At 39.1% G+C, this 144,179-nt stretch overlaps 1 protein-coding gene across 14 annotated transcripts; it reads right to left on the reverse strand.

Annotated features, from left to right (window-relative positions):
* Positions 1-5,288: 5,288 nt before the first annotated feature.
* Positions 5,289-96,689, reverse strand: adgrl2a (adhesion G protein-coupled receptor L2a). 14 transcript variants are annotated; one of them, XM_036586146.1, is made up of 24 exons: positions 96,007-96,688; positions 78,045-78,223; positions 59,791-60,004; positions 52,742-52,851; positions 46,881-47,681; positions 33,996-34,292; positions 33,511-33,614; positions 32,803-32,988; positions 30,970-31,008; positions 28,153-28,336; positions 27,512-27,634; positions 25,275-25,480; positions 24,467-24,640; positions 24,043-24,252; positions 21,352-21,572; positions 20,355-20,421; positions 15,583-15,674; positions 12,045-12,213; positions 11,603-11,731; positions 10,884-10,980; positions 8,879-9,007; positions 8,215-8,232; positions 6,719-6,771; positions 5,919-6,133 (listed from the first exon to the last, which is right to left on the reverse strand). In XM_036586146.1, the coding sequence occupies exons 2-23, from the start codon at positions 78,181-78,183 to the stop codon at positions 6,734-6,736; spliced, it is 3,747 nt and encodes a 1,248-aa protein (XP_036442039.1). In that variant the 5' UTR covers positions 78,184-78,223; positions 96,007-96,688; the 3' UTR covers positions 5,919-6,133; positions 6,719-6,733. The 14 variants fall into 14 exon arrangements, 12 of the variants coding, with proteins under 12 accessions (XP_036442030.1, XP_036442032.1, XP_036442031.1 ...); XM_036586147.1 differs by having other exon boundaries at positions 6,014-6,133; positions 6,733-6,771; positions 96,007-96,687; XR_005008111.1 differs by lacking the exon at positions 8,879-9,007 and adding an exon at positions 10,292-10,349 and having other exon boundaries at positions 6,107-6,133; positions 6,733-6,771; positions 96,007-96,687.
* Between the last annotated feature and the right edge of the window lie 47,490 nt (positions 96,690-144,179).

Raw genomic sequence — 144,179 nt, forward strand, 5'->3', positions numbered from 1 at the left:
AAACTGGACCATGTTGGTCAACCACTGGTATTCCCATAGCAACCTCATCTGTGAAATCTGATTAGAGATTTTATGCCATCATTTGTGCTTTTTGGTTACTGACTAAACATATACAGGTCATTACTGTCCAAAAAACATGCATCTCCATTGTTTTTAATTTCTTTTTTTTTTCCAAGATCATTTGATCACAGCAGCTGCCCTTTACATTGCTAGTCAATTTCATGATGAATAGACTAACAGAAAGGCTCCAAATGTGCTTTGAATATATTCTCTTTACATTGACCTGCATTAGATAATGTAAAGTAACCAATTTATAAATACGTTTTTTTTTTTTAATTAACAATATGTACATATGTATATATGTCACAGGTATCACTGTATTGTTGTAATCACCCTCGTGGGACAAGATAGAGCTGTTTTGAAGCAGCCAGGCTAAAGTACAGCCTCCACATGGCGGAGGTAGTTTTAACACAGTGATATAACTAAGCCTCCCAGTGAATGCAATGGGAATTCCTAATATTTTGGCAAGTTTTTAATGCACAAATTAATCAAATACGTACTACAGAGATAATGAATTCAATATTTTCAAATTGTTGTTTTGATGCAGATATTTTTATGTATTTAGGCTTGAAAGGTCTTTCAAACAGCATAGAAGTGCATTGAATTAACTGTGTTTGCATTGATTTACCAGACTTTTTAGCCACTCCCACAACTAGACTCTCAGTTTGTTACAATGTTCCCCACTTATGAGGTTAGTTTAACATCTAACTCTGCACTCATTCCACTTTCAGCCAAACTGTTCATAAACTGTAGATGCTGCAAACAAAGCTGACATTCGCATTTGTAGCAGAGATGCGCAGCTTTGCATACAAATGCTAAATTATTAACACCTTTAAATTATCGAGCAAAAAAGCTGCATTAGCAGTAAACACGAACACAAACAAGACACGCAGTTGCAAACAAATTAATTTCCTACAAAGCACACACACTTCACTCAAAGAGACGGTCTACAGGACAGCTTTATTAAAGCTGAACCTGGGGTTCAGAAGATATTAAATTTTAAAGCTAGATCTATAGTGTGGAGGCACCTTGATGGGGTTAAACCTTATGACGGTGTGGAGGAATAATATAGATGACACCTGTGAATATTAAATCCACATCACAAGGTGACCTGTCAGGAATCAGGATGCAGTGGAGATATTGCTTATGTAAGATAAAGCACTTTGTTATTGCTAGTTATCAACACAGCCTCAAAAACTGTGAAGCGGAGTTTATCTGTTTGTTGAATCAGTTTGTTGCAAGTAGAAAGATAAGTGTACCTTCTTTGCTCGTTTAAAAGCTTTTAAATCTACATTTACACCAGTTTAAACATGTATTGTGCCAAAAACGTTATTGGCCAAAAGAAAAAAAAATAAAGTTTTGAAACGGACCTAACATTTCTTAGAAATACCAGTGCAACAACTCCTGGGTCATTACTGACCAATGCTGTATGACAATTTCTTTCCAAACGCTCCTCCGGAATCTTAACGAGAAACAACAATACTTCAGAGACGTTTATTATATTTATGGCTGGCTCTGTCAGTCACCCCGCACTCTTGCTATCAGCAAGGCAATGCAGAATCAATATTCAGTTGCAAAGTGCACTTGCATTCAAGGTTAGAACCTGCGCTCCATCCTTATCAATTAAAGAAGCCGTGTCCCTGTTTGCTTCAGAAATTGAGATTTTTAACTCCCAGCGTTTAGTTTTTTGAGGAAATATGTTCAATATACAACATGCAAATGTTAACAGTGTCAAATATCTTCAACGCAAAGACACCAGGGCTATGAAAATGCATTAGTGCCTCAAAATCCGGTGGTGGTGACGTAGCTGCAGGGATTTTGTGATGTCAGAAATGAACAGAATTGCACAGTGATATTCTGTATGCACATATTTTTTGTCCAGAATAAAGTTCTCAGGCTGTTTTTCAGCACACAAAAGTGAGAGAGAGCATCCCCCCATTTCATTCATGTCCACACAAAACAGCCACTAAGCACAAGATTTTTACAGAAGATATTCCTGAAGAGATTAACTGCTCGATAATCACGGGATCAGGAAGGGGAAAGTCAAAAAGAGTTTGAAATGATTTAAATTTTTAAAAGTCAGAGCGATACAGCACCACACCTGGTAGAGCACCAAACCGTCAAGATGAGATACACAGCACTTCAAGCTTTCAGCTATGAGAGAAAGGAGAAAATCAAGCTGATCCAGATCCAGATCATCCACAGGTGTTTCAAGCTGCTACTGAGAAAAAGAAGTAAATAAAAAAAGAAATCTGCACAACTGATGGGTCTAAATTTGTAATTGGGATTACTTGGATTGTGAGAAGGAGAAAATGTAACCAACTTCTAAGACTGAACTTTGGAGGTGTGGAGAAACATCCCTGTAGATTTGTTTGAAAAACTGAAAGCAAGTCAAAAGACTGGAAGCTGTAATAAAGGCAAAGAGTGAACACACTAATACTGAAAAATGTGTATTTTCAGTTGTTGATGCTTCTTTGTAATTTTCTGCTTTTTCTTGATGCTGAAAAATGAGTAACTTGTTTTTTAATGGCGGTTTTGACTGGAAATGACATAAAATGAAGGTTGGTCTCTGACTTTTGGACAACACTGTAAAAGTAATAATAAAAAAGCCTTTCTATTTTCCATTTCAATGAAATCATCTCATTTGCATATTCAGTGTATTTTTACTTAGCAGCTCATGATGCACTGCAAAAAGTGAAATTTTGAATGGCGTCCATATATCAAATATGTCTCATTTTGAGATCATTGGAAGAATATTACAAAATTATTTAACTTCATTCTTGACACGTTTGGCTTATTTAAAGTAATCTCCGGTGAAATTGTTCTGTTTATTCTTTACTGTTTATCATTTATTCACTAGAAAAATGAAAAATTATCTGCCAGCAGAATAAGACAGCAGAATCTTTATTAGATAAGATGACTCTCACTATCTGGAACTATCATCTGCAAGAGTCAGCAATGCTGCTGCTAGAACTCTTCATACATGGGTTCATGGAATATCTAAAGTCAGGACATGTGCTCGCTTAACTATATGATGTGTTTAAGTTGTGATGTAACTCAATTTTCATGTGTCCTATGCTGTATCTACGATTGGTTCTTGTTTGCAAGTCCCATGTGTGTGTGGGTCAGGGCTGGAATTGGGGGGGGTTGTTCGTATTTTTCTTTTTTTTTTTCCTTTAAATAAGAAATAATAAAAAATGAATCACGAAAAAAAGATAAGATCACTCTCACAACAAAGTTACAATGAGAAATATTAGATGTATTGAAATAGATTTAAGACATGTTCACTTGCCAAGGTATCAGTATTTGCCATGTGAACTGCTAAAGAACTGTAACTGAACTGAACTGAATCATGGCGAAATTCAAGCTAAGAAACACACAAGTTCTTTTTCCCCCACTGTAATTTGATCTGTACCTGTCAAACGAGCTTTAGAAATGAGGGTTGTGGTCGAACACCGCACAGTGACAGAGATCGCAGTAAGTGATGGATGAATTTGGAGGAATACAGTAGATGAGTTTGAGCGAGAGTGTTTCGGGTCACCGGCCAGTTGACGTGAATGACACTGTGAGACGGTTCAATTTTAGAAAACAACCTTCACAAAGAGGTGCAGCGGAGTCTTTTGTACAAGAGCACGGCAGATTCCTCAGTGGCTAATAGCTCAACAGCCCTCTCAAGCGTCTTTTAAACACGAGTAGCCAACACGAAGCAGCTTTTAATTGTTTTCCATCTGTGTTTATGCCCAAATTACAGCAAATACTGAGCATCGTCTTACAATGGGTTTCTGACGTGTTGAAAACAGCCTTGAAGACTTCGCCAATTGAGATAAGCACTTGGTGATAGAGCTGTCAAAATAATAGAACGCTTAATTAATTTGAAGTAACTCACTTCTCGCTCCTCGCACACAGCCACTCACACAGCATTCGAAAGTCGTGCGAATGAAAACTCGTTATAATAGCCAAAAAAAATTCACATTTATTTATTGTTAAACAAGTGTTGAACTTTACATTTTTTATGGGCTCCTTAATAACATGGTAATGCAAAGACTGAACCAGTGCTGTAATGTATTCACAAAAAGAAGAGTTCCAAAGTACCTTTTTTTCTTTTGTTTTTTTTTTGGTTTTTTTTTTCCTTTGAGAATAATTTAATAAATAAATATCTGAACCTAGCTGGAAGAACGTGTCTGGAAAAGCCTCGTATGATGTTTGGCTGTGGTCTTGAGTGACTTTCATGCCTGTACAGATTCCCACAGAATCTTTTTAAACAGGGCGAGAAAATCCTAATTTGATACTAAAGCCCGATGCTTTGGTGCAGCAAACTCATTTTCATGAACGAGACAGAATTTGATGTCAGCAACCTTTCTAAGCTCTGCGCTCGCTCATTTCATCTTAATCCTCTTCCAAACACACCACGATGAATGAAGTGTAAGAATAAACACATTTTTTTTGTTATATATGTGCAATTTTCACACAATAGTCTCTCCAGAATTGCCTTAATTAAAGACTTAATTAAAATGTATCCTTTTTATACTTATGGTTGCCTTTTTTTTTTTTATTGTACACCAGAAATACAACAAAATATATATTTTTTATGCCATTACCCTTGATGGTTTTTACTGTACAACTGAGAAAAGATAAGGCCTGGGGTTTGATTGCTAGTGGTTATACAGCACAATCCAATCTTCGTTGTAAAGAAGGGGCCTTGGATCCAGGGTAGTGAATTCCTAAATGAACAAGTCCCATTAGGAATATCTCTATACAATCGTAGTACACATATCTGCTTAGGTCCTGGACACTCCATTTTGTATATAATACAAAATTGGATCTGAAATATTGTGAACCTATGTACAATTCTGACAAACATTTGTATGCGCTGAAATGAGAAATACTATTTTTTTGGTATATTTTTCTATTTTTATGTGAAATCATTCCATTGTTATTAGTCATTTAACAGCAGCAGCACTATTGGATGAAGACTTTGCTTGTCCGTCAAACTCCGCGTTCGATCGACGTTGTATTTACAGTCGGGTCGGTGACAATTCGAACGAGCGGAATCACGCTGCGATCCGGCCGAGCTCTGGCCTTGTTCATCTTTGGGGGGATGCCAGTGAAAGAGTGGCAGAACGAAGTGAAAGGAAGAAAGAGGAAGAGTGATTTGAAACGTTCTTCTATAACCATCCCCCCAGTACACATCGTCCCGGTGAGTGGAGCTGATTGAAAAAAATTCAAACTTTTTTTTTTTTTTAAAGGCTTGTGACTAGTTGCATCTGTCCTTCTCGTACATCTCCCTCCGGGATGCAGCCCTCTTTAGTGATGGGGATTATGTAACCGTCACTGCTTCCCCTGCTTATCTGATAGTAGGCGTGGAGCTGCTGGCTGCTAGCCCCTAAGTTGGGCATGCTCTTGTAGTAAACGTCCTCACTTTCGCTTTGTTTAGAGGGCGAGAGGTCCTCGAGCGTGTCTGGGCCGCTCTCGGCCGAGGGTGAGTCTCTCAGATTGGGCAGGCTGGCGTACAGCGAGTCTCTGTTGGGCGACTGCAGGCTGTCCTGGGCCTGGAGCTGGGCGGGGAGCTGGGTGGCGTAGCTATGGGGCGGCAGCGGGGCAGCCGACTCGGTCCTCACTCTCTCCTGTGTGTGGTACAGGAGCGAGTGAGTCCGCTGAGGAATTAATGGGGCCTCCAGTTCACGTGGATGGTGGGGGTTGTGGGTATGGTGGTGATGGGGGTGCAGGCTCAGCCCCCCCACTATATGATTACTCTCAGTGCCCAAGTGCACCAAAGACGAAGTTTCGGCTACAATAATGTTGTCCTGGCTGCCGACGTCTGCCCCCGCCGCCTTTTTGGTGTTAATGCGTGACTCAGAGCGGTGGCTTTTGCCACAGGCCCTGAGGTTGTTGTGCACGAGCTCCGAGATGATCATCTTCTCAAAGGCAGCGTCGTCCAGGCCAAGTCCGCAGTCCACCACCTGCACGCTGTCGCCGTAGTCGCCGTTCCGAAGCGAGTAGCTGTTGTTGAAGTTACCATTTAGCGGTAGAGTATCCATTGCACTTGTATCCCTGGCATTGTTCATTGAGTGTCCTAGAACAACAGAACATGTGAGGGGCGTATGTTAGTTACTACAGGCCCTGTAATGACAGAAAATGTTAAAAAAATAAAATAAAAAATAAAAAATAAAGATGTTGTTTAGGACCTGGGTTCTCTATTCACGCATAAAATCACATTATGTATCATTCAGTTTGGTAAAGTGCTCTAAATAGATTTTTTGAAATGGAGTAATTTTTTCAATATTTGCTTGCATGATGGTTAAGTTATCCTAAACAACATCAAAAATTAGTCAGCAAATCACAAACATCACACACACGTTTTAAAGAACATCACAGATGTGGAGCCACAGATGGGCAAGCTACGATGTTAACATAATTCATCAGTCTTCCAGCTTATTTCAGGAGAGGGGGTGAGAATAGAGTTGGTGGGGGGTGACAGGAGAGAGGTGGGAGAGTATGAGAAAAAGAGAATGAACAGAGCCATGGCCAGCGAAAAACGAGCAAAAAAGAAAAGAAAAAAAAATGAAAAAAAAAGAAACACAGCCAAATCTCTCACTACGAGGAAGCCAACAAGCAACCATCCAACAGCACAACAGACAGGCAAGTGGAAATGACTCACTTTAGACAACTCACATCATGTCTGTCTGTTCAGGCTATCTGGCCTAAGAGTAGCTGATGTACAAAAGAAAACGAAACAAACACAAATGATTTTAGTGTAAAACATGATGAGTAATCACCGACAGAAAGAAAGGAAGAAAGAAAGGAAACAGAAATTAAAGTAAAATTTACCAAGTCAGCGTAAGCAAGGGTTCAGCAAATTAAATCACATGGACAATTACGAGCTCCTCTCCTCATTAAATGTACCCGTCCTGTTTGTTTGGTCTCCATGCTCGGCCATTAAGTCTGTGGCTAATTGAGTGGGTATGCGGACGCTGTTGCTCTGGGCAGGTAAAGAGTGAACTAAAGCCTACCGATCTGCTCTCCTTTCAGCTTGCAGTGCTAGACTAAATGTAGCAGTTTTTTTTGAGCAGCAGCCTAGTAGAATACACAGTTGGGATGGGTCAGATGAAGTGATTCTTGGAATCTCTTCAGACGGGGGTCATGGAAACGAAAAAGAGAAAAAAAAGGACACAGAGGGAAATAAAGGGGGAAAATGATGCATTTGTAGTGCCTAGCAGGGGTTTGGTATCCTGAGAAAAGGGAAGCTAAAGGAAACATTCGGGGAGAGGTAAGAGGGTGAAGCTGAGGGATGTGGAATGTGTGAAAGGAATAGATGTTTTATTATGACTATGTTTTCTTCACTGATAGCAACCAAATAATAATGTGCATGCAAATGAAGAAAAAAACGAAGAAAAAGATCAGAATTTGGAAAGAACCGCTAGAATGAAATGTTCTGTAATGAAGGAAGAGCAAAAGATTAGAGGCAGCTGCTAGAGTGATATTCAAACTATTTACTACTATCAGTTCAGAAATCACTCTCCATTTAGGCTAACTGCTGAAGGGCCAGAGGATAAGAATGAAAAAAGCTTCATGATGGCTGAGTAATAAAATGATTTACAGATCATATTTCCTCATCCAGCGTTACTGAGGTAACGACTATACAAGTGGTCAGCATTCGCAACTGAAAATGTAAATGCATTTACTGCAAAAAATGCATTCAATTCATTTACTGACTGTTGGCCATTTCTCAGTTTCAGAGTGGAAATTAACGCAAAGTTATTTGAGTTCAAGCTCCTAGTCCAGATATCATATTCTATATCTATGATAAATACCTTCCAAATAATCATTTAATGAGGAGAGAAGAAGGGGGAACCGCATCTTTGAATTAAATCCCTTTACAAATAACGTGCATAAACTTAAAGTTGAGAAAACTTGTTTACTTTGGTATTAAGAAATGCCCTGTTGAAGTCTAGAGGGACTTTAAGAGATGAAACACATTTTAAAACATTTTTAATGGTTTCTGAACCACTTGCTCACTGAATATAGATGACCTGAGGTTAAACCAGTGATTGTGTCATTATTTCTTTCTTTTTTCTTTCTTTCTTTGTTGTTTTGAGAAAATCATGCTGAAAAAAATTTACATTTGATAGGCAAAGTTAAGTTTTACTCCCATACTTGTCTCTCTGTAGGTCACTAGAGGGATGCAGCGAGAGGGGAAAAAGCAGAGCAAATAGATAGTAAGGTTTACATCAATTTCCAAAAATGTAACAGTATTTGAATATCATACTCTGGGGCATAATTGTGAATCAATGAAAAGCCAGTTTAGCTTATATAATGTATATCCATCTTAACATACAAATGTAATTGCCTTATTTTTAAGATAATTCATAACTGAACTAATCGTAAAAAGGAAAAAGCATCAAACTCTTTTGTTAACATTAAATTGAAAGCTTCAGCTTACTTGCTAGTAATCACTTACTATCCAGTGAAATACAACAGAATCTATCACAGAATTAATCATAAAGAAATATCAAAGCATGGAAGAATATAAAACAAGTGCAGGTAGTATCACTCTCTCATTGAAACAATAAGAATGAGGCTTAGAATGCAGCACAGTATATCTTGGAAGAGAAAAAAAGAAATCAAAAGTCATCAATCAGCGAGAGGCTGCCACTGTAATAAATATATTTCAGTATATGCCATCTGTGAGCTGTATGTGCTGAGAGAGTAATACTACACTGCACTCTGCTCTCAGTCACCAGACATCAGGGAAAATCTAAGAGCAAAGAAAAGAAGACCATTTTGTTGTTGTTGAACTGCAGTGGTTTAGTAAGCGCACCTGGAGAGTTAAAGACAGGAGCCGTAGGAGTGTTACATACGACCGTTTCGGCCAGTAAGGTATTGTATGGGTTGTTAGTGCCTTGGGGCCGTAGAAGTGGGTTTGTTAGTAGATAATTGCCCGTCATTCCTGGATCAGCAAGACAGAAGAGGAGACATAAGTTCACAGCATGTGTACAAGGATATATTCAAGCTTAGATTTTATTTAAAGATGATGAAAAAGCTGGGCTTCTTTTCTTTTAAAGAACTACTTTTTTAGCTGCCTCTGTATTTTATATCTAGAGAGATGCAGTACTGCAAAAAAGTCAGAGACCACCCTCCGTCAAACGATCACTGAGTATGTCATTTTTGAGCAGATTCAATATAAGATGATCCACTTGCAGGAGTGAAAAAATACAAGTTTAAAAAAATTGTCAAAAGACATTAAAAAAAATAGGACTCCTAATAACAGTGAAAGGTCTGGTAGACCACCAAAACCTTTAAGAGAAACCAGAAAATCAAGCTCCACTCTTAAAGAAGAAAATTTGCAAATCGAACAAAGAAGCCGTTGGTGTTCTCAGAACAATGGACTGACCACCATGGAGTCCAGACCTCAACATTATTGAATTCAGGATTACTTGGATTGTGAGAAGCAGAAAATGCAGCCAACTTCTAAGACTGAACTTTGGAGGTGTGGAAAAATATCCTTGCAGATTTCTTTGGAAAACTGAAAGCAAGTCTCCTGGAAAGAATGGAAGCTGTAAAAACAGCAATAAGTAGGCATAGTAAACACTGAAAACACTGATATTATATTCAATCGTTCGGTAACTTTCTGTTAACCATATTTTTTCTGTTTTGTTCCTGCTGCTGGAAATTAAATAACTTGTTCTAAATGGCTGTTTTACCCACAGATTAAAAAAATCAAGGGTGGTCTCTGACTTTTGCTCTTTTGTCCAAAATAATACTAATTTGATTTTTTTTAATAATTACATCCTGATCATTACAGTATTGTTTAATATACTTTTACCAAATATTATTTTTACCTTAATACTGTCAATCTAATGTGCTACTGCTTGCCAATTAAACTGTTAGAGAAAAAAAATTACAGTCTGCAAAATTGCCCTTTCCCATTTGAAAGGATCTTGACAGTTATCTGGACGGATGACAATAATTGGTAAACATATTATTTCCTGAGTGACTATTCATTTGAAATTTCATTTTCATTCACACCACTGACAGTTTAGGTGGGACTATAAATAAAGCAAGTCACTAAGAAAGATCTCTTCTAAAATGTTTGTTGTCTCAGTCAGTACAAGGGAACGGAAGCATGAAGAGAGGAAAAGAATGTCAGCTCTCCTGACTTATGCATGCATGAAGTGCCGCTTTAGCATTTTAGAGCAAGCCAAAGCAATGACTCTGAATAACACAACCTTACCACTCGGGTCAGCTAGAGTTGAACATCATCTTCTCATCATCATACATTTGTGCCCTGGCTAAATAATAAATGACATTTTTTCTAAATCCTTCAAATAGCATCCACTAGGTCACCTTACATCCTGATTAATTGATGTGCCTATGTATGTCAGGCGCAAAAGAACATCTGAACTTAAAATGTGTAGTTCTGTTACTGCATGTGGATTATTTTAGTGCAGACACTGACTTACATATGTGTGTGGATGACTGCTACATGTACATCTCCAACAATGCAATGCAATAATCTGGGCCAAATTCAATTAAGCTGCTCGAAAACTGACAAAAATAAACCACTTTGGCATTAAAAGAAGAAGAAAAAGAAATCTGATTAACACTGGGTGACCAAGGGCACTCCAATATAACGTACCGGAGGTGGTGAAAAAACACCTAAAGCACTAGCACTGAATGAGCATAACAATTAAGAGGAGAAATCATTTCATTTGGCCCAGAGTAACAGTGATTTTACATTCGTGATAAGTCTGCCTCATTAAGTGTAGAACAGAGCTCAAAAGGCTGAAATTCTTCTCATGTAGCATCAGTAGTTTCTGACTGACCTTGGTTGAGGGTTGATGTGCTGTTGATGTCCCCTGAGATAAAGGAGGATTCAGATTGCTTTCTTACAGTGTCGTTCCACATCCTCCTGATTCGACTCTGTTAGATTCACAGCAAAGGGCAGCAATTAAGGGCCGATTCTCTTTGTTAACAGTGGGAGAAAATGATCTGCAACTATGCTGGAGTTTTAACAAAATTATTTATCCTTACTCCTGACACCTGTGGCCCCAGAGGCGTCGTTTCGCCAATTTTTTCTCTTTATACTGTCTCTCTGACACATTTCCCAATTTACAACATTTGACTGGAATTTTTGATTAAATTTCTCTCGTGATCCCTGAAATTTCTGTCCTGTGATTTTATAAAGAGCCATCACTGCTGTTATTGGGACTTGCTGACTGTCAGAATGCATAACAGAGAAGATAAAAGCCAAGGCAACCTAGATAATCAAGTGAACGAAAATATCCAATAAAGTGTCAAAGTCCCAAGCAGTGAAAACATAAAGCAAAAGAGGAGTTTATAAGTGACTATAAGTGAAAAGGGATACAATAGGCAGTGTTTGCTGTCATGCTGAAGAACATGCCATAGTGGAAGCATAGTACATCACTTGTAGAAAAGGTTTTATATTGTCAAATCAATTGAGATTGCAGTGTATATCTTTTCATATAAGGTGGAAGAAGGCTGGGTCAACTCTGTTCTTCCAGATGCAGAGTAGCGACCGTACCTGAGTGCCAGAGGAGTAGCGTGCACTTGTCCTTGTTGTTGCTGTCTTTGTGGAACTGTGGGAGCTCTCAGTTGGCAAGCCACCGCAACAGTATGTGTGGCGGAAACATTTGCTGTACTCACGGCGAACCTACAATTCAAAGGGATTTTTCTTCTTTGAGTTATTGAACATGCCGTCCTTTTACCAACTGAGCTCTTGGAACCAAATAAAATCTAGAATATACATTTCCCAACAACTTTGCAGGTTTGGTCTCTTTGTACACAACTATTATATTAATTAACCTCTCAATCTCCTTGAGAGTCACTATTACTGAATTAGCGGACGTAAAACAAAACGATTGAATTATTATTAAGTTGTATGAGTCAGGAATCAAAGTCTGGACCAGGTGTGAGTCTGAAGTGTCGAATAAATTTTATATATAGATAAAATGAGTAAATCTCACTTTTTTCTGCAGCAAGCAGTAAAAGATGAAGATGAACATCCCCTGGAAGGTGTTGAAGATGGTGAAGAGATAAGCCAGCACCACTGATTTCTCATTGATGAAGAACAAACCGAAGGACCAGGTGAGGCTCACAAGACACAGCAGGGCGAAAGCTCCTAGGGTCCAGGACCTTCAAAAGCAGATACACAACACCAACTCTGAGCCTGAAGGTCGCCACCATTTACTACACCTTTAAAACAAGCACTGATGAAGACATGAGAGGAAGACATCTACTAAAAACATTCAAGAAAAGAGGGAAAAAACACGCTCGTACAACATTTATGGCAGAATAAGGTTTTAAAAGCAGGTCCTTGTCATTTGGAACCTGAGGCTGGGAGAGATGAGAAAATGTAAGGGAACGTACCGAGATCTGAATAAAAAAAAATGAATAAATGAATATTATGTATATCTATTAGGCTCTCAGTAATTTAGAAGCATATTTTGAATGCTGGGGATTTTGTGCATGCCACTCTACTATGTGAAGAAATGCTTGTGTGGTTTTGGGCTGCATTCAAAAAGAAGGAGAGAAGGAATATTGCACTTGAGAATTGTAATCGTTTCAAATGGGTCCATTACACTTGAGGAGGCGCTGACAACACGTCTCGGCTAGCTAAGGAACCAAAGAGATACAGTTAGAGGAAAGAAAAGGAACAGCAATAAAGAAAAAAAAGGAGGTGGTGTGTGAAGGTCCGTGGGAGCCTTCGGACACCAGCGCTGACGGATAACAGCACCGGACAAACAAACATGGAGAACGGGCACTCTAAACAGAGGATGAGGGAGCTGGAGAGTTCAGAGGGAGACTGACGAGAGCGGTAAGAATGATGAAAGGGAGAACTACGAGGCCAAAAAAGGAACGTCTAGCTAACGCTCTTACTTGATAAATGGTTTATTATCTTCATAGCTAGAGAGCATGGTAAGCAGGGGAGAGAGACAAAATCAGGTCAGACAGATCACAGTTTGATTAGCATGCAGTCCAGTCAAAAGAAAAAAAAATAAATAAAAAAGAGAGAGGAAAAAAAACTGAAGCTGGAATTAGTGAGGAAGTAACTGGATGAAGCTGGTAGAGTCAGGAGGAAAAATTATCATTATTATTCTGTATGTTAAACAGATGATGAGATTGCAAACTGCACTGAGCCAATTCACTTGTATACAACAAGATACTGTACAAATGTAAAACATATGCTACAAACGGAGTCAGACAAAAGCAGCATTGTGATAAAGCATTACAGCCATATTAGGCTTTTTAGCTCCTACTTCCGTTTTCAAAAGGAACAGCAAAACAGAAACACATTTGATTTATATTACATATGTCCCCGAACCCAGCTTGATAAACAAAACAAGACAAAGTGGGGTCTGTTCAGGTCAGGATTAACAGAAAATGTGCTGCATTGTTCCCACCATGTAAAATTTACAGTGGCGGTAAAGTTTTATGAGTGACCCCCATAGGTTGTGATATATGGTGAGAGCTTACCCAGGCAAATCGGTATTATAGTAGCCATCACAAACGCGATAATTACTGGTTTGGGTAAAAGGAAAGTGAGAGGAAGATAGAGAGAGAGAAAGAAAGGAAGAAAAATGGAGAACGGGAAGAGAAGAAACGAGATGCCACAGATTAGCTCTCTCCACATGCAACATGCAAATACTGAATCCAGTGCAAGGTGGGCTGCAGTCCCCCAGCCTGTAATCTCAGGTAGAAAAAAAAAAAACAGTGGAGAACCAACAGCATGACACTCAAACATGAGGTTTTAGAACCTCATATTTCATTTTATTGTACTTAGCACTAATCATATTTTACTATACTTATCAATAATCATACTCTATTTTTTATATTTGAGTTCTTGTTTCAGTAACATTTGTTGTGAACCCCTTTTGAAGTAGCAGATTAATAAAAAAAATGATAAATTATTAAACAAAATCTGGTCATTAAGTGTTAAATGCTGTATTTTGACACGAAAATCAGTTTTGAATTTTCATGAACAAAAATGACTGAACAGGCATAGAAAAGGCAGCAATACTCTACTTCAAGGCTGCCTACACAGAGACATCATAACATACATAAGCATTGACTACAGCATTTATTAAAGCTACTTGTGTATTTTTAATTTATAATTAGTAGGATATTTTCTAAAGTAAATAACATAGTATTGACACAGGAGGCCTTAACCTAAAGTGACAGATATTCGTTCTATTTCTGTTATAAAGCATCATTCCCAACTAATAGAACGTAAAAGACAGTTAGCTATAAGCTCCATATCATATATTTCAACCATGTGTTTTTGTTAAAGTACAAAATTACAGCTGCCATTATGGAGACCCATCTGACTGCAGACATGAACAGCTAAGTCAGGTCTCCTTCATAGAAACTGTTCAAAAAATAATCAAGAGTAAGAACTCAGTATATTTACATTTGATATTTTTAAAAAACGTCATTTTGAATGTTTGTCCTCAATTAGAAACGAAGATAAGGAGCCTCTATTTTAACTCAAATACATGATTTTGTATGTATATGTATAAGCATATTTTTACGTGTATGAAAATGATCTCTTTAGTTCAAAAGCATCTGAATCTTCTACAAAACTGATACACGGAGCTCTTAACTAGATCAAAGAGATATATATAGAACTGATAAATGGCCTTTGCCTTATAAGTTTCGTTGCTTGAGACTGATGCTTCATAACTGTGAGAACAAATATCAGAACAAATGTCTTTCAATTAAGTCAATACAAAGTCATTTACTTCATTAAACATCTTATGTCATCATATGGTTACCAACATAAATATTCAAGTACTGTTTTCTAAAGCATTATTTATTGCTTATGCATGATATGAAATCCCTACACAGGCAGCCTTCAAATTAAGTGTTACTAAAAAGGCTTTCTAGTTCATCTTTTCAACTGCATTCTAATTTGGAAGGCCAGGAGGCAAGCAGAACTCACTAGACAAATATGTTCTCTTTCTGCTATTAAAGGAGGTCCTGATTTTTTTTTCCAAAAGAAACACATGGAAATGCTTTCATTCTGTCTTAAACCACTCCCCCCCCCGCCACACACACACACACACACAGCTCTTCCAGCCAGCGCCTTATTCTACGCTGTAGGGAGACTCTGAATACATGGAGCCGTGCCAAGAGGAATTTTGTGGTCACTGTAACAGTGGATGCTAAAAAGAAACTCTCACAAAGTCATGCTGTCACCATTATGTGATGTTCTGGCCATAACTCCTATTAAAAGCTGTCTGAAACGATTATAATCTTCAGTCCATTTGAATTCCTTTGGTAATTGCACTGCTTGGCTGAATTAAACCAAGAAGATGTGGTTTAGTAAAATACTTTCTTCTATACAATAAACAAAGCAACAACAAAACGGGGAAAAAGTTATTTTTTTAATCCTTTGTTTTATGATAATAATAATACTATCAACTATGTGGAACAGTGCCTGCCTGTTGGACTACATGTGAGCAGGTGAGCTGACATCAAAAGACTCGTAACAACTTCACTTACTTTATGTTTTCCAACCTGCTGGAGTCAGGTTTCAATGAAGTGGAGTGCTTCACCATTTTGTACATTGTGATGACCAGGAAGATGAGATTAAGCTGTCGAAAAAGGATAATGCCTGTGTTAATAAATGAAGATATATGACAAAATTAAAAAGAAAGAAAGAGAGATTTTTATTAGTTGTTTTCTTGGAAAGGGGCCACCTAAACTTCTTTTCAGACAGTGCCTAATGCAATATACTGCATGTTGCAGGGCACAGCCAAGAAGACTGGAGCCAACCGTGGTACCATTCTATATTGATAAGAGCATGAAAAATGGATCAAAATCCACCACAGATAAACACAGGGGCTGTTAAGAGAAGACCAGAAAGACAGTACAAGACAGAATAGTCTATTGAATGAGACAAAACATAAAATCAAATAATGATGCACATACATATTCATACATATTCCTTCCTCTATTTGAAAGAACGGCACCACAAATACATATAAAAAAGAACATTTAAATAAAGAATGGAGGACTAACATTTTTCTCTCTTATACACACAAACCAGGCATGGGTCAGTTAGCAGTTTTTAATGATACAGTACTGTGAAAAAGTCAGAGACCACCCTTCATTTATTTAATTTCCTGTCAAAATAGAGATATTACTGAAAAGATTAGATATAAGATAATCTACTGGCATAAGGAAACACTGGAAGTCCAAGGAAAAGATCAGTCAAAAGCTGCTGGTGTTCTCAGCACAATTAACTGACCACCCCAGAATTCAGACCTCAACATTACTAAATGTGTTTTGGTTACTTGAATTGTGAGAAGCAGGAAAATGCAATGAACTTCTAAGACTGAACTCTGGAGGTATGGAAAAAGATCCCTGCAGATTTCCTTAAAAAATTGGAAGCAAGTTTCCTGAAAAGAATGGGAGCTGTAATAAAGGCAAAAGTTGGACAAACTACATACTGAAAAATAAATATGTTTAATATCTGTTAAATATTTCAGTGCTGCCCACAAATAAGTATCGCCATTTTAGATATTTGCTTTTCTACATCATTTGAGAAAAGTTCATCATGAATGGACCAATCAAAATGCTTCAAAATGACTTGGAATAAAATCTCTTCGCATTAAGTTACACTGAAAGTAAAGAACGTTTTGGCCTTCTCCTGTAAGGCTGCCATTTTGGAGATAATTATTATATATAATGATAATTATTATTCATTTTTTTCTTTGAACAGCAGCAATATGTTTCTGCTTTTTTTTTTTATTAATGCTGAAAAATGAATAACTTGCAATGTCTGTTAAGGCTGGAAATTACACAAATAAAGAGTGGTCTCTGACTTTTTTTACAGTGTTGTAAAAACTAAATGATTTTAGTTTTTTAATAACAGTAAAAAAAATTTTTTTGGGTCATGGTGGAAGTGAGTAGCAAACTGCTACAGCCTCCCTGTAAAAAGACAATTTAGGCACAATACATAATATGTTTGGTAACTAGTTACGAGCTGGTTTGTACATTTATGTAGTTATTTTTCATGTTGAAAGAATTCTATTAAAATGAAACCTGTAGTGAATTTGTATTATTTTTGTATTCATTTATTTGACAGAGACAATACAGATAAACACTGCTACATAAAATGTAGCACATGTAATGTAAATAGGGCTTTTAGCTAAAGTAGCTCTGTGTATGAGTGCATTTGAAACATTTTCAGCATATTTAACAGCACCACAGTAACACCACAAACTGACAATTTCAGTTGTTCATCATGATAGAAAACTTTAATACCGCCCCATCCCTCCCCCCACACACATTAGAATATTTCACTTTCTCTGGGCGAGTATGCCTGTCTGAAATTGCTGAGCTTGCCCGATCTTTTTATAATTTGGTGCAGTATGTGCTATGAACTCTCGTTCTAAAGTGACAGCATATTCACAGTACAGTGCATGACTGTGAACGACCTCAGTGGTCTGAAGTAAGCTTTCTCCTGACTTTTCTTTTTTCCGTGTCATCCAGTCACGCGTCCTAGTTGTTTTGTACCCTGCGATCAAAAAGCAGAGCTAATCAATATCCCCCCTCCCTCGCACAATCAGCTGCTGGGGCTGTGCAGAAAAACGATGAGAGAAAATGAAAGGAGTGAGATGAGAACGGCAAAAAGAAGTATATCGTCCCTTTTCATATGGCAGATTGCCATGATGTTGCGTTTTGTTTCATGGGGACCTGGTGGTCTCTGTGGCTCCGGCGTGACTCGGGCACTTTGAAATGCCTCTCACACAGCCTGGAGTGGTGACACGGATCTGATGAGACAGGGGAGGAGGGGAGTGCATATGTGTGTGTGTGTGTGTGTGTGTGTGCGTGTGTGCGTGCGTGTGTGTGTGTGCAATGCTAGCAAAAGAAACTCAGCCAAGCACACTGCTAACCCCTCCTTCCACACAGCCACCAACTCACTTTCCCTTCTGGCCTCCCTGGGGCCTCTGCTACCTTTGTGAGAGCTGCTCCTGACTTAGCCCCCCATATTCTCTCTCTCTCTCTCTCTCTCTACAGCTATCCATGCAGAAGGCCCTGGGCTCTTACTCTGTGGACTGTACAGAAAGCTTTTTACCACACCGTGGGAGTCGCAAGTGCGCACTCGCCCGCTGAACTCCGGATGAACCGGATGAAATATTAAAGGTGCAGATGGAGCTGTCCTGGATGATGCAAACAGCTCGTGACGTGTCATGATCCGAGCTTGCAAGGCATACTAATGCCTTGAGACCACTCATTACTTCCGTGTCCTTCTTTTTCATGGAGCTAATGCCCTCCTGCGCCCTGGAGAAGGGCAACCTCTGGCTGCCTGCGAGCTTCCTAGAGCCTGCAGGAGTATCCCTTTTATCTAGGCGTTACACACATCTTAAAAATGAGGGGTCCTCTGGAGCAAAGCCATAAGAGAACCACTTTTGGTTCCCGAAAGAACCTGTGGATGATTTAAAACTTTATTGGAACCACTCAACTGGAATGTTCTTTAGGGATGCGAAAGAGCTTCTCCAAAGGACCTTTATTTTTATGAATGTAGGAGCAGAAAATAATAAAAGAAGAGCGAGAAACACGAGCTGAAAGACCACCCTAGGCCTTTGCGTCAGTTTCAGCAGGATGGCATTTTTTCTTCCCTCCTTTTTTAAAATCAGGCTGCTGCAAGTGTAACATTTTGAATAATGAGATCTCTTTCTGTGTCCCCCTCCTCTACACCTCTTTCCTCACTGACAAGGACAAAGCCAATTTGCTGAGAAACCAGGGTCACGGGTTTAGGGGGAAACCTTGGTCCCAGTGGATCCCTAGAGAACGCACAGCCATTGTGCTTCATCTCGCATTGTCAATTGTGGAAACGGGCTAGAGAGCAGCAAGTCCTGCTCGCTGTCCAGCCGAAGCCTTCAACCATAAATCAGCTTCATAAAGGGGCATGCTCCTTATGTTGCAGATGACTAGAACATGGATTCTGATTATCAGAGGCACTGCAAACACATACATCAAACCAGCAGACGATTTCAGGCTGCAGAGGAGAGTCTCTCATATGCCTCCACAAAGAGCCATTTGCAGACCTTTCTGCTGAGAGTGACTTCTAATCTGCAACTGCGTACCTGAGCCTATATTTTAGTAGCTGCGACCGTTTGCCACTTTTCTTCTTCTTTTTTTTTTTAAACATTTGATAACTCTCCGTGTTCACGGCCCAAGGTCTCACTCGCCACTGTAAGACAAACAGCACTTTCCATTACCGTAATCTCAATGGTTGACAAACATTCAAGGAGGTCATGTCGTCTGCGGATAATGAACTCGGCCCTGGTCAAACATTTCTCCACCTTCTCCTCCTCTTCCTCCTCCTCTCTTCATTTTCAGAAGGACGAGCTTCGACCGCTTTCTCATCCACCAGGAATAGAGATTAGAGGGCAAACCAATAGATAGTGGAGCCGTCTCCAAAGTCGTTCTGCTCTTGTGAATGCCACCTGCTAGATTCTCTTTCTCTCTCTTTCTTTTCCGCCCTCTTTTCCCTCCATCTCTTCCCCAACTCCCCCAGGCCTCTTGCTTCTGTGCCTCACCAATCTACTTGGAGCCAGTGGGGTCATAACCAGTAAATAATTGCATGCTCGAACGGCAGCTGTGTCAATATGATATGCCATATGTCCTTCACCCTCGTGCTCCTCAAAACAAGCTCTTCCAATGCCGCTGGAAGTACTGTACCAGAACAGAAAGATATCAGCTATTTCCTTAAAAAGTCACGTTGCAGAAAAAAAACAAAACAAAAAAAAAACACTGCCTACCACTTACGGACACTGGCCTACAGTAGCCTTGGCTTGCCCTTTGCGAGTACGTTGAGTATTATTTGAGGATGCATTATAGTTTAACGCCTCTTTTGAGAAAGGCTCTCTGTGTCATAGCACAATTATTCCCAACAACAACATTATTCAGGGCCTTAGTGGCTTCTTTTCAGAGTGCTTCTCTCTTACAGTGGACTGCATTGACTGGGTTTGCTGAGACTGAACTGATCTGAGCAGAAATCGAAGGGCTACAATTTGTTGAATCAAGCTGGGGGAATAACAAAGGCAGCCTGGCTTGATGTTTTCACATTGCAGCGCTTCTTGTCACAGCATCTGTCTTTGGCTTAGAGAAGTCAATTACTGCTTAAACTATGAGGCATATCGTTCCGGCCAGTTCTGGAGGCAAATATCTCTCTTTTCTACTCTAATGTTCCCACTTGGTAAGCACACACGGCGGCAGATGCACACACACACACACAGAGCCAAAAATTTAACTGAACATACCATAATGATGAAGGTAACAGGCCCAATGAAGCTCCAAATGAAGTGGTTGTCCACTCTCAGCCAGCATCTACAGAAAAGGCAAAATCAAAGCCATTAAAAATCTAGTTCAAATTACAAGGGAAAAAAAGAAAACCCTTGTTAAAAGCATTTATTTAGACAACAAGGTTCTGTCTTGATAAGGATTACACCAAAAAAGGCAAAGCAAGAATACTATCCCTGACTAAAGCAGCCTAACGTCTGGTGTGGATCACATTACGATGTTGTAGGCCTGCCCAGCCAGTATATACATTACTGTTAAATGCAGCTCAAAGATGGTAATTGTCTGTAAAAGTATCCAGGTGCTCTTGTCTGTGACCTCCGGCAGGATATATTGATTATCTAAATTAGTGCAAACTTACACCGTGCTAATAGAAACCACAGAAGACACACACACACACACACACACACACACACACACACACAGAGAGAAAAGCCTGCAATGTTACAAGGAAAACTTCAAATCAAACATCTCTTTTTCTCCATTTCCTTCTACAGTTGCATGTGATGTTGCATTACTGCATTCAGACATACTGGCAGTTTTAAGAGAAGCCTAAACAGCGCAGTTCGACCTGTTTTAGGCACACACTAATGAACAATGTAAGGAGGAGCCTTCCCACCTCTAGAGTCCAGCCTGAGCTAAAACACCATCATTAATCTGTGTAAAAGCCTTTTTCCAGTGCGGCACTTGTCTTTGTTAGAGAGCATTTTACAAACAAGAGGTCGCCAGAGGCTCTTTGAGCCAAACACACTAACAAAGTGATGAAAACCACAGTCACTTCAGGTGTCCTCTGTAGACTTAGTGACTGCATGTGTCTGTGTTCAAGGCAATATGCTCCCTATACGCTTAACTCATCCACAGTGGAGATTCTCATAAGGCTCCGGTCTCCTTGTGTGCAAGAGACACTTTAAACAATAGCAATCCACACAGCTCTTAAAGCAAATCTCTGCGTTCACTTACGCTTTTGTCGTCCCATAGCTTCTGTAGTCCACGACCGCAGAGACCCCCACCACAATGGCAGGAAGGAGGTAGCCCGAGACGTAATAATATTTCTTCCGTGAATATTCGCTCTCGAAGACCTCCACCAGCATGAGATAGAGCTGAACTCCCTCCAAGCACATCCAAGCAAAAGAGGCCAGGAAGAAATAATGCAAGATCCCAGCAATGACCGAACAGTCAATCTGTGACACAAACAAAACACTTCAGTAAGATAAACAGACGGTGACGATAAACAAAACATGGCAATCGCATTTAGAAGTGCTGATGCAGAGAATCAGTATAGTCTTTAGAATAAACATGTTTCAGTCTGAACACAGCAGGAATTGGTGAATTCTTCATTAAATTTTGTTAAATATTTTTAGTAAGAGGGGAACAAGGTGTACGCTTAGAAGAAAAATTAAGCCACAGTATTTCTGTTGCGCTTGCTCCACGTTAACAATATATTTAAAAGAATATAATAAAACACTAAAATTCACAAAGAGAAGCCATGAAGCCTTACAAGGAAGCCTCTTTCTTTTTCAATTTATTTATTTCCAAAAATACTGGGCATGTCAGATGAGTTGTGTTTAGGTTAAGTTATATTTTAAATCTAATTATCTTCTCTTTATATTCATGCTGATAAAGCGGACAATTTCAGTCATTTATGCTTCAATATGGGCCTAATGTCATTTCGATCTATTACTGGGTGTGAGCTTGCTGCCAGGCTTCGCCCGTAGCATATCAGCATGTGCTGGCTCATTTAGTCCAGTTTACCTTTGACCACAACTGTAAGACAACCTAGCCTCACATGAGTACGCTATACTGCTCAGCATCTACTTAGAGCATTCAATATAATTTAAATTTATGCACAGAGCCAGAAAATAAAAGACAAAATATGTTCTTTTTCTCTGTGCACAAACACCAAAAACCACCTCTGGCCTATGATTTTAATCGGATGCATGGAAAAAAGGTGGAGTTCGCACGTACTTCAAATCTGCCAGTCAGGAAAAGGACAGTGTTTTTACATCCAAATTTCAAGTCATTTGCCTGTAGTTTTAATAGTTATTAAAATATTAGTTAAAAAATAAACTTTTTTTAATATGCTGAGGTCATTATGGGAGGACTAGTGTAACTAGTGTAATTTAATCCAAGGACAGTTTGCTGCATATGACATGTAAAAAGGATTTTTTCCAGAAGAATAACTACATCTACAATCTACAATGGTAATCATTGGGGTCCAAGCACTACACTTTGGTCATTTTTGCAGCTATATGACAAATTATGAGAAATCCTAGTTTTAATCATATTTTTGAGAAAAGATAAGTATTTTGGTAAGGGAACTCTAAAGAACATGCATTTGGAATTTTGGAACAAGTCTTTACAAAATAAACAAAACCTGCAAAAAAAAAAAAAAAAAAACAATGTTGCAGAGTTGTTTGATAAATGAATCATTTGGCATGACTGCTTGTCTTCATGCCACACTGAAGCATAGTTACACTGTAATTAATGATTTCAAATAATTTGTGCACTGTAGCACCCCGTGAAGGCCATTCTAGGTCACATTTGGTATGCATCATCAGAATGATCGTGCATATACTTATGTAAAATTTTGGTGATTTGATAATCAGGCCGATTGTTATTTTAAGGTGTTTGAGTAGAAAGTCAATACCACAATGTTTGATTAAAATGTAGTAGGCATGTTAAAAGAAAAAGCCAACATTCCAAGATCTTCTTTTGAAATGATGTGATGAATTGTTTAAGACTAGTTCAAACACTTTTCTGAAGAATTTCTAAAGACAGGAGAGAAAGAAACAACTGGACCATCAAAGTTGGTACTGCACAGAACTAAGTCAACTGAGTGTATTTCCACAAGTTAATCACAGTAAATAAACTTGGTTTCATAGTTAAAATTCTTATTCTTATCCCTAGTGATTGAATGCTTAGAAATCACACAAGGAGTGCTGAGTTGGACATGTCAGGTTTTGGGATGACTGAGCACAACTACATCCTTCAAAAGCCTGCAGAAATCTGGCCAGTCCTAGTCATGAATTTCAATAAATGCAATTTATTTGCATGTTAAAGTAGCACATACTGACAGAATTAAGCCAAAATTATGATGTTTACCTTAAGGTATGTATGCGTTGGCATGTTTGTGAGAATTGGTCAACATGTTCATGAATGAGTTTTAACCCTGGGAGACTGTTTTCTAAATGTTAAGATACTTTTTAATACGTATATTTTTTTATTTCATTAGAAGCGGTTAAAACACCCAGGACTAGTTTGCAAACGTATGATTCATATATTACGCAAATCAGTTCAAAATCCAATCCAGCACACCAATTATCCTTTAGAAACTAAATCCACACACAGTGTATATACTCTTGTAATTAAACACATGTAAGTGATTCCATACCATGAATAAAGAGAAGAGGTGAAAAAGCAAAAAAATAATGCAGCAGTTATGCTTATTTATATTTGGTGGTAAATCTGAAGTATAAAAATGAATTATAACTAATAAATAACTCAGCTGCAGCATGCTGCTTTCCTGTATTACTCAAGACTTTGGTTCAAAAGAGAAGGTTCAACTTTCTTGTGGAGAGAGACATCTTGGTATGATTAGACACAAAAGGAGTAACCGAATCACAAAATCAATGGCTAAGTCTCAAAGCTTACCCTGTACTCTGTCATATCGATGCCAATTAGAAAGGTGAGTTCAGCAATGAAGAGGTTTATGCAGAAGTTTTTGTGGATCGTGTTCCTGTCGCTCTGCAGGCCTCGGAAGAAGCAGAAAGTGAATATGCACATGCCAAGGCAGATGAGGGAAACCACGATGCCCACTCGCGTGATGACTGTCAGGAGCAACTTGTGTACGCCGTCCGGGCCCTGGTGAACAAGAGAAAGGAGGGAGAGAAAATATCCGTTTATCAGTAGAAGAGATAAATGGCTTGCCAAGCCAATGATACATCATGTCTGTCACAACCATCTGTTCTAGCTTGCTAAGGGCTATAAAACACAGCCTGTTTTCGTTTTTGTTCAACAAATAAGAGGGAATGGATTAGGGGACCAAGTTATGAATCTGATGTGCTGCATTTCTTACCAATACTTCTTGATGAGCCATGAGAATGGCAAAATTTGTGAGATGGCTGCAGGAGCAGGTTGTGTGGGTTTTGTTGGAATCAATGAGCCTGCAACCTTGTGTGGACCAGTATCCCATCATGCTCCTCTCAGAGTAATTCCAAAAGGAGCAGTTTGAGTTGAAGTAGTGTTGCATCTGTGCAAGGAAAAAAACAAAAAAGTAGACATATTCATAATCCCCACACCTAAATTGCATAGCATTCATCGTTCCCCTTGACAAGCTAATGATGCATCACCCTCATAGGAAACACTAAATACTCAGTGTGTAGTCCCATTGCTAAACAACTGAGAAATCTAGCATGGGACCATTGATTATATGAGGTGCTAATAGGGAGTATAATGGTTTGAAGGCATGTCTGTGAAAATCACACAATTACTTTGATAGAGAGCAAAAATCAAGCTGGGGCTCCTCTGGGAGCACTTCTGACAACTTTAAAAGACAGAAGATAATTGGTCCTCCGGTAATTTCATCCCACATTGTACGGCTAATCTGGGAGTTAATTTTCCAATCGAAAAAAAGGGAAATTGCATCATTTACATCCTAATGTCGACGAACGAATTAGTATTCATTAAGAATTTCGTCTAGACCCCCTAATAATCACCAGTTCATTCTTAGTTAATTTCATGTTCGATGGTTTAAACAAACTCCTCTATGACCTTGCAGGGTATTTTGAAATGAAACAAAGTTTGCACTTCTCTTATCTTTTCTGTCTAGCTGCCCTCTCCTGCTGTGCATAAACTTTGTGTGTTTGTCTATCAGCAGGACTCACATCGATGTGTTCCAGGGTAAAAATCACCGGCTCCGTTATGAAGACGCGACTGGACTCCTTGTTGATTGAGGCGGCGATGACGTCAGAGTTTACCGCCACTGAGAGGTTGCGGCCGTGAGCCTCGCTGCCCAGTTTGATCGTTGCGTTCTCTGTGCTCAAGAACTGGCCCAGATTTTTGTACAGAGCAAAAACCAACTTGGCAACACCTGCAAAAGAAATGAAAAGAATGAGAGAAAAGGAAGGGCTGAGTATTCTATGCTCATGAAGTGCAGGACGACTCCTTCATAACCTTATATGAACTTGTATATTGGATACAATCCAGAAAATCTTTTTTTGAAATTGACATTTTAATGTTGAACATGATTATATGGCAGTTCTGACAGAACAGAAATAGAGATTAATGCCTTGATAGCAATAGTTTTGCTTCCTGAAACCAAGCAAAACATATCAAACAGGCCACAATAATCAATAAACTGAAGTTCAGGCATTCACTAATGGACGGTGAGGTGGATAACAGTAATGAAGGATGGTGTTCTTTGCCGCTGTACTGGTGTGAGAAGACTGCTGTGTGTGATGGAGAGCAGGATTAACATTTAGGAGGAAGGTGGCAGTTGGGGAAGGTGTGAGACGAATGCCCATGGCAGCAGTATTTGAGCAAAAACTGCTGATAGCCAGGAGCCCCCAAGATATGCAGAGTCATACCCAGCATTCCAACATTATTAATATGACTAAGAGTCTTTAGACAGTCTCGTCTGAAACCGTTTCAAAGAGACGGCGTCAGTCATAAGTCTGTCAAGTCTGAAATCAATAAGCTGCCATACAATGTTCCCGTAGGAAAGAAATGTCCTGTCCAGATCTTTGTCCCACCAGAAAAGATGGGCGTAGGCGTGTAATACATCAACTGTAATCATTGCATCAATTCTAAAGGCTATGATGCAGTTCTATCAATCCAACAAAAATATGTTGTTCCATATTGTGAAAGTACCATTTTTTGTTGAGTAAGTTCAAAGTAAAAATCCTTTCTTTTTTCAGTTTTTGTATGGTCAAATTTGGAAGACTCAAGTATCCATCTATGACATTCATTCGGGTAGAGTTCAATAAATATTCACCATCAACCAAATCAAATATCAAGCTGCTGCCTTATAAACTGAAACTGTATTGTGGTAAAGCTTAAGGTTCACACCCCTAAAGCTCACTTGGCATCTGTGAAACAAATCTCAACTACTAAACCCTTTAACCCTCTCTTTCATACACTAATCCTCTCTTTATACACAAGTGACTTGAAAATTGAAAACAATCTGAAAGAGCAGGAAGAACAGAAGATACTCATAATGATTTGAAATGAGTGAAGACAATTATCATTACAGACTATTATCAGCTGTTTCTCAACTCTAAATTCTGCTCCAGCTGACCTCCTAACTGTGGTCACCATAATGGGACTGCTGAAATATACCAGGAAATTTGAGTCAATTTAAACTGAATCTTACTGCAGCTTTTTTTTTTGACAGTGTCATCTGTCCTAACTGAATCAGATTTAGATTTCTTTAAAAAAAGAAAAGAATATGGGGTATTATAGTAGCAGCTTGACTAATGACATCTTTTGTCGGGAGGTTTAAATTCTTGATTCTTCATTTATCATTTATCTTAAGCCATGCAGCGCTTCAAGGACCAATTTCTGGATACATGTTATGTCAATTTTCAGACTTAATTACAGTGTCAATGGGAATTATCTATTAAAAATCTTTTTAAGCCTCATGGCCAGAAGGCCAGTCCTGTAGGTAATCCACTGACATCCATTATGATGTGAGTGTTGTCACAGTGCATAGTGTGTGAGCGTGTTTCTTTTTGTAAGCGTTTATGAAAGCTCATTCATCTGCTCTGTCAATGCCAGAAATGCTTTATGTAAGCATTTTGAAGTCCCGATCCAGCACCCTTAAGGTAATGTTCACGCGACATATTTTTGCGGCATGAAATAATCATCTGAAAGCAGGCACCTGAAACGAGCCTCATGTTACATACTGAAAGCTACATATGTCAAAGCGGCAGGTTCAGATTCATAGACCACAGGCTATAGTGAAAGACCAATTTGACAGTTGCCACCTTCTCCATGGTTACAGCAGGGGAAAAAAGCAGCGGCAGTTAACACTCCTCACGCTCTATAAACACTTCTGCTTCTACTTCTGCCTGAGAAGTGAGTGCGTGTGTATGTGTGTGCGTGTGTAAGCGATGGGGCTTACCGTTCCGACTGTTCAGCTTAACAGTATTGGCGGACAGCTGGATAGATATACCGCCCTTGCTGCTCTGTGGAAACTTGAAATCCTGCACCTGGCCATCTGTGCTCAGCACGTAAACATCAAGAACTAGACAGAGAGAGAGAGAAAGAGAGACAGAGACAGATAAAGAGAGATGATAAGAGAAGGAAATTTTTAGCATTGCTGCCTGAGCCTATTACTGTAACTACAGGCAAAAATATAACATCACAATATTTCAAGCTCCAGGAAACAAAGTATAAAATATTAAAAATGTTTGTACGATATAAAAGTGTAGTGCTACATTAAACATGCATTGAAGTTTGAATGAAAAAAAGGATAAAAATATGATAAGACACTGCTTTAAAACCACTGATTAGATCTGAGAGATATCTGGGTGTGGTCCTAAAATTCTAACAAGCACACTTGATTGACACCCCATAGTCTGAACTCCCTATCTGCTACTCCAGTAAACACTGTAGCACAAGCAGGGAGCGAAACAGGCTCTACATATATGGCTGGTGTTGCCGAGTACTCTGCTGTGTCCACGGCTCCCAAAAAATACATTGCCCATCACTGTGTATAATTCAGATATAATTATCTGCGCATCCTTCATTGGTGTTACTCACTTATATTGCTAGCTGGCACTTTCACGATGGCTGGTTCCATAAGATTGTCAGCAAGGACGAAAGCTCCTTCCTCCAGAGTATCCAGTAACATGGTTGCAGCGTGCGTCTGCTCTGTGCTGTTCATGTCTCGCCAGGACTTCAGAGCCTCAGGACGGAGGAGGTTGTCAACCGTATCCACGATAGCCTGCAGCCACAAGAAACAGTGGTGTCAGCACTTATGACAACACCATGGTCAGAGGTCAAATCTCTCAGTTTATGCCAGCAGCGGTCAGTGTATGACCATGAAAACAAACAAACACACCTTGACAGCATTAGTTCCATGTATTTTGTCAATCAAATTTTTTTTGATTGACTTTCTTAACAGCACATTTCATTCAAGCGCAAGCAATAAGGAAAGTTCACAAAGTGCCCAATATACAGTGCAGTACATATGTACACAAGGACACACACAGTGACACAATTTTTGTTGTTCTGGCTCTGTACTCCAGCACGCTGGATCTGAAATGAAATGAAAGGATGATGGGGTTAAGGTGTGTAATGTCTGCTTTAATTCAAGTGAACCACAGGAAACACAGCCCTTTTAATACATATCTCCCTATTTTAAGAGGTCATACGTAATTGGAAAAATTACCATAATCTGAGATAAAAATGCCATGTTTAGTACTTCGATGCTAATCCATCTTAAGGTCTGCGACCCAAAGATATCACTAAATGCTTCCTGGATGATGCTACTCCTGTCCTATAATGCAGCCATTTTCACTTTCTACTCGTTTCAGTGTTTTTGCCTTCAGTCTTGCTTTTGGTAAGTGAAATGGATGCTCAATAGGGTTCAAGCCAGATGTCTGACTTAGCCAGTCAAGAACATCGCAGTTCTTGGTCTCCACATAGTTGAAACTGTATTTCATTCAGCTCATTGTCCTGCTGCAAGGTGAGTTTTGAGACATTTCGTTGGATCAGAGTTGTTAAGATGATTCTGTACACTTCAGAATGAATTCTGCTTCTGCGATCAATAAAGACAAGTATGCCAGTTTAAATGGCAGCCACACATACCCATCTTTTTATGTTTCACAGATGAGATGGTTTGCTTTGGGTCATGAGCAGCTCTTTTTTCTCTCCACACTTCCCTCTTTCTATAACTTTAGGACAGGTTAATTTTCATTTTATGTGCTCATAGAACTTTGTCTCAGAGCCATATAAACTGTTGTAGTCTGACCTGCGGCTTACCGATACTTCTTGTAATAAATTCAACGAGGTCAGGCTGGTGTACTCTTCTGTGTGTGGTAGCCTTTATTAGATCTATGTCTTCATTGTGATGTTCTTAACCTGTTTTGCAGTTTTATTTGATGATTAGAAGTATACTTTAATCATTCACTATTATGGCCTCTGTGGCAATCAGGTTTTGTTTCACCACTGTGTTCATTTATTTATTTATTCTGATCGTTCAGCTTTGTGTTGACCTACTGTACTATTACTCACATTTCTATGGACCTCATGCTGAAAGACTCCAGATGGAAATGCTACATTTAGAATCAGCTGAAGATCTTTTGTTGTGCACGAACTAATGATGCAACAACATGTAGCTGGCCAAGTACAATATGACAGCCAACTGTCCGATTAATTATGGTCCCAATAATAAACAACAAAAAGTGTGTCACTGTCCAATCACTCATAGAATGCATTGTAATTATGCTTCAATTCTCTCCGGATGTCCCAACGTCCAAGTCGAACCATCCTGCTTGTGTTTACATGCACACAGTCCTACTTTGCAGATAATTTAACCCTCTGCAAATTACATGGGTTGTTTAACCTTAGGCTCCTTCTGTGCCACAGTGGGTTTCTCTTCTAAAAACAATGGCTTCTAGGCATGTTGGGCGTATTCCCTTTTTTCCACTACCTTCAAACTGTCTCCAAAAAAATCCATGGTATATAGTATTACCAGAGCAACTGGGTGGGTGTGGGGATGATTAAAAATCATGATTAAATGATGTTTAAATAATGAGGCTAAAATAACATTAATTTAGAGGATAGTGCAAATCGATTGACTAGTGTTAGAACGAAAGCCGAAATCAAACACGTTCGATGGTGTGTGCGGAGAACGTGCGATTCTCATACGTGTAGCTCTTCGTCGTGGCTGAGCTGCTGTCATGCTTAGTTTTTCTGAGGTTTTTCTTGGCTCTGATTTCTCCCCTTTCAGTGAGCCCTCTAAAATATAAATGGGTGGAATGTGTTTATTTATCTGTTCAGACGTGGAACAGAAATCTGACATGTCAATTTTGAAATACCGTTATCATTTTCACATACCGCGGTACATCATACTACCCAACCCCACTAGGCACCAGCTCTACAGATATTCCATAAGAAGAAATCACAGCTTTAAGAATAACAATGTTTTCATGATCTTGATCCAGCACTGAAAGAGACATCTTGCTTCACACTCAATGCAGCCATTCGAATTCAGCCTCCAGAAAGAATAAAAGGCCACAAGCTGACAACAAGCTGCAAATCAGAACATCAATCGAAAGAAAAATTAAATTAAAAGAAAATTAAGAGAAAAACCGAACTGAAAACAAAACGCTGCATCAGGCTGGAATAAGATTAGTAGCAGCAAAAGAATCCAAGCCACCGAATACAGTATATATGGCAAGAGCATGAAGGGCACTGGCAGATCAAAATGCAGGGAGTGATGGAGAGAATGAGAGGCTACATGGCAGGACGACAGGAGCATGCCGCTGAGCAGAGGCAAGGAAGGAGGGACAGAAAAGTGGGGGAGGGACGTGAAGAGAACACAGTGACAACGGTAGCGTGGCTCAAGTGTACCTTCATAAACGCCCTGCATGTCCTTTCTCGTTTTTGAAGCTTTGTCATTAGAAAGAAGACAAAAAGAGAGATCAAAGAAAAGAAAGAGACCATTAGAAATATGTGGAGGTTCTGCCACATGGGCTTCAGCAACGAAACAGCTGAGTTTTTCTGAAGCCTTTTTCTATTACAAATGAAGCCAAAGTCTGAAAGATGGTGTCTGGCCAGAAACAAAAAAGCTCAGTGCAGTGCAGACTCATAACAATAGGTTGCCAATAATAATAATTTCTGAAGTTTACTTAAGGCTGGAATCCCTGACAAAGGTGCAGTTGCTGAATGAGCTCCATGTGCTTAAATCCTGATGAAGACCTTCACTGAAATCAGTTACAATAAAATGTAATAAACTGTGCACTCATTTTTCTCCAACATTTAATTTTCAAATGTAAAAATATGTAAGAAAAATGTTTGGCGTATTGTTTTTGCTGTTTATTTTCCACTTCTCTGTACATAGCCTCATGGAGCCAGGTGTGATCTTGTATTGAAAATGCATGTCTGGGGACAACCATGAGAATTCTTGGGCTAAATGTAGGTAGGAACTCAAGACCTACTGGGGTTGAAACAGAGTGAAAATTTTTAAACCAACCCAACACCTTGTAAGTTTGCATCACTGAAAAGTCCCCCAAACACTGCAGAGAACACATTACATGTGGTAAAACACACAACCTCTTGAATGGAAAAAATGTTCTGTTAAACTAGACTATAGCTTTAAACAATATCACTGGGTAAGTAATGCAAGTTGACGACGGGTCGCAAGTCCATGTGGCCGCTGTCATTCCCAGTTGCAAAAATATAGCTGGAATAAAAGTGATGTAGAAATAATTGGCAGCTATGTTCCACAAAAGACAAGCTCTTGGCTACATGATATGTTGTCTTGCCCACTAAAAAGCAGGCGAAAAAGATCATCCCTTATCCTCTGACAACAAAGGTATTGTTAAAAATACACCTGTTATCCACAGCAAGCAACAGAAACGTTAAAAATGCATAAACACATGTACACACTGAAACACACTGAAAAATGGTATGTGCTTTGTCCACTGCTATACCAAGCAGTCTGAAATTCTGCCCGAAGATGTGACCTACATATCCAGCTGGAATCCCCTTTGCATTTAGAAAATGAACTTGCTCCTTTAATATGAACAGTAATCGAAATACAACCAAGACTAACAATTTTTGTCTTTTAAACATCAAGTTGTAAACAGCTGGCCAGGTCTGGAATACTAACCTTTTCTCATACCACCTGTTTGCAAACAAGCCAAATCTCATTTGCTCTGAGTTAATTCCTTCAAACAAAGTATTTTAATCAGTTTCAGTAAATCGATTTTGTGCATCGAGCACACCTCTGACAGAACTAAACTGAAGGGCATTTCTGAATCATTCATTTTGAAGAATGAACGCGAGCTAATGTTACTATTTCGTTGGCTAACTTGCTTCGCTTGGATAGCAGATTGTACTCGGACATTAAAAGAGCACACACTTGAGCAATTGGGGGCATAGCCTTGTTTGCGGTGGATTTTGCCAGCTTAACAGCATGTCCCCAGATGTGTATTCTTGGGACAAAATCACATCTGGCCCCATGAGACTACTCTGTTGTAGGTCCTCCAGGCACATTGGGAGTATTTGATGCATTTTTGGAGCAATTCTTAATTGCACCAAATTATTTAAATTAAATCATGGTGAAATGTGAGATTTGAATGGTTTCCTAAAGAATCTTAACTGAATTGAACAGTTGTAAAGTCAGAAACCTATACCTCTGATGAAGGAAGAGCAGCAACGGAAGAAGAACTGTAATTATACCTTGTTGAAGCTCCGTCCAGTAGAGTCCTTCTCGCTAGGCCTCAGCTCTTGCAGTTGAGCATCCAAGATGTCCACCAGCTGCTCCATGAGCCTCATGGTGGAGCTGATGTCACCGGGGAAGATGGGTCCTTTGGTGTGCTTGGCCAGCTCGTTGGCCAGGTTGGCTGCATTCTCCCCGCTCCGGATCTGAAAGATCGAGCAAATTAGCCTCTCAGCAGGCGTCCGAAAAATATCATTCTGCGTCCGTGAGCCTCTCGCCCCTAATTATGACATCTTCACGCTGTGAGGAAATATGCTTCGGTAACAGCACCCATGAGCCGTCACTTAGTAATTAAAAACTGATAATGCTTCCTGAGCGCGTTAGACAAGGGTTTTTTTTCTGAATTGAATAAAAGTTAATTTTGTGGAGGCACAAGGTGCGGGTGGTCCATTGTGTCTAATGGCGGCCCATTCTATCCTCAGCCAGCAGCACGCATTAGCCCTTTAAGAGCACACATTTAGAAGAGTATTATCAGATCAAGCAGCGGGGCGCCCTATTGGATAGCTCAAGGCTACGTTTCTCAATCTTAGCCAATGATAGCGGGAAGCATGGACCTCAAAATTCGGCACTGGGGGCTGTTTTATATTCATGGCAGTGAGCTCAGCAAACTGTCTGAGCTATTAGGCACATTTGTATTGCTGGTAATGTGGAGTTGGGTCGACACAAACCTTCTGAGCTACTTGATTGACCCAGTGGGAGGTGCAGTTGCTTAGATCAGGGCCTTTCGGGTGCCAAGCCCCAGTGGAGAGCACACACAGGTAGGAGGCAGTGCCTATGAAAAAGACAATTCAAACCAATTTTATGAAGTATTATGAAACATGTCTGCACTTTTTGCACCATATCACTGATATTTAGCACATTTTCATATTTTAAACGGTACATATGCTTGCGTTTTTATGTGCCAGCAGTTTAATCTTATGTGTTCCCAATGACAGAGTGCTTTCTCGAAGATAATACGATATTCCCAAATGTTATAACACAAGGCACAATATTTCCTCAAAACTGTTCTGTTTAATGATCCCAAATGAATAGCGATTAGCATCCCCTGGGATTTAGCGCATTGCTATCGCATGCAGTGTCGGAGCTATAGCGAGTTTGTAGCCCTAAGGACATACATGCCAGCTAGTGTGTCTGGTGAAGTAAACATGCCTACCTCTGGTTCCTTTGGGGCAAGGCCGCTCCACTAGCATGCCCCTCTGAGTCTGCGGCCAAATAATGTCCCTGCGCTCCACGCTGTCACAGAAGCGCTCAGGGGGAGGGAAGGAGTCCAGGGACGGAGGAGTAGTGGTCCGGGGCGGAGCTGCTGGGGGTTTTGGGGGTTTGTTACCAACTCGCGTCCCCGTAGTGGTTATGGTCGTCACTAGGCCTTTTTGTTGGGTTGTTGTTGTCGTCGTAGTAGTCGTTGTTCGCGGCAGCACTGGTGCCGAGGTGACTTCAGAGATAGGTGGTGCTAATAAGAAATGAAGGTAAATTTAGCTCATGTTGAACTGTTTTCCCTCAGGCTGATGCCAGCCCAATTGCCAACAAATCTGTTTTGATTTCAAATCAAATCCTGAATTATATAGAGAAGCAATATGGAGACACTGTTTCTCTTGACCTACATATTATTCTAGGCTCTGGGTAAGTGGCATAAAAAAGTGATGACAGAAAACACAGTGCATGTTCCTGCTATTTTCAAATGTTTTCAATTAGCTTTCAACAAAAAAAGCCCCCACCTGAGTATGCTGTTTTGTTTGAACATACTGAACAATATTCTGCAATGACACCCTGCCCCCACCACCTGCAATTTCCTGTTTTAAAGTCAGCACATGACTAATGTGGTGCCATAGGCGACAAATATTTTCTGATTTGGGAAAACAAGGACACATAGCAATGTAACGTACACTTGCTACAACTCTTTTTTCATGCTATACTGGAAAATAAGCAATGTCTTGTCGCAAACTGAGTTGTGATCAAGGTTTCTCATAGATGTATTTGAAGTATATTAAGAAGGCTAAATGGCATGTCAGTACCAACAAGCACTGATTTATCAAAAAGCGTTTTCTAGCTTGCTGCCAATTCTCATCAACACTTTACATTATCTATAATTCACACCTCACAAGTGGCACAACCAGTAAGAAGGGGAAGGTCCTATTGTCAAGACCCGAGTTTGATATGTGGCACATCTTATCCTACTCTCTGGGCAGTAGGGATAGCTTTGGCCCAGTTGTAGGTCAGCTCATATTTATAGAGTTAGGCAGTATTCTCTCTTCCCTACGACGTTATGTGCAACAGTTTGTAAAGAAGGGTGGTGGTGACTTTTCACGTGCCTTAGAGGAAGAGCATTCATGCTTTCCCACTGCCAGACTGGCTAGTGCTGTACAACAGGGGGGATTTGCGAAGCTTGTGGAAATCGGTAATGACTACCACTGGATATATAACTAGAAAAAAAGATGAAAATAAAAATAAATAAATCACACTTCCTGAAAACTAAGACTAGCCAAACTGGCTAAATTACACATATAGTATTCAATGGAAACCCAAAGCTGTAAAATCACAGCATGTTCAAAAGCAAAGAAATACGTCTGAATAGTATCTGCTGCTTTCAACTGGAAAACAAGACTCTGATGGAAACAGCTTGGTCTGGCAGCCTGCTGATAATAGCCCCATGGAGTGTGTGAGAGATTCCAGCGCAGTGTGCGTGCGAGAGAGCTTTCTCTTTGAGGTTGGTCATGACCTACTGTGAATTAGTCTCGACTGACCGGTGGAGAGCTCCGGTTCAGCCCAGTGTGGATTCGGCCTAGACCTGCGGAAAACGGCTCCAGAGGCTCCACCATCAAACACTGATGTTTCACCTGATCGGATGTTTTGACACTCTGTCTGCCATGCTCAACTGTTCTCTCCTGGTAATCCATTTCTTTTCCTTGCACTCAACATGTGTAGATTCTCTGCTTGTCATGCTGAGTGAAATAACACAGTGCTTGAAGTTCTACCAGCAATTGGAAATCTCTGCCATACATCACAGTGCACAATAAGCCATGAGTGTATGTAATGCATGTTGAAAGGCACTGGCTGGAATGGGCAGTGGAAAGAGGCGGCCAAGTAAAACATGCGAATATCCATTACTGGAGGAGTAGAAGAGCACTGCTCACACTTGATTATGTCTCTGTGACTGTAATTTCCTTCATGAGAAAGTTCAGCACCTATTCTAGTTAATACCTTTTCAGCAATAATGCATGCACAATTTCATATAAAACTGTCTGCCGTGGTTATACGAGCAGTGCAACTTGCCAGACATATTAAATGAAGCTCTTTTCAGGCATAGGATCAACAAATATCTCTTTCAGGTGCATTCTGAATGCCCGAAGGCAAGTTCCCACGATTACGACCTACTTTGTCCTGCAATATGAAAGACATGAAAAATGCAATTTTGTGAGGCACACTTTGCAGGGCAAATCATGAGTGTGTTGAAACCTTGCTCAAGTTATAGCACCACTTGACTCTGGGGGAGTCAAACCCCTGGGATTCTGACTCGGACCCAGCTTTGCCATGTGCTGTCCAGCGCTCAAAACCACAACGAGCCGCAGTATTCGTGGGGAGTGAAGGACTGTTGCCAAGTAACATGCTAGCCAAAGAAATGGCTGCATGGTCTCATGGTAGAGTTAAGTGCTTAGCATTCTCCTTCAAACACACTCAGATGCTCAGCGATGCTGTGGAGAGTAGTTCAAGAATTCAATTCACTGTTTGAGAGTACAGGAGAGACTTAATGCGTAAGTCTATAAAACAGAAAGGGTCGAAAAATACAAACTGAAAAAGCAATATAAGTTTCCAAATGTTTTACTCCCTTAAACCCAATTTATACTTCTTTCCTTTATATTCTCAAATCAGGTTAGTGCGCAACTCTACGTCTCACAAAGCCCACCTCATAAACGAAACTTCCAGCTATCTGGAATTCTAACAATATAATCGAAACACGTTCATATAAGCGTTTTACTGAATTATTTTAAAAAGTTACTATAATTATCGCTGAAAGGAGGGATTAAAAGACCCTCTGAGGTTGCATCCAGAATCAACATCACTTTTCCCCCCCAATTCTCACACATCTATTACCTGCTTTTTTCAAAGACTTGTCAAGTACTTCGCTATCTAAGCAAGTTCCAGTCTTGCAATGAAAGATTGCGACCACTGGATTATATTATCCCAAGCTGTCCTGGTGAAGCTTTGGACATAGTTAGTGTTCAGATAAGGTATAGGTCTGAGGCAGAAAGAGCCTCCAATTTTGTCAGCTAAAGACAGCGTAGTATAGAAACACTGCCAAAATATAAGAATAACAAAACCTAGGAATATAGATCAAAACGTGTCAGCCAAAATAAGCAACACTCGCACCTCTTCAACATCATTCAAAAGTCTACAGGAATGCAAAATAAAGTGCACTTGAAACAGTCAGACACTTTAGATATCTAACCGGCTTAAAGTTGCTTATGAGGGGTTAGTCGCAACAGTCTCAGCCATCACGCGTTCAACAATGACGCCTGGATTCATTACATTACATTATTTCCTTGTGGAGCTGAGTGGAGCAAATCTGAGTGGGAGGAAAAGAAGAGGCAGTAGGCTGAATATCACCTTGTCACGTCTGCGCTTCTTTGGTTCACAAGACGAAAATGACTGTATTTGAAACACATTCCCCTTCTCCACGTAGCAGGACTGATTTCATTGCAGTGGTAGTACTTATTCAGGTGCTACTGTTGCCTCAAAATCGAGGCTATTGTGGGGGAGGCATATCATAATCTTTCAAATGTCTAGTTGGCATTTGTGAGTCATGGCTAATTTGCTATGCTGTATGAGCAATGTATGAATAAGGGTGCTTTTATTTTCTGTCTCCCACCTGTTTAAAATGTCTGCCGAGAATTCTGTCAGCAGACAATACCCCTGTCTGGGAACTGTGCAATATCCTCTGGAATTGTGAAATATTTCTTATTTTCTGTCACTGAGAAATCCATGTATGTATGTGGTTTTTGTCCACCCACATGTCGCATGCTTACTTTCTGTGGGGTCTGTACTAATCTGTGCAAGCATCAGGAATCATACTGCATGGTTTTTTTTTAATGGTTAGCTTGCATTGTGAATCTAGAGCAGTGGCTAGTCTGCCATATGCTGCTGTCAAGGGACTTGTGCTTTCTGCATTGTTAACAAGTGATTTCAGTCAGACTCACAATGGTTCAAGGTGTTAATAAACTAGGTTGTCGCATAAAAAGATACTACTGTCTTCCACGTTGATATATTTGAAGCACTGTATTTGTACAATAAAGGTATGTGAACCTTATAACTGGTAAACCATCACACTGCAAGTGCTTAGCAGGCTTTGGCAATATCTCGGAAATATGATATACTGAGATGTGAAGTTGATACTAGGGTTATATTTTTTCCATATTGTTTCAATATATCAGATTTTCACACAAACTCCCAGTTCAATTACTTTTTTAAGCATTAATATAAGAACCATTTTGAGCTTCTTCTTTCGTCGATTTCTCACCATATGCCTTCAATGTCTTATACCAAGACTACATCAGGGTTTGAATTTTGTGATAATGCCCCAGACTAGTGGGTGTTCACTCAGCCACCATTCACGCAGTACTTAAGCATTCTTTGATATTAATTTGCCCTATGTTACAACACAAAAACATTTTTCTTAAGCTCAGTAGACCAGCAACCCTGAAATTAATATGTCTGTCGAACGGCGAGCCCAAAGGGAACCTTCAATTAGCTGTCAAGGAAGAAGAAAAGGGGAGAGAAATCTTGCAAGGGAAGAGTTATAACTGATATATTCATAAGCAGCTGAGGTGACAGACACTCGCATAGCACTCCTAAAACCCCCTAAAGTTACTTTAATAACCCAGGAATCACCACAGGGTATAGGAGGCTTTGATTCATTGGGAACATAAAGGCAATAATCTATGACAAGAAAAAGGGGAAGCTGTTGTGTGTTGTCAGCACAGAAGGAGAGAGGGATTGGACTGAGTGCTCCAGTGCCAGTACTGTCTCTCTCTTGCTCTCGCTCTCTCTCTCTCTCTCTCTCTCTCTCTCTCTCTCTCCTCACACACACAGTGTGAAAAATGAAAAGTGACAGCCAGTGTATATTCTACATTACGCTTAATGGTCGCACTTATGATGTGCAGAGCTCGCTTGTTCACATGAGTAATGCGTGGCCCGTTAGCTGCGCCTTGTTGTGTTGAGAAACTGCAGCCAAAGGCTTTGGGGGGGGTGCTGGGAGGGGGGGCTGAAAAGGTGCATGGCAAGATCAATGCCTGGGGTAATTTGCGAAGGAGATCTGTAGAAATCTGTAGGAGTGACACGGGGTCCTTCAGCTGCCGCTGAGTAGATTATCAAGCTCAGTGCTGGAGCTGAGGACGTCTTCTCTGATTAGCGCCTCTTCTGTGCTACAATGAGGCAGCGTTTTAAACACTGATCTTCATCAGGACTGAAACATAGCTCCCAGGTGGTAATCAGCCACTAATGGAAAGTGCAACAGGAAACAGAGGGAGTCAAAAAACAGCTCCAACAATTACATGCTTTTGTTTTGTTTTTTCCCCCTAGTAGAAGTGTCAAAAAGCAAAGTTCACAAGCTTAAAAATCACAGTGGAAACCGTGTGATCCTTCAGCTGTCATAATGGCAGGGAATACTTAGCAATTTCATTTAGTAATGACGCTTCAGAACAATTTAAATAGCTCTTTAAAATGCAACAACAAGACATACATCCTCACGATAACACTATGCGTTTATATGCTTAGCACCTTTGCACTGCCAAAACTGTCGGCATGTCTGGCTGTCACTTTGGAAGGCTTCGTTTACAGCATGAGCATTTATTAAAGATGCATTAAGGTTCCTCAGCTCTTAAGTGTTACCAATTAAGCTTATGAAAATCTGTGCTTGAAGGCCACAAAAAAAACATCCATACTGAAATCTGTATTCATTAGAGGCCACATGCTTAAGACAGAAATGGTGAGGGAAAAGAACTGAAGTGCTTTGACCTGCATAACTGGGGCTTTTTCTAAACATGAGTAAAAGCACTGCAATATTATTGGGCTAAATTGGCAATTATCATGATTAGTGTCAAACTAATTTCATTAATGAGGGAGAAAAATGAGATTAAGCAACAAGCTGCGCAATGTGTTTGCCGCCCTAACTCCGACGGCTGTATCGCATCCTTACAAGGCTGTGTCTCCATCTAGATGACTCAGTGCCGAATTTCTGTTACGCAACAAGGCTGAAAAGACTGAATTATGAGGATTTCAATAATTACTATCCTTGAGTAACCTTCGCATTCCTTCACTTTATCATGACTGGTCTTGCATGTATCATTTAACGCTATATACTGGAATTTTATGTCATTTACATCGAATCTCTGTAAATATCGGTTAATTAAAGTGTTGACAGATTACTGTATTCAGCATATTAGAGTAAGAAATAAGAAACCAAAGATTGAGGGTAATCGTTTTCTTGTAGTCATGCTCCTTTTGTACAGTACGATGATATGGACCCGCACGTCCTGGTCGGCCCCAGTGACACTGATCAGGTCAACTGGACAATTTCTGTCTGCCTTCTTTTCCAAAATGAAGTAGAATGTTAAATCCATGGAAAGGCTTGACAGTGTCAACAGCAGGCCAGCTGACTGAGCCATGTATTTTCGCTGTCTGTGCTCTCTGCGTGTCTCACATCCCAAACAGCATAGCCAAGTGAGCCGAGGCTTCGTTTGAATGAGCTCCGCATAGGCGCTGCTCACTCGCTCGCTTGTGCGGGTAAGTCAGCAAATTCTCCCACACCTTCGGGCTATATCTCGCTCACGCTGAGAGAAGGGGAAGAAAAACTGTTCCCAGACATCTGAGAGATTTGGTCCAAACGTTTGGAGTCCGTTGGCAGTGCTCTATCAATACTTTGAATGAGGCTGGACTGGAATATTTCTAAGAAGCAATGAAAGAGAATACGTTGATTCAGGTCATAGCAAAGCTCTCTGGAAACAGTTGATTCTATCCAAGTACAGAAACGTGTGCGAGTGCAGCTTGACTCGAAGCATATCAATAAGCAATAGATACTCTATGAAAACTCACCGTTTGATAAAACATTCAGAGCTCGTTTCAGCTCTACCTGGCTGTAGTTAAATGATGGAGCAGTTCTACTCCATAACAACCCCACAAACAACATACGACAAGGCACTGCCACGGGTCTAACAGCAAACAATGCATTATGCAGTGTGCTGTTTCTTTAACAGTCATGTCACTCATACATTTATGAATGACAGCCGTAGCGGAAGAGCATATTCAGGATGAATTTGTTCCACCTGTAGACGTCTGAATCTGAGGGTGGAACCAGCAGCACGCAGGAGAATCTCAAGCAAACAGAAAGTATGGCTATCATCTCAGTTAGCCGGCTGATTGTGGAGACTGTGAGTTAACTGCAGTAGTGGTAATAAATAAAGACATATGAGAGGGGCCATAAAAATCATGGCAGATTAGATTCAAGTACATTCAAAATTATTTATTATGTTTGAATACATCGTAAAATGGGAGATCTCATAGCTCATCAGCGCAGATTGAAGGAGAAATGAATACCTTTATTTCCAGTGTAAAGAGGAAATGGCCTGTTGGCCTGTATTGTCTACCACTTATAGCTGGTATGCCAGTTATTTATCAAAGGAGCCACATTTCCTTTAGCCTGCACTAAAGGATGTCATGTTTCTTTGCCCCAATCCTGAATCAAATCCTTTAAAGCTACACTATTTAAGTTTCAGGGATTTTTCAAAGAGAATTCAGTCAAAACTTGGTGAAGGACGTCTTCCGACAATGTATGTGAATTGTCTACTATTGTCTTTATACCTTCCTCAATATAATGTTGACTTTGTGTTTGAGAACTAAACATCAAGCCAGAGATTCTGAGCCTGTGTGTGTACATTAATATGTAAAAACATATGATGTGGTGCAAAAAACTGATTTTGAATTGATTATTTTAGGCAGTAGCAGTGCACCAAAACCATATTTTAGCATGTTTTCTTTTCCCCTGACTCCTGAAGAAATAGAACTTCTTAAAATTTTAATAAAAAAAAATCTTACATAGTGCCATTTTAAAATATTGAATACTGATATCAAGTCTCAACCCGATATTTGTATTTTCGTAGATAATACAGCTACACTCTGAAGGCTTTAAGTACAAAAAAAGAATCAATACAACCAATTAAATTTAGGCAAGACAGGCTAGGCTTCCAATTACAGCTACAGTAAAATCACTTTATTTTATTATACGCATAGTGTGATACACTCTGAACTATTTATTTTTTTTTTTTTAGAGATGCACAAAATTTTGGGCCAATGTCAATATTTTTCATATATATGCCGATACATTTATAAAACGTAGAACATGAGTATTTCATCTGAATCACCATCAAGGAGAAACAGAACATTTATTTGTAGAGGGTTACAAATGCAGTAAAATTAATAAAATGTGGATATTTGAGCATAGCAGCTAACCATCGCCTAACCGTTCTGCACTTCTGGAATACAATAAATACGATTTCAAATAACGATTTGCATCAGTGTGATGTCAATTTTTTATAAGCTAATAAAGCTTAGAACAATATGATTCCACTATCATTGTGCATCCCAACTTAGATATTTGATTTAACTTCAAGTTTTTCCACCATGTGCAGGTGGTCTCCTGCTCTTTCACAGCTTTAAAACATACCTTTTCACAAGTACATGTGTTTTGACAAAAGCTGGCTAGCTTAAACTCAGTGAACAGTGGCCAACATCAACAACTGGCTGTTGTAAGTTGCACACTTAGACTGACTGCTGATATCTGAAAATGTGCCTCTTCACAAACTGTGTGTAATGTCTATTTATGTCACCTCTACAACAATGGTGTACCCACAAATGGGAAAAACAGCCCAAAGAAAGGATCGGAATTGTGTCATATCGGATCAGGACATCCACTTCCCATAACAAAACAAAACCATGGAAATACTAGTCTATTTTATCTGTCAGATAACACATTTACACTATGCTCATTCACTTGTGCGACGGTGGTTTCAAAAGGAATCTGCCTGAACCAAACTGTAATGCAGTGCTGATTAAATCAGCACCACGGCAGCCGCCAAGCTCCAGCAGCCCGGACTCTGACTCTAGCGGGGCTAGACGCAAATCTCAAAGCGCCTCTGCGCTGTTTGTCTCCTGGCATGCACGGGAGAGAGGGAACTGTTTACAGTCGAGCCGAGCCGCACTATCAGCGGCTGCAGAGACGGCCGCCCACATGCATAGGAACACAGTGCATGCCAGGAGAAACAACACAGATAATTTTCCACACCGTTACATCCCCGACCTTCTCCTGGATGTGTGTGTGTGTGTCTGTGTGTCCGAGACAAACACAGCTATCTTTACCATTTTCCACACCCTGATCCTGCATTACCAGGACCCTCCTGTATTAGGATGTTCCCCAATTACGATGCACACAAGCACAGATCACTGCGGCCTGTTCATCACTCTCCACAGCAATGCCTCACCTGTTTTTTTTTCTTGCTTTCTTTTGCTGCTTTCTTTCTGTTTCTTCCAATTCCATTCTCTTGCTCTGTCACTCTTCATTTAAGAACCGCTGTCTCTTTATTTATTTACAGTCCAAACACCCATAAAGTACAAGCCATTCCTTTTTCAGTGTCAGGAAAAAGCAAAAACAAAACATTTAACAGAAAATTACACAGAAGCTGCAACAACTAAATATAAAATTCTTCAGTATTAATTCATCCACTCTTTGCCTTTATTACAGCTTCCATTCCTTTCAGAAGACTTGCTTTCAGTTGAAATAAATCTCCAGGGATATTTTTCCACACCTCCAAAGTTCAATTTAGAAGTTGGTTGTAGTTTCTGCTTCTCATAATTCATGTTATCCCAAACATATTCAGTGGTGTCGTGGTCAGTCCATTGTTCTGAGGACACCAGCAGATGCTTTGCAAATTTTCTTCTTTTTTGTCTATTTCCATAGCATTGAGTTGTCTTCTCACAGTGGAAGGATGGACAGAAACACCTGTTTTTTTCCATATCTGAAGCAAAAGTGACACTTGATTTTCTCTTCTTTCTCAAAGATGAAAGCTTTAAGCACTGTTTATATGATTGTGACAGTTTTGCACACTTTGGAGTCCCATTTTCTCTTTATCTTTGACTTTGTGCTTTCCATTTTCTCTTCCTCTTCTAAAAATTTGTGCTTAGTGGTTATTTTGAATGGTGAATAAACGAATGAAGGGATGTCTCTGAGTTTTGCACAGTATGTTGTAATTATTGCATCTTAACAAAACATACAGAGGGAAAGATGATTATCACGAAGCACAGAAGTGTAAGCACAAAGCTCCCTGAAGACAAACCTTACAATTTTGCAGTTTTATGATGTTTCAATTCACTGCAGTGCAACAAAAATGAGTCCAAACTAACTATTCAAAACTGTGAAAATAACTGTAAATGAACCGACTATCACTATCAGCTCAATGATCTCGACTTGTTCAAGGTTGTTTGTGTGTTATTAGTGTTAAATGGCCAGTGTGGCCACTAATTCTTTGCATCCTCATTCTTCGTGACTCCCTGGCTCAGGAACCTTTCATCAGCAGAGTTTAACAAGCTAATAAGCACAGAGGCCACACAATCTCACAGGCACAGAGAAAAACGTTTTCAAATTCCCTTCGATATCATTACCCTAAGTTGCTCTAATAATAACATGGAGCATGGTGTTCATTAAACTGATCGGCTTGAGGTTGCTTATGTGATCATACTGCAAAATGAAACTTTTACTACTTATGATTTCAAACCATATTTAACTGCTGAGCCAAAGTTCTATAAATAACAAACCTCTGCGTTTTCGTCTCCTCGTTGCAATGCCGCGAGTATATCCCTGGATGTTTCGCGCTGGCAAAGAAACAACTTCAAACAATTTGCTCATGGGTGAAGAGGGGTGAAAAGCTACAGAACGAGTAGTCATCCTTCCCTTCATTATTCCAATCTAACCTAGAGCACTCAGTGCATACTGATCATCAATTCCTGGGGGGACGAAAGCCAGCTGCGTATGGGATTTAGTTACAGTAAACTCCAGCTGAACAGCACGCTGTGACCCTGTGCTAGACCGCGGTTAAGTACTCCACTCTCTCCGTTACGAACAGGCAACACATTAAAAAGTGTCTGGAGTCTCGATAATCTGTGTAAAGTTGACTGACCTCCACTCTTCAGCTAAATCTTTTTTTTTTTTCCCTGTGCCTCAGTGTGGAGGGTGAGACAGGATTATGGTAATTATGCTTATTATATTTTCAATGTATAAAATATATGACACGTAGTCTGGCCTGGGCCCCTCATCTCAGCTCTTGACAGCTAAATTAAAAACATGCTCTGCTGCCGTGACCTTTGAGATTGATCCCTCTTCTCTCTCCTCTCTCTCACCTTAAAGCTTTCATCGCTGGGCCGTTCTAGTGCGAACTGTTTGTTTAAGGGTTGATAGTCATTGGGGACTCTGTACCGTCGGGAAAGATCTATTGTTGCTCCGAGGCAGCCTGTGTACCTGTCCAGACAGGTATGTCTCCACCGATGGCTCCACTGAGGGCAGATCCTTTTCTCTCAGAGGGAGAGAAGCTGGTTACATCGGCCCCTTGAGCCCGAGCATGGGGGAAACAGGGACCGTCTAAAGAAAATCCCCTGACACAGATCTCTTATGATATGCTAACTGAGCCTGTGATGTTGTTTACCGCCGAGCCCAGCAGCTTCACGCCGAGACGTGCGCTGAGCTTCCGGGACACATCAAACACATATTAAAATCTAAAATTAAAAATCACTCACCCGTGACATTTGACACACAGACCGGGAGTAATACCAGAGGAATACCAACATGCTCAGCTATTGTTCAGAACACACCTGTGATTTGAAATGACAACCTGTCTGAGACTATGTTTACTGTGGATGTAAAATTTGAATAGAAATCAATTGAAACATGTTCAACCATTAAAAGAAGAAACCCAACTATTATTCTGACTTTTTCCCCACTTTGTCATGTAAAATAATATAGTTTCAAGGTCAGCAGGGGTGGACTGGTAATTGGGACAATTCGCTGTGGGCTGCTCTCTCTTTTGCTCATGTTGATGGTCGAAAAACAGTGAAAAAGTGAGAGAGAAAAAGAGAGAGAAAGAGCGAGTAGCTCCCACTCACTGAACCCTCAATGCCACTGCCCAGACACGTAATCTGATTATAACTTCAACCCCTAGTAATTAAATCCAACCCAACCCACAGAATGAAGAGAAAACTGACAGGAGATTGAAAAAAATGTACCAAAAAGGTAGGGGTAAAAATAAATCGACAAAAATCTGGGATCATTTGAGCAACAGGCAGCAAAATGCACATAAATCAGTGTACTTTTTGGGCACCCTGTATGTGAGAGATACCAGCAGTCAAGTGTAGAACTGATGAAGCACAATAACTTGTTCACAGGGCTTATTGCTGCATATTAGTATGGTGCACAAACCAAGAAAGTACACAAGTTAGCAGCAGTGCTGGGCAATATGACAATATATGATTGTAATTGTGATAAATTACATCACAATATTTCACAATAGTTCTTTTCATTTGTATTTAGTGCTGTACAGTGTGTGAAACTTTAAATAAACCTAAGGAAAATTGGTTGATGCATATCGTATATCATAAAAACATCTTGGAAGAACCTTGAAAGAATATTTTTACCATATAGCCCACCCCTAGCTAGCTGTCAAACAAGGTTGAAGGTTTAGAACATGTAGGCCTGATTAGCTATTTAGGTTATTATCTAGTAAGGAAAACACCTTTCTTAGCTATATAATAGCTACATGACTGTTCGTTACAGTAAAGCTACAAATAAAGCTGCCCATACAGTTAGGCTAAGCCCTTAACTTTACTGGGAACTTTTTTGTTAAACAGGGGGTGTTCTTTGGGAATTAAGTGGGTTAAGAATAAAATGAAAGTGAACTGAATTATGACATTAAATTTACAAGGCAAACAGAAAAAAAAAAACACTTACCGTGAGCTGGATCAGGTGGTCCGAAAACTAGGTTGTAGCGCAGGATGTAAAAGTTATTCCACACATAGAGCTGGTTGTCCCTGGGGTTGTACTCCACAGCTGCGATGTACTGGTACTGATTGGGGAAGTTAATATCCACAAACTCGCCGCGGCTCTGCTTGGTGTTGTAGATGTAATCGACGAGGCCTTTGCTGACTTCATTCTCGTTGTCCTCGTACGTGGACCTGACCACGTAGAGGACGCCGCAGATCATGAAGGCGTTGGAGGCTGAACGCTTGTCGTAGGCTGTCTCCCATGTGGCCTCGAAGCGCAGTGTATAGGGGTTCAGTTGGCTCAGGACCATCATGCCATTGTTCTGCTCGGTGGCATAGATCACCCACAGGCCGTTCTCATCCACCGCCAGGTCAATGTCTGTCTTTCCACCCCACTTGTATGGCGAGGTGTCATGGTAGTTGGCGTTGTTGATGATGGCTTCGCCACTCTTGATGCGGGTCCGGAGGTCGAACTTTACTATATTGCGCGTTCTTTCCTTGTTAAAAAACACAGCCCCGTCATATACCACGAATCCGGTCCCATCCACTCGATGGGGCAGTTTGTATGTCGTGGTTTGTCGTGAGTTCTGGAAGTCATCGAGCGATGAGTACTCGATGAGAGTATCAGTTCGGTATGGAGTCCAGGGCATAAAGTAAACTTTGTCGCCGGCCTGAAGTGGGTCCTTGCACCAGGCCCCGGCTTGCTGCTCCGCTTCAAAGAGAAAGGAAGGATCTCCAACAGCTTTCAGAGTTCCAGGACAAACAAAAACTAGTGATAGGGAAGAGTAGAACAAAGAACAGTCAAAAGTAAGAAAACGCAGCCCAGACGTATTGTAATTAGAAGGCCAAGCGGCCAGTCTGGCACTATGTCAGCTCGATAATTGGGCAGTCTGAGAGGACAGGGGACAAAAACACACACTGGAGTGGCTAAGAAGCTACAGCTATTCAGCATTCATACGCAATAAAAGGAGTTTATTTTAGTGCGAGGAACCTGGATCTGAAAGTAATTGAAACTAAAACACAACATAAAAGTAGTATCACGGTTCTGAAACCAAAGGCTCCCTGCTCCTCGGACATACTGTATGCCGAAGGGGAACGAGGGGGTATTAAACAGCAACAAAAAATTGTAAGAAAAGAAATGAAAGGAAAACAACCAATCTGCCCTGTAAATAAAAGAAGCCAACTAAAAAGATTTGGTAAAAAAAAGACAGGGAGAACTTCAAATAGCAGCATACAACACGTCTGCAAATGTGTATACGGAGACATTTGGCATTTACGTGGCCTTTATTCTATACCTAAGAGAGGCTTTCTTTGTGACTAAATGGTGCAAATGCCACAACCATTAAGATTTAAGGCAATATTAAGTTTTTGAGGTGTTGTGTTGTTTCTTTTTTTTTCCCTGAACACAGACACAATAATCAAACGTGAAGAGAGCAGTAAGTGGCAGGGTCGGGAGAGGGCAGAGAAGAAGAGAGAGAGACAGAAAGAGAGAGAGAGAGAGAGAGAGAGAGAGAAAGAGAAAGAGATGGAGAGCAAGAGAGAGTGAAAAAGATAAAGAGAGAAAGGGAGAGAGGAAGAGAGAGAGAGAAAACGACAGTCGAGGCAGTGAATTTAATAGGCCAAGAGAAAACCTGTTACCATGGCATGCTATGGAAGGGGGGATTGGAAAGCCAGGCAATAAGAGACTGTGCCAAACAGAAAGAGCACCCAAGGGTATGGGGAAGGGGAGGGGGAGGTGGGGAGAAACCCCTACAGACTCCAGCCTCTACATCACAGCTAACATTTAAGTTGCAAGTGTCTTATCATGTCTTTATAATGAGTCCTCCTCCCAATGCTGCAGTTTTACTGACCTTTACTGATTCAAGAGGATTTTTCCTACAGCCTGCTAGGATCAGAAAGGCAAGAGCGGGGATAGGAAGGTTTTTTTTACGACCATATGCCACAAAGGAAAGAAAAGAAAAACAAAAAACAAAGAAAACAAAGGAGCTATGGGGAGTTTAGATTGTGTCAGTTATTTACCTTTTTGCTCCACTTCTATTTTAAGCGTTGGACGAGAGAATGAAAGGGGTGCAAGGGGGAAAAAGAGATTAACATGAATTAACTATCATGTCCATGAATACATGCAGTTAACATGTCATGAGTTAAAGGATAATATTTACAGAGGTATACCTAAGTTAGAGGGAAAGAGAGAATTAAGTTAGAGCCAGACACACGAGGCAACCCCTTAAATTGAGAAGAGGACCAGGTTAGTTATTAAATGAAGAAAACTGCATGTAACAGCATTAATTCTGGTGTGAATAAGGCTTCTGTAGCATATAAACCAACAGGAAGCTTTCCGAAAGAACTCAAGAGCAATGAAAATGTAAAGCTTGATTACTTCATTCATTTAGATTGGAGTTTTGCCAACAATATTTCAATGTTCCCACTAGAGTATGTTGATAAACTCAGCTCACAAGTCAGTTTCATTCCTAAAACTGTATTCCAACAACTTTTGGAACAAAATCTGAGTTAAGAAAGAAATGACGGCTGTAATCATGATGTTGCACAACTTACTAAAGACACCACTGGTGCTAAGCATCTGCAAACTTTGGTGTTCATACAATGCAGTTGCATTAGATGGCGTAATGAACAGAAAGTCCCATCTCCACAATGCACACTGTCACAGATTAGCGCCACAATATCACAATAACATGATGCACTGTTACACCTCTAGCATCTAGTGCATATGGTGACTCAGCGAGTTTCGTTTTCTTTGCCAACTTTAAAAAAGTATGTAACAGTTTACTGCAGGTCAGTGTTAGTAATGTTACATGACACATACATAAGCCTTTCATGACAACTGACATAGACCTACATAAACAATAAAAAAAGGAATATTTATTCAAAATGTTTGAAGAGTTATTTGTTACAAAGGTTGCATTTGCCAAGTTGACATAACATCTATGTCGGGTGACTGACTTTCTTCTTTTCTAATATTAGGTTGTGTCATACCTTTTGGGGTGAAATGACACAATTTACAGTGTCACTGTGACATAATGATGATGACATTGGTGGAACATCAGGCAGGTTGAACTAAGGTCATTTTTTTGTGGCCCATAGGTGAAATGAGTTTCATTTACAATTTATAAGACTTGAGCTGTGACATCATCAGCATTATGTCACTGTGATATACAAAAGCTAGGAAGTCATTTGATATAATGTGCTACGCCATTTCACTCAAAACAGTGTCATGACATCAAAGTTGACAGCCTTTATGACAAATAATTCTTATTGGAGTAAGAGTCACACTTTATTTTGATGGTCTCCTACAGATAAACTTTCTAGTGATACTTGGTTTATTAGCAACCAAGTATTAGTAGGAGTAGGTGTACTTTTTGTGTTGAAGTTCAGGTCAGGTTTAGTGTTAAGATTAGATTTAACAGAATCTATCAGACTCAACTTCAAATTCAGTTGCACTCAACAGATTTTTAGTTAAATGTAAGTTAAAGACAAAGCATCTACAATGAACTAGCAAAACAAAGTATTACCAAAATAAGTCTTTATAAATGTTTAAGTCGACTGTCATGATGAGTCAAGCAGCCTATTGAACGGTGCCCTACAGTAAAGTGTAACCAAAAAGCCTGTACTGTATTCTACACTAATTCAGCTCTTTAATAAAACTATAGCTAAAGAGCTAAAGACTGAGTTATTACTTTAGTGTAGTAATAATACAAGATTGCTAATGTTTAAAACACACTGAGTCCTTAGGGAAAACTTCCAGTGAAGACAGGGATCTTAGAAATCCAAAATAAATTCATTTAAAAAATGTTAACTATGGAGTACATTATTAATTAGCATATAAAAACCAATTCAGGCAATTAAATATAAGCTGAAACAGACGCTATACAAAATTCAGTAGATATCCTTGTTTCTGTTTAACACTGAACTGTTTAGTAAATATCTCAGTTAAATCAGTTTTCATTCCTTTGGACACAATGTTGATGTAGCACTGAGCACAAATTGAGATATCAACTGGATATCAACCGTTGTGTGGATGTTTTAAGTTCTTTTGTGTTAAACCAACACGTCTCAGATTTAGGGTGAACGACTGATCCTCCAGTGCTTCCCAACATTTCACCCATTTTTAATTACAGAGTATGTGTTGCTCATGTAGGGCTATATGGATAAGGTGAGTACACACGACATGTAAACATTAAAGACACAATCAGGAATTCATTCAAGAAGCACTTTAGTGGTCACTGAGGCAGAGTTTATTTATTTGGGCATGTCGTTTTCAGACTGTTAATGTTTGAAAGCCTCTGTTGGAGCAGCATTAAATGCGATTCCTGATTTGGTCTTTAACACCATTTCCATTACACAAATTATTGCTAATTCTTTTTGCATTCTGAGGTAAAGTCATGTTCTTAACACAGGAAGGAAGTAAATTCATTATACAGTATCATAATTCTGGAACAGGAGAACTCCAGCTTCCTAAAAAGTAAAACAAAAGGTGGTCAGTTTAAAAAAAAGGACGATGTTGTGGACAGCCAGAAGAATAATCTGGAAAGAATAACATCAAAGCAGGTGTTAAAAAGAGAAAAAAATCTGTGACTAAGATTTCAACAGAAGAGTTAAAAAAAAAAACAGTAGTCTGGATGCTGAGAATGGTTCCTTAACTCTGCATATGAGACTGAAAAACATTCAAAAAACATCATGGTAATGATAAAAAAAACAAATCAGCCTCTGATAATCCATACCATTCAAAACAGCACTACCTGGAATTTGGTCAGTTAACTTAGAAGTTGGGTTAATAACTGACATAAATCCAGTTTTATTGGCTTGTTTGCTACACTCTCTTGTGTCTAACTATTATTAGGACAAAGTTGCGAAAGTTGGAAAAAATTACAGCTTAGAGAAATGGGGTTTACTGTCAAACTTTGATGTATTTTTTAGATGGCTTTTGCACTCCTCACTAGGGTTCTCTAGGTGGGTAATATCTTCAACGGACAGTAATGTCTTTAACGGAACAGAGATATTCTCATGGTAGATGAGACAAGTCAGCTGGAGAATAATATAACTATCTAATTGCCTAATGGAGCAAAACAATCTATACTCGTAATGTAATGGAAAAGCCTAAAATAGAATGAAATTGTTTCTGTTCATCTTATACTTCTGTGTCATTTGTCTTTCTCGGTAGCCAGATTACATACATTGCTATGGTTTAGGCGCTACTGGAAGGTAACATGTTTGGATATAACCGATGCATCAGATTTGCTTCTCAGATTTGCTGCATATCTTTGCTAGGCATTTTAATATTTTTTAAAATCCATCAACAGCCCCCAGATGCTTTTGTCTGACCCTGTTCTTTGCTATGCAAAGAATGGGGGTCTAATGATGACATTCCTTTGCTTTCATGTGCCATGTATTAAGGTAATTAATTTTTTGATTCATAAGCATGCTCGATGCTAAACCACTAAATAAAGCTCATCTCCCTAATGAGGAGCACTTCTGACACCTAGCAAATTAAAGAGACCTACAAAAGGACCAGGCAATGACAGATATGCACAATGTCTATAAGGTCATTTTAAAAGAGGACCAGTACAGAAAGGTATTATAAAAGCAACAAAAATTAGAATTTTTTAAAGCAAAAATAATGACAAAGATGGTAAACACAAAAGATGACAGAGTAGGCACTGATAAAACTGAAGTGCTGCTCCCTCATGAAGTAAGTTTGGCAGACACAGTTTACAAAGACTTTTGCTTAACTTCGGTGGATCCTCAGAGAAAGTGGAAATGAATAACATGAAAAGGTGTAATCGTTACATAATTGAAATGATGGCTCATACTTACTATAGGGGACACACTCATACTGGACCTCAAGGTATTTGTAAGTTCCTGGGCAAGGGTCAGGGAAGACATCCGATCCAGTAATGACAATACACTGGGTTCGATTATTGCACCTAAGGGTAGGAGAGACAGGGAGAGGAGAGAAAAGAGAGAGAGAGAGTGAGAGAGAGTGAGAATGTGAGTGAATTACAAAGAGAAATAAGAAAAAAAAAAAATCATATGAGATCATCCTGAGAGTCTGCTGTGCACACCTTCGCGACTGTCAGCTGTCAATAATGCAATTGGTCTCGTTGTTGCGCAGATCAATATGAAACAAACAGTGGCGTTCGAGTAAAAGGCCAGCTGATTCTTAAAGAACGACTTTTTGCTCAGGACGAGATGAGAGGGGATGAAAATTAGCCGGAGCGCGCGGATGCCACAGCAGCCCTTTTGACACTCCCGACAAAGATAAACAACCTAATCTATGAGTGTTCATACCCGCCAGCGCATGAGTTATAAGGATCTTATGTATACATCCTTGGGGCTATGCTGATTGGGCCCATGATGAATTCAGTCTCCTTATATGCCATTTCACTCTGCTGAATTTTTCACTATATGTCAGGGGCTGTAATGGATTGTGTGCTTGTCCAGGGTCGATCAGTTTGCTTTTGGCTTACACCAAAAAAAATTACAGAAAAAAAACAAACAAAAAAATTATGTATTCTAATTATGGATATTCATCAGAGCTGCTTACTTACAATGTAAATGTTGCTGACTGATTAATCATACCGTGTGTGGTTTTAAATGTAGATCCCTTCCTTGAATATTAATCTGATACAAAAAGAACCATGCTGTGTGCTCAGCGTTTGTCTTCCTGTGTATGTTTGTCTCTGCTTTGCTTATTTATTTATTTTTACCTTTTGTTGTTGTTGTAAGTTTAGCTTCTCAAGCTAACAGCAAACATTTTTTGTGCTCTTTCTGAGCTCTGACTTCCCCCCCACTCTATTTGCTGTCATGCTGGCCCAGCCAATACGCTCCAGTGAGTGAATAAATCTTGAGCAATCCTGACATCCTCTCACTTTGGCCCCCCTGATGTCATAGACGGTTATCGTGGCCGCAAACCAACAGCCATATTTACGCCACCACATTGGGCAGTTCATCCCCCTGATGAGACTTAGCATTTTATCTGTCGTCTGTAGCCTTTAATCAATAACTCTGTCCGTGGGCAAGTGCCTACTATTTCAATTGATTGCTGAAAATCTATCTGCAGTACATCAGTGAATTTTCTTCCCTTCTTTCCTGTGTGTGCGTTTTTTGCTTTCGCATAGCAGAGAGAGTGAGAGAGAGGGAGAGAGAGAGAGAGAGAGAGAGAGAGAGAGAGAAAAGAGAGAGAAAAAGAGAGAGAGAGAGAGAGAGAGAGAGAGAGAGAGAGAGAGAGAGAGAAAGAGAGAGAGAGAGAGAGAGAGAGAGAGAGAGAGAGAACTGTGCTGAAAGTGAACTACAGTTTACAAAAAAATACAGACAAAAGTCCAATGTACTTGCTATGAGGCAAATTGATTCCCAAATCCCAACATGCCCATGAAAACAAAGGTCCTCAGAAGCTGTGATAAAACAAAAAGGACACTTCCGCACAAAATAGCAACGGGTGGCTGAATTAGCCTGCTGGCATTTTTTTTCCTCTGACCTGGCCTGAGGGCAACATTTTTCTCTGCTCTTATTTCTCTTTACCTCAGCAACTAGCTGTGACAATTAATTTGTCTTATTTTCTGTTTTAATATACAGAGGGAGAAGATTCTCTCCTCCCTTCCAAGGCAGGAGAATGTGGGGAAGCTCTTATGTGCACACAGTGTTCTTCATGTACAACTAGAGCCACAGCTGTGCATTCCTAACCGTCACGATGGGGGACGAGGACCGTGTGAGGAGCCATCCCAGGAAAACCGTCACTCGTACACCCAAGTCTTTTACTTCATTAACGGCCCGCACGTGATCACAGATTTGAATATCAACATGTTTGCTCATATAAATGAACCACAGCCCTAAAATCATAATATGCACCTCTCTAGTGCTTGAAATAATGTGCCAATTGGCTCTTTTTTATTTGTGGCTCTATTAAAGGCACTCGTAGTGCATTGTGTGTCCTATATTTCATTCAGTCACATTGTCTTTGCATTTGCATAATTGAATATGCGAATAAAATATAGGTAGCTGTTCATGTTCTAAGATTGGCTCCAAAGGGGAAGGTTAACATATGGCGTGAAGTGTGTTGCCAAAATAACACAAGGATTATAACAGTTTTACAAGCACATTTCTCTTGCTGTAATATCTCCATAATGTAATATACCGCATACTTTAAAAAAAAGAGGAAATAAATGTCATGCACTATGCAGAAAACAAAACATCCCCAACAAAAATGCTAAACCTCTGCTTATCTGCATTTAAATTGAACCATATTCATAGAGCAAAACAGTTCCAGTTAGAACTGCTGTCCATGTGATGCAAAATATAATGTTAAAGCTGAAATGTGGGGGAAAAAATAAGAACACAATTCAGTTATAGTAACTTGATGGCTCCTTCCTACTGAAGCAAGAACACTTCTATTTCATGAATCACCCTAAGATATTCAGGAGCTAATCCTCCCATATTTGACCTTTAAGGAGAGCTAAGCATCAGCTCTGCCTGAGCAGCTTGAGAGCGCAGCAGCGAGTTGATGAAATCTCCCTCCAAAATAGACCCTTGGCTGACAGCAAAGGTGTTTACAGAGAAGATGAGACTGTCTTACAGATGACACGTCTAACATACACACCTCTTGTCACCGGGACTTCTCTGATGTACTCAAAGTTAAGCATTTAAGTATTGTGGCAATGTGCACTGAATGTTTATGCTCAGCTCAGGTTCATTTTGCTGTAGGTAAGCTTTTTGTTTCAGCACTTCAGTTTCTCTAATGATCCTCTACAATAGAGAAGCGCACACCAGAAGCAGGTGTGGAAAAACAATGGCATCTGCCAGGAAAGAGACTAAAGTCTAATAATAACACTTTAGCAATTATTGGTGTTTTATTTATTTCTAGTTTATAGGAGTGAATTATGCCAACTGATTCAATTTGATTTGCTCTTACAATTGAATGCTCTTACATTGGGGCTATAGGCACAAACGGTACAGATCTAATATGATTCCAAAAATGGTACTGATAACATTGTAAAAGAAAACAATGAGTTGCTACTTGAAAAGGCCACTTGCACATCTTCAAAAAAAAAAGGGGGTAGTGGTCACACTCTACAATAAATTACCATCAATATCAATTATGACTACTTGAGTAATCTAGTAACTATTTTGATGATATTTTGAGCAATCTACTTCAGAAGATAAAAACAGGCTCAACTGCCGAACAGCATTTTATGCAGAGCCTTTCACAGAAGCCTACGAAAATATTTCATATATAAATAAAACATTATGCAGCAAAAAAATGCACAGACACGTGTGTCCATTAGGCTCTGCTGAATATCTAAAAATTCAACTCACAAAGAAGTAATTTTTCATGCAATTTTGAGAAATCTTTAATGCTGCTGTGAGCTACTCATTTTACTGCACACCACTATACAGTAGTGTTTAACACTAAAAATCTACTTTATAGCCTGAGTACCACTGCTAGCTCTTTTATGGAAGTTTTAATGCTTAATGTTAGCGTCACGCTAGTGGTCGTGTTCACTTCCTACATAGGGTATAATATCACTTCACCCAGCTCTGCTTAAACATGAAAAATTGAAGCATTTAAGGCCTGTAACAGACATTCAAGTGGCATATTCTTGACCTTCTTATGTTGCAGTTATGCAGTTCTACAGTTCTACAGCTCTGAAAACTGCATTTAACAGTTTTATATAGCACTACTGAAAGAAGAACAGTATTGTTCATATTACAGGCACATAAAATGTTATGTATAAAATATGCTACACCACAAAGTGGAGAGTTGTGCAACTGTTCAATGAGCGATAAAAAAGGAACATTGTCAAAATGCACTCAAGCATTAGCCTGCCTTGCAGGCTGCAGCTGGGTGCTCAAGTGCTGTTTACAGGCAGCGAAACACTGACGTCCAAGATTATTGCTTCAAAATCCAGTGCAACGCTGATAAAACATATTTCAGATCTCATACAGCAGCATCTCATGCAACTTAACATCTTGTCCGTTAATAGTTCTCTGTAAAGTTCCGTGTTCTTTAAACGGTGAGGGGACCAAAATAAAGGAAGGGAAAATGGCCACAGCAAAGGCTACTGTTAAATTCCCACAATAAATCCAACTCTGCTCCTTTGGTGAAATGTTCTTAGAAATAGCATGTCGACGAAAATAACCGCTTGTTGTATGGAACCACTCGTACTGCAGAAGGCAACAAATCAAAGTTGTCATTAAACCTGCAATCGCTAATTACTATCATATGCCTGTGGTAATTACACTGAACCAAGACAAAACAACTAAACATCATGTTCTTCCTGACACACGCTAGGAGGCAATTAAGCTCAGACGAACGGGATTTACTGTCAAATTTACTATGACCCAAATGGTCAAATCCTATCAAACCTGCATAAAGATGTTAAATGATATCGCTAAGCGATGGGGAAATGGCTACTGTGAATAAATATTACAGTGGCAAGCCAATATGATATAATATCAATGGCAATGTTGTGCTTGATTGAAGAAACAAGTGCTTTTATTTTATTACTCTGCTGTGCCTACGCAAACAGTTTACAGTGGCTCGATGGAGTCAGAGCCTCACTCTTTCCCCGCAGTACCCCACCACCTCTACTGATTAGAAATCAAGGAAGCACCTGGGAGTGCCTCTTGATTTCACAAACAAGTGCGGCTCTTGGCTGCATTCAGAGGGACATAGGAAATCTTAATCTGTAGAAGTTTAAATACTTACAAAAGGCATATGCGCCCAGAGGCAGCACTAGGCTGTGTGCCATCAGGCGGCAAATGCTGGGGTCTTTGGAGAGCCATGCAAGCATTTCTGTGACTAATACAAATAGAGCAGTCTTCCACTCGCATGCATCCCTGCCATCACTAAGCTTATTCCTCTAAACAGCATAATTAACACAGAGCTTGATGAGGGACAATGAACAAGATATAATGCGAAGAATTCAAGGACAGTTGTGCTTCTTTCATTTATTTCCAAAGCAATGTAGTTAGCTTTTTTTTTCCCCCTCAGAAATACTACCAAATGAACATTTCTGATGCGTTCATTTGCGCTTGCCTCATCTGAAGTCCGAATTTGTTCACTGACTTTCAGCTTTACACTACGATTTCTTGCCCTCAAGTCAGCAAACTTTCACTGCTAAATCACAAACCCTGTAGCTTTAAGATCTTACAGGTGCTGGTACTATATTTGATAATCAATCTCTTTGTTTACTCTGGTCACTTAAACCTAAGCCTGGCCATTAAAACCATCCCTAGACGCAGTTCATCCCACACTGCTCCCACTGTGATCTCAAGCACGAGTTTTATCCACACAGAATTGAAGCATCAGGCGCTAAAAATTAGCTTGCATCTATTATTAATGCACACTAATCAACCGTCATGATGAATGATTATGATGTTGGTGGTGATTCATTACTCGGCCAAAAGAAATAACAACATGAAAAGTGCAAAACAATGCAATTTCACATCTGGGCTTGCGCAAACCTAAGGAGGCATATCCCTTTGAAAAGTTTCCCGTGTAGATTAGCACCCACTTGAGACGGCTAATTGCCTGCAGCTGAAGGGCCTAATTGAGCCGCTGCAGTTTCAGGCCTATTTTCATACAAATCATGGCACACGTATAATAAGCTGAGCGGAAATACAAACAACCCGCGCTGCCTAGACCTACAAAACACATCAAAGGCCGTCTCACACATAACTTCCTGTTTGCCAGCGCAATGCAAGAAAAGCGAAATTGCAAGGCTCCAGATGTAAGCTAGTCACTCAACTGGCAAGCGGATACACGAAAAAACGGGATTTTGTGTAGTTTTTAAGGGCACTTTGAAATTAACATCAAGATATTTAAAGGGGGGATGCTCTCCGTGTTTGGCACTAAGGGCATTCCTCTCAATGCCATAGAACCTGGTTGCTTGATTACACAAGAGAAAAGAAACAGCTTTTAGAATGCAAGAATAGAGCGATCATATTAATATTAAAATTTCTGCAGCGCTGAGTCACATGTGAGCTACCGGTTTAGTCATGTTTTCCTAGGAGCCTAGATTAATTTAATGCTTACCAAAAGCAGATCATTTTGAAGTAATTTCAATGGAGTAAAATTACCAATGTTCTACACAGCTTAAATGACGAGTTTTGCTTTTTCATCTTTCCAATATTATTATTACCAGGCTTTAGCTTCCACTTTCCTATATACTATGGGATGTAGTTATCAGTACCATTAGGGTGGATATTATTTATATATTATTGGATATTATTATTATTATTATTACATATGTTATTAGATATGTGATCAATATTTCTAAAGATTTAAGTCAAGCTGAAATCAAAATTGACCCTTTTATCCTGTTAATTCATATCCTTGGTCGTATTAAGCATTAGTTGTCGTAAACCATTTAAAAGCCAAAATTCTTGTTTCCTTCTATATTTGATTGATGTGTAGAGCCTTTTTCACATCGAAAATGCCTTCTAAGTTAGGATTACATCACTGTGCACCAGCGACCCTCACTGAAGGTGTGTTTCACTTGGAAATACGGTACAGTATGGTAGAAAATTCACTCAGCTCAAACAACTTAGTTATATTTCTAGTGGAAACATGCACCGAATTTTTGTAATTTTAATGTATACACCATTTCTGCAGGAATAAAATATCCAGTTTACTTTCTTTACATAACTGTGTTCATGTTATGTTAATAATGTAAATATGATGTCCACATTTGAATCAAGTTACATTACTTTTGGTCAGTTTTCTTTTATATTCAGCAGCTTGTCTAAGCACAAAGTGACACCGCTCTTCACCTATATGCAGCAGTGCAAGCATGTGATGATACAGCACTGCGAGTGAGCTTGTAGATGATGTCCACTCCAATGAAGGGTGTCTGCACTCAACCCACCTTTGGGACATTATCTTGTATGCATCAGGGAGGTAGCAGTTGATGTTTTCCATCTGGAAGGGGTCGGCGTCACAGATCTTGTCATCCGTCCGCCCGTAATTAGCACTCTCGATCATGATGACATCACTTCCTGGACAGCGCAGGTCAATGGGGTAACCCTCACATGACAGCTCCCGCCTGACCAGACCAAACGGCAATGCTGCCCGACTGAACCCTGGGGGGGAGGGAGAGAGAGAGAGAGAGAGAGAGAGACAGAGAGAGAGAGAGAGAGAGTGTAAAAGAGGGAGAGAGAGAAGAAATCAAAGACAGAAATACAACTACTCTGACAAGAAGTATCACGGGGAAATTGGGGGCAAAACACACTGGACATTATTTCAAAGGCTGCCAAACTGACATTGAGACGAATGAGATGTTCAGGGCTACGTGAGGTACAAGAGTGTTTGTTTTGAACTAAAAAAAGAAAAAAAAAACCTTTGGGAGGTGAAAGAAAACAAATCAATATTTAATATCTATGGCAATTAATAAATATGTCTGCTAAAGTGTCTTGTACACCTGAGAACAAAATGCTATCAAAGAAACTCATTATGATAACGCAAAATAATTCAAAATACATACTTTCGATAACATCTGAAATATAAAATTAGACCTGAGAGGAAACCTAATGTATTAGAGTGTTTGCAGTGTTTTGGAGGTTTAAAAAAGAAACAGCCTAACAAGCATCAACAACAGAAATGGGTAATTCTATCCATTTTATAGCTTTGGCAATACGAGAGTAGACATGTGCACAGCTGAAGAGAAAAAAGGGTGAAAGAGAGGGAGGTGGGTTGAGCGGGGAAAAAAAAATCAATACTTTTGCTTTGTGTTCTGCAAATGTGAGCAGTGCCAAATAGCTGTGCTTAGGGGGTGAAGCAAACTACTCTCAACAAATCATTCGGCGGGCATTTTTCTTCCAGCACTGTAATGTCAAACAAGAAGGGGCCAATTTTTGATAAACAGAGGTCTTTATCTTGAAAATACTCTCTATATTTGAAATTTCACCTAAAACAAAGAAGCTCACTAATTGCACAGCACAAGGAAAGTAGCACCAGTAAGAGAATGCAGGTATTAACTGAGCATTTAGCTTCAGTAGACCCACTGATGCTTTCAGTGTTTTCTGAACACAAAAATTCAGTGGAACCATGCTCAGAAATCTGGGCGTGTCCGTGTGAGTGGTTGGGGACATGCTGTGCTGAAGGTGAGATCTAACTTTGGCAATGATAAAAAAGGCACATGAGGATGAATGAGGCTACAAATGAATTATGAGCAAATGTGCTAATCTAATATCCTCACATTTCTGCAAAATATGCTTGCTGCTGGCTATGCTAGTTATATCACTTTTTTTCCCAGCATGTTGCTACTGAAGTTCATGACAGGTGACTTGTTTCATCATCAAGGCCAGCTGGTGTCTGGTAGTCAGAATCAACATGGATTGCACCCATGGATCTGCAGCTAGCACCAATTCTATTTATACTGAGCCCTGTAAATTCAGTAGTGCTGTTGTCCCTCGGTATGCTCTACCACAAACCCTTTTGGTAACATAAGAATCATGCGTTTATTATGTACTAAATAATTTGATAGACTTTAACATTTGGGTTAAAATCAAAGCCACTCCAAAATACTGGCCCCTTCATTTGTGTCTACCACTGAAAAATTGGAACAACTATTCTTCTTACAGACACGCACATTATAAAAACATGCCAGACTAGATTTAGGGGGGAAATTCAGTCTAAAGCAGTTGAGGGGTGCACTTGAAGGGTGCACTTGATTTGCCAAATGGCTAGATATTCGATTAAACAGCATATACAGTATCTATTAGCTCAAAATATTTCTTTTAATTCATCCTTCCAAATGAACAGGAAAATGGTCGTGACACTCACTTCAGAAGTCACTGCTGTGCCGTTGTCTAATTATACAGGGAAAAAAGCGACTGCGGCTCTAGAGAGCTTTTTGTCAAGCCATTTCCTGTGCAGATTTTTGACACGTCGGGATGTTTTCAGCTGTATCAAAGTACACTGACAGCAAAATGGGTTCAAATGACTTTAAAAAGTCCGCTCAATTGAAATGAGTTTCTGGATGACTGAGTCAACAATCAGGCGAGGGGGAGAATTTGTACTGTTGTCGTGTTCTCTCTTTTTGACTTTGGGCATTCCTCGTGTGACCATTACACATTAAGACACAGGAAAAGAGTTGAGGGATGATGGGTATTCACCTTGTATCAAAGCTGTCACACTGCTATCATTTTTGTATGAGTTCTGCAGGATGCTTTTGGGAGAAGCAAAATTCATTAGAGGTTTTGGCTTGATATGAAAACACTACGATCCAGGAAGAGACCTGACACTCTGAACAAATGTTGGTGTTGGTACATTTCCAGTTCAAGACTAAAATTAGAGTCAGCAGTTCTCCCGAGGCAGGAAAAAAAAACTCTACCAAAACAATCAATGTTAACTTTAAATTTCAATGCACTGTACACTCGGATTCACAGCAAAGTAGTTCTCTCCTTTCTCTGTTTTCTTTTTTTCCCTGATCAGATAGAGTAGTACTCCCTCTGGTTGATTGCTTTAGCACTTGAAATCATTACACATTTGCCTTTTCTTCCCGGCCTACATTCGACTGAACTCATCGGACTCGATAGAGAGGTCGCGTGGACCATCATTCACGAATCAATGAGACTGCAGTGGTGTCCATTTGACTGGACCGCATTAGCTTTCGCTGCCCTACTTTGCGCTGGTAGAACGTATGTGGCCCTTGGACTCCACAGGAAAAGCATCAGCACGATCTGGTTTTCCCTGCCAAAACCACCCATATACTTCATCTGGAGAACCCTGCTAAAACACTTACGTTTCAGAGCACTTTGCGGTTCTGCCATATGGCATTGGGCTTTATCGTCCCACACTTCTATTCTTTCATTTCAGCCCTTTAAAGGAAACCAGAACATGTCGAGGGCGTGGGACGGAGGGGAACAGCCACTTTTTTACAGCTCCAAATTAATGAGTAACTATGCCATTTCTCTGTGGCCTATGATGACAGGGTTATAACACATGATGCCCTTCCTGTTCATGTGTCTGGAAATGAAATGGAAATAAGTGCTCGTTGTCTGGGCCTCAACATGGCCACCAAAGCAGTTCATAGATCATGCTGTCGAGGCCTGTTTCATAAACAACTTTCCAAAAGCCTGGCCATTGATTACGCCTGGGGATGAACTACTTTCTCAGCCTGACATCGGGTGATCTTTCAGGACAGACACAGCCACTGACTAATCGATACGGGAATCCCAAGCATACCTAGAAGTCATCCCTACCTTTTTGTAACAAAAAGAACGAAAATGGTCAAAGCAAATCAAATATAAAAAGGTTCAGAAAAGTAAAAGTGTGTAAATTTAGAAACCAGACATCACAAAAATCACAAAAGGTCTATTTGATATTACTTAACAATGTGACGTGGTTTGATGATTTACACCAAATGTGCTGATTAACTATAATTGAGATAGTGAGAAAACTGTTCAATTCTGGTTTTCCTTGTAACTATTTATTTAGCATCTGTGTCACTACAGAATTACTGGACTTATACTACACTCGCTTTTTTATGACTTTGTGGTCCATTTATTTGCTGCACTGTATCTTTGGCATCCCCGATCTCTCGCTAGAGTAGTAGAGGTGGCCCCATTGCTCTTCTGAGATCAGTCCTAAATTTTTATGACTCGATCCATCATGTTTTGACATTGTGATTTACCCTCACAATTATCTTTTTCCGAAACGTGTGAAACTCAGAGACAATCGGTTACCTTAAACATTTCTAACTTCCCAAACGCTGAATGAGCTGCACAATTTCCACTAAACAACAACCCAAAATAATGTAACCTAAAAATAGAATAGCAAAACAACAAAATGTAGTAATACAACAAATCAATCTTTTTAGCACAGTCCAGTAATTCTTAGGATTTATCTGACATTTCTGTACTCACCCAAAATACCATTCACTTGTGTGTTTTCACTAAATTCAGAAAACTTTCCAGAATGTTTCTCTTGTTGCCACTACTAATCTAGAGAACATCCCTGCGGTGTGCATGGGAACAAAGACAAGTTCAAGAAGAAAACAAGTTGGTTTGGAGGACTGCAAGTAATTTAAACTGCATGAAATAATCTTTTGAGAAAATAAGGCAGAAGCTCAGACAGTGATGTTCTACATGGAGCCAACAAGAACCAGACCCTGGATTGCTCAGTGGATTTATTTGTGTGTTTATTTATTTGGTAAACAAATTTGCCACTATCTTCCAATTCAAATTCGAGCATCTGCTGTCGCCAGAGAAACAAAATGAGGACGAGAGTCCTTACAATTTGACCTTCTTTTTTCCCCCCACTTATTTACTTATTTCTTTTTTTTTGTATCCCGTCTGGAGGGAGGGTAAAAGGAAAAAATAGAGCCTTCAGAAATGCATTAACACCTCAATGACATGAGGCAAATGTGCTCGCCACAAAAATGCACAGTTTTAATGAAGGACCTCTGGACCCAATCTTGAGACTCGGCCTTCACTTGTATGACATGAAAAGAGAGCACCAAAGCATAAATTGCTCTTTGTACCACAATGTGTTGAAGCGACGCACAACCTGAATGCACCTGGGTCAAACTGTGAGCAAGAAACACTATACATCTGTTTGAATCCTTGTTTAATCAAAACAAAATTCATGCTGACACCTCGCTTAGACTGTCTCATTCCAGGCCATATAAGCATGACTCCTCGAGAATGGCCAACATCCTTTATGCTACAACGTCCAGGATGCTTCATTTCACCTGGTTTTGAAGTACGTCTTCCATTTTAACTCTGCACTGCTTTTTCTGGCTTTGATTTTTAAATCAGTGATCCACTCACTCTGGTTTCAGGAACTTGCCAATGACTTTAAAACCTACTAAAACATAGCAGGGAAGCAAGCTGTACTTGCCAGAAGTTAATCAGGCCTTTAGAAAGTGAATTGCTCTCCGGCCCTTTACTCTCCTTCTAATTAAATAACGGGAGCGGGGATCAGAGGCGGTAAATAATATATTAAAGAGAATGCTGGATTTCATCGCCATAGCAACCTGTACAGCACCACCATAATCGGAGTGATCTCGCCATCCCCCCGCCCCATCCTGGCCTTGTTGACACAGAGTCTTATCAGGCATTCTGGTCAGTCACCACAAGGGTCACTTTTCAATTCCTTTCAGGCAGATAGGTAGCCAACTCTGAACTCCAGCGAGCAGGCCCCACGCCGGCACACAATGGAGGCCTTTCAGTTGCCGCCTTTATCAGTCGCACCACTGTACACGACTCCACAAATCTGGTCAATGCAACTCCAAGAGGGGGAGACCCTTTTAATCATGGTTCAAATGCACAAATGACTTCTTGGTCCCACTTTACTCCACTGTGCTCTGTTCCCCATGTAAATATTTGTGTAAATACAGGGTGCTATTGTGCCACTGTAATTCAGCACTGTAAAACGAGACCTGTGATACTTGTGTTTTTAATTACACAGGATTAGGGTGAGGGCTAAAATACTGGTTTTGTTATCTCACCGTGCTGCACTGTAGTAACAGAAAACACTTTCCAACAGGAATGAGCTCTGTAGACGTTTGAAAAACTTGTTTTTACACAAGATCCCTTCAAAATACAAACTACACGTGTGCTGACAATCAGCAGCAGGCCTATATTTAACATAATAAGCAGAGGTTGTAGAGCGAGTTCCACCTCAGTGGCCACGGTCCCATGATTCTATTCTAATTCACTTTTCACCTTTGGGGTGACATTGGCCCATTCAGAGAGCAGTAGCCAGGCAAAAATGCTAATTTGACGAGGACGGAGCCCGGTCTCTGTGGTGCAATAATATTTTAATCTCCTCAACGAGGCAAATCAATTGGAAAGTGACCATCTGCCAGGATATGACTATCACTGAAGTGGAGGTAATGAACATACAGGGAGTGATTAAGATCATCATCATCAGTAGCAGCATCCTGTTGTAATCGCCCTCACACAAAAACTGCTGAGGTGCCAGATGACAAACATATGACCTAATAAAGAAATATGCACTTATAGAGAAAGTAGCCCGGCCAGGGCAAAAAAAAAAAAAATCCTGCTCAAGAGATTTTTTCTTAGAACTATGCATTTTTTCATTGCTCAGCAGGTGCTTTTTAGTATATGAGACAAAAAAATATAAATAAATAAATAAAAAAAAAGGAATAAAACCTGTATTGGTTCTGTAAAAATGTGGAATTGAAGTTTTTAAGCTCTGTTGCAAAACTGCTCTGACAGTGTGCTTGGGATGGCCAAATATATGGAGGTTTTCACCAGATTATCTAAGCCTGACACTGCATTCTTTCCTATTGAAGCTCTTAAAAGGATCCAGGACACTCATGACGATTGTCAAGCCCAGTTACTGCAGCTTGGATTGGGCTTTGTCCTGACAGTGGCATACAGCTGCTTGTAAATGAGCTAGCATCGCTAGCGTTGACTGCTATTATTCTGCTCTCGCGGTTGACAAGGTTGCTTGCTGAGGGGATTTTGGAAGGGAATAGGAAAGCGTGGCATACCGAATCAGCGCAAAGCAACAGGAAACGCAGCTTGAGTCCTCCAGGGTTTTTAGTCTTTTTATGTTCACCACTAGCACTAAATGCTACGGAAGTCTATGGAAGGCAAAGACACCCTGAGTCACCTTTCCCCCCACAGAGCTGATTCTATAATCCTGCAATATCCTTTACAATAGCATGTTGTCTTAAGAAGTCAGGTTTTCGCAAGAGGGGGAAGAAGAAAGGAACAAGAAAATATTGTGGATATCAATGAAAATATTCACTACTGGGGAGAAGGTTTCAGTCTGGTTCAAGTTCTGTGGTTGGATGTTCCATTGAAGCTTACTAAGCTAACACGAGGACACGACCCTCAGCTTTGGTCGGTGGAAACATCTACGCCATCCACAGGCCAAATCTTTATTAGCCAGACAAGTCGCAACAATCAAACGCTAAGCCTCACTTTCTTCCGCATGTTGAGCTCCATAAACAAGATTCAGGCTTCTCTGGAAAGAGCACAGTACACAGCATTTTATGAACTGGCCAACACAGCATACTGCCTGTCCTTTGCCCGTTCGTCTGATGCCATGGGCGAGCCTTGATGGACACCATAAAACGGGAGATAGGAAAACAAGCAGCGTATCGGTGACGTTCAATAGGCAGGAAAAGGCATATGCTGTCTGATACTCAGACAGAGCCTCGTGTGGTTCCTGGCTCCAAAATTCATTGGTATTCATGACCACGGTCTGCCCCAGTTCATTTACATCTTTCTCTTCCATAGCAACAGCGGGTGGGCTATCAGGAGCATCTTTGATACAGGTGCGTGCCGAAAAGAAGACATTGTGTCATTTAGCTGTGGATAGATATTATAAGAATATACCCTACTGTTTCTGCCTTTTTGCTGCTGAGGTGGGTCCTTTTAAAGTCTAGCTTTAGCCCGTCAAAGACTGTTTAGATAGTATCTGCATGCCATAGCAGCCCCCACCTTCGCTCCCTCGTGCTGTACCAGTGGAGATACACACAAGCACACAAAGACAAATTACTGTGTACATTACTCACATAATGGGAACACTGTCTATCTTCATTGGTATCAAAAGAACCTTATCACTCTGAGGGCAGGACATTCCAGACCCTTATGTGGAGTGGAATTACTAGCAAAAAGCAAATAAACTACCAAACACAGTAAGTTGTGCAAACCAAAAATAAACAAATACATTTCTGAAAATGCTAAAAACTCAAAAACAAGTAAAGACATAACTTTGCACTCCCAGTAAAACCAGGGCCTGCAGGTTCCATGACATGATTTGATAGCGTACACTTACAAATGGATATGCATGACCTTTAAGCCTAATTAAACACAACACACCACACCAAGGTCATGAATTTGTCTTTTATGACATGTTAGTGAAACAGCATCATCTCTACAGGCAGCTGACAGCTTTCTCACACTGCCTCAATCTGTAAAGCCCAGAGGGCACGATTTAGAGGGGATACTAAAACACATGAACAAGTCTGCGCAATGATAAGTCACTTTATGTCCAAAAGTTACCACACACGTTCTCATCCAACGTTTCTTCTGAAATCAAGGGTGTTAATAGGGAGTTTACACCCCCCTTCGCTGCAGTGTAAGCTCCTACTCTCCTGGTAAGGCTTGACACTAGCAGTGGAAGACTGCTGTGAGAATTTTGATTGCACTCAGCTAGGGCTGAAACAATTCCTCGAGAAACTCAAGTAACTATTACTACAAATCACCAATGCAAACTTTTTGCATTGAAACTTTAATCCATATATCTATATACAGCTCACTGTGTTTCGCAGGGATGATTATTACTGTTGCACCAACGCTTACACAGGTGACATGACGAAGACGTGATTTGATTGCGCGGAAAGCATCCAGTCTATGCATTCAGTCCATCCAGTGGACCCGACACAAGGTAACGTTAACGTTAGCATTTAACGTAAATCAATACGACTGCTAGTTGGGATGACGGCTAGTAAAGAACATCCGTTAATTATGGTTATATGTAATGACTAGTTTAGAACTGTCCCTAACCTTAGCTCGGGAACATAAGCAAAGAAAATAAATGCTGCAGTTAATTTTCAGGTTATTATGTTGATAATCTCTCTCTCTCACACACACACACACGCACGCACACACACACGCGCACACACACACACGAACATGCGCCTCTCACACATACCTACTCCCCTCACAGTGGTGCTTAAAATACCCCAGAAAGCAAAATATCAGGTGGCTAAAACACACCAATCCAGTACAGCAGGTATATACAGTTTAGTTTGACTGCAGTGAGTAGGGTCAGCAGGTGTAGGGCAACCTTTCAGCATACTAAATAGACATACATCAGCCAGTCTTATGAACTTATAGTATAATATTTAGGCCCAGTAATAAACTATTATAATAATGTAATAATATATTATTATTACTATTGTTGTTGTTTTTGTTGTTGTTAGTATTATTATTTTGTGTGCCTCAGTTTTAGGTTGTATACTTCTAACATAATCTGAAATTAATTTATTATTATTTATTTATTCATTGTTTGTTTTGTATTTCAAAAAATGTTTTCTTTAAAACTCAGAATGTATTATGGTACTACATGGTGTAGTTTTGACAGATAATATTACTTAGCAATAGAAATGTTGATTGAAAAAAAAACAATTAGTTGTCCATTTTAAGAGCTTTGTCTTATTTTCCACTTTGTTTATTTACTACTGCTCTTTAACAAAGCAAAAAGTATTTCTTATCTGATTTTAAAATATAATTGACTAAATTTTTCGTTTGATGAATCAGCTTAGTGATTGGTTTTCCATATAAATCACAAAAAGGTTATCTGCAGGTCATTAGAAAGGTATTTTCAGTTTTGCACAAGGGCAGGCCTTTTGTGTGACAGCTAACAGGCTACTGCAATAATATTCAGTTAGGCTTTACTGAAGGTGCCATTTGACTGTCTGCAAGCTTCAAAAGTCTGTGCTTAAATACAGCTAATCTAAGCAGCTTTAAGCCATGTGTGGGAAATATACACCAACGTTAGCTTGGCACTGACTCTAAGTTGAAATTCACATAGAAGTACTAGTGGAAATTAGCATTATCATAGCAGTAGTACCAGCTACTTTAAAAATGAAGATTTCTGAAGTAAACTCAGCTAAATAATTATATATGGTTAAGTGACAAGTTCATGAAATCTAAAAGCAGCATTAAAGATTTCTCAAAATCTCTCTAATTTTGGTATTAAATATGGCTTAAACAGAATACTGATACAAGTAGATATGCTGATAATCCATATTTTAAATTTCACTACTGGTAACTCTTTTAGTATGAAACAAAGCCTGATGGGTACACATTTCTATACCTTTGCCACAATGTTTTTATTTCTTCATATCTTTGAAAGGCTCTGCGTGGCACGTTACTGTTCAGTTAAGCCTATTTTTATTGTTAGTTGATTACTGATAATCAATAGTGACAACTCTAACTGAATGTTCTGTGTGTGTGTGTGTGGTGTGTGTGTGTGTGTGTGTGTGTGATTGAATGTCTGTGTCAGCATTGGGGGCACCTTGAAGTAGCTGAAATTACTGATTACAAGGGGTGTCTTCAAAGTTTGGAATGACTTGTCATTAAAAATTGTTATTTTATTAAATATGCTAAATAATACACTGTAATTATCCATTTATAGTCATTTATTGCAAGTTATCTGCCTCGAGATTTGACATTCTACATGCAAATTTTATTTCAACTTCATTTTGAATGTTATACAGCTTCATGGAATTACAGCTCTGTTCATCTGAAAATAGCTGATTCTTACAACTAAAACTACTAAGGTTACGGAAACACCTCTTTTCTGACATGCAGCAGATCTGTCATTGACAGAATTAGGTCATCAGACTAAAACAAAGGCTCCTATAATGATTAGGGATCTGCAGCAGGCCAATAAACCAATAAACCATTTCATGCTCCTCCAATCAATAGGCAAGTATTCCTCATATATCATTATAGATAAGAACGAAGGCTTACTGGACTCTCTCCCATTCTCTCTCTCTCTCTGACTACCTTCTCCCTCACAAAGAGCAATGTGCCCTTTCGTGTCAATACCTCGATGACACATTATTCAGACACTGCTTTGCCGACCTCCACCTGGCATTTAAACTCCCTGACCAGCAAGCTGTTTGGTCTGGCCGACACAGTCGAACAAGCTCAATCATTTACGCAACAGAAGCCATGGTGAGCTTTTGGCCCCTCTGCAAAGGTCTTGTGAGGGCTCTATGGTAAAAATGAAGTTTAATTGAAAGTATTAAAGAGATACTTCACCCAAAAATGACCTCACCATTGGACTTTTCTCCTCTTATTAGGCTAGTCATTCGTCTGCATTTGAAAAATGTGTGTGAGAGAAATGCATTATGCAGGAGTAAAGTGCTAACATTTTGGCTGCAGACAATTCAAATCTCTTTTTCAAATGTAGATCTTCAAGGCTAGACCCTCTGTGCTGTTATTTAGACGTGATCACATTGGTGTTCAGGCAGCGTATTCCTTTTCTGATATATCGACACTCGCTGCTATGGCAATGACGTAGGTGAGAGCAACACTGTAGCACGTTTGTTGTGGTTTGTGGTATGTCATATCGTGTCACACCACAAGTAAGGAAAGAGAAAAAAAAAAAAAACACTTGATCTAAGAGGTAAGACTAAAGCAGATCTCCAAAAAAATGCATTACATTACAAAACCATACACTGTAAACATCCAATTTCATGTGTTCTTTCGTTGCTGTCAAACAATCAGATTCCAATCGGATATGCAAATGAATTGGATTTGGCTTGCCTGTGTGAAAATAGCCTTTGTGAAACATTTTGTAATACATTTGCATGTTTTCCATATCTGGCCACAGCACAGTGGTTGCCTTTTTTTCAATCCAGCACTAAATCTGCAAACGCAATCTCAGAAGATTTAGCTTCCGAGGGCACTGCACATTTCTAGTTAACTCTATTTCATCCTAGTATAACGCATAACATAGGGTGTATTGAAAGGTGCTGTCAAATTGAAATGAGCAAAGGTGCCTCTGTGAGGCCGTCCTGGAATCGTATTTGACATATAAAGTCTAAGAAAGCTTTGAAATGATCAAAAACTCAGTGGAAAACTTTGCATAGTAATAAAAGAGCCATGAAGAATTGTGGCGCAGTCCAGGTGTTTGCACAAATTTCAGAGCTCTTCCTTCAGCTCGAAAAATGAGCTCTTTCCATTAATGATTGACATTCTGTTATCACGGAGGATATTGAGTGTACGCCACCCCATAGGGTGTAAACTTCAACCTCATTCATGTTAGAATGCAGTCTTACAGTCTTGCTGTGTCTGACTTGGACAATCTCTAGCTCAGAGAGGTGAAATGACTCACCAGGTCAACCACTGACTCACAGCGTGAGGTCATTGTGATTCCCTGCTTGTGTTCGGAGACACACTGGGCCAATTCCAATCCAAAGAAAAATAAACCCCTGCTCCCTTCCACTTCCGCAAAAGAACTTTAATTCTGGAATGTAGCGGTGCTTAAAGATTTTGTTAGTGTTTCTTCCATGAGATACAAGCAAGGAATTTGGGCTAAATATTAGCTGTAAACTGAAAGGCTTTACCTGGTATTAGGCAAAGCTGCTCAATTTCAAAATGAAAACTATGCAGCCCTACAATACGGATTATTCCAAGTGGAAGCAGCTAAGGGCCGTGAGGAAGGGCTTAATTTTTCGGATCTGGAATGGCGCCACTGCATCTGTCCGGGACAGAATAAGCGTGCTACCAAGGCCACTGACCTGACCTGAAAGTCAACAGGCTAAATACGCGTGAAGTTAAACTAATAACCTACACAGCTGCCATAAAGACAACATATTGTAAGTATCTGCTACAAATCCTGTTCATCTACTATGTATACATATTGTCATATGCAACTGTTTGAATGGTTAATGCATCCTCTACATGAACAAACCTAAATATGGCATTTTAGTGCACAATTTCTATTGTTTTTTTCTAATATGTCTTTTAAATAATAATTGTGCATTAAAATGTGTGTTCTCTGTAGAGGATGTGTTACTTATTTTCACAAAAATCAACAAAACGAGCAATTTGACCAAGATGGTCAATTTTACATAGGATGCTGTGCATATTTACATGTTGCTGTTGCGACAAAACCCTATATATTTGCAGGAGAAAAAAAAAACATTAACTTTGAATGAAAATCAATGAGAACACATTTTTCCCCCCAAGTAATTCTGAAGCAATTCTACTGTTCAATTCATCATGAAATGATTCCAAAACATCTTCAGTGATATGACGGTATATCAAAAAGGCCCACCATTTAGCAGGCTTGTTTCCCTGCTGAGTACAGACAATCATGAGGCTAATTAATTAACACTAGCTTGCTATATTTAAACCTCAAGCCTCAACATCTGTAAGTCACAGCATGGTATGTTACTTTAACAAACGTCAAATTACAAGCAATGGAAAACAGCGCATGTATATGACATGAACATCTCAGGATCTGCACAGCAGCTGCAATTCCACAAACAGACCCTGATGAGTTGGGTGACATGTCAAGAGCCCTCTGATTGAAGACTGTAGAAATCAGAATGGAACATTTCAACTAAATACTTGCAACTAAATTGCCCAGAATTGTTATTTGGGTGTGACACAGCCTCTACTTTGTAATGTACTGCATGTGCAGTGTGTATTACCAGTTAAAACTCTTTATAACAGAATTTATAACAGTATTGTCTTCACTTGATCAAGTTCAACACAGATTTGATCACTGATATAGCAGTATGAAAAGGTTTCATGTATAAGTACGACAATCCCAGTCTAATCACGTTTTGTGAATTTCCTATTGAAAATAAGTTAACATGCTCTCACGCATTCTTAACACATTCCAAAAAACATAAAATATAAAATGCCACATTTTGTGTTTTTTGTTTCAATATGTTAATTTCAGCAAATAAACAATAATTGTGCATTAACATGTACAGATGTGTGTTCTCTACAGAGGAGGAGTTCACTTTTTTTTATTTTTTACTGCTGAAAATCAACAAAACAAGTCATTTCACCAGGCGCGCTCAAACTTCCACACAGTATTTAGAATTTAATGCACTATTAGCACTATTGTATAGAAATATGTGATACTGAAGTATGTGACCTGCTATGAACTATAAAGCATTCAGTCACACATAAATTATTCTGAAGTAAATTAACTGACTATAAATGAACTCCTAGTCATTCACAACAGCACCTCTTGATAATAAATGTATAGAGAATGCAAAAAGTGGTATATTCACAGGTATACTTTTTTACTGTAGCCTTGAAAGCTCGACCACCCAGCTTGAATCTAGAGTAAACACTGGATGGTATGTCTTAGAATCAGAGGTTTGTGTGTGTGTATTGCAAAAGAAAAAAGTTTTACACATTGTTGCTCTTAAAATCTTGCTCGGTCTGCTTGCTGGCAGCAAATAACTCCAAAACAATCAAAGACTGACGGCAAAAAATGACAAACTGCCAAACCATGTGAACTCTTGCCGAGTTGTATAACATGACATTTCACCATTTTTTCCTTTTTTTTTTTTGAATTGCCAATTAGTTTTGGATGCTGAAGGTCCTTGGCCAAATCTGTTGTTTCCTGATCACAGTTGAGTCAAAGAAACTTTTGTCACTAATTTAACTGAGTAATTATCAAAAAGTCAGTTTCTGGCTACTTCAAAGAGAGAAGAAATCCATGGGCTTCCCAGAATCCAATGCAAATGATGCTGAGGCCGACGTGACCCTAAAACTGCATGCCCTAATCACCTTAAAATTCCACAATATTAAAGCGGCAAACAGGAAACTGCTTCTGGTTACCCTCTGACCCTCTAATACATGGTCTCTTTTTCTCAGAGTGCTCACCACCCCCCGCCACAGACCAAAAGCCAACACATTCATACTATTTCTGGCATTCTGCTTAGAAACGGCGCGCAACCATGGCTCTCAGTGCTACACAAAGGAAAGTTCTTCTAAAAGGCCTAAACAAGGAGAAACGATCAGATCTTAAATTACCCGCCACCTGCAGTATAGCTGGGTCTATCTCTCCAAGACAGAAAACAAAAAACAGGAGGTCAAAACAAAAGAGGAATGAAGATTCTTATCATATGGAAAATACATCTTTTAGATGAAATTTGCTCACAGAAGACACATTCTGGCAACCAGGCCTTTTATGGCCACATTACAGTCAGCCTGCATGGTATGCAAAAAGCAAAACAAAACAATAAAGGTTTCATGGCTCACTTCTGTTGGGATGTCGTCTATGGCGAAACGGGAGGCAGATATGACAAATCTACTAGTTCTCCATAGACTTTCTGACGGTGTGGTCTGCTGCTATCCTGCACTGTTGTGCTGATCGCTTGGGATATGCTTGTTAGATGGCCACGAACCAGCCCAAGCGGGAACAAGACAAGACAAAGCATAAAAGACAGACGTGGGGAAAGGAAAAAAAAAAGAAAGAAAAGAGGCCAGGGTAGATAGGAGGCATATGGGTAGATGACTAAAACAGTAAACTCAGTTCTCATCCGGGAAATGAGTGTCCTCATTCTAACCCTGTTGTGTGTCATTAAAGCCTTTATCCAATTAGAGGTTTTCATTAAATGAGCCTGAATTGACACAGACTCATTTTTGGAGCCCTCACACTGTCACTTAACCTGAAACGCTCCAAGTCACATTGAATACAAATGACCACAACAGTGCATCTAAAATCTTCCGGTTTAAAAACTGTTAATGCTATGTGTAATCCACCCCCATACATAGCATCAACCACTGCTGGACAAGCTGCCAAGAAACCATAAAATGCAAATTAGTCTTGGCTAGATTACAGTAGTTTCAGCCAGTTTCCACTGATACCCATTTGTTTCTATATCCATAAACCTGTTTGGCCAGAGCTTCCTTGCTCCGACTTCAAATCCCTACTCAGCACGTTCTGAAAATAGACAAATCATTAATACGGACCAAATCGATATTGAGTATCATCATAGTCTCATGAGGGAAGCGGCCTCAGACAGACATCCCAAGTTATAAGTAGCAGCAATGGGTCCTGCTTGATTTTGCATGGCAAACACAAACCAAGAGCCAGCTGTGATGGACCTTAATCCATTAAATCCCCCCCACACTAAACGGCAAATCCTAATGAGGATTTGAAGCACTCTGCTGGGTGGGGGCCGGTGGCCGCGGCCGCACCTTGGCTAGCGGTCTGCTCTCCATTCCATTGTCCTCTTATCAGCCTTATCAAGGAGGAGTGACTGTTGATGAAAGACCTGAGCTGCATTCAGGACCAATGGCGTATTGACCCAGCGGCAGCTTAGCACTATGGGAAGTCAGATCCCTTAGCCCGATACAAAATCCCTGTGTGACATCAGGGTGGAAAACAAAAAGAAAACCCAAAGAAATAGCGAAAAAAAAAGCCCACGGAGGCTGTTTACTGTGAACGACAGAACAAAAGGACTGCGCTCTGAGTCTGTGTTTAATAAAGGCGTGTTCCTAAGTCTGTCTGAAAAGCAGATGGAACAGGACTCCAGACTATTCACTTAACTTCATTAAGGATTTTAAGTCACCGGGTTTACATTCATGTTGATTGGTCTTAGAGAGAAGATTTCCCAGAAACACTAGGAACACTGAGCTGTTTTTATGAGTTGAAGCATTTCATTAACGAGCATTACTCCACAGATGAGATTTTACGGTATGTCAGTAGCAGACAAGGCTTTTAAGTTGTAGGCTTGCCCACACACGTTTAACTTCACAGAACGATTTGTTTTCACAGTAGGGCCCAAATTGCAACTTGACTCCCTCGAGCAATGCGGCGCAATCTGTAATGACTCTACTAAATATGCATTCAGAAGTAGTGATGGGTACAGGAAAAAAAAATAACCAGAGCCAAATTTTTTTTATCTTGTTTTGCATCTCCAGCAGGAATATTCCCGTGTTACATACAAAACCCACGGGAAAGACAAAAGCACGTGACGCGGCAACAGTGTATTTGGAAGCATGTTTTCCCCTCGCCTCATCTTTTCATAAAATATTTGCCTGACACCTGAGGAGATGTAGGCACGACCCTGTCAATCCAACCACTGACACCAAGCCCAGAAGATCCTCTCTAATGCTGTCTGTGCATACTTTCATGTATAGGAGAATCCGGTGCACAGACAGAGAGTGAAAGAGAGAGTGAGAGAGAGAGAGATGGGGAGAGAGGGTCGGGATTTGCTACTGTACTCTCTCTCTCTCTGACATGTTCTGCCGTTAATCACCACATATTCAGCAGGACCTTCTTTCAGGAGGCAGCAAGACAGACACCTCATTTCAATCTGAATCTTCAAGGATGGAGGAAAAGAACCTGTCAAAATCAGGGCTCCTATTTAGAGGATCTTTCTAAGGCTCCAGTAGCTCTATTGAGAAATACTAGGTTGCAATTTGAGACTTCATTTTGCTAAGGTGACACTTCTATAGGTGGGGTAAGGATAACTTATGAACTTGAATTTATATTCAAATGATTGAGGTCATCATTCCTTGTCAAGCTTTTTAATGAAACAGTAAGCCTGTCATCTTAAAACACTTAGGAAGTAATGTGCTGCTGTAAAGCTGTGATCCCAACTTACCGCTTTTGTTCTTGATTCATGATAAAAGCCCTGCACTGTAGTCTGTACAACTACTTTAAATATATAATGCTATAAAAACAGATTTATATAGAGAATTCTTGCTGATTTTCCACAGTTCCTTAAAACAGATATGTAGCTTCACTAACCAAGATTTATGCTGAAGTTATAAACTTTCAACTATCTATAAAAGAATTTGCTGCAAAACACACACACACACACACACACACACACTTTATTTATATATATATATATATATATATATATATATATATATATATATATATATATATATATATATATATATATATATATATATAAAGTATATATATGTGTGTGTGTGTGTAAAAAAGTCTTTCAGGCGGTTTCTTTGGAAAGAGACAAGGTAATAAGAAAGCCATGAATACAAATGAATTACGTCCAAGTATACAGACAGCAGTCAGCTCCGCAAAATTAAATAAGAAAGATGAGATGCAAAGTTTCGAGGGATATACCAGAGAGGGATAACCCTGAAGCAATTAATCTTTCGAAGCTTCTGCAGAAGCACAAAACTTCCAGCCATTTATGGCTATGGCAGTAACCCATTTAATTCAATTATAAAATGCATTAAAAAGATATTACGGCCGGGGCGGAGTGTAATGAAGCATGTTTACTTGGGGATATTGTTTATAATGAACAGTTGTTGGGCTTAGCCCTATAGTTAGAAGAGGACATCTGAGCAAATATAGGAACATGAGATAACTCAAACAAATAGATGAGTCAGATATCCGATCTTACTTTTAATTTAATTGAGAGCAAAAGCAATGCATGTTCAATGTTAATGAAGGTACATTCCAGAGCAGGTGGATTTCTGAACTTTTGGAAAGTTTGGTTAAAAGAGTCATAAAGGGCATAATGTACGCAAGTGCCAGTATCTTCATACACTCTAGTGCAGTAAAATCCTTGACGAAATAGTGGTCACACTGACAATAACATGAAATTCTTTCACATGTTTACCTATGTCCTAATAAGGGATAGAATATCGAGCCAGTTCTTACCTTCAGTGCATTGTATAGCAGCCAAAGCAAACATCAGGCAGCAGAGGGTTGAGAGACTCCACGCTGAGCATGCCATTGTGCTTGGCTTGGACACTCTCCTCATGTTTGGCCGGAAGTCACTGCAGTCACAACAGTCCATGAGAACGGATCTCAAAGACACTCATCATTAGGATCCGCACCTGAAAAAGCAGCCACAGTGGATCGTCAATGCTGGAGTAACACCTCAAAAGCCTTCAGAGAAAATCAAAAACTCTTATAAGAAAGAAAAAACTACAAATCCACAAAACCTACAACAAACCAGAGTGTAATCCTGAGGGTGGAAATCCCTGTAATGGAAACTAAGAGCTTCCCCCACATCCAGATGACAAATTTAACATGTTGCAAATGTGCAAAAAAGAAGCAAATAAGCCTTTAACTTCAAACTCTAGCCATTCTTCTTCTTGCCCCGTCCATCAATACCTCTTGGGAGTGCCTGTGTGCCGTCCTCCTGGCATTCACCAAAAAGACGGCCCTACATTCATCAAGCGAAGCAGCCGCTAAACGGCAAGGCCACTGACTGAAGCCACTCAGGCATGTATCTCTCGCTTCTTAACTGTTTTTCTCAGTCCGCATGTTTACACCTCCCGTCTGCCCCGGTGCTCCCCGCTCATAAACCGTTCTCACACCCCTCACAGGGGAGCGCAGTCACTCCAGTAACAAGTCACTTAGGAGCCCATTAAAACGTTGTACACACCCCTCCCATGCTTTCTGTTTAAGACACACTAAAGCAAGCCCACCCTTATCTGCATATATGATTCAAATACAAAGTGTTTCCACAAGCCTGAGAGAGAGAAAAAAAAGGCACACTCCTACCTTTCTTTTTGGTCAGTTTTTGGTTGTGCATGTGAGCAGGCTGTGTTCAGATTCTCGAGAAATATTGGAAGAAAATGAGCTTAGTAGCTATGGCCTATTAATCAAGGTAAAGTCGCTTTTAAATGGCAAAAAATGATGTAAAATTCCTAAACTCACAGAGCATTCGGGAAGTTATGCGCAGATACAGTGCACCATGTCATTAGTGCTTAAGCTGCTTGAATGCATCATGAAAAGCACAAAAAACCCCAGACCTTGACTGTAGTGAAGTGAAGAGAGGCGAGGGTGCCTTGAAACTCTGCGTTTATGTTCAAGATGTTCTCAAGGCTTCGATGGCAGGAAACTTTTCTTTTCCCTTTTTAAACCCCTTATACTGTACTGACCTTTCAGCAGGTCCATGGTTCCATTCCCCACTCTCATAATTACAGAGGAGCTAATTCATAGTAGCTACAGCAAAATATGAATGAAATTTCAAATTATGTTTGAAATTCCTTCTGATGTACCAGATATATCTGTGAACTCTTGATGCAAGACACAAGTTAATCCTCAGCCTGTGTTATTTTGATAAAAATGATCTACGCTTGTTAGACCACATCCTGATTCATCCAAACATCCATAGTAACTCATCGGGATCATCTGAGGTTTGGTCAGAATGCTGAAAGAACACAGGAAGGCATTCGCGATTTGTTAAAATCTCATTTGCATAGTGAGGCCTTCTGTGATACCAGTATTGCAAAAAACCAATATCATAGTAACAATTAACAAAGAATAAATTGTGCTGCCCTACAGGATAATAAGCCGTAGGATTAATAACAGAATAATAAACCTAAAGTTTAAGGGGTTAATAAACTCCTCCTCAGATTCTTCTTGCTAGCATGGTAATTCGTCAAGGGAAATAAATATATTAAACGCGAGGGCTGAACCCCTACACGGGCAGATGGGTGTTCGGCTAAATCAACGACAACAGCTCGCTACCTTCATATCTTTGTGTCATGCTGTGAGCGGTTAACATGCTGATCAGTCTGAGGCACCGAAGGAGCAGACTAAGGCGGTCTGCCTGACTCCCACTCTCCTCATTAAACACACCAAGGTCTCTCTTCTCTGCTGGAGACCTTATCTTCCTAAGCTGCGGCGAAGACCCGCCGATCAACACCTGTTAAGTGCTTCAAACGAAACGGCGCCGATCGAACCCCCAGCCAGAGCGCAGCAGGGAGCCTTGCTGTTTCCGTTGTGTACGTTTTGTTGAATCACGCTAAATTACAACAGCTAACGTTCGTGTACAAAGGACCAGGCCTTTGAAGTCTGATGTTAGTGCTATATCCTCATACGAGAGGGTTCTCTTACATGTAGGGAGATTTTATGTGTGTTGATATGACAGCTTGTGCCGTGTTGTGTTGACTACATATAAAACCAATGCAAGCAGATGTTTAAGTACTTTGAAAAATGGAAAGCCAGAGGGGCATGGACCCAGAGGCTGAAAACCAGCTGTGCACTTCCATGCAGCTGCTCTTTAAACCAAAAGAAGAAGCAGGCAGACAGGTTCATCATCAAATACGTTAAACAACGGAAGGGAATTGCAAAGAACATTTGTTGCTCCTGTACAAAAGAAGGGTGCTGGGAAAAGAAAGGAGGCATTAAAATCAAAGTTGAAAGGACAGTTTGAAATGTTAATGACACAATGGGGAAACAAGGCACAGATGTGAAAGAATGCGGCATTCTTTTGACTGAAACCTCCTCGTTGTCTCCCTCTCAGGCGAGTGTGGGCCACCAGAGGATAAAGGAAGAGGCAGGCCATTCAGGGCAATGAGGCCTGGAATAATAGGCTGGGGACACAGGAGTGGGGGGCACAGATGGGAGGTTGGGGAGTTTACAATACAAGATTGACAGCTTGCAAGTCTTGCTTGACCTCTGAATTAACCCCCAAGCTTTCAATGAACTAAAAGAAAGAGCCGTGATATTGACTGTCAGAGAATATGACAAGTGTATAAAAAAGATGCACGCTAAACTGTAAATTACTCAAAACATGCGCATGTGAGACTAAATTAAAGATGCACACTCAAATCAGAGTGACGCATGAAAGCACAGGCATCTGAGAAAGCATGAACTCATGAACCGGCCTGACTCGATCACACGCTACCCCTTATCTTTTGGATTCGCCATCGCATTATCCAAGAAAAATTTCTCCATGGAGGCAGCATAAATCAGGCTGTTTTTTTCTCCAGTGGTTGGATTATTGGGTCAGTGATCAGATGACATTAGTGTCCCACTGAGCCAGATATCGGAGAGGAAAATCAATCAATGACCTCGCGTAGGCCAGCTGATGTAGCTCAACACATGGTGGCATGACTAACCCTCAGAGCTCCATCTGAGTGCTGCTGGACTGAGGGCGCTCAATTAGAGAGATCCCTGTACTATTATACACTGCAGCAGCAAGAAGATACATGCACTTCTACCATCTGCATTTTTGGGGGCTTGAGGAATGTTTAGTACATATCAGCACCTACTTTTGAACATCCATAAGAGCATAAGCTGCTCTCAGACCAGCAGTTCTTGAACGGTGTGCATAAACAAACCACTGCTTCATTTTCAAGACTAATTAATTTAGTAATGCATTATATTAAATGTAAAACTTGCACAATTAAGCATTCCTCTGATGTCAGACGTTTTACTAATGGCTCCTGCTACAAATCTATCAACTTTTCTGCCCGTTCAATTCATCAAATTCAGCAATCCCTGCTGGTCTGGACGTAATGGCACAGAACAAAGCCGTGACGCCCTGCTGTATTTCACAAATTACGTAATCTGCAGGACATTACAGAAATGTTTTCCAAGCCTTTTCTTTCACAGTGTTACTACTGCTGAGATACTCACAAAGCACGCATACTACACCCATATTAACACAAGAAATGAGAAAGTACACCAAATTTCAAATCTAAACGCGCGCATTAGTCTCCAACTTAGACTTGAAAATGCAGATGATGCTCTGGAGTTTGCAAAGAGGGGCAATCATTTCTCTTCACTGCTTTCCTCTCATTTTTCTTCCTCCCTCTCCATCTTTGCCATAAATAGAGATGCACTTTACACATTAATCAGAACAATCAATAATCAAGCCTCTTTATGGCATATGATAAACATTAACATTTTTTATTAAGCTGCCACTGAGCTGAGAGAGAGAAGGAGAAGCGAGAAGTATAAGTAAAACCGCCAAGGAGGTAGAGTAAAAAGAGCATGCCTGTTTTCTCTGTACAAGATGCGTAAAATGCACATTCTGGAAATAGCCCAGGATCCTAAGAGCTAGAATTAGAATTAGCAGTTTCACTTTGGTACAGATTACTGGGTATAAGATCACCTACTATGGCTTTCAATAAATGCTATACTCAAGACTCCATTTTCCTTATTTTGATACACACTTTTCTATTTTTGCAGATAAATGACATGCATAGCCCAGTAATCACCAGAGTAACGCACAGAAAATCCTATTAAAACGGCAAGGTGGCTATACCTGTCTCTCAATAGGGATTATAATGGGCCCGATTTGCGAGGGTAACTAAGTTTTAATACAGCCTTCACATATTGTTAACAGTAATTTTGATGTTTTAGTGGACGAGAAGTGGATTATCTCAAAATGAAATTTGGAAATGTCATTTCCATTAACTGATAGCGTCAAATTCCTCCTTTCAGGTTGCAGAAGATAAGGAGGATCCTGCCACAGCCATTTAATGGTGGCTTTGCCGAGCACTCCTCAGCTCCAGCGTTAATGGGCTGACATTAATACAGCTAGATAAATAAGAAGGTCAGAAAAAATTCTGAGGACCACCATTATATAGGTATCTCACACAGATAGTACCTGTCAATCAGCGTAAAAGGAGTCCTTGACACTCTACATTTCTCCTTCAGTTTGGACAGATAGGCGGAGGAATATACTTATACCTCTACAGGAAGAGACGTTACTTTACCCTTCCTTTGCATCTCAACAGCCGCAGAGAATTCTGCAAGATTCTGGTGGGCTTTTGTAACACGATAAGAGCGAACCAAAAGTACGGGGTCACGAAACGTCAGGAACCGAAAAGACGAGAGATCTGTAGCGAGCGAGTCGTACTCTCCGAAGCCTCATCATCTCAATTTCAACAAAATGCATCAATTTTTAATTCACTCTAAAGCAGTGAAAGCACTGTTGCTGTCAAAACGGAGCAAAAGCATGACTGGAAATGAGTGTGTGCGTGTGTGTGTCCTCAGACTCAGTCTCATCTGTCATTTGGAGTTCATCTGTCCTGATGCATTTGCATTTAACTCTCCACTCTTTCACTCCGCTCCCTTTCCACTTTACACTCTTATTCCCCTCTGGTGTCCTTCTTAGACCAGACAGAGAGGTACTGTAAGAATTACAATCTTTCTTCTTCTATGACTACATATAATATCTTCAATAAAAATAGCACACATTTCTGGTTTTCAAAAAGTAGTTGACATCTCGTGTGCTAGGCAGAAGAACAAATGTTTGGCTCTTGATTCCCCCTTGATGCTCCCAGCCTGATTTAAATTAATGAAGCGCTGATTACCCAAAATAGGTATTGTATGATAACTACAAGTAATACTGGCCTCCAATGAGAAGAGGTTTAAAAAAGGTTGAGCAAACAAATTGATATACATCAAATCACTGCTAGTATTAATGATATCTGTATTTATTCTGATAGTGTTTTTCTGAGCAAATAAACACCTACATCATCTTCTCAGGTGTCTAAGATAGTACTATATAGCACATTCAGTACTATATTTTGTCGCTGTCTAATTATCCATAATTGGAAACATGCTGTTTCAGAATTTCATGACAAATCGACCAACAAAATGGTCAAGATGAATCTTGTTAACTTAAGAAAATTAAGAACCTTTTATTTTTTGGGAGATCTTTTTAGAGGTTTTGTTCCGACAGCAACAATATATATGACTACATGTATGAAATTGTTAAAGCCTGAACCTAAACCTAACCTTATTCCCAGTGACCAAAGAAATACCCTTTAAATTTTCAAAATGACCCAAAAAACACGTTACACTGTCATTTTAGGTCGCGTCTGTTTTTCTCTGGTTTTCAATGGTTTGTCCTCAAACTATACAAAAACAAACACGACTGGGATTAGGGGTGTGTACGTGTTCACGTATGATATACACACACACACGGTACACATATTAAGTGAGCGAGCAAAATATGGATGCTTCAAAATTAATTGCTCCAGTGGGCAGACACGTAATGCCTCTCAGAATGCCACAGACAAGAATGAGCAGCTGTACCAGAGAAAAGCCTCTGTCCCTCTATTAAGCATCAGATCATCAATTATTCACCATCATCGTGAGGCATTATTCAACAGGACGATTAATTTTTTAAGATAGCAGGAGGCAACACAAAACATAAAAAGGGGAGCTTTATGAAATGTCTAGAAAAGACGGCGTTCTGGACAGAGGTGGTGCAAGAAATAAATAGAAGGTTGATCGGTGTTTAGGGAGAAGCTCCTTGGTGGAAAAGTGGCTGCTGTTAGCTCTGTGCAATACCCAGACAGGACATTAAAAGAGCAAGCAATGATCATAGGGTTTCCAGCCTTCTCACCAGCAATTAATCCATGAGCTGTTAATTGAAAGTGTAGTGAATTAGAAGTAGAAGTACACGATTTGCTTGCAAAAAATCTCTCTTGAATTTTTCTTTCAGAAATCTGGAGTCAGTGCTGGTTGAATAAGCCAAACACACAGATTTTTCCTGGCCATCTTGAATGAGTTTTTTCAGATGCGAACAAAGAAGCTGTGATGTCTTGGTGTGAGACGGAGAGCATGCACTAGACAGCAAATCATTTGAAAATCTGGAGACAAAGGGAAAGGGTGCAGTCTGCTCCCTGAGAGAAATCAGTTGTCAGGTCTAAATCTCTCCTGACAACACAACCAGCAGTTAATGCCGCTTGCTAAATCTGATGGTACGATATTGACCTTTTTCAAAGGCACCAGCAAAACTCAGAGGCCATTAGCTACTGGATTCAAAACTCTTGCATGCTGAAACTTTTTGAACGCTAAAAATTACATAAGCTGTTAAAAGCCCAGGCCTATATTTCCTATAGGTTTACCAGATGCACATGGCTTGTAGGATACTGTTTATGGATATCACCACTGTGTCTCAGTGGTGAATTTGTAAGGAACGAGTGCTTAACTTCAGATGTTAACGGGGCAATGGAAACCCAAAAATACAAAAGGGGGCTGAGTTCATGGGGGTTTGTTAGCAGGGGGGAAGGTTCTCACTTCATTCACATACAGCATATCCTGTACTGTTTATCATGACAATGACATCTATGGTGAAGTGTCTTTCTGACAGGTTTAGTAGTTTCTATGGACTTCCTATGGGAACACTTTCTATGGAGGTTTAAGATCTAAGTTTCACTGTCTTCTATATCTGTTTCCTAAGTATCTTCTGGCTGGTGCACTTCTTTTAAGGGCAAAATAGAATATTTCAGTTGTCATACAGCTTTTGGTATATTTTACAATCCAATTTAACTTGATGGGATTAGCTCCTATGTTCCAAATACTTTTTAATTCACCCTGCATTACATTCATCACACCATTCCACCTTCTTTCTCCTCTGTGCTCATAATCTGCTGCAAGAATTTCACAGAGAATAATTTCGAGTGAATCACCGCCCAGATGCGATTGTTTAGCCAAGTGGATTGGAGATGAAATCCATAGGAGCAGAACTTGATTCATAATTCCCATATTAATTTTGACTCATTCACCTTCGAGAAACAATCCCACACGGGCACGGCTGAGATGTGACAAAGTTTTAACTGTCATCTTTCACAGAAGTCTGAAAACGAGTCTGCAGACACTAATTTTCTTAATGCTCATCTAAACAATGCAAATCAAAGGGCGTTAAATGAGAGCTCAGTACAGCAAAAGAAAGTGGGTTACAAGAGCAGACACTAAAGGCCCACTTTAGTCTTTCAGGGGGATCCTGTTTCATTGTGTGTGGTGATCTGTTTCTCCGAGGTCTTTAGGCTCAGGACGGAGAGGGTGGGGGGTTGCACCAGTGTTTCTGCCTGGATCGTTAGCTTCATTAACATGTGTTAACCAATGCTGCCATCAGTGTAATTGAGATGCAAACGGTCCCGCGTTGGATTACTGCATGGGGCAACCTAGACTGGGCCTGTTACCCTGTTTCTGCTAGCAATTGTTTGAGAGCAAGAGAGAAGGCTATTCACTGCTGCTCCACAATGTGCAATCTCCAAAATGCCACGCCGCTGCCTGTTTGTTGACTGAGAACATATTATGATGTGAACAATATAGAGGCAGACCCTATCAATATAATAAGCAGCAGGCAATTCTCCTGGTTACATATGATAATTCTAAAATGTATCAGCAATTTGATTTGAACAGTAGCACTGGTTGTTTCATCAATGCAAGCGATGAAGTTCTCTCATCAGCATTGACAATTCAGAAAAGAGCAGGGCTGTTATTCTCCCCTCACTAGCCTTCACCACAGCCACATTTAAAAAAAATCAACAAAATGTTATTCTTTGCTGGGAACTACCTCGACATTTGTTGAAATGGTTCAGAAAATAGACCCCCTTCAAAACCATGTATGCCACAGCTGAACTACACTGATGTGTTTGCACTGATCTACCAGATACCACTTGGCACATTCAGCAGTGTTTCGCGTGTACTACATGCAATGCAGAAAAAGCTGGAGGATCCAGCTGCTTTAAGGAGTGGAATCACGTAAGTGACCTCCATTCAGGGGAAACGACCTCTCTTCAATGGACCATGAATCTATCCAGGAATCAAAGTGTGAGCACTGCTGAGGAATCATTCCAAATGTAAATGGATTACTGGCAACACCGTCGTCTTCTGCCACCCACAACTGGGCCACAGACGCAAGAATCTCTCGCCTCCTTCTTTTCTTTTTTTTCCCCCCTTTCTCCTGCTTTTCCCCCTCCTCTCGTCTGGAGTTGTGCTTGCTTATTTGTGATAGCCCCCTGCCATTCAGCGCAATTCACCACAATCTGACTCAAGTCTGGGTATCACGGGCAGGCACATAGGATGACACTGTCTGTCTGAAAATAGGAATCAATTCAGGCAACGTTTTAACGTCAGTCTGAACGGAAGAAATAAACACAGAAGGTCTTCCCTTGAAAAAATGCTGTGGGTCCTGTGAGAGCTGAGCATATATAAATCAATTATTGATACGCACTCTTCATAAAGACTTTTCAATTTGTGTTTGTTGTCCACAAAGCATATAGGCTGCCATCTATCTTTGTATTGTTATTCCAGTGAAGTGCAACCGAGTGTGTGAGCTATGATAATACCACAGCTCATGTGGTATAAAACTCAACGTGAAAACTGATTGATTTAAATAACAGAACGTTGTGACATAAGGGGGTGTAATGGTTACAATGCTTCAGTGTACATGGGCGAAATCTCCTTCTAAGACATCATCCGTCCTTGCGCTGTAGCTACTTATATGTTATTGAGGATGAGCAACCATTTGGAGCAACAGAATGCATTAAGCTCAAGCAATACAAGATTATCCAATTGTAAGACTAATATGGGTTTAGCTAAGGTAATTGCTTAGATGGGAGCCTACGATTCTTCCCATGCCGGGAAAACAAGGAATCAGGCTGGTAGCATGTCCAATTGGAAAAAAAACAAACATGTAACATCATCCCACAAAACACAAGGAGACAGGAAATCCAGGTTCCCTATGCATTCAGTGACATAATCTATGAATTTTATTATGTCCTATGGACAATTACAGCGCGTGTGCCACACACACACAATTTCGCAACAAAGCAGTGTTTCTATCAGATGTTATCGGCCGTGTTTCCATCTGTCCCTTAATTGCACCAAAGTAACCAAACACACAACTGGGGGACCTTGGGAGCTGGGAGAAACATTCCGGAGAGATCTTATCAGGGCACAACAAAAAAAGCAGGAGGAAATGCAGCTAAGAGTGGGCTCGGGTTGGAGGGCTGAGCTGGCCGGCCAGCCCAGGGGCCTGCTGAGTTCATGTGTGATGGCAGTGAGTTCTGGAGCTGTCTCCTGCCAGTTCAGGCCAGACTCGCTGCTAATCAGCTCCGGGTGATGACTGATGAAAATGCCATCAGCAACTAGCACTGAGAGGCAAAAACCGAAAATATGTCTGACATACTGACTTCAGAATGACTTATGGATGGTATGCACTGCGCAAGGAAATTACTAGGGTGACAAATAAATCCTTGCTGATGAATGCACCCAAAAGGGCTAGCTTGTTCAAACTATTGAGTATTCCCAATTTAACATGTGTCACTTTGCTATTTGTTAAAAAAAAAAAATCAGTGGTATAAGAAAAAAAAGATTTTTTATGATGTAGCCTAATTCTGACCAACACTGACATTTTCAAACTGAGAATTTATTTAATAGGTTTCTGCTATTCGCTCCAGCATAGTCCAATTCCTGAAACCTTTTAAAGGCCTGCATTAGTGCATTACTATCATCTCTTAAAAACACACTTCATTAGCTTAGTAAGTAGAAAAATGCAAAAAATAAAATTAACATACAATACACTTTCTCCCAATACTACAAGCCATTATTATTTGTCCTAATGGTGAGTAAATGAATCTCCCTCATGTGAAATTTATGAATATTCATATTAATTTGGGTGTTTTGATGCTATACTATTTCAGACAATTTGGCAGATTTTTCAACATTTTGGCAACACTGATTCTCAAATTATATAAAAAACAAACACTGAAAAAAAATGTTTTAAAAAATTAAAATATGACTCATGATTGGCAGAACGTTACTCATTTTTCACACTGATATCTCTTACAACCACACAGACTAATAAATTAATAAAAACTTATGGATCTGTTTAAAGAATTTTAGGAGCCCCAATGCTGTTTGAAAATATCAAGGTATTAATAAGAAGACTTGTTTTTATACGATTAATGTATTATTTTGCTTACAAATGGAACATATGGTCAGATAAATATGCTCAAAGTACAATTTCTATTTTCTATTCCATTCCTCTCACTGTGTGCTCACTTGCACTGTTCATCCACTACACTACGCTCCTGAATTTCCAAGTTTCAACAACAAAGTGACCATATTTTTCTAAGATTATGAGAAGTATCTACTGCAGGGCTTTTGGCTTGCAGCAAAGCAAAGCCTGAAAAATAGCTCCCAGCACTTCAGAGTGGAGTGTGAAGTTTCAGTCACCCAGTGCTGAAACGAATGGCAGCTAGTTTCAGCTGACTTAACTGCACTTGCAGCTTTGTTGTCTTTAAATGCTTCTTTTTTTTTTTAATTCTGCAGCTTCTCCGCTGTGCGTACCACTACATGAAATGCCAATTAACAGGTTTATCCCATAGAGGCCAGGATAAGAAATTCACTACGATTTCTGTAGTCATCCATCAAATGCTGTGATTCAGCCTGGATGTTGAGATAGATTTTTATCTCCTGCCATCGCAGTGTGTAATGTTAATGGTGCCCCTTTTGTACCGTGCCTCTTATGTTACAACCAGAGGGGCTTGTTTCTTGGTGGCTGATGATGGTCATGTATGCCTATAAGAGGTCTACTCTTGCTAGGCTTGTGAACTGCTTGTCAGTTCATGATTAATCCTGTACTCTGCACAAGGAGACATTATAGTTGAACTCAAATGGGACTACATTTCACCTCAGGGCTGGCAGGGCTGATTTAAACAGCTCTATCTAGAATGACATTTGTCCTCTGCTTCCCAGCACTTTCCTCCTCCAAATTCCTCGGAGTCGAGTGCGTGGCCGGCGCCCTGTCCGCCCCCCCACCCCCCCAGCTCACTTCTGCCAGGAGGTTAGTGTCTCTCTCCTGGAGAACGGCAGCAGGTGCAGGAATGCCAGTTGTGCAGTCTGTGCTCACTCACGCTACGGTCAAGATGAGAATCACAGAGGTAGCCATTCACTGGAACCCATTTACAGCCTTGCCGCCGGACAATGCATCTTTGTCCGCACCAGCTTTTTCCAGGGCATTTGCGTTTACGAGTCAGCCGCAGGATACAAGCACGTAAAGATAAATCTTGTGCTCATCCAATTTGTCTCAGAAAGAGCAGTAAATATAGGAGCTGTCACGTTTCTGCAGTTTGTGTATGACGAATCTCGTCAAACGAGCAGAAGAGCCTGCTCGGAACACATTAGCACTGACAAGCGGCATTCCAGCCAAATGAACAGGTTAACCGTGACAGCATGTGCAACACATGGAACAGTTCCCTATCGAGAAGATCAGCACTAGGCTGAGGAGTAATGACTGCTCCTCTCACGTAATTAACTTCGAGCTGCAACCTCGTTGTTGGCCGGAATTAAATTCCTCAGACTTATGTAAAGCGGCAGCGCACCAGCAAAGCTGATCAATGGAGACGTCTCCATGGGCCAGATTTCAGCCTACCCTCAGGTGTTTGCTGCAGACTACTTATTATCTAATCAGGGAAAAAAAAACACTGCATTACTGTGTCCTGAGAGTAAATACTAGTTTGTTTGGGCCTTCAGTTCAGTGCCAAAGGGGTGAAGGCAGCACGGCGTCTAAAATTCAGAAACGCTAATGAACCAACGCTCCGGCCCTCTAAGATCAGGGTTTGATATTGATGCACAATAAAAAATGCCATTCACCGAGGACCTAATGATGCCTCCTGACAGAACGCTCCTCTGTTATGATGCTGAGGTCACCGCTAGTTGCTGCTGCAGAAAAGGGCTCTCTGTTTCGGAAACCTGACCTTATTCATAATAAAGATGCACAAAAAACACATCCAGGTCCAGGAGTATCGGCTACTGCATTTATCAACACCTGCTCAAGTCCGTGAGGAGTGAACCGAACCAAACAAAAGCATCCACTGTTGGGACAGGTGTCCCTTTGGGGTGAACTGTGTATCCAGTTGGTAATATCATCAACATGGCTATTAGGGCTACGTTTGGCTTTTCTGTTAATTGCATTTAGCGTGTAAAACAACATGTACTTGTTATGGCCCTTGTTACACTGATTTGCTCATATGCTAACAATGTAACAGCTTCTAAGTAACATACTGTTTCGCATTAGTGACATATTGTACTGTGGGCAATATGTTTAAGTGTTCCAGTGAAAGCTTGTCATCTGTGGAATAAGCGCAGGGGCGGTAAGGTTAATTCATGTTCCCTTGCGGTGTAAAGAAACCTCCCGCTGCAGCTGCACCGTCAGTGCGTTGACGCCAGCTCACGAAAAGACGTGCAAAGCTTCAAAGAAAATGCTAGCTAACGCTAGTTGTGCAGCGCATTATGTATAATACTAAGCAGCACCCTTTCCAGATGCACCACATGCAGTTCGAATTCTGCCATTTCGACTACGGAATGCAATGATTCAAAAATACATAAAAGGTGCTGTTTCTCAGGAAGCCAGGCCCATGCTTTATGAGCAGCTCGAGCCCTTTCCCACAGCTTGGATTACTCATTTGCAGCCGCCTTATCTATGGAGAGGATGAGCCTTCCGATAAATCGAGCCTCTGGAGTGCTAAGAAAACAAAGCTCCTGATTACAGCGGAGTGATTGGCCACAACTGGCCTAATAAACATTTGTGAAACCAGAGGAAAAGTCCATGTGACTTACAAAAGCAGTTTAGGAAATGTAACCATTGGTTCCAGCTGCATATACATGAAATATTTAAAATAGTTGAAAAAAGCCATATCTCATAAAAAGCATCCATGTTGTTTTTAAGCTGCGAAGGAAATGTTTATCAAGCTTTTCTCTGTGCATCTTGAATTGTACATAACGGCCAATAAATTTACAGGCCGAATCACCATAATTTCAAACTCCTAAAGTCTGCGTGTACATTTTCTTTCGGTTTTACTTTTACTCACATCCGTCAAGGACAGCATTGCGGGGGGAAATTACACTGCAGACCATCTCCCCTCACCATCCTGAAATAACAGGTCTGTCTCGTTGAAAATGGGGCTTTTAAGTGTGGATGTGATGCGCCGTGGTGTAATCCGGCAGAGACACAACCCCTTCTCCCTGGCAGCCGTCTGCAGATTCTCACCGCCACCCTAGCCTCCCTCTCTCTCTCCCTCTCCCTCCCTCTCCCTGAACTGCCACAGCCTGGCCGCACTCTCTGTTTACTTTGAGCCTCGGCTCCTTGCTTCTCCTCTGTGATAGAAAAATTGAATTTTTTTCCCCTGAATACTGATGTAGCTTAGAAAAGATAAGACATGTCTTGTTCATATACACAAAGTTGCGAGTGTGTTCATGGAAATTTGAGGGAAGAAAATCTGTCATTGCGCTTCATTTACATTTAAATAAAAATCAGCACCTGTGTCTGAAGATTAATGCATTTAATCTGATTTGAGACTGAAATGCACACACACAAATTTTAATATGATGCCTAAAACTCGATTAACATGTTTTAAGAAGTGTAAATGTTATGCTCTATTATTAATAGTAGTAGAATGTATTAGTACAGCATATATAGTATAGTAGTATAATATTAGTCATGTTTAATTTGTATAATTATTACTTTTAAATTTAAAAAAATACTACAGGCCAGCTGAAAAGAACGAGACCGTAGACGGTACGTAAATACTTTCTCTAAACACCACGTTCCTTCCTTTCATAGCCATCCTACGCTGTTCTGCTGCTGAAGCTAATTAAAGTGGCAGCCCGTGCTCTCGCCGCCATTTGGGAAGGTAAGGCATCTCAGTGCCACAGAAGCTTTTGAGAAGTGGAAACAAATGTTTCGCAAATTGGCAGAAAGGGCACTGCCAGATCCTGAGCGTTCCGCTGATTACCAATCGTAAAATAACCCTTGTCATAAAAAACAGGTATTTAGCCCACCAAAGGCCACAGCCTTAAGCGTACTGCATGAAATACAATGTCTGCTGCCTTCAGGGAAAAAAAGCCTTGTTTATTTCCTTTAAAATGGTGAGTAGTTATCGGCACAGCATGAGTTCAAAACACTGTGTAAACACATGACTGCATAAAATCGGGGGAAAGAAATGGTCTGATTTGAGATTATTGCATTGCACTGCGCATGGCTGAGCTGTGAGGAAGGGGCATCAATTCAGTTTAATCGCCTTTTCCCCACTTTCGCGTGTAGGCCATTCCCTTTTCCTGCTTAATCATTTGCGCCCTCTCTTTACTTCAGCACTGAAAGAACAATGTTACGGCAGAGTCAGGTGAAGTACCTCTAGTATACATGCTTTGCTTGAAATGGCCACGCGATCACTGACCGGCAAGCTTTAATACAATATACTTATTAATGGAACGCACTGTAACTGGACAGCAATGTACATCAGCACATTACCTTGAAGCTATTATTTGTTGCCAATGCAACTGACTGAAAAAAGTCTCCTGGTTTGCCTCAGAATCCACATCGTTGTGCCAACAAAAGTAATAGAAGAAGAGCTCTATATTCTACCACGTCACTGTATATGGGGTTCACTTCTGAGCATGCACGATATAGAGTCCCTAGCGTATTTACACATCTGATTTCACAGTTGACAACTGTAATGTTTCATTTATGCACAGTTCCCCCATATCGGAGAACATGAACACATGCCCTTGATGCAGAACACATGCTGATTATCTTTAAAACAAAATACGGAGTCATAAATCCCACAATAAAAGTCCACTGATCTTCTAAAAATTCTACTGAGAAAGAAAAAAATGGTGAGAAATGCCAAACTATATGAAAAGCAGTAACAGGTCATATAGAAAAGGAAACAGAGCCTTCTTTGTAACTGTGAAGCTGAACAATCCCAATAATACTGTTGTACTTATGTCTGGATCACTGTATCCACACAAAGCTTACCGAGTGCTAAGTCCAGGAAACTCTGCAAAGTTAAGGTTTTAGGAAGAGACGGCAAGTCATTTAGGCCAAATACAAATGATCCTTGGGGTGATATAAAAAAGGCCGCTTTTTAAAAGACACACTTCCATGAACTCACCCCCCTCAAACTCTAGATTTATTATTCAGTTATCGATCTTAAGTCTTATAATCCAGTCATCCTTCCGCAACAACTATGAAACTAATATATAACGTATGTGCTTAAATGAGGAGGCGAAGCCTGGACCTGCCGACAGGACCTTTGAGTTTAAGGGGTTAAAGCGGAATACGTGTGTACGATTTCTGTGCAATCCTAACCGAACTGATCCTATTTTTTTTTTTCTTTCACCGAACTTACTGATAGATCTAAAAATCAAGCTTTTATTTTGGCGTTTATCTTTATTATTTTTTCTCTGATAATGGTGTGAAAAGAAGGAGGAGAGAGCCAAGGAAAAAATTTCCTTTGAACCAAATGGGATGGGATAGTGTTTTCACACAGCAACACAAAGAAGCAGAGAGACGGACGACATGCCTCCCCCCATTCCGCCCCCTCCCACTCCATAGGCCCCTGCTAAAACTAATGGGCACAAGGCTGAAGGTTCTCCTATTGAAATGGTTTCTCGGGCCACTTTGAAATGCTAATAGTACAGCTTCAAACAGGGGCCATTCACACGTACATGAATTCAAAATATTTTTTGGGCCAGAGTGTGTCTACAAAAAGCCAAGCACTGTGAAATACGAGCAGGCCCGGAATCTCAAATTTAAAACAGAAATTGCCACAGATACCATGTGGTACCACTTAGAAGGTGCACTTGTGAAAACTTTTTAGGGGTTAACCATAATTGATGCTAGATGTTTTGCTGTTGTGCAAGCTATCCAGTAGCAGCGACAAATGTATTTTTCAGTAATAAGCTCTATCTTTTTTTTTTTTTTTGAAAGTTGATAGCATGAAAAATACTTATTCTACCGGTACTTGAGGTTCTGTTGAAAATAACTGAATTCCTACAAAACTTTAAACGTGGACTGAATTAGTGTTAGCGTCTCTTAGCTCCTGTGCTGCATCACACCGCACAATATCCACACTATACGCCTGCATAGCCTGGGTTTTAGCCTATATATCACCCTTGAATTCTGCCTTGAAGTCTCTCTCACGCCTTGTATTGAACCCCAAAGCCCACCCAACTGCTTTTAAAGCCTTTATAGCCATAATGTGCCGCCAGTCGTTAACTGTGTGAAATATGCTGTTTGACCCTCAGCCTCGGACACAGCGGCCAAGTCCCGCTCAGCGAGATTCACCTCTCAGTCTTTACCACTTGGCGGCCCGCAGCTTAATAATTCGTTCACAATAATCCAGTTTTACCGCGTATTTTATATAAGTTTGAACATCTTAAATATCTGAAATATCTTAAATATCTCAGCTCAGGGCTTTCAGGCAAGCATTTCCAACTTGTTCACTGCTGTTTAATCCACGGGCTGCCCCACTCAAAGCGTATTCATCTGATCCGATAGACTTTGGGCCGTTTAAAGATTTTAAGTTATGGCTGTTTTTTTAAAGCCTCGGCGTTTAAACCTTAACGGCTTTTTAACTACGGAGAAAATCCCGACGAGGCCCGAAACTGGACAACGCGAAATTCAAGATGCTTCACTGAGTTTCAACAGAAAAAAAAACTGCCACAGGTCGCCACAGGTCTCGCCATTAGCCAAAGCCGAAGGTAACGACAGCAAACGGAACTGTGAGGAAATAAATAGTTCGCCGACGTTTTTAAAGATTGAATTTCCTATTAAACGCCTCTATGGGTTTTGGTTCATGTGCTCTAATAGTTTCCATTCATACTCATTGTGTGTGACTATGTATGTGCGGGCAAGAGAGATGGCAGCCGACCAAAGCCGTCCACATCTGGCTGTGTTTTGATTAACCATTTCTCAATTAGCCATGCTAGCCCTCTCGATCATTTTAATCACTCCAAACAGAGCGGGTTTGTTCGTTTAAAGTAAGTGAGACGCAGTCGGGCTCTTTCCCTTCTGCACTAAGGTTTGACGCAGCCCCTCTGGGTGATTCATTTGCGGTGTGAAAAAGTTAAACATACACAGTTCTAGCTTGTGATTGATATCATGATCTGACAACGCGGCCGCGATTCTGTTAGCGTTAGCTCAGCTCACCGGGATCCTCTGGCACGGTCGAAAAGTTTCTGCACTCAAAGCAAAACTTGAAGGACTCCGGTGTGGTCTAAACTTACCACGGGGAAAGATAGTGGAGGGCTGAGGGGGTAAAAACATACTTAAACTGGCTCTTACCTCTCTGAGAGATTCGGTCGGTTTCAAAAAAATGTGAAAAGGGGTGGACGGTGGAGGCTGAAGGAGCTCCTCCGCGGCTCGAAGCACGACCAGCGGCGTTGAGTTGGAAGCTCTGAAGCTGTGGTACATGCTCGGCTCGCCCGGGACGGAGAGCGCCTTTGCGGCTGAAGGTGTGCGGGGCTCTCGGACTCTTCACATTTCGGCCAGAGCCAGAACCGTCCCAACAGTCCCACGACAGCTCACTTTCGGACTTCTGAGCTTTAGTTGTTAAAAACACAGCGTTCAGCCTCGGCTTTCCTCCTCTTCTCCGACTGAACTAAAAGATGCGGAGAAGTAACGTTAAGGCTGAAGATGAGCGGAGGTGCGAGTCAGTCAACCAGCTCCAGCTCTCTTCTGAGGTAAAAAAAACACCAAAACAAAGAAAAAAGAAGAAAAGAAAAGGCCCGTCTTTTTTGTTTAATTCAATCCTGTTGGAGCTTCTCCGTAGCGGGACGAGCGTCTAGGAGAGCCGGCGTGTTTCAAACAGCTTTGGTTTGGAATCCTGCTGTCGGCGCTGAGAGAAGCAGCCTTAGCATAGAGGAGAATGGGCTTTCCAAAGGTAAGGTAGCTAAGAGCTAGTGCAGAGAGAGTGGAGGGCGATGTGTGCTCGGGAGCTGCCGGCAAAACCTGACGTGGATTTCTGTACTCGCCGGATCCGGACTACTGGGTTGGCGGTGGGGGGGTGGCAAAGAAAACTAATCATATAAACATATTAGCATGTACAGCAAGAGCAAAGCTCTGCTTTTTAGCCGCAACTGTTGCGAAAGAAGATTACAGAGAGCAGGGTAGGAAGGCGAAGTAGATTATCTATAAATATATGCCACTATTGGCTATTTTCCACTCCATTTGAACGGCTACATGCCCTTCTTTGGGGCATTGGAGACTCAATCCCTCTCACAGTAGGCAGTCCAGTCTATTCAGCCAATGACTGCAGACATTTTCTTGCTGTAACTCTAGCATGCATCAAAAAGAAGAGGCAGAAAAAAGTGCAGATTGCTTTTTTTCTCTCCCTCTCTCCCTCTCAACCTGACCTCAATCAGAAACAGAAAGACCGAAAGCCGCGCCACTATGCATGGAGCCGAATGGAGCAAAACAGCGAAAAAAAAGGCTAACGCCGCTCATCTCTTTCAAGAACGCAATTTTCCATATTGCCATTTTTCAAGAAGAAAATGCTTAACATTATTCAATTTGTCTGATGCACCATAGAAGCAATGACACTCCATACAATGCAAGGCCTTAGACTGCTTAAAATGGCCACTGTAGGCTAGAGAAACGTGCTAGCTAGTTGCTTCATTGGCACACTATTTTCCCACTTGACGTAGACATGGAGAAAATGGCTCTGAAATACTATTAGGCGGAGGGCCGCTATACACCTGGCTTTAATATAGCGTGTCTTTTAAGCGCCGAGGAGAAATATGAATTTGAGTCCTATCACCAGGTGAAGGTTAGAGGATGAGTGGGCATGCTTGTGTTTTTCTAAGCATAATTTTACATAATAATCAACATATTCTTTGGAGACAAAAGAGAAAACAGATGTAATAAAGGTCATTCAATGGCAAATATTCATTCCTTCTCCAAGAACTAGTGATGTGTATGTATTAGCGTAGCTTCAAGTAAAAACACATGTGGAATCTTCTCGGAGCACCAACCTCGGGAGGGGTTAACTGCGGCAGCGCTGCTTTTCTAAGGCATTTAATTGGGTCTCTGCTAGATTATGACACAAATTGTTCTCCACGTAATAACATTATCATTGCAGCCCACTTCTTACCATTGGGTAGCATTTGTGTACGGTTTCCATTGCCAATAAAATAGTCAATGAATAAAATCACTGTAATCATTTCACTGATTTTACAGATTAGCCAGCCAGACAATGGAACAATCAAGTAAAAGAATCAAGCAGTAATTAATTAATTCATTAATTTATTCATTTATTAATGAACAAATTATTTTGCTTAATATCGGAGCGGTTTCTTAAGACATCTTTAGCAGAACCTAATAATGTTAGTACAATCCTTGATCAATGGTAAAAAAAAAAAATGTCCGGTGTTTTTTTCTGTTTGTTTCGAGTGCTTTGTTTCAGTGCTGTTTTCCTGGATTTATGTAAGCTTTAGAGCAACTTGATTCAATTCAGGCCTAAATCCTTCAGTGAAAATGGAATATGGCCAGAGTGCTGGAAACAATGGAAGATGATGACTACTTTAAACGTTTTCATAGACATTTATTGGCAACTTTGCAACCATGTTGGAGAGATGCCCAACATTTTCATCAAAAGTTCATATTGTTCATTCATGTTCTGTTCATTCATTCAAACATTCTGGGAAAAAAAATCTGTTGGAATGAAAGAAAAAAAACATGCGGCTGCCAGACACATGCAAACACCAAACAGCCTCTACACGCACACAGTGCTTTATACAGAACACAGCGAAACAATGGTTCCTTACAAGACTGATCTTCTAGCGTTTTCCATTTCTGGACTTCTGGACTTTCCATTTCGGTGTCCACACAAGCATTAGTGCTTGTAGCACCACTGTCCAAAAGGCCATGTCTTTGTAATAAAAGATGTTTTATGATATTGGAATCATATTGGTGTTAGCAAATATTTGCTTAAAACAATTATAGCCGTTGGACAGATGTTTAAATTTGACCAATATTTCAAAGTGATATTTGATGATGGATTTATTGTACTTCAGATGAGCTGAATGTTTAGGCATAGCTGGGCTACTGTGCTGAAATATCTGCTTTCTATTCATTTTACTGCATTTGCAATCCTTTACAAAAATATTATATTTTTCTTTATAACGTTCATGTATTGGCATCAGCAGATATGTGCTGAAAAATACAGGATATCGGCCTCAGTTCACAATTTTCATATAGGCACAGCCCTCATTTTCACATTTCGTCGGCATTTTTGTAATATGTGTAATACATATTTTGTAATTAGTGTAATGCAAAGGTTTTAGTGCTTCAGCTCGTTTTGTTTATTTTTTAAGTGAAAATATTACATACTTATCACACACAATTACTATTTATTTGCAAAATCTGACATATTGGGGAAAAAATAAAATGTAGCGTGTGCAAATTTTACATTTTACATTCAATTTTTTATATGTTCAACTCAGCAAATAAATTGTGCACTAACACATGCATAAAGTGCCATATGTAAGTGTGTTCTCTGTAGAGAATATGTTAACTTATTTTCACTTAGAAAATCAAAAAAATATGTGTTCAAACTTTAGCATACAGCTGTGTATGTAGTTTAGTAATTATTTAAAGTATTTTTGTCCCAGTCAACAAGCATAATTTGAAATGTATGCCTCACTTCCAAACAGACATTGAATCCAGGCTGAAATACAAACACACAATGCATTTTTTTTTACATATTTGAAAAATGCCTGTGGCTGTTTACACTGTGTCAAAATTACATTGCAAGTGGACCAATAGAAATGACAAAATCTTGAAAGTTTTTCCTTCTCCTGTACTGTCACTTTGTTGGAGATAACAGCGGTAATCAGATTTTATGTAACTTCATATTCAAACAGTCAGTATTCCTGCAACTCAAATGTCTTCTTATGCAACATGATGAATGTTAAATTCCTCATTTCACAGAGCAAAAAAAATTCTTAAAATTAATTGTGCAGCAGAGGTGAGTTTAGTAGCTAGCAGTGCTTTAACAGCTAAAAGACAGCCAAAGCAATAAATAGTAATGAGTGATACTGCAAATGAAAGTACACTGAAATATTTTAATATTTTTATACATTTCATATCTAAATTCCATGTATTTTATGGTTGAAATGTAAAATTAAAACTATATATGTATATATAAGACAATACAAATAAATATATATAGAGACACACACACTTGGTTAAAAGAGAAAAACAATCAACACATTATTATATGTTGATTCAACCAATATGGTGATTGTTTTTCTCTTGTAGCCAAGTGTCCAAGTGTACACATCACAGCCACCTTCATCTTTGCTGTTTTCTAGTATTCATATGTCTAAGAGAACGGCAATAAGCATTTCAGTAAATTTAATTCAGCGTGACTCCACTGACGTTTCATCTCCCAGACTGGCTTTCACATTTGGGTGTGGACGCCCAGGGAGGACGTTCCATTAATTGCATTTTAAGACACAAAAAAAAAGCAGCAAACTAAAGTCCCTCGATATGTCCATTACAATAGAGACATTTAGGGCAATAAATTATGTTTAAATGAGAAAGATTAATTTTATTCTGAGGGGAAATAATGTGCAACACTTTGTGCTAATTTAATCAAATTTAATTTTGGACCTACATAAACACTGTTCTTTTTTTTTTTTAAGATAATCATGTCATAAAAATGGTTTGTTTACAGGGAAATCATTTGTCTACACCTTTGTAATGGACCATTAAATATCCGTCTAAGACAGGAATATATACAAATCATGAAAGAGCGGTCTGAATGATCAAAACGGTGCATTTTTTTAACGTTAAACAATCTCACCGCTCTTCAAATGTTCACACTTCATATTAAATATCACTGTTTGGCTAGCGGAGCTGGACTCGTACTCGCAGGCCTCGGAGGAACTTCAAATTCAACAGCCTTTATGACCACATATGTTTCTGGATTACACAAATGTCAAATATCTTGACCGTTAACTGAACAGACTATGCAAACAAATGCCATTCCAGAAAACGTCTCCCAGTGCACCTTATTTTCTTCAACAGTTCATACGTGTAGGCATTGCACTGCATAGCTTCCCAGTCTCTCTCGCTGTCTCTCTCTCTCTCCCTCTCTGAAATAAGATATCTGCTAAAACAAATATCTGTGAAACAAATCCAACCGGTGGTAAATGGTTTAGCAACTGTTATTAAGGTCACTGTAATTAAAACTAGATGTTAAGTCTGAACCCAGGGGCTCGATGCTGCGACGGCCACAACCAAGTGGAAACAGATGTGTTTTAGTTGTATCCCATCAAGAGAAATGATATATGGTGACCCATAATATAGTGCAGCAGTGGCCAGAAACTCTGCTTTGGTTTACTTTGTAGTGACGTGCTCCAGCTAAGGTGGATCTACATATTTAAATCGAAAAAGGACTGCTGCGGTTCTGTGGAAAGATAAGAGTGAACACTATTCAACCCAGTGGTTGTTACTTATATACCTTTAATTGGAATAGAATCTTTACATTATATGAAGGTTATGCTTTAAATAGGGTCTTCAGACTGACACCTTTAAAGAACCATCCACTGAAAGGGTCTTTGGAAGAATCAAAAGTAGTTTTTCTATTGCAGAAGTGCCCAGACCTTTTGTCTTGAAGGGCCAAAATGCATTGTTTGTGGTAGGACATAATAGTGTACAAATAAAGAAGGTACATAGTTTTTAAAATGTATTTTTTAACATTACACTGTATTTTGTTACTAAAACAGTCAATTATATATAGTATAATATAGTTTGCTCTGTCATTTTAGTATAAAAATGTTAGTATAAAAACACGTTTGTATGTTTCTGCTCATCGTCCTTGTTTTCATACTACAATAAACGGGGTGGGTTTTGAGTAACGTTCCGGTGGGCCAAATCAAACATCCTCACTAGCCAACTTTGGACCACAGGCCACACTTTGGGCAGCTTTGGGTTCTATAGCATCACTCCAAAAACCCTTTTTGGCACCGTTATCAATAAGCATGTGAATGGTCATGGCATCACAAAGCCACATCTTGAAGTATGCGAGTTTGCTTACTTCTAAACAAACAAACAAGCTAACAGCATAATTTCAAACTATTCCCGAACAATTTTACGCAGTCTGAAGCACAAACTTATTTGCAAAATATTAGTGAATGTTCCAATGAACCACATCACTGAGCCGGACTTCACATGTGCACGCCTTCTAAAACCACATTATGTACAAATACTGTCTCAGACCCATTACCTCATTTGAGTGTCCTAATGTTCTTGTCTAAACAACATAATGGAGCTGGTCTAAACAGCTAAGTGTCTTGTGCTTAAACTCCTTGTGTTGTTTATACAACCTGCTAAAAACGAAAAGCATGACTTCCTTGAAAATTCTTTTGTTTATAAATTCGTCTTTCGAAGAACACCGTGATGTGATTATATATGTAATGCCAGCATGGTGAGACCCTTATTGCAGTGCTAGGCAGTAATACAGTTCAATATCACAACATTTTCCATATTTATAACACTATCAGAAGGTATTTAAGTGCATTAATAAAGTCACTGAACCTATTAAACTAGAGGATTGCTGCTGTATGCTAAAAGAAGGTCTTACAAATGTGATACGGCTTATTTTGTGTGTTGTTTTCTTTACTTCTCAAACAGTAGGTCTTATAAACTTGATACAAGTTATTTTATTTTGTGTTTTGTTTTGTTTTCTTCTCTAAATTAATCAGAACCTTACGCAGTGTTATAAACATTAACCAGACAGAAACCAAATTTCCAAAAATGGAACGTTAATTTAGTTTTTAGTCATTCTGAACTAGTTTTTGCTTGGCAACAGAGACGCTGCTGTTCTATGGAGTTGAATGTTATCATGTATCTACTGCTATTTTTATATCAATACTGCTGAAACTAAAACTCAGTGTCATATTGTGACTATACCAACATAAATAATATTTCACCTAGATTTACCTTGAAGAGGAATTCCAACTTTGCAACATTCCTGCATAACTAATCGTTAGGATGTAAACAAAGACATTCTGCGTGGTTTGAAGTGAAGTGTGCCATTCCAGAGAAACATTCCAAGTGGTGGTGATAGGAACCAGACATCCAGACAGTTTAAGGCCTCTAAAAGCCACCTCACGGAATGTTATTACACAAAATGTAGGGATGCATGAATTTTTATAGTTGATTCTGATTCTGTTTTTATTTTGAACCCGAAGCTCACACTGTGTGGGATAAATGAACTCATGAAGTAAAATGTAAATGGCTATTTAACAAAGTGAGTCATGCATAGTTACGCTACATTTTTGGTGTAGGTGTTATTGGCTTATGTTAGTAACATCATAAACCTGCAACACAGATTTGCTAAAATAAAAACAATAAATTGGCCAATTGCTGAGTGTTTTGAATAAAGTTTTATGATAGTTCTGAGATAGTTTTGGCCGAAAATGTATTATTTTTACTCAATTCATGGTAAAGAGGTACTTGTAGGGCACTGCAAGGCAAAATAGTATCTGAAGAAAAATAGCTTTTTCAGATTCACCACTATTTTACCATCATCAATATTCCATATAAAAACTCATGTTTGTTCAGTGGTGGTTTTGGATAGTCAATAAAATGGCTATATTTATGCTGTAGACGTCACGACCCCTGGCTCCTATCACCACCACTGCAAAGAAATCCGAGTCTCTGCAAAAGAACCATTTCACATCAAACTACTCTGAATGACTTTGTTTACGTCTCAGTGATTGAATTAGGCAGCAGTTTTGAAAAATTCTCTTTAATGCACCATCAACAGAGGGTTTCTGCACACCTTAATTTCCAGCAGAATAAAAGCACTTTGTAGGCCCAGAAGATGCACCGTCACACTGTTCGGCTTAAGGCCATAACCATAATGGTCAAGTGCATTTCACATTAGCTCACGCTACCATTTGAGTTGATTCAAGTCAGAATGACTATGCAAGACCATGGATCTGTCATCATACAATCACAACTCAGATATTAATTAGCTTTTTAGATCCGAGGAGGCTAGCAGGCAGTCCAATGGTTCTTCTGGCTATGCTTCAGCGCTTGATACAGCTGGTCACTTTGATACATATTTGCGTGTAGATCATAAAACAAATGTGAGTATTCTCCCTTAATGATAAATTAGTTCCTAAAAGTACAGAATTAATGGTTAGCCAGCCTCTCAACTGCCTTAATCTGCGTTTGTGAGATTTCAAAGTGGTGGCACTCGTTATCCAACACCTGAAATGCTTCAGAAGAATGATAAAAACTTTGGAATCTGATTAGAAGCAAACACACTTTTCGTCTTTAACTGCAACTCATCAAGAAAGGTGCTTCACCTCTGTAATGGAGGAGGAGCTAATCAATAGTTTTATATTAATTAAGGTGAATACTATAATAAGAGGAAAGGCGAAAGTGAAAAGTCCCCTCCGAGGTCAATAATCTTATGAAATACATAATTGCTTGAATTTTTAATTGAGAGGGGGAAAAAGTTCTTTCACGGACGCTCGTAATTGTAAATGCACTATCCCCAGTCCAGCAGTGCATTCTTATTAATTCGACTAATTTAAAAGGAACTTCTTTGGGCTCGTATGAAAGAGCTCAATTATTAAAGTTTTTAAATACATATAGCTTATTTCCATAAAACATTATTGTTCTAAATATATTCAGCGGGTGTTCAGCAAGGCATAAAGTGGACAAAATTAATGCACAGCTTTCGTTGCTTAAACTAATCTTAACTACACGTATTTGGCCTCGTGGGACGGCAGAGCAAGTGAAGTAAAAAGCCTGAATCTTGTTACAATATTTTGTATTTACTTTAATAACAGTCACAGAAAAGAAGGCACACCTTATTAATCACAGCGCAGCGTCGCGGCCTTTGAGTGATGAAGACAGACTGTGCAGTGCTCAGTAGGCTACTTACTGTATAACACTGCATGTATGGCAAATGTATAATGTCATATTGTTTTTAGAGAGAACTTTCTTTTTCACATGCTCTGACTAATGACTAGGACTATATATATGTGCCGAGGCTTGAATGGAACTGAGGCTTGTGATATAAGGCCGGTGCATTTATGCAAAAGCTTATGCGAATGAGACAAATAAGCTGTACCTGAACATGAATAGCTATAAATTAGGTCGTACGTTGTTTCATACAGCTTCATTTATAATAGGCACTATACTATCAGAGCCATTTATGCAATTAGGAGCATTAATATGCAGCAGAATCTGCCTTGCTTTGTACACAGACATCCACTGATAGAGCAGATCCGTCTAAGGCCTTGCTCTTCCATTGTTATTCTCACTTTTAAGCATATCTGATTTCAAGGCAGCTTCGGTCATGTCGTCCTGCTGTTTCTTAAGAACAGAAATTACGATACCTGACACATAAAATGAACCGTCTTCCAGACAAACATCCTTCACCTGGCATCATGCCTCAGCCAGCCAGCGTCTCAGCAGCTGTCCTCTGGTGCTTTTCTGGGAACCAAAGCACTGCTTGGTTTAACACCTCCAACAAAGAGCGAGAGAGACAGAGACCCAGTGAGTGAGAGAGAGGGAGAAAACATTTCCACAGCAAGACAGCTAACTGGCATTTGATTCATTTGAAGATTTGCCCTGAAAATACCACCTACCAGCCAGCATGTTGTAAACACAGCCAGAGGATATAACTCGAGCAAAAGGAGAATGACCTCTGTATGGTTCGGAGCCCGAAATCATACAGACCTTCAATTTTCCCACAAAAGACATCCCTGCTGCTCGGGCTTCACAGTCGCCACACCGACTCCATTAGGGAGATTGGATTATAGGAGCTGCTCACTGTGCACTGGAGCCTTCGCCTCACCCAGTCTGATTTTAATGTTAATTCTACTATTGTACAACAACAATGGACACAATGCACAAGAGATACCCTTGTCAACAAAATCCCAAATAGCGACGTGCGCTAACGGACTCCTCTTTAGAATGGAAATAATCCTCAACTGGAATCTTGCGCCCATTTCCCTGTCAAACTTTGTTAACCCATACAATGCACAGGAGAAAACTGAGCTCGCGTTACTTTTTTCACTGAGATTTTTGCCCAAGGTCCTGGTTCGAACCACAGATCCTGCCGTACTATGACAGAAAACAATGTCAAAAACCTATGTGTTTCAAAACAGTAGTGCTGGTAAGTGTTTTGCTATCATACTGTGGGCTTACACCATGCTAAACCCACATCCATGTCGTTTAGCACGCCGTCATTTGCCTGTTCAGTGGCACTTCCCTCAGTAAGCCACTCTAAGACTACAATGTAAGCTACTTGATTGAGTTCCGCCCCTGGAGAGGGCCTGCTTGTTTAGGAGCTGATGCGTGAAACAGTGGGACTTCTACAACAGGACCAACCAGCAGGAACTGAACGCAGAACCTGAATAAACAAAGCAGGCATCTGGCATTTGAAGCAATTAGCACATGTTTTCCAAAGGTTGCGGATGTCATTTATAAATGTTGGGACGCAGCGAAGAACGTCTCAAAAGCCTAACATCGCTCTCTCGGTTCTCGGGCGGGCAGATGCACTGATGCTTCCTTGGCTCAAAACAGAGTGCAGAATGAAGCTGGTGATGTCAGCAGTCACCTCCGCATCACTCATTGGTCCAAATTCTTCCATATGTAGGGCACCAATCGTGAGGCACATGCAGCAAATAAAGTAACCAATTGCATCACTCCACCAGCCCAAGAGAAATTTCTCAGCTGAATCCTCATATTAATGCTAGTAGTGCTAAATTCCCCCCACAAATCGGGGGGAGTGCAGACAGGCCTTTTGAAATGTGTCTTGCCTGGAGTATATTATTCCGCTCCTTCACCAAACAGCTTTCAAAATGATATCACTCACTGAGTTTCACCCATAGATTTGATGGAGGGCACCATTGCCTTATAATCTGTCCAGCAAATAAAATATTTGATCTTGATGAGATGAAAAATTGCAAATGAAGTGTACAGCTATGGGCTAAATAATGACAGAACTTTGATGCTTTCTTTTTTCAGTTTCCAATTTCTTCTACTGCTACATCAATCATGAATATGGACATCTTCTTCAAGGGATATAATGAAATAATTAGCAGTTCCTCAGTATTCAGCACACCAGCTATAACGATCTCTTCCTGCACAAAACTTGTGACTTTAATTTGGAATTTATCAAACGTTAGGCTAACTGCACATTCAGCCACGTGTTCGAATCCAGCTGCAGCACTTTGATCACCTTCTCTTGCTTTGTCAATTATGATTATTCAGGTTTTATAATGAAAATTTAGCAGTTTCTTAATATTAACACAACAGTTCTTCTATTACTAATTAAATGTATGGCTTTAATTAGCAATTTAGCAAACGTTATACTGACCACACATTTACCTTCATATCCAGTTGCAGTACTTTCTTTCTACCTCAGTTTCTAGCTTTTCTATTGTTCTGTCAATCGTGAATATGAACATCTTTAACATTAAACAGTTAGCAGTTTCTCCCTACTTCAGATAGCAATTTGGCAGACATTATGCTAACTACACCTTTGCTTACATATCCAGCTGCAGTGTTGTTGTTTTTTTTACTGTTTCCAGTTTTATTTATAATTAAGCTAAATAATTAGCAAATCCTCAATATTTAGCACATTTATTTTCTCTCCTTTCCAAAACTCTGGCTTGAATTTGCAGCTTAGCAAACATTAGGCTAACTACACATTCACCATATTCAGATCCAGTTGCAATACTTTCATCACTTGCTCTGCTAATCATGAATATGAACATTTTATTCAAGTTTTATAGCAAAAGCTTAATATTTACCACAATAGTTCTTTCTTTCCAAAAAGTTTGGCTTTAATTAGCAGTTTAGCAAACATTACACTAACTGCACATTTGTCTACACACCAGTTGCAGTTTTTCTTTACAGTTTCAAGCTTTTTCTGTTGTCAGTCATGAATATGAACCGTTTTTATAATTGAGTAATGAACAGCTGCTCCATATTTGCCACAGTAGCTAATTTTCCCTTCTTAGCTTTAATTAGCCATTTAGCAGATATTAAGCTAAGCACACCTTCACCTCCACATCCAGTTGCAGTACTGTGACACGTTTTCCTATTTCCAGGTTTTTTATATACATAAATATAATTAGCACAAATATTTAGTAATTCTTCAATGTTTAGCACAACAGCTAATTTTCTCTTCCTTTCCAAAGCTCTTGGCTTTTAGCATTTTAGCAAACATTAGGCTACACGTTCCCTTCCATATCCAGCTGCAGTACCTTTGCAACTACGCTTTCTTTCGTTTCCAGCTTCTTTTATTGCTCCGACAGTTATAAGTATGAACATCGTCTTCAGATTTTATTTTTAGCAATTGCTCATTATTTATCACAATAGATCATTATCTGTTCTTTTCAAAATTCTTAGCTTTAATTAGCAGTTTAAAAACACATTTACCTGCATGTCCAGTTGTGGTACTTTGATGTTTCTTTTTGTCAGTTTCCTCTTTTTGTACTGCTGCATACATCATGAAAAAGAACTTCTAATGACCTAATTAGCATTTTAGCACAAAAGCTAATTTCCCTTCCCTTCCAAATTCACAGCTTCATTTAGCAATTTAGCAGACATTAGGCTAACCACACACTCACCTCTCCAGTTGTAGCACTTTGATTAATTTTTTTTTTTCCAGTTTTTCAGTTCTGCCATTCAGGAATATAAATAGCTTCTTCAGGTGTTAATTAGCCTAAATTATTAACAATTCCTTAAGATTTAGCACAATAGCTAATTTTCTCTTCCTTTCCAAAAATCGTGGCTTTAATTAGCGATTTAGCAGAAGCTGAGCAGCCAAATATTCACCTAACTCTCCAGTTGCGGTAATTACTCTGATGACACAAGCTGAGTTGCTCCTTCTCTGAGAGGATACTCTCTGGTCACTGGCCGCTGGGCAGTCTTGTTGAAAGGCTTGGTTGCACCTTTGAGTGACTGCTTGTCAGCGAAGCACTCTGGTTTCAGACAGAAGCCAAGCTCAGGTGACTGGAAGCCCATACGATCATGAAGCCTCCGCACAGATCCCTGGAGTCCAGCCACTTTTCTCCGCCATCATTCAGCTGCAGGACGGCTCTGCCCTCTCTCAATAGCTGCGCTCTCGTTTCTTCAGGCAGTCGCCGGGGCCTGACGTTATTCATCACGCCGTGCAATTAGATCAAGAGGCCGTGTCCCCAAATGTTTAGGTGCGAACTAATAGTCTATTGTCCTGCTGTCAGGATTCACTCATCAGAAATTGTGATTCTAACAATGGGTTGTTGTAGTAGGTCTTGTTATTTGCACTGTTGATGACACAAATAAAGGACCCATTCATAATGCAATCATTTTAGATCTTTCTCCTGTATTATTCACTCTTTGAAGTAGCTTATGGTATAATATTGCTAAGACAATGACCAAACCCTCCACTCAAGTCCTCGCCACCTGATTAGGGATAATACGACGTGTATAAATTGCACACCATAGTCTGAGAGTTCTATGGCAATAATTGGGCACATAAATGGTAAACACTGTGTAGCTTGTAACATCCAAAAATAGAAAAGCAGGCTATAGCAGAAGCAGTGTGGATAGATGTGGAATGAGGGTGCATGACACCATTTTAGCCCACAATTGATCAGTCACACTCACATCCCCCAGAATGTGGAACGCTTTTCCATTCCACTTTCATCCTCTTCAGGCAAGGAACCCTTCAAAACACAAAGCGCTTGTTTGAGGAACGCGGATGACTTCAAGAAGATTCTGTGATCTACACGTCACATACATGAAGCAATATTCAGTAAGTAATGGTTTAGATATCAAGCCTGTGTGAAATCCAAACAGGCCTGAGATACAGCGCAGCCCGGTGACATAAAGCAGAGAAACCAAGCAGAGCATGACCTCATAGTGTTATTTTAGCAGCAGTGTTTCAAATGCAGTCGAAAAAGTTGTATGATGTTAGAAATGGTTAAAATTTAAGAAAGATGGAGTTAGCTTTATCCATAATTTGTACGATTTTGAGCTTCTGCACTTTCCGTAGGCAACTCTTATCATTTTTCTGAAATGCAAACACAATCACAATCTCAGGGCCACAGTTATGTACATGAAGCCCTCCTGAAACCAGGCTAAACAAGTTATGTCATTGTTTATTTAATTTATTTATTTGTCTGACTATATTTTTATTGATTTATTTGGAACTACAGGCATTTTATTGTCTATGCTATAATTAGGTAAAAGCTAAATTTCATTGGCTGCGCCAGTGGATGAAATTAAGCCCAAATAAGCTAAAGTAGGCCTCTCAAGCACGACTGCATTGTCAGCGTACAAGAGTTTCTCCTAATTGTGTTCCTACAAGCCTCCCTTTCCTAAACCATTCCCTGGGTTCAGAGGCTAACTCATACACATTCATGTCTGTCCAGCCGTCTCTCCTGAAACAGGCTAAAAACTGTGTCTTGATTGTTGATGTCGCACCTGAATTCACCTGTTTTTACCCCATCGTTTCATTTACAGAGCAAAAGACTCCGCTTTTTTTCCAGTTCTTGTTTTCGCCCTTTATCCGCACTCATCTTTGTTCTTTCCTGTGAATGCCTAGCAAGGCTAGCAAGGCTCCCTTAGGCAGCCACAGCAACAGAACTTCAATCTCGATGGATAATTATCATAAAGGCACTCTGACACTTAACTCTGCTTTTAAGACAAGGAAAGCAGAAAAGAAGAACGCGAAAAACGGAAGGCAAATTTTAAAGAGAGGAAAAAAAGCGAGGCCATACCATTTCCAGAGAGCTGCCTGTGTTTTTAAAAAGAGCAGAGAATCAAAGCACCTGACAGAGCCACACTGTGCTAACTGCTAGCTCGTCTGCTCCCCCACTGCTTCAGAGCCACTTCAGATGCAGCAAGCAAACCAACCCAAAACAGGATTTTTACAACAGAAGCCTCACTCGAACGAGAAAAATGACAGCAACATAATGTCCAAATTCCTGTTAAATCAAGAGGAAAACATGGGTTGTTGTTACCTCTGCTGTTGCTGTTTAGCTATTAGCTTCAGCATATGGCTGCTTGGTTCCAAGAAAAGGAACACCTGCAGATGTGCTACAGACACAAAACGATTCCCATTTGGAAATCTGATATATGGCCATATCTGCACATATATCTCAAAGGCTCAGGCATATATTTTAAAATACATGCACATATGTGTTAGGAATATACATAAGTATCAGATATTTTGCATATATATGTGTAATATATGGACCATATATAAAAGTGTTCACCCACCTATCGCACCTATGTATGGTCCATATATTGTGCATATATGTAGTAAAAAACATTTATTACATTACATGAAGCTAGCATATATGAGCAATAAATGCTTTCTATTATACATTGTTAAATATATGTTATACATATATGTTTGATGTATGCTTGATATATGGCTGAAATATATGTCTCACATTTAAAAAATGGCCAAATTCAAATAAGTTGGCATATATGTCACATATATGTCCATATGTGACTAATATAAGTTGGATACACTGCAAAAAAATGGCATCTTGTCTAGTGAAATGGTCGTAAATCTAGTCAATATATCTAATATTTTCCATTTTGAGATGGCTGTGCACTTATCATAAGATTATCTAGTTTATTTCTAGAATTTATTTAATTGTTTTAGGTCGTTTTAATAAGTAAAAGTATCTCACTATACTGCCAGATAATTTTGCTAGTTTCAAGCGCACTTCTTAAAACAAACAAAATTATCTGCCAATATATTCTGATTTGTGTAATCAATAAAATTACTTAAAACAAGTAAAAATGTCAATAAATAAGTTAAATAATCTTAAATTAAGCTTACAACAATATCGGCAGGAGAAATATTAGATTTTTTGCCTAGATTTGAGATATTTTACTTGACAAGACACTGTTTTTTGCTGTGTAAAAGAAAAACCCATATATGTTAATATATGTCATATATTTGAAATACATATATTGCCATATGTCCGATTTCCCTATGGGTTGATGCTTTGTTTGCTGGACCCAGACTCTTATTCTTAGCAGAATACACACTGTATTTATGCAATATGCACAAACATTAGGTCTGCTTCTTTCTGCTGGTCTGGTTCTGTAGTCCTCCTTGTTTATATCCAGTTCTGTCTGGCACTTCTTGCAGACTGTCCGCATTTCGCTGTTTATTAGGCCTTCATGAAAAACATCTCTGCTCATTTTTTAACACGTCTTTGGATGGGGAAGACTTTGATGCAGCGGCAATCAAACATGGATTGCTCACTTCTTGCAAAATAAGACTAACTACAGGATATTCCCCACGCACTTATCTTCTAACATCGTATGTGGATTGGCCCATGAGGCAAGACAATAGAGACAAAACAACAAGAGAGCATGAGAGCAAAACAAGGAGAGAGCATCGCCTAAGCTACTCTAAGGCAGAGCATGTGAAATATTTAAATGAAAAGTGTTTGAGTTTTTTTTTCTAGCGCATAAGCTGATAGAAAACCCTCTCTGTTGGCACCAGACTGTCTGACACAAACTCAAATTGATTCCTAATTGAGTTTGTATGGATTTTGTATCCGGCTTTTGTTGGTTACATTAAGACCTGACTAGTCTCATTTTACTACGGCCTGTGCGGATGAAAGGCAGCTGATATATATGACAGTGGCTCGTACTATGAGTATTGAAACTGCTGAAATAAAAGAGAAGTTCTCTTATGTTTGCTTGACTATTTCCCTATTGCGAATGTATTATTCTTATCGAATCAAGAGAAATTTACAACGGCCTAAGAAGACACTCCATTATGATTGCATGATTCCAAAGCTAACTAGTCAATAAAACTGGATTTATTCGAATTTTTATTACAAAACAACAGCGATTTCTCTTGGACTTGAAGCAGAAAGGTAAAGGATTCTTCCAAGATGCTGCTTCTTGGCTGTGTGAGTGCTAGCGAATGACATTTCTGTGCAGGGGAAATGTGCTTGCGGGGGGTGGAAAGCAGGGGATTGAAGGAGTAAGGGCAAACACAGATGTGCTCTCATCCTGAGGGACGTGGTGGAGCATAGGGGCAAATGTGGAGGCTGGAAAGGGACCAAACTGTGTCCACGCTGGGCGGCTGCAGGGGGATTAGCAGCGGTGCCCCCATACGCAGTGAAAGGAGCTCTGATGTGCAGGAAAGTCTGCCAGGGGGGTTAGAGTGCACAGACCACATGCACAGTTCACTCGGCCAAACGCCTGGAAAAGTCCAGTCCGCAATAGAAGCAGCGCTGCCTGGATAAAAAGTTAATATAACAGGAATGAGGCTAATGTTGTGGCTGACTAAGAAAATTTAATAGCTCTTGCATGAAGGAGGTTGGAAAGTAAGCTAGGGCACCAAATCATTCTCATTCATTGTCCAGCCTGTTATTGCTAGAACACAGTAAAATGTCCTTGTCTTAATAATGATCCATTCCACACTGTCAGGATATCCGCTCTACGCTAGGCAAGCCATCTCCAGCAGGAGACAAAACACTTCAGCTTTTTTGATTTTAGAAAGTTGCATGGTTTAAATGTCAAACTGTGTAGAACAGCAGTTAGTCATGCTTGGCCAGCTTTAGCATGTGTGAGGCTAATGCTGCTTTCAAGTGCAAGTCAGGCAGTAGCAGGAGGAACTCATTCATCCAATGTGCCAGTCCACATGGTTTATGTGGGAGATAAACAAAACGCAGTTGTGAAATGGTCGTTGCAGATTAGCTGCCATCTATTGGTTTAAGCCTGTTTTATGGGTCTTTTTGAACACAGATTAATCAGAAATAAAATGTGGGTTAATTGCACATGTTTAAAATGCATTTCTCGTATGAATTACTTTATTTGTACAGTTTTATTCTATTACTTTATGTTGATGGACTGTTTGCTTTTTTTTCTTCTACCATGATGAAAATAGCAACATTGCAACATGGCCAGTTTGTGCAGTGTTAAAAATTTCGATGTACTTGACTCAGGTGTCTTTGAAAGGTGTTCACGTGTTGCTTCCTTGCGGGAAACTCACTAGTGATGGTCAATTGATGGTCAGCCGAGACTATTTGAAAGCAGCAGAATGGAGAAGTATCCAAGAATTAGAACACGGCCAAAGATGATGGGTAACAAATTCTTGTGCATCTTGTTTCTGTAGAGAAGACATGGATAAAATAGGTTATGTCAAAGGCTAAACATCTCAGGTGTAGTAAACCAGCAATGCTAGATAACATTTCTTGAGTAGAAAACTAGCTATCATAGACTAGTATTTTAGGATAGAAAACTAGCTATGCTAGACTAACATCTCAGGAGTAGAAAACTATGCTAGACTAACATCTCAGGAGTAGAAAACTATGCTAGACTAACATCTCAGGAATAAAAAAACTAGCTATCATAGACTAGTATTTCAGGATTGCGAACTAGCTATGCTAGACTAACATCCCGAGTAGCAAAGGCTCCCATATGGAAAAAATACATGGACATATATTTTGTATATATACATATTTTTGTATATTTAAAATGCATGTCAAAATACATTCCAAACACTAAAGTGTATTTTAGAATACATTGCTATATTAACCAAATATATTTTAAAATGTATGAGGAAATGTTAGACCTAGAAATGTAACATATAAAAATAAATGTATGTAAATGTATTTATGAAATACATTTAAAAATTTAGGAAAACAGACAAAATACCTGTCTAATGCACATTAGTGTTTGCAATATCTTTTTAAATTAATTTGTATTCTACCTAATTTTAAATACTAGCAAGGGAATCTTAAAAATGGCAAAAGCGAGTGCTGTAGGTATTGACACACTGTGAAAATGCAGTTCAATGATTTGATATTCTGTTTATTTGAAATACATTTTGTGTGAGTGCTGTCTTACTGCATACATACATTGTTAATGCACAGCACAATGCAAAACACAGACCTCAGTACCAGTTATATAGTTGTATCTGCAACCTTTGTTAAAATTACATACAATTAAAAAAATATAATAACAAATACAAATAAATATATTTAAAAAATATATTTAACAACAAACTTTAAGTCATTTTATATTTCAGTCATTTATATTTGATAAATACATTTGGAAAATACATTTAAATTGTACTGTAAAAATATATACATTTTTGGGCCGTTTTCATGCATTGCAAAAATAAATTTGACCAATACATTTGGAATATATATTTTTTTTCCTTATGGTCTAATATCTCAGGAGCAGCATACTAGCAATGCTAAATGAATGATGACTCATTTTTCTCCACATAAATCAGCTCACAGAGCTGGCTGAAAAGTGTTGAAGGGATGTATCTGTATTCTATATCTGGATTCCGTCCAGGTTCTATTTTGTAAAGGAAGGAAAGCAGCTTTTTTTGTTAGCATGGCTTAGTAGAACCATGGCCTTCAAGGCTAGCAATAACTAGTAGCAGCTAAAAATGAAACACGACATCATACCAGTTTGGGAAAAGCTAATCAAATAGGAGCAGAACCGTAGAACAGCTTCAGAAAGGTCAATTAGAGCAGCATTGATAGTTCATTCAAAGAGAAGAGAAATCACCTGTTAGTGCAAAGACTGTGTGTGCTAGCGGCTCTGACCATATCTTGTCAAGAGGTAACTCGCAAACCAGCAATAGTTCCTGGACATAGTTTAAGGTCAGATTTGGATGTGGACAAGATATCATCATTAAAATCAATTTGCCCTTTATTCTCATTCTTAAAAACAAAGGCGCCAAATAGGGATTTCAGGCGAGATCATAGAGGAACTCCTTTTGGTTCCCTGAAGAACTGTTCAGTGGGTGGTTTTTTAAAAAATCAGTTTTGTAAATGAGATATTTGTATCCACATAATGTAAAGGTCTCATACCAGTCGAAGGTTTTTCCTAGAACCGTACATCCAAGCTGAGAACCATTTAAGAACCTTGCTACAGAGAAAGCAGAGCTCAGAGAGATCAGTTCATAAAACAGTAGAGATTCCAGAAGCTCTATTAGCATTGTCAGGTGTTTTGTTATAGACTAGTGGGTTTTGGAAGCACTCGCAGTGGAGATGCAGGGGTTGGTCTACATTGGCCTCATTCTTGCGGAACTATGGGCTCTCCCCAGCTCCCACCACTACCACTTAAAGGCTTGACTGAAAAGAGCTTACTTGCAGCCAGAATTGTCTCTAAACAGGGTATTTTACCTGAGTGACCAAAGGAACCATATATCTTACAATTATCATAAAACAGTATGAGGAGCTGGCTTGTATGATTTATGTGCTAGCATTGTAACTGTTTGTTGGTTTGTTTATGCATTTATTTATTTTCAAAGAAAGGCTATCATAATGCTTATTCCACATCAGTGAGATGAATGGTTGATGCACACCTCATGTCTGAACGCTTCCCATTTGAAAATTAGGTTCTTTCTAGTAAAATCTACGCGGTACCATGTCCAATGAAGCTAAAGTCCACTGCAGAATTAAAAAAGTCTCTTTAGTTTATTAGAATGTCCAATTATTTGGATCAGAGAGAGGGAGACAGTTGTCAGTATTGCTAATTTAAATGTCTATTCAGTGGGTCAGCTAAAGAGGTGAAAGCAATTTAACACACTCTATAGAGACTTCAGATTCATTTTTGAATAGGCCAACATATTTTGTGTTTATTGGTCTCAGCCATTTATGTGATAAAGCACAGAACGCTTGGTGGAGTTCTGTGATGAAGAGAAATAACTGAAAATTCCTGTCCTATTAATTTATTGAGGCTTAATTAGTTTTTCCCCCTCACTACTGGAAAATGACTTGAAAAATAAGATGGTAATTCTGCTGATAAAATGAGAGTAAGAAGTGTGGCATTTAGCAGGGGAAATACCAGACGTAGAGTGGATAATTACAGTAAAGTGTCTTAAAATAAAGAATCACACCACGTAGATAAACCCCTTAGCATTTTTTTTCCTATCTGAGATAATCTTGCTGACACATGCCAGCATATCTCATAGATTATGCATAAATAGTCAGTGACAACTGTACCACAAGCATGTTTGGGATAGAACAAAATACTGTATTGGGACCACATATTCAGAATACAGAAATAAAGTATGTGTATTCAAGTTACATTTTGTAAAGGCAATATTCAGAATACAATTACTTTTTACATTTTTAGGACTTTTGAAATACCCAGCAAATTTAAAACATAAAACTTTCAAAACAAACACCATCAATGCACGTTTATTAACTATTTTAGAATTGCAAAGCATTCTAAAGAGGACCTGAATTTACAGCTTCTTCACCAACACTGAAGTTCCTACTAAAGCCTGAGTAGACTGATAAATCAATGTGATGATCAGTTATTAATCTCAGTGTTACTGAGCTCAGCTAAAGCCTGAGTGGACTGATAAATCGATGTGATGATCAGTTATTAATCTCAGTGTTACTGAGCTCAGCTAAAGCCTGAGTGGACTGATAAATCAATGTGATGATCAGTTATTAATCTCAGTGTTACTGAGCTCTGCTAAAGCCTGAGTAGACTGATAAATCAATGTGATGATCAGTTATTAATCTCAGTGTTACTGAGCTCTGATAAAGCCTGAGTAGACTGATAAATCAATGTGATGATCAGTTTTTAATCTCAGTGTTACTGAGCTCTGCTAAAGCCTGAGTAGACTGATAAATCAATGTGATGATCAGTTATTAATCTCAGTGTTACTGAGCTCTGATAAAGCCTGAGTAGACTGATAAATCAATGTGATGATCAGTTTTTAATCTCAGTGTTACTGAGCTCTGCTAAAGCCTGAGCAGATGGATAAATCACTAATGATCAGTTGTTAATTTCAGTGTTACTGAGCTCTGCTAAAGCTTAAGTAGACTGATAAATCAATGTGATGATCAGTTATTAATCTCAGTGTTACTGAGCTCTGCTAAAGCTTAAGTAGACTGATGAATCAATGTGTTGATCAGTTATTAATCTCAGTGTTACTGAGCTCTGCTAAAGCCTGAGTAGACTGATAAATCAATGTGATGATCAGTTATTAATCTCAGTGTTACTGAACTCTGCTAAAGCCTGAGTAGATTGATAAACCACTGCAATGATCAGTTATTAATCTCAGTGGTACTGAGCCCTACTTAAGCCTAAGTAGACTGATAAATCAATGTGATGATCAGTTATTAATCTCAGTGTTACTGAGCTCTTTTGAGCTGTTGAGCTGTTACATTTAAAACAGTGTTCAGTATTCAGCCCTCATTACTATTTTCAAAGTACTTGTGATTTCTCAAGGTTTCATTGGTACTGCCACTGCTTTTTTATTTAATTTTTCAGCCAATACTGTATTTCTTGGTGAACAACTTTGGAAATGGTTAAGCTAACACATTCACAAACATTCATGTATTTTTTTTATTTGTGTCTATTGTAATGTTAGTGTTCTGTTGAACAAATATATATTTACTGCCCAGATAAATAGCTTTACACATCATTTTTTCAAATGACATTTTCACAATACTGTATAAGAAATATGTCTATTTATTAAGATATTACTATATAAGTATATTTCATTATTTAGTATGACTTTTGCTATGCAAAAGCTTGGAATCACTGTTTTCAATGACATAAAACCAAAATGAAAATGTAATAAAATTACCATTCAGAGAGGCTCATCTTTGAAAAGTGATCAAATCTCTCATGATTCTGCTCACGTGATGTAAAAAAGATGGTGATCCTGAAGGGGTGACATTGCATCACTCTCTCTAAGATCTGTATTTACTTGGTATATATCCATCTTCAGGGACCACTGCATTTTTTGCATAAAAAAGAATGGCAGCTGGTTTATATTTTACATTTTTATGTCTAATCTAAGTATATATGCATCTCGTCGCTGTCCAAAAACAATTACCTCCAAAATGGCAAATGTACAGGAGAGTGAAAAATGTTGTTTACTTTTAATGTACGTTAATATAAAGAGTTTTTATTCTAAGCAAACCTTGCTACAGAGAAAGCAGTGTCCTTATAATAACTGATAACTGAGAAAGCTGTAGAACATTCAGAATGAAACATGAAAAAATGAATAGTAAAAACAGCATTCCTCATTTTCATGGCTCATTCATTTTCAATTAAAAACAATAGCATCAAGAAATTACTATAATTAAGAAATTACAGTATATTATTTATCTCTGAATAAGTATTTGATGTCCTCAAAAACTTTAAATATTGAGTAAAATATCATGGTGTGTATGCATATATGGGTATATATTTGGTGATTTTTATTTTTCTATGTCAATTGAACATGGCAGTTCTCCTTTACATTGTGTGAAAATTTTATGATGATTTACGATTATATATATATATATCTATATATCTATATATCTATATATATATTATAGATTATAGTTTTGAAATGAAATGAATGGACAATTTGCTTGGTCCATAGTTCAAAGAGACATTTGAGTATTTTTCAAAATGAAATAATTATATCTGAATATGTTGCATAGTTTTTAAATATAAATATTAAAAAAAATTAAATATAAGCAAAACTGTGATTTATACTGGGACAGCAGCATGTAGGTTTGGGCTGGTGGGGGAACGTTCTCAGTTCATGGGCATCCACAACACAAGTTTCTACATATTTTCACTCAGAGTGATTTCAGAGCCAGATGAGGCAAAATGTTACAGCTGTTGGGTAAAGCAGAGATGGTTAGCGTGTCTTTATTTACAGCCCCTGGCTACGTCCTTCAGGGGCGCTGGTGACAATGACAGAATACACACCAGCTGCAGCCATAAAAGGGCCTCTCCCAATGCCCAGTGAGCTGCACGAGATAAGAGGCCAAACTCCAACGCTGCAAAAGAAGTGTCCTTTCCTTGCTTCCTGTCTGTGATCAATTGGACGAGCGATCCTTTGCTGTTTTTGCTTAACCAATCATGGGGCATCACAGAGGAAATGGAGATGAGGAGAGGAAGCAATTTGAGAAGATTTGGAACAGGGCCAGAGTCTCCGGTTAGAGTGCGGCTGGTGTCGTTCCTTTCGCCGCTGCCGGGCCGCAGCACATCTGAGAGCAACCGGGCGCTAATTACAGCCTGATGATCAGAGACTTGCTGTGACAACTCGTCAACTGACCTCCCTTCAGCTCCTGCTGTCACCGGCTGCATCCACAGCGCTGGAGGATAGGGAGCATGGTCAGGTGCCAATGTGTTAATAGTGTGAATATGAATTAACAGCATCAGGGTGCTTCAGTCTGTGTGTTTGTGGAGAAGAATGCCAAGACACGGTAACAATTCAACCCATTATGGGAAATTTTGTGAATGAGAAGTTTACAAAATATACAATATACAGTACTGTGCAAACATCAGAGACTGTCTGATATTTAGTTCATTTCCAGTCAAAACACCCATTAAGTAAAAGCCATTTTTTTTCAGTAGATATTTCTGAGGAGATTTGATATAAGATAGTCCACTCATATGAGGAAGGGGTAAAAAAGAAACAGATGATGGGACTCCTAACAAACCTGGTAGACCACCAACACTGTCCCCCATTAGATGAACAGCACTTAAAGAGAAAGGAGAAAATCAAGCTCCACTCCTGCTTCAGATCTTAAAAAGTGAGAAGATGACTCAACGCTATGAGTCTGAAAGGATGCGTAGCTGCCAAGAAACCAATACTGAGAAAAGAAAACAGATGAGAAAGAATAAAAGAAGCTGTTGATGTTCTCAGAACAATAGACTGACCACCGCAGAGTCCAGACCTCAACATCATTGGAGGTGTTCGAGATTGCTTGGACCATGAGAAGCAGAAAATGCAACCAACTTCTAAGACTGAACTTTGGAGGTGTGGAAAAACATCCCTTCAGATGTCTTTGAAAAACTGAAAACAAGCCTCCTGCGTAACACTTTATTTGGATGGTCCACTGTAGATGCTCAGTATATTTTTAAGTAACATTCAACTAAATCTCTTTTAAATGCAAGTGAACTTGAAGTTGGGTGCAGAAGATTCTGTTAAATCTATCCCTAACGCTAAACCTAACGCTAAACCTAACCCTAAACCTAACCCCAAGGAAAAACCTACACCTATTTCTAAACCTAACCCGAATCATATTGTTGTTGATAATCAAGTATCACCAGAAGGTTTGTTAATGATTTAAGTATCTGTAGATCATCTGCAAGTGACCATCCAAATAAAATATGACCGTCTCCTGAAAAGAATGTAAGCTGTAACAACGGCAGAGAGTGGACACAATAAATACTGAAAAAGATGATATTATATTTAATTGCTAAATCTTTTTAAAGTGTAATTCTCTGTTGATTATGTGCTTCTTGTTTTCTTTCTTAATGCAGAAAAATGAATAGCTTGTATTTAATAGCTGTTCTGACTGTTATTTAAATAAATGGAGGGTTAGGGTTGGGTCGCTGATTTTGCACAGCACTGTATTCTATATAGGATATATTCTATATTTCAGTCATTGCTATTCCAACTAGTTGCTATAGCATTGCTATGACATAGGCTTGGGTCGAATTTCATGTCATTTGGAAAATATGAGTGGGTAGGGACGTGTGTGTCTTGTATGGGGGCATTTATTTAGCTCAATGGGGGACCAGATATCCCCATGATGAAGGAAAACATTAAAATGTTGATGATGTTTTGCTTCTGGTATTACAGGATTCAGTGGATTTATCCCACAGAGATAGTTTTACAAGAATGTATGTGTGTGTGTAGGCAACCCTCTGGACTGTATTTATTTCCAGATTGCACTGAGGCGGTCAGTGCCAGCTGTCAGGCCTGACCCTCCCATCATTTTAGGCTGTTTAGTCCATGGGAAAAGAATTAGAGATTTACTGGTTCTCATTAAATTTAAGTCCAGGACTAGCTATTTAAATTCCAGTATCGATTATGGTGTAATTTGCACAGTATTTGCCTAAAAGAGCTGTAGCCTCATTGTCAATTAAAACTTAAGAATATAATATTATTAAGGTCAATATTGAGCTTCAAAAGCTCCTAATATTGACCAAAATAGACCACTGATCTCAGTATTGACCCAGATGGACAACTAACCAAAAATCCCCTTGCTTTATATTGCACCAAAGCCTGAGCAACTACTACATTACTACAAAAGGGGTAGCAGCAGCTCCGATCTTACATTGAGGGGAGAAATGAGGAGGTGGATGAAAAACTTACCGTAATTTCAATATCAAACGCTTATTCAGTATTCAGCAATGGAAAACAATGCAAAATAACAGGTTTATTCTTAAAGAGCCCATATGAATAAACCACATTTGCCCTTTTTTTAAATAGAAGAGTTTAACATACATGTAAACATTGTTAAAGTTTTAAAACACAACATTCATTCATCAGTTTACATGGTTCAATTTTGGAAACTAAGCTGCGACAGTGATCTGTTTTTAATGCATCATTTTTGTGATGTCATTAAAACCAAAATGGCTTTACATATATCTGCTCATTCAGATTACAGAATTTATGCTGGAGGGAGTGTTTAAGCCTGGACTACCCTCTGTATAAGACACAATTCAGGTCAGCCAATCAGAACAGAAGTCATTCACATATATCAGTCTTACATAACAGTAACAAAAACGATAAAGAAGGGTCGAAAAAATAATCATGTACAAAGAGGACGAGGATTAAGCATTCTACAGCTTATATACATATACACTTAAATTTGTATAATATATATATATATAAATATATATATATATATATATATATGTGTGTGTGTGTGTGTGTGTGTGTGTGTACAGATATGTGTATATGTGTACATATGTACACACACACACACACATATAGGTGTGTATATATAACTCCTCAAATTCTTCATTAAATGTTTTATTATACCTTTATTATTTGCTTGACCACTTACACTTCAAAAAAGCACAGGCAGTTCCACGTGTCCGTGCTTCACTTTCATGACTACATAATTTATTTTCATAGTACTTCCTGAACAATACGCCTTAATATCAATAACTTAATAAGAAGCCTGCAGTTTCAGAGGATAAGTAAAGCAGTAATAAATTGGAGTAAATTAATTGGAGTAAATAAAAACAATAATAGAGTAGCAATGATAAGATTAAGATTATAAGATTATTTGTCCTATTACAGGTTCTTCTGCATGAATATCATAGAACGTCACAGTTACAGGATGTACAAAAAGAAGGAAAATGTCTATGTTGGGCATTTCAATAAAGACCCATTTGTTTTATTGTCACAGCGTATATCATTGTGCAGTTGACTAGTAAAGTTACCTCTTAATAGAGGGGTTAATCATTTAAATGACAGGGAAAGTGGTTATCGTTATCCTTATATTACAGTCTTAAAAATAAAGGTGCCGGAGTGGGCTGTTTGAAGTGATACCATAGACGAAACACTTTAGGTTCCCTAAAGAACCTTTCAGTTGAGTGGTTTCAATTGAATTTTTAAAGAAGCATTGATTTGAAAGGTTCTTCAGGGAACCAAAGGTATAGCATCGCTCCAAAGATCGCTCCAGTCGCACAGTTTGCATAGGGTGTTCTGTATAAACACTGTGAAAGCACATCTTTCTTTCATGAGAGATTTTAATCCCAACCAATTATCCATTTATCCATTTATCCATTTCAGCCTGTACTGAATGCTTTGTGCCCTCAACCTTGACACACTAAAATAATCAGGAAAAAATGATCAGATGACAGAATTACAGCTAGATTTCAGCACCAGCACAGACAGAACTGCGCCCACACGATCTTTACCTCGTTTTGTGAGGCGTGTCTAGATCAGAGAGTAAAGTAGCATCTCTTTGCTTGATAATATAGTTTTAACTTGCATGTGTTTAGTGTAAGGCTAAAAGTGCGTGTTATGGTCTAATGAGTCAATGAGTCAGTAGTACTCCTCATTGTCATTTCAGTATACAGAACAGTTCTTGTCTAGCGCTCGAGGCTTTTAAGTCGGCCTGCTTGCATCTGTGCAAAACAGTTCAAACCAAAGCAATCAGGAATCAGTGCAGCTGGCAGGCTTTTTAACTGCAGTGGAGTCTTTTGATCAACAGCATCCCGAGATCTACTGAAACTTTCAGTACAAACAGCTCAGTATTCTGTCCACTACGTAAGCTGGTAGCAAACACACACATTAATCCTGCAGTGCATAGTAACCACTTTTATTCCCCACACTAATGATACCTGCTCACCTACTCTCTTCAAAAAGAGGGTTCTTCAAGGGTTCTTTAGTAAAGACAACAGTGCTATGTAGAAACATGAACACTCAAAGAAGAATTTGAATGCCTAAAGGGTTCTTTGCATGATGAAATTGTTCTTCAGATTCATGGAGAACGTTTTTTAAAAGAGTTCCAGCCCAAGATGGTTGTTCAAGGGTTCTTTAGTAAAGAAAATGGTTCTATATAGAACCATGAACACTTTGCATGATTATAGGGTTCTTTGCATCAAGAAACAGTTCTTCACACTTTGTGTGCTTTATATGGTTCTATATTGCACCAAAAAAGGGTTCTGATATTGTTACAAGCTTGACGTCTTAAGAATAGAAAAACTTGTTTGGTGCTATTCTGAACCCTTTTCAAAACGGTTCTATATAGAACCATGTACAGCACATTCTCCATCAATCTGAAGAACCCCTTCATGATGCAAAGAAACCTTGAAGAACAATCTTTTGAAAGGGGGTACATAGCACCAAAAAGGGTTCTATTGATACAATGTCAAGCTTGTAACCATAGAAGAACCCTTTTTTGTGATATATAGAACCTTTTCCCAAAACATTCTATATAGAACAATACACAACACATTCTCCATCAGTCTGAAGATTGATGCAAAAAAACATTTAAGCATGCAAAGGGTTCTTTGAGTGTTCATGGTTCTATATAGAACCATTGTCTTTACTACAGAACACTTGAAGAGCCATCTTTTTTAGCCAAAAAGGGTTCTTCTATTGATACGATGTCAGGCTTGTAACCATAGAAGAGCCCTTTTTTGTGCCATTTTTTCAAAAAGGTTCCATATAGAGAACCATATACCGCAAATTCTCCAGTAATCTGAGGAACCATTTTACAATGCAAAGAACCTTCAAGCATGTGAAGGGTTCTTTGAGAGTTCATGTTTCTATATAGAACCATTGTGCTTACTGAAGAACCCTCGAAGAAAAATCTTCATTTAGGAGTGTAGTGAAAAATGGTTCTTCAAGGGTTCTTTAGTAAAGGCAACCATGAACACTCAAAGTTACATCTGAACGCATAAATGGTTCTTTGCGTGGTTAAATCATTCTTCTCTATGATGGAACAAAAAGTTGTACAGGGTTTTATGAAGAATCTTTTTGAAAAAAAAATGGTTCCATATAGCCCCAAAATGGCTCTGCTATTAGTCATAGAACATTTTTCGCACTGTATGGACCCTTTGTGGAGTGTACAGAAAAGGTTCCTTCATGGTTCTTGAGCTAAGTGTCTGAAGATTCCTTAAAACGTAAAAAGGTTCAATTTGACTTGTTTTGTGTCACAGCATGAAATAATCTGATTGACGGGAAATGTCCTGTAATTTAAAGAGCTCCAAAACTGGTGATTTGGAGTGATGATGTAGAGGAGCCACTTTTGGTTCCCGAAAGAACGTTTTAATTGAGTGGTTTCAATAGAATGCTTTAAAGAACCATTGGTTCTTCAAGAACCCAAAATGTATTCTTCTAGGCATGAAATGTAAATGCAATTGTACTTTGTTACTGTCTTCATGTTATACAAAGTGAACTTATAATTTATCTGGTTTTGTCATTTGATTTCTACCTTTTTACACTTGAGTTTGTTTAAATGTAGACACTTTTCACTTTTGTATGTTGAATTTTTCCTCACTTTCCTAAAATAAAAGTTTGATTTCGTATGTAAACTTTGTTACATTTTCAACCCGTATCATTCAGTCCTCAGACCACAGTCTTTATATGCAAGCAAAGCTGTGAAAGCAGCCCATTTTGAATTCATTGTTTTTGTGATGCCACAAAAAAAACAAACACATTTGCATATTTTGACTACAGCAGTTTAGTCAAGTATAGTCAAGTAATCACAGTTGGCAAAGTTAAATAAGACACAGTACTAGGGCAGCCAATCAGTCTAGAGGTCATTTGCATATACCACATACTATAAAGGCACAGCAACAAAGCCAGCCTGTTTTATTCTGAGTGATGAAAGGAGGCTGGAAAGTGGTCGTGTGAAGATGAATTATGACTATTTTTGCTATATAAACCCCCACAAATGTCATAAATGGACCTCAGGGGAAAAGAATTCAAAAGCAGGAAAGACGTAGGATATAGAGTATGATTTTAACACAGGTTCTTTGACTTGAAACAATAGTGGAACTCTTTTTGGTGCTATCTAGAGCCATTTTCTAAAGCGTTCTTTAAAGAAGTATAAACAGCAGTGGCTTAATCATGGTGAACATCTATTTAGCCATAGCACTCAAATCGTTCTTTGAGTTCTCATGGTTCCACTGCCTTTACTAAAGAACCCTCAAAGAACCCCCTTTCTAAGGGGTCACTCCAAAGAACCCTTTTAGGCATCTTTAGTTTAGGAGTGAGCAGTAAAAGAAAGCTTTGCTATGCTTACTGTTGAGCATTTTTGCTCATATTAATCATTCACAAACGCTAAAGGCCTCACAACAGAAAACAAAGCCAAAGGCCTGCTTGATGAAAACCAAGCGCCCCTTGTTTGTTTGGTATTCAAAGTGGATAAAACATGTCCACTCATCAAGGCAGAATTATCGGGTCATTAAGCTTCTTTCCACTTTCAATATTATTTCCTGTTTTCATATTTGCCGAGCGCAACGATGACACCATTGAACACACTCATTAGACAGGGAGTCTGGAAGACGCGTCCCTGTAATTATTAGGTGTGCAGATGATTGCGTTGGAATTGAAATGTTTATTCCAGCTGACTAGTCCAACAACAGGCAAAGTTGTGCTGTTTTCCATTAGACCCTACGCCCCTCAGAATGGAAATGAGAACACATTGGAGAAATTATGAGGTCCGTCATGTTGCCTCTGCAGCCGTTATGGTGCTGCGCTTGGCATGACGGCCATTCGGGACGGTTAATTCTATAGAGCCCAGAACAACAAAGCCGATAGCGAGCGGCTGAAAGGCAGATACTGTATCTTGCAATACAGTGACAATGGGTGTCAGCGTGACTTAGCTGAGGGAGGATATTCAGCCCATTCAATATGAGACACAGTTCTCTCCCTAGCAACCGAGAGAGAGAGAGAGAGACAGAGAGAGAGAGAGAGAGTCAACAAATACCTTGGCCTTGGATTAGGAAAGACAAATAATACAACATTTAAACCAAAATCACATCTTAGATAATGAAAACCAATTGAGTTCAGCCTGTTAAAAGGCTTATAGTGTGAACTCATACTAGCCTGCAGTGGTAAGACTATTAACAACCTGGAAAAGTAGAAAATCAGTAGAGAAATCTATTAATCTGCACTTTTCTCACAACACTTACAACACAGATCTTTATTTTTTTAAATATTCATTTTGTGATTGTTAACATTAACATTTAACAAGATTTCTGATGTAATAAAAAACTTGCTCTAAGCTCATTAGATTACTTATTTATTCATTTGAAATCTCAGTGTTCTAGAGAAATTAACAGTGCTCAGCCATTAAGCTTGTTTTTTGTTTGTTTGTTTGTTTGTTTGTTTGTTTTCCGAGGACAAACAGATTGTTGAGAGTCGCGTGAAAGAACAACGATGGCCCATATTGTCGCATGATGACCCTAACCTAGCGTACCCGCTGTATACTTGTGACTTTATTTAAAATATAATCTAATAAATAAATAAATGAATAAATAAAAATATACCAAAAATGGATTACGCAACACAGGGCAACACTTTATTTGGAGAGTTTTTTTTTTTTCAATATTTGTTAAAGGATTACTGACTTTGGCATTGCACCATGAGGGTCATTTGGGGTCTTCTGTATGATGCAATACTCTGTCCACTCTTTCTAAAAGGAAGAGTAAAAGTCCTTTGTCGCATAACATTGATTGAAGGAAATCAGGATTTTAGCGACAGGTTTGGCAATTTGCTCTGTTTTGCAACATGTGATCTTAAAGGTTTCAAACATAAAATCATGCTTACCTATTTTTTTTTTAAATTTCAAATATATATATATATATATATATATATATATATATATATTTCACTGCTGTCAGAACAAAACCTCGTATCTCCAAAATAGTAACTTTACAGGAGAGGGAAAAAACATACTCTACTTTTAATGTAATACAGTGGAACCAGACTTTTTTCTGAGTAATTTTGGGCCATTTCTTTTAATCCATTCATCATGAAATTTACACACAATGTAAAGATCAACATGCATTTTCAAATTACGTAAAAACTGGAAAATGAAAAAATGGAGATACATGGTTTTGTTCTGACAGCAGTGATATACATATATCTCGCTGCTGTCGGAAGAAAACCTCATATCTCCATTTTTGACGTTTTTCAGTTTTTGAATGCATGTTGTCCTTTACATTGTGTAGAAATTTGATGAATGGACAAAAAGAAATGGCCCAAAAAAAGTCTTGTTCCATTGACTTATATTAAAAGTAAAGTAGGTTTTTGCCTTCTCCTGTAAAGTTACTATTTTGCAGATACAAGGTTTTCTTCCGACAACAGTGATATATATGATATATGCGATATATAATATATATAAAAATTCTGTGTGTCTATGTTTGTGTATATATAAGGCTGTACTATAAATGTCCAGCACACCTTTGTTTGCTGGACAATAGCTGAAGAAACAAAGTGAAAAACTAAGTGTGATTATTGCAGCTGTCTATTCGTCTTCCTTTAGAAAAGCAGTTCAGAAAAGCTAAAATCTATATATATATATATATATATATATATATATATATATATATATATATATATATATACTAACACACACACACACATATATATATATATATATATATATACATATATATATATATATATATATATATATGTGTGTGTGTGTGTGTGCGTATATGTGTGTGTGTGTGTGTGTGTGTCTGTCTGTGTGTGTGTGTGTGTGTGTGTCTGTGTGTGTGCGTGTGTCTGTGTGTGTGTCTGTCTGTGTGTGTGTGTCTGTGTGTGTCTGTCTGTGTGTGTGTGTGTCTGTGTGTGTGTGTGTCTGTGTGTGTGTGTGTCTGTGTGTGTCTGTGTGTGTGTCCGTATATAAATATATACACAAAAAATGTCTGTTATGTCATTGATATGCAACTTTATCCCAGAACCTAAACCTAATCCTAATCCTAACCCTAGCACGTCTGAGGCATCTGAGCATCTGCAGACACTTTACAGAGGCCTGTCAAACTAACGTCTGACCCAGTACATCTATAGAAACTTACTCCTTTTAGACTTCTCTGTAACATACTGAAATATAACTTCTGACTGAAAGTCCACAACTTAAAAAGTCCGATCTGATATTTGAATATGAAGACAAGCTGTCCAGCAAAAACCTGGCATGTTCAGGATTCAGCATTCAGGATGTGCAGCAGGTTTAAAGTTTTACTGTGCATGACAAAGCTGCCATGAGTTATGTCTGCAAAGCTCAATGACCTTGTTTCATCCTCAGATGTGAGCAATGAATCTAACCGTCCCTCTCTAAATCTAGATTTCTTAGCCACGACTCGAGAGAAGGAGGTAAAGGATAAACCTCCAGACATGGCAAATTATACCTTTCAGCTTAATTCGACATGGCAAGAGACATATCAGCTGGCCTGCGCTTACTCTGCTCGCTCCCGCTCTGAATTTGTGCTGTTTAATTAAAAATAAAAAAACAGATTTTTTAGGTTGCTTATGTGCGGCAACAGGAACAAGAAGTTCACTGTATATTTTCGATGTACCATATTAGTGTATGTCCATATGTATGAGATTTAAAGCTGCACTTGAAGGTGTACTAACTTCATAATATGCAGTCATATATTCTTGGAAATAACAAATTTTATATATTTATATTAAGGCTGTAAGTATGTGTAATGTAAGGCTATGCTATAAATGTCCAGCACACCATTTTTTGGTGGACAGTAGCTGAAGAAACAAAGTGAAAAACAAAGAAATCAAATAGCGAAGTCAAAAAATAAATAAATTAAGCAACAAATAAGCATATAAGTAAGTAAGTACATAAATTATTAAATGATAAATAAAAGTAATTAATAAATAACTTTGTAAATATTTGGGTGATTCCACAACAGAGCGGCCACTTTATTTTTTATCATTTTTTAACATTGAATCTAGTAAAAACATTCAAAAATGATGCAACTCATCTCCAGAACAATATATTATTGCTATTACTTAAAGTTTCTCTGATGATTTGAGGGTTGACTGTAACACCGTTGAGTTTTATAGCATAAAATTAGCAAATACACATAATGTGCTTAACTAGCGCCCATGCTAATAGTGCTATTAGCACTAGGACATTAAAGACATAATAATTTACCTAAATTTTATCTTTCAATGAATCATTTAATTTATTCCCAATCTATAATTTGAGCTGTATTGTGACAGAGCTGTATTTCAAAGTGACCTGGTCAGTCAATATCACAAAATAATTCAACAAAATTCATAAGATAAACATTGAATATTCCTGATTATGTATTGATGTCCAGCTCATAGGGGTGAATGTATTCTGGTCACAGGGCTGAGTGAATGTTGAGGGACACTAATAGAATCTACATTTCTCTTAGCTTATAATGGAGGATTCATGAAAAAGGAGGTTTCAAGCATGAGATTGTAAATGGATTTACACAATAATGTAAAAAAAATATTGTTTTTGAGGTATTTTAGTGCTTACATTTCAAGGTAAAGTGGGCCAGCACAGGCTAGATAGATTGTATTAATGTTTGAAGTTATCTAGAACATGTCACTGCTGGAACAAAACCTCATATCTCCAAAAAGGTAACTTTACAGGATGAGGAAAAATGTTCTTAACTTTAAATGTAAGTAAATGGGAAAAGAATTTTTTTCCAAGCACTTTTGAACCATTTCTGTTGGTCTGTTCATCATAAAATTTTGGCGCATCATAAAGGGTGACAGGCCTATTCAAATTATGTCAAAAACTGAAAAATGCCAAAAATAGAGAAACAAGGTTTTGATGTACAGGTTATTATGAAAGACGTTATATATGTGTTTAATATGTCTTGAAACTTTACATACTCATTTATTTATCTTTATAATATTTTTAATGACACCCTCCAATATAGTGTAAAAGAATGGTATAAGAAAAAAGGAAGTTTTATGACCTGTTTTATTGATCTTGCATCAACTTTTTAACCAGATTGCCAACCTCAACCTTCAAGACATTCTCCCCAGACCTCTCTGTCTCCCTCAATAACGAGCTTCATCAAACGTAACTGTATAAATAACCAATTGGGTGGTTTGAAAAGGAGCTTTCTGACAGGCGAACTTCAGTTTCGCTCTTGGTTCAGTGGTATAATCACGGTTACTCAGAGCGCATGGCATGAGAACGGGGCAAAACCAAAGCTACAGGAGCCCGAGAAGCGGACTGGCCTTTTGGTTCTCTGGAATAAATTGGTACCATATGGTGCGATGACAGGTTCGCTCAATCTTCTGTGTACCTGAACAGCACATTAATCATTCTGGGGTGGATATTCTTTTCCCTTTCATCGCACAGGAATTTCCAAATAGCCCCGACTTAATTCCTTCACACATGGAGGAAATTTGTATACATGTAGCTTATATCTTCAGCTGCCCGAGCTCAGTCTAACTTCATATTTTAGTCTATGGATATGAACAATCTAGTTACATTACAATCTGCTGTTTATTTTTTGTAGAATTTCTCGCTGTTTGCTTAATTAAACATTGAAGAAAACTTTGCCTGGTTGCAGTGCAGATGGCCAGGGTTCTTTCCTCTGTCGCTTGAAACAGCCCAGCATATAAAGCCCTGGCCAAGAAACAAAACCTTCAGCACTTTGATGAATTAGTCGTATCTTATTTCTTGAGTGTCCTGATAGTGATTTACATTGATTATTTTTACTTCACTGGCTACATTAGAATGTTTGTGTCCCCACTGGATGAGGGAAATGTTCAAGAGGGACATGCGTTAGTTGGGGTCAGAGCGTTAGGAAAAACAAGGAGCCGCAGCACCCCCTTCATGCCAAAGGCAAAATATGCTGGCTTTTCACCATGCACTCTTCCCAGTAAAGGTTCCTGAATGGCTCTAAAAAAGGCAAGAATGGGTATAGAAGCTTTGCATTACGTGGAGGTTCTTTAATCTTTCTAAAATATTTGGACATCTCATTTATAAAAGTGTTTTTGAAGAAAACATTCACTGAAAGGTGCTTTAGGGAGCCTTTATTGGTGCATTTATACAGTTGTATGCAAAGATATTTGCTAATTTTATGCTTTTCTTAGTAAAAATAAGCACACAGTGCACACTTTAATGCACAATTCCTGTTTATTTGCTGAGTTTAACATATATAGGGAGAGAAAGAAAACATAAAACGTGGCCCATGCAAAAGCTACAGCACACTTAATATGCTATGTTGTATTTTTTTCCCATATATCACTGCTGTCAGGACAAAACCTCATATATCCATTTTTGGCGTTTTTCATTTTTTTTTACATCGTTTGAAAAGGCCAGTTGCGCTTTATGACGTCTCAAAATTTCATGATGAAGGGACAAACAGAAATGGTCCAGAATTACTTGGAAAAACGTATCTTTCCATTTACTTCCATTAAAAGTTAAGAACGTTTTTCCTCGTCCTGTAAAGTTACCTTTTTGGGAGATACAAGGTTTTGTTCCAACAGCAGCGACATGTTCAGTTCAGCAAATACAAAGAAATTGTGCCATGCAAGTTCCCTGTGAAGGGTGTGTTAACTCATTTTCACTTAGAAAATCAACAAAACTTGTAATTTTGACCAGAGCCATTCAATCTTTTGCACATGGCTGTGTTCATGAATGTACACTGTTAGAAATAAAGGTCAGTGCAGGTACGTTTTTCATTCGTCAAAGTACAAACAATGTAAATGTTCCCTCAAAGGTACAACAGTGGTTTTAAGGTCCAACTGTGGACCTTAAATAAGTTTTTCCAGGTGAAAAGTACATATTTTTACGTTTTCATAACCCGAATGTTTTAAAACAGAACAATAAAATAAAAAGCCTGGAGACGGGGTGTGTGGAGTCAATACAACTTAAAAAATATCATTTCAATGGATTATGGTACAATTATGTTCCCTGACTAAAGGTACTGAGATGTATCCTTGACAGTCCTGGGTCCTGCCCCAGTGACAGGTTCATACCTTTTTTCACACCTGAAGGGCAGAGGTCTGGAATCTGTGATGTTTTCTTTAAATAAAGAAATAAAATTGTTCTAAACAAAGTTTGTTTTTTCAGATGTTTCCCAAGGAGACCATAAAATCAAATGCGAGTAAATATATTCGCCTCTCAGATCGTCTTTTATCAGCGAAATGTAGCAAAAGTTGCAGACGAGAGGCAGTTAAATGCAAGATCCTTAAATATTTCTGCCCCAGCGTCTGAATGGCAGCTGTAACAATCCGATGCATGCATTAGATTCTTCAGCCTCCCTTCCGCTCACTATAATAATCCTCTCAAGAGATGAGGAGACAACTTTAACCTTGCGTTTCCTTCCCCACCACCAGGAAGACATATTGCATGCCTGTATTAAGATTGACAGCCAGCCTTTCTCGAGAGAGAGAGAGAGAGAGAAAAAAAAACAGTGTACGGTTGCAAACGAACACCCCGCTGCTGAAATATGTTCTCATTATTGCAATCAGGTTACACAGCCAGCTGAGCACATAAGTGAGCTGCTTAGCCTCGTTCTGAAGAGGGACTATCATACACCTTAATTGATGTGCGGCGTCGCTCTGTGTCACAGCTCGGATACGTAACGTCACGTTAGGCCACCTCAACCTGAGATACAACCGGATACAAAATCCATCGGCATCCTCTGTTTAACCTGCTTGAAGTTCGGCACTTTAGCCAGGCCTTAAAGGGAAACTCCACAGATTTTTCAAACTTTCTGCATTATTTAATCTTCATGATTCATTCAGAGTGGTTTGGTGTGAAATGCCCCATTACAGAGAAACTAGAGGCAGACTTGTGCACAGTGGTGGTGATGGGAACCAGACATGCCTCTGAAAGCTCCCTCACAGAAAGTTATGATGTGAAATGGTTTTGGATGCCTGATAGTTTTGAAATGAGGTTTTGGCCTTAAACATATTTTTTAAGGAGAGGTGCATGCAAGACTAAGTAGTACCCAAAGAATTTAATTTTTTCAGATTTACTGCTATGTTGCTATTATTAACACTGCATGTAAAAACTTAGAAAGCATGCGTATGATCACTGGTCATTTTGGGAAGCAAATGTTATAATTAATATATTGTATTTGTGCTGTAGACATCGCAACCCCTGATTCCCGTCACCTCCATTATAAAGAAATTCGAGTGGTTTCCATTACCCACAATTAACCATTTCACATCTGAAAGACATCTCAATGATTGGATTTTGCTGAAATTTCGAAAAAAAATGGTGGAATTCCCCTTTAATTTGACTCGACTTAGTTGTTTCCAACCAATTATACACTCTACAAAATAAAGGTTTGGAAAAAATTCTTGGCCTGGATGTATGGTTCTAAAAAAAACCCTTAATTAATACAGAACATTTACATGGTTCTTTCCGTTTTAAAAAGGTTATTCACGCTCACACAAGTTATGGTTCTTTAAAGAACCAAGGACAGCCCTACCAGTTTGCACTGAAGTTCCTGTAGTTATTGAACAATAAGCCTTTGTATATACATGCAATAAATAAGGCAATTAGCATTCAAATATCAAAGCATGTACATAACCCAGTTCCTCAAAATAAAAATCTGGATAAAAAATTAAGAAGCAATTATTGAGGCTGTAGATGAGTTTTAGACGTGTTTTTGTGAGGTTCATTTTGAGTAAGTGACTAAAATTTTGCATTGTCAAATAACATGCTTTGTTTATTTCCATTGAAAGTGGCAAAGAACCCCTTCAGAAACTTTTAAAATGGTGAAACAGTTCACCACATGAAACATCAGTGAAATTGCTTATATATGTCAAATGGGCAAAGTTTTATTACACACTTCTATAACTTAAGAATAGCTCAGCCAGTTTGCATTGAAGTCCCTGTAGTTACTGCATAATAAGGCTTAGTATGTAATACGCCTGAGATTTTAAGGGGTTAATTAGCCATTAGCTTCTTTGGCTTAATTTAGCACCAATGCTGCATCTCTAGTGCCTAACAGCTGAAGTTGATGTGTGACGCATAACAGTTAACCCTTTAAACTACCTTTAAGTGGGTCCAATAAGTTACTCAATAACTCATAATAGTTACTGGAACAAATAGTTATTTTTACACTAAACAGCAGAACAGTACCATGCAGATAAACACACATTTGGAATGACTTGTTGTATTAATAACTGCTGTTATTTTATTCAACAATAACTTAAACTAAGTAGATTGTAATACTATAAGACAGACCTCAAGAAACAACCTAAATGATGAAATAATAAATAAGACACTGTACACTGTTTTAAATTATCAGCCTGAGATTTCTAATATGAGGCATTCTTGATGTCTTTATAGAAGAATCTACAGCTCTGTTTATTATTCTGAACACCATTAACATTTCTTCCTTCTTTCTTCATTCTTTCTTCAGATTAATTTGATGTAATCTGTGAAGTTATATGGTCATTTTGTGCATTTATTTCTTTTTTTTTTATTTTTTAACTGTCATTCCAAACTTTTGAACACTAGTGTACATAATAATACTGACCAGAGTATATATATATATATATATGTGCAATAAATAAGGCAATTAGCATTCAAGTAATAGAGCATGTACATAACCCAGTTCCCCTTGTGTAGTATCAAAATAAAAGCCAGCTGGATAAAAAAATGAATAAATAATTAATAAGTCTTTAGATAAGTTTTTTGAGGTCATTTTGAGTAAGTGACCACCATTTTGCATGGTCATATAATGCATTTTGTTGATTTTCTTAGTGAAAATAAGTGACACATCCTCTACAGAGAACAAAATGAAATATGACAGATTTCACAGCACCGTTTCTATTTATTTACTGAGTTTTACATATCAGAAAAATAAAACATACAATATAAAATATGCAATAACTTTTGCACAGGCCACATTTTGTTTTATTAATTTTTCCCGAGTTAAATTGAGGAAGTAAACAGTAATAGTCCATTAAAATGTGCAGAGGGTTTGTTAACTTATTTTCAAAAAAATGTCCCATTTGAGTAGGGGTGCGCAAACGTTTGTGTGCGACTGTAGTTAAGTTACAAAGTGCACTGGAAAAAGTGATGCATTCAAATGTTTACGTCTTACATCATGCATAAAATATAACACATCAAAGCAGCTTTGTTTTCAGTTTACTTACTTTTACCAGTAACGTTGTTGGTGTAGTATATTTTATTCATGTGGAAATGATGTGCACATTTAAATGGAGCTCATTCAGTGTTTAAAGTGGGGACCTCACTGAAGTGCCTCAAAATTCAATATAGTGTTGAATCTCCTTCTGGAATTTTGATTTCTAAAGGTGACTGAACAGTATTCACATATTCTTTGTTTGGGAACTCTGACATGATCTCTGACACGCCTCATATTTTTACTGAAATGTGCGTCTTTGTGGTGCGCTCCTGATAGAGCAGACAAAAGCAGACGGCCCCTCCCGCAAGCCCTATAAAGACAGGAAGACAGCTAGGGAAGAGACGGCGAGGGAGGACAAGGAGTCCACGCTACAAATGAAATAACTCAGTGCTATGAAAGGGGCATTTTTATTTATTTATTTATTTTTTTGCTTGCCGCAAATGTACAGGAGATTCATGGGCACCCGACTCAGGCCCTGAATAAAACATAACTCTTGATAATTGGCTGGGGCAATGTTTTCTTTTCCCCCTCTCGCCCTCATTGATAATTTTCTCCTGGAGCCTCGGCCCCCTTTTCTCCACAAGATCAAAGTCACTGTCACACGCCTCCAGTGGAGAGACACGCAGCCACGTCTACCCGGCAATATTTTATTCCTCAATGCATGATTAAAGAATGCATACTGGGAGGTGGGGAAGATGCAGAGTAGGCGGAGAGGGAGGGCTGAGATGATAACTCATTTTTTACTTTTTTTGACCTGGATCCAGTCAAATGTATGTGCTGAGCAATCTTTGAAGCAAACAGCAGGGTCCGGTAGGAGGACTGGACCAATATGGTCAGCAGTGAAGGCTAATTAAGTAGCAAAACACAGAAACAGAACATTTAGATTAAAATTAACGTGAAAATGTAAAAGTAATGTAATATACTCTATTTACATTAGGAGTTTATTCACATAAAATATGTACACAAAAAAGTAATCCATATACATACAGTTAGAGGTGTATGCAAATGCATCCCAAATCATATTACATGTTTTTTTGATTTTCTAAGTGAATGAATCCTCTACAGTGACCTTAGAGTAAACTTAAATATGGCATTTTCTTAGGTTTTACGTATAGTAAAAATGACATGTTACTTATAATGGTGTTTATTGACACTTAGACAAAACAAACAACAGTTTACAAATACACACACACACACACACACACACACACATACACACACACACACACACACACACACATATATATATATTTTTTGTCGTTTTTCAGTTTTTCACATTTGAAATTCACTGTTGTTCTTTACATTATGTGTAAATTTCATGATGAGCAGACCAAAAGAAATGACCCAAAATTACTCAGAAATATGTCTGGTTCCACTGACTTACATTAAAAGTAAAGTAGAGTTACCATTTTAGAGATACAAGGTTTTGTTCCAATGACAGCAATATGTTTTGTTTTCCCCATGATGCATGTTGCTGTGTGGGCTTAAATAAGAAATATCTACACTCTATCATGATCAACACTACCTTTATTATAGAAATAAAAATGTTTTTTTCCATTACACATCAGCTGTTTTTCTTTTCAAAAGCTCTTTATAAACTATATATAAAATTGCTTCAAATGAATAAACAACATTTTGGAAAGAAACTCTTCAAATATAAATAGATAACTATATGTATATATATATAGTTTCATATATATTGAAATATATACACATACACATTCATACATGGGAGTGTATGTGTGTGTGTATATAGTTATTAGTTATATGTTTATATAGTTAGAATTCAAAATCATAAATAAAATCAATTCAAATAATAAAAAATCTTGAATAAAAGATCATGATATGATTTTGTTCATCATCAGAGTCACAAATTATTATTCAGAACCAAATATAGAAATATGTCAAAATTACACAACATTCATTCTTCATTCCTTTTCTTTTTTTCCATCGTGAGCTGCATCTTTCTTTTCAGGGAAAAATAAAAATAACAGCATTTTTCTCTTTGTCGGTTCTCTCTATAGGGAAGTTCTGCGACGGGCAGCTTTTTTCAATTTGTCCGCGCTGTGTTCTGAAGCAGACGGCACATCTTATGGGCTCACTAAAGTGTACACTCCTCTGGTCCCCGGGGTCCGGCGGCACTGGTGCAGAAGAAGTGAACTGCAGAAGAACCCACTGTTTAGCAAACATTCCTACTGTGAAGAGGAATTAATAATTCAAAGCCGTGGACCGAGGCAACCTCATTTCACTGCTCCACAAAAGGCTGGTCATCAGCACGACGCTGCTTTACACATGCTTGTCTCTTCTCCTGCTCCACACCAAATCTGTTAATTTCACATTGATTACATGAGTCCAGCTTGCCAGGAGGCTTTACAGTCGGGTTGAGAATTAGTCGAATGTGTCCTAAAGCAGATGGTTCACCTGCGCCGCTGCTGGAGCGCACTGCTTTCTGTAACGCTCTCAGACAGAGAAGTGCCTTTTAGCTCATATTTCACTAAACAACTGGGACTTGGGATAAAGCAATGAAAGTGAAGCAGAAGTGAAGAATGTATTTCTTTATTTCTGCATATTCAGGAGCTGATTATGCAACAAAAAACATACACAACAAGCAATCTCTCATTTTAGGTGTACTTCAGTTTTATTTCATGTGACACATGGAGTAAACCATGTAATCCATTGTATATTTCTGGTATGATCTGTATATTCCACAGTATAACCCTTATATCTACTGTATAATCTGTATAAACTACCTTTTAACCTATAAAATCTACTGTACAACCTGTATAACCTACTGTATAACCTGCATATCTACTGTATCATCTGTATGAACTACAGTATAATTTATATAATCTACTGTATAGCCTGTATGTCTACTGGATAATCTGTATAAACTACTTTTTAACTTGTAAAATCTACTGTATAGCCTATATATCTACTGTATGATGTGTATAATCTACTGTATAATTTATATAATCTACTGTATAACCTGTATAACCTACTGTATAGCCTGTATAACTTACTGTAAAGCCTGTATATCCACTGTATAACCTATATGTCTACTGTATAATCTGTATAAACTACTGTATAATCTATTTAATCTACTGTATAACCTGTATATCTACTGTATAATCTGTATTTCTACTACTATATGATATACTCTATGACCTCTATGTCTGCTGTATCTACTCAACTGTATAAGCTGTATATCTACTGCATCTAATCTACTGTATATCCTATATATTCACTGCATAATCTACTATATAACCTACAGGTCCTCTGCGTAGTCTAATGTATAACTTGTATACCCACTTCATAATCTATTGTATAAACTGTATACATACTGCATAATCTACTGTATTACCTGCTTATCTACTGTACCTACTCTGCTGTATGACTTGTACACTGTAACTAATTTATCGAATAACCTACACGTTATATAATCTGTTGTATGGCTTTTACATCGTCACAGTCACAGGAAAATCTCATAATGAATGAGACTTGGACTGTTCTTTCACTTTACTAATGTTGAGAACTTTTTAGCATTAACATTTACCAGTTATTGTTCTGGAGCCATGAGGTTTCCTTATGACACAGGCTGTACACTGTAAGAACCGTAGTAAAGAGATTATTAACAATCACGAAACCCACGAGCGTCTTACATAACCCAATCTTTCCAGCGCAAAACTGAGCTGATGAAGAAATTATGCAGCGGGTAGCAGTCCCATCAGGTGTGGAATAATGCAGTGCACCTCAGCGTGCCCAGTGACAGAGAACAGACAGGACTAGTGGCCCATTTTCCTCATGTCAGACAGCGCCATATGGCAGCCGCTCACTTGTGCTTCTTAGTTGCATTTGAAACTGGATTTGTATGCAGGCATAATGGTGATCAGCGTTAATTAAAAACACTGGGGGAGTAGAGGAGGGTAGCAAGTTCATAGAGTGAACACTACAAAAACATAGTCCCAAAGGCCTTGATGCTTAATGTAAGGCAAGTCCTTGAAGGCAAAGCGAGTATCAAGGACAGCAAACTTTCTGACTTGCTGTCACGCCGGACTTTAAATAGCACAAAAGCGGAGCTTTATCGCTTGGGTATAACTTTAGTTAGGCTCTTGATAGCAACATGAGCAAAATCCGCCAAGGAGGGAAGAGAATATGCAAATGTAGCATGCAAATTGAGTAACGTGATCGATGATTGCTTGAGTCTGCAGAACGTTCGCTCCACAAAAACTTTGTGTGTGGACTTTACCAATGAAACCAAACGTAAGGGTGCCATCTGTGAATGCTCTTGTCCAAAACCACTACGGTCTGAGACAAATAGGTCAGTGGTTTTCTCTGGATTACAGTTCACAAAGAAAACCGGAAAACGAGGCCCGTCACCTCCCACATGACTGAGGCGTGATCTCAAGGTTTAAAAAAGCTGGTTCTGTACCAACTTAAGGGGGTTCTTTAAATCCACGTCTTGTTTGAATTTAGCCAAAACTATACATCTTATTAATGAAAATGGATCTCTAAACAACCATACACTATGGCACCATGCGAAGAACCCTTTTGGGCATTGTTATTTTTGATAGTGTAGAGGTTGGACATGGGTAACTGCCTATTGCTTATGGTTCAGTCTTAATAGAATGTTGGTGTAAAAGGGTTCCTTAGCTTTTAATGTTCTTCTCAACCATTTGGTAGAGCATATAGTCACCATATATGCCACAAAGTGCCATCTCGACCATTGAATATTTTTGGAATTGTGGGGTCAAAAAACTGAAAAAAAACACCAGTTGTTTTAATTATTGCCCCAAACAAATAAAGAATACAAAAAAAAATTCCACTGCTTTTTTCTTGGTGAGGACATTAAAGGGTTAAAGAAGCTGTTGGAAATAAGATGTGGAAGTTTGCAGAAACTTTTTTAAAGAACTTCAACATAACATAAGGTTCTACACCAATGAAAGGTTGCTCTTAGACCTCTATGTCCAAACCATTTAAGAATCATTTAAGAAACATTTGTTTCCATCAAGTGTATCATTTTGTAAACTCTAGCACATACATCATTGCATTATTGCTTCCATTTTCTGTTTTCAGTTTTTGTCATGAGTAAGTATTAAATACAGCACTTTGTCAACAGTGAATAAATTCAGGAATATTGGGAAAACATACTGGGGGAAAAAAAACAATGGGCCTCATCAACCAACAGTTTTTTCTTCTTAAAACCCACTTATATAGTTTTCATGAAGATTCTGACATTCACCTGTGTTTTCTTTTTTGGGATTTGTTCTTAGGTAAGAACAGAATCTACACACACTCAAGAGCACAAAGGTGTGAACAATTCTGCGGTTTAAGAACACGTCATGAATCTGACGTAGACTTTTTCTTTGGACCTTCATCAAGAACACATTTAAGAAAAAACTTGGTGAATGAGGCCCATTCAATTTAAAATGTGCCATAACTTTTGCACAGGCCACATTTGATGTTTTCTTTTCAGTATGTTAACTTCAGCAAATAAACATTAGAGGGTCTGTTAACTTATTTTCACGTACAAAATCAACAAAACATCAATTGACCAGGAGCGCCAAAACTTTTGCACACAGCTGTACATAGAAACTACACTGCTAAAACAGCCCGCTTCTGTGATGTCACGACAACTAACTCATTTGCATATGTCTGCCTGTATGGTCTACATTAGTTTAGCCCCACCCACAAGTGTTTCAGCTCTGAAAGCCAATCAGAAGAGAAGAAATTTACAAACATCTCATCTCAAAGGCAGAGAAAGAAAAACAGGCTGTTTCAATTCTGGTGAAAAAAGAGAAGCTGCCATAAAAGTTCATCGTGGCCATTTTTGGTGCACAAGTTGACCTCGAGGGAAAAATACAATTCAGGAAAAAGGCAGGATATGGGCTCTTTAATTTTAGGGAGGGGTTTTGCAGTCACAGCTTTCCTCTCCACTTCATTCCCATTAAAACTAACTCATTCGCTCCTTATAAGGTTGCATGCAGGTTATTAATTTCTATACTTTGGCTAGACTGCTGTTCATATATTTATGCAAGTGAAAAAAAGAGGAAAATACAAAATTAAGCATTAAAATAGAACATTCTCTGTAATATATGCTCTTCTTCATTAATGTGCATCTTAAGATCCCGTCTGTCTTAAACAGGTTTGGCTAAAAAGTCGTGAAAAATGTGCAAAATTCATGTTTCTGGTGGGGATCTTTGCCCAGACTCATTTACTCTGATACATCTATTAAGAGCAGTCATTCTTCCAAGCCTTGGCATCTGAATGCCATGGACAGCCATGAGGCACCTAAATTTTTAACCAAACCCTTTTGTACTCAAACAAGTTAAATATTAACCAGCGCTTCATATGAGAAAGTTTTCTTTCTTTTTTTTCTCTTTTTTTCTCTGTCTTTTGCTATTAATTGAGGATTCACCATTGCTCAAGCAGCGTGAAATCCTTTTTGACTTCTTTCCATTTGCCTGGAGGTTAGATCAGTTTTTTAAAACATCTCGGCACAAGGAGACCATGGCTAACAGGTAATCTGTCTAATTACAGCGTCGGAGGGGTCGCCCAGTTAAATATTTAAGAACCTCCATAACCTCTATTTCACCCTCCCTGTGTAGGGCTGCTCCAGAGCCCCAGTGCTCACTCTGCCTCCATTAGCTCATGCCTTCATGCCCAGAGGAACTTGACCGTGGTGACAGGCAGCGCGGGGATTGCTGCTGAGCTGAACGCCTGCACTCTCTCCAGCCTCGCCCGCAAGCAGCAAACAAACACTGCACACCGCGCACACACACACACACACACACACACACACTCAACTGCATCCACCAGTAGCATGGATAGAGCCAAGCCTTGTTTTTGACCGTGCTTTAACCCTTAGGAGCAGCAGACAGGGCCGTTTATAAGCAATTTGGAGCCCCAAGTGGGTGGGTGAGGGGGCCACAGCCAACCCAATTATATTATTGTTTTATGTGGAGATGAAAATGAATCAATACTTTGTTTTTCTTTTTGTGGAAAAAAGTTTTATAAACACTAAAGTAAATGAGGAAAATAATGAATATTATCTTATAATTGAATAAAATAAAATAAATACATGCAAATAAAATAAACTGCCATTGTTTTTTCCCCAATTTTATTTTTACACAATGTTACCAAGCTCAGAGGGTGAAGACCAGCATGTGCTCCCTCTGAGACACATGAAGCACCACCACATCTTTTCAAACTGCAGCTAATGCACCGTCACTGGATAGCTCAACACGCTTGGAGGAGAACACTAACTGCCAGCACTGGCTAGCATTGTGCTGAGTGATGTGGGAGGGGAGAGGGCCATCCTACCCACCCAGAGAGAACAAGGCCACAGATGACTGTGGCATCACACTGCAAAAAAATGGTGTCTTATCAAGTGAAATTATCTTATAGAAAGTGCACAACCATCTCAAAATGAGAATTAACAGACAAATTGGCTGGGTTTAAGATGATTTCACTTGATAAGACACCATTTTATGCAGTGCACTGGAAATTGAACTGACAACAGGGTCAATGCCAATAACATGATTAGCATAAACAGACAAAGATTATATACTTGCAGGGCCCTTTGTAGTTCAGGGCCCTTAGCCACTGCTTATACCTCTTATAGCTTGACATCATTTTATATGAATGATTTCTTGCCTGTAACTTATTGAAACAAGCAGGATTCTGTAAAAAGTGCAGATTCTTTACTTTTAGTCAATACAGTCAATACAATAGATTGGGAGCTAAACAGTGGGCTAGCTGTTGTTGACACCACAGTGAATCTCAAATTCACTCCACAGGTCAGTAGCGCATGATGTGCCCTTTCCAACGGCTCCAGGATCACATTGGTAGCCTTCAGGGAAACAGAGATATGGAGCCATGGAATCTTGCAACTTTGTATCCGACTTAGGCGCACCCTAGGCGGCTTTGCTGAGATGCTCGTCCACAGCGAAAGTCCAGAGAGCTGGAGAAATTTAGGGCGTCATAACTTGGCAAAAATAAGGGTAACTGACTTCAAATTTTACAGGATTGTTTTGGGCTGTTCTGCCCCTCTCCAATGACACATGACTTTTTATTATAGTCTTTGGGAAACAGGAAATGATAATGATTAATATCTGATATTTAAAGCACTGTGG

The sequence above is a fragment of the Colossoma macropomum genome, unplaced genomic scaffold (genome assembly GCF_904425465.1).
Source record: "Colossoma macropomum unplaced genomic scaffold, Colossoma_macropomum, whole genome shotgun sequence".
Lineage (NCBI taxonomy): Eukaryota > Metazoa > Chordata > Actinopteri > Characiformes > Serrasalmidae > Colossoma > Colossoma macropomum.

Excerpts from the sequence above, each read along its gene's own strand:
- adgrl2a (XM_036586137.1), bottom strand. The coding sequence starts at position 78,183 with ATGGACTGTTGTGACTGCAGTGACTTCCGGCCAAACATGAGGAGAGTG. Across the intron at positions 31,009-32,802 it reads CTGGACGGAGCTTCAACAAG|CTTCAAAAACGAGAAAGGAC; the intron begins GTATAATTACAG and ends CTAATGACAAAG. Across the intron at positions 11,732-12,044 it reads ACTGCTTGCTGCAGAAAAAA|GTTCGCCGTGAGTACAGCAA; the intron begins GTGAGATTTACT and ends TTTGAATTGTAG.